General features: G+C 33.9%; 9 protein-coding genes and 1 pseudogene across 13 annotated transcripts; 4 read left to right on the top strand and 6 right to left on the bottom strand.

Moving 5' to 3' along the window:
- Nucleotides 1-28,318: 28,318 nt before the first annotated feature.
- On the top strand, nucleotides 28,319-29,739 carry LOC147408247 (AT-hook motif nuclear-localized protein 23-like). Its single transcript, XM_086432894.1, has one exon. It carries the CDS (start codon nucleotides 28,654-28,656, stop codon nucleotides 29,473-29,475), a length of 822 nt encoding a protein of 273 aa, XP_086289020.1. The 5' UTR covers nucleotides 28,319-28,653; the 3' UTR covers nucleotides 29,476-29,739.
- An 11,678-nt stretch (nucleotides 29,740-41,417) lies between these two features.
- LOC147408246 (uncharacterized) lies at nucleotides 41,418-42,613 on the top strand. Its single transcript, XM_086432893.1, has 2 exons — nucleotides 41,418-41,687; nucleotides 42,388-42,613. The coding sequence occupies exons 1-2, from the start codon at nucleotides 41,458-41,460 to the stop codon at nucleotides 42,569-42,571; spliced, it is 414 nt and encodes a 137-aa protein (XP_086289019.1). The 5' UTR covers nucleotides 41,418-41,457; the 3' UTR covers nucleotides 42,572-42,613.
- Nucleotides 42,614-47,957: 5,344 nt separating this feature from the next.
- LOC147408245 (uncharacterized) lies at nucleotides 47,958-49,240 on the top strand. Its single transcript, XM_086432892.1, has 2 exons — nucleotides 47,958-48,647; nucleotides 48,779-49,240. The coding sequence occupies exons 1-2, from the start codon at nucleotides 48,001-48,003 to the stop codon at nucleotides 48,963-48,965; spliced, it is 834 nt and encodes a 277-aa protein (XP_086289018.1). The 5' UTR covers nucleotides 47,958-48,000; the 3' UTR covers nucleotides 48,966-49,240.
- A 456-nt stretch (nucleotides 49,241-49,696) lies between these two features.
- Nucleotides 49,697-55,668, bottom strand: LOC147408244 (mannose-1-phosphate guanylyltransferase 1-like). The gene is made up of 6 exons (XM_086437156.1): nucleotides 55,466-55,668; nucleotides 53,207-53,326; nucleotides 53,029-53,091; nucleotides 52,705-52,941; nucleotides 50,436-52,231; nucleotides 49,697-50,121 (listed from the first exon to the last, which is right to left on the bottom strand). Exons 2-5 carry the CDS (start codon nucleotides 53,315-53,317, stop codon nucleotides 51,560-51,562), a joined length of 1,083 nt encoding a protein of 360 aa, XP_086293282.1. The 5' UTR covers nucleotides 53,318-53,326; nucleotides 55,466-55,668; the 3' UTR covers nucleotides 49,697-50,121; nucleotides 50,436-51,559.
- Nucleotides 55,669-59,481: 3,813 nt separating this feature from the next.
- On the bottom strand, nucleotides 59,482-65,215 carry LOC147408243 (protein neprosin-like). Of its 3 annotated transcripts, none has more exons than XM_086437152.1 (8): nucleotides 65,039-65,215; nucleotides 62,192-62,275; nucleotides 61,757-61,963; nucleotides 61,516-61,683; nucleotides 61,373-61,426; nucleotides 61,119-61,265; nucleotides 60,429-60,789; nucleotides 59,482-60,020 (listed from the first exon to the last, which is right to left on the bottom strand). In XM_086437152.1, the coding sequence occupies exons 1-8, from the start codon at nucleotides 65,195-65,197 to the stop codon at nucleotides 59,974-59,976; spliced, it is 1,227 nt and encodes a 408-aa protein (XP_086293278.1). In that variant the 5' UTR covers nucleotides 65,198-65,215; the 3' UTR covers nucleotides 59,482-59,973. The 3 variants fall into 3 exon arrangements, with proteins under 3 accessions (XP_086293278.1, XP_086293279.1, XP_086293281.1); XM_086437153.1 differs by having other exon boundaries at nucleotides 60,591-60,789; XM_086437155.1 differs by lacking the exon at nucleotides 65,039-65,215 and adding an exon at nucleotides 63,513-63,899 and having other exon boundaries at nucleotides 59,485-60,020.
- A 7,482-nt stretch (nucleotides 65,216-72,697) lies between these two features.
- Nucleotides 72,698-74,045, top strand: LOC147408242 (E3 ubiquitin-protein ligase PUB23-like). Its single transcript, XM_086432891.1, has one exon. The coding sequence runs from the start codon at nucleotides 72,737-72,739 to the stop codon at nucleotides 73,991-73,993; it is 1,257 nt and encodes a 418-aa protein (XP_086289017.1). The 5' UTR covers nucleotides 72,698-72,736; the 3' UTR covers nucleotides 73,994-74,045.
- A 6,028-nt stretch (nucleotides 74,046-80,073) lies between these two features.
- On the bottom strand, nucleotides 80,074-82,919 carry LOC147408241 (uncharacterized). Its single transcript, XM_086437151.1, has 5 exons — nucleotides 82,625-82,919; nucleotides 81,022-82,020; nucleotides 80,806-80,921; nucleotides 80,592-80,722; nucleotides 80,074-80,505 (listed from the first exon to the last, which is right to left on the bottom strand). The coding sequence occupies exons 2-3, from the start codon at nucleotides 82,015-82,017 to the stop codon at nucleotides 80,808-80,810; spliced, it is 1,110 nt and encodes a 369-aa protein (XP_086293277.1). The 5' UTR covers nucleotides 82,018-82,020; nucleotides 82,625-82,919; the 3' UTR covers nucleotides 80,074-80,505; nucleotides 80,592-80,722; nucleotides 80,806-80,807.
- Nucleotides 82,920-85,566: 2,647 nt separating this feature from the next.
- On the bottom strand, nucleotides 85,567-107,577 carry LOC147408240 (3-hydroxyisobutyryl-CoA hydrolase 1-like; annotated as a pseudogene). Its single transcript, XR_015177009.1, has 14 exons — nucleotides 107,418-107,577; nucleotides 106,093-106,173; nucleotides 104,988-105,056; nucleotides 94,089-94,152; nucleotides 93,840-93,919; nucleotides 93,626-93,709; nucleotides 92,275-92,358; nucleotides 89,566-89,651; nucleotides 88,829-88,950; nucleotides 87,305-87,365; nucleotides 87,070-87,168; nucleotides 86,178-86,279; nucleotides 86,033-86,074; nucleotides 85,567-85,910 (listed from the first exon to the last, which is right to left on the bottom strand). The product of XR_015177009.1 is annotated as a 3-hydroxyisobutyryl-CoA hydrolase 1-like (transcript).
- A 1,519-nt stretch (nucleotides 107,578-109,096) lies between these two features.
- On the bottom strand, nucleotides 109,097-125,257 carry LOC147408239 (3-hydroxyisobutyryl-CoA hydrolase 1-like). Of its 2 annotated transcripts, XM_086437149.1 has the most exons (15): nucleotides 125,141-125,257; nucleotides 124,859-124,918; nucleotides 123,922-124,002; nucleotides 120,053-120,121; nucleotides 118,233-118,296; nucleotides 117,978-118,057; nucleotides 117,750-117,833; nucleotides 116,345-116,429; nucleotides 113,227-113,312; nucleotides 112,576-112,697; nucleotides 112,110-112,170; nucleotides 111,766-111,864; nucleotides 109,765-109,866; nucleotides 109,638-109,679; nucleotides 109,097-109,517 (listed from the first exon to the last, which is right to left on the bottom strand). In XM_086437149.1, exons 2-15 carry the CDS (start codon nucleotides 124,895-124,897, stop codon nucleotides 109,380-109,382), a joined length of 1,152 nt encoding a protein of 383 aa, XP_086293275.1. In that variant the 5' UTR covers nucleotides 124,898-124,918; nucleotides 125,141-125,257; the 3' UTR covers nucleotides 109,097-109,379. The 2 variants fall into 2 exon arrangements, with proteins under 2 accessions (XP_086293275.1, XP_086293274.1); XM_086437148.1 differs by lacking the exon at nucleotides 125,141-125,257 and having other exon boundaries at nucleotides 124,859-125,122.
- Nucleotides 125,258-129,223: 3,966 nt separating this feature from the next.
- LOC147408238 (uncharacterized) lies at nucleotides 129,224-129,904 on the bottom strand. The gene has a single exon (XM_086432676.1). The coding sequence runs from the start codon at nucleotides 129,902-129,904 to the stop codon at nucleotides 129,224-129,226; it is 681 nt and encodes a 226-aa protein (XP_086288802.1).
- Between the last annotated feature and the right edge of the window lie 14,275 nt (nucleotides 129,905-144,179).

Below are 144,179 nucleotides of genomic sequence, written 5' to 3'. Positions count from 1 at the left end.
AGGGCTAGCTAAATGTTCGTTGTGTATGTTTCCTAAACTTTTTATTTTTTTTTATTGTTTTTGCATATTAATAGGTTAGGGAAATATTTTTGGGTTTAATATTGCTTGTTTTTATTTGTTAGTCTTTATTTTATTTTATTTTTATTTTCGCATGTTGCTAGGATTGTATGATTTTTTTTATAGCATAGTTATTAGGGTCGAGTTGGATTTACATGATTTATGATGATGTGTGAGTTCTTCGTATTATTTTAGGATTTTTTCACGTGATTAACGTAGTCCTTGAATTGATAGTTATGCGTATTATTGAATGATAACTATTTTGGAAAGATCGAAAATCGTGAATGCATGTCCGTTTGATTATTTTGAGAATTGGTTGAGTATGGGGTTCTCTATTGTTATTTTGATTAATTTCCAATTTGAGGATTCATCATAAATTCATAATTCCTTGATTTGAAAACTCCTATTTGTAATCCCATTAGAAAATTCGTATTTGGAACTTTCTGATATGAAAATTGCATAATGGTCTATTTGAGGAAGGAATATATTTATAAATTCCTATTTTAGGAATTTTACTTCTCATCAATTTCTAATTTAGATGATTTTGCAATTTTGTATTTAGAAAGTTCATGGATTTAGAAGTTTCTAAGTCAAAATTGTGATCTTTGAAAAATTTCTATTTCAGGAATATTCTTTTTTTTTTTAAAAGAAATTTCCAATTTGGGAATTCTGCACATATATCTTGAATTCTGATTTAGGAAATTTTATGTTCCTAATTTGGAAATATTTTAAGTCCCAATTTGACAGGTTTCTATTTGAAATCCTCTTATTTAGGATATTCTCATGATTTTCTATTTTGGACAGTTTGAGGAATATTTGCAGGTGGAGTTTCTTAATTGATTTCAGGTCATGGAGCCAATTAGGGCTTTTTCAAACCTTTTCATATTTTGTGGAATTCAAAGAAAGGCCATGTGACAGTTGGGACAATTTTTAGCCATGGGATTTGATTAGAAAATCCAACATAAATTGATGATGATGAGTGGACTGTGACCTTGACTGTAATTTTTGTATGTTGACTATAGGATGATCTTGGATGGTAGTAGAGACCGATCATCTTGATCGGGCGGGTTCGGTGTCTAACACCTTCCGAAACCCGTAATCTGACCCCTTACCCAATTCTCTAATCCGTGGACCGACCCATATCCATTTGGAGTCATTTATGGTTCCTAGACCTAAACTAGGTGGCGACTCCCTTTTTTCAAAAGTCCCCCATTTAATAAATCGGACCCCTATCCACTATTGAGTGAAAACGGGTCGAGGCGATTTCAGTAGCCGTCCATTTTCAATACTTTGGATAAGCTCAAATTTTTTTTTCCTGAATTTTTCTCTTTTTAAATATAAGTTTTTCAGAAGGATGCATTGGATAGTCAATGTGGTAATCAATGTGGCCCAACTACCGAAGTTAGCAAGGAAAGTGATTTTGTTTAAATTCACGTCTCATCTCATTATAAATTAGAAGAAGATTAGATTTTATAAGAATAAGGTAGGTTAGAAGATGATTAAACACAAGATTATATTTATTTTGATAATAAATATTTAAGTTAGAAAAAAAATAATTATTTTAATAAAAATACAAAATACCATTTGATGCAGTCGAGTTTTACTGATTTCGTTGAGATTGCAAAATATCATCCGAGCCATCTCATTTGTCTAATGAGCCCCACTTGCAACATGATTCATATAGAATATCTGAATTGTTCAAGAATGATATCTAAATGACTCCCTGAGTCATTCAAACTCGGCCAACATTTGAAACCATTCCCTTTGATTGATTCAAAACATGAATCAGATCATAGTCAAAATACAATTCATTGTGGATTTGAGAGAGAAATATATTTTTAAGTAATTACAAAAAAGTTTAATCAAGCATAAATCTTATTTTCTATAATCAATCAGTTACCATCCAACTTTGGAGTGTATTATTAGTAACGTTATATGTGAGATTGATATCCATGTGTTGAAATGTAGGCCATGCTTGGTACACTACAAATGATTTGCACTACATGCAATTAGTTTGCGCTAAAATATTTACTATTACTTGGTAATCATTGGGAAAGCTCTTGCAATTTTATTTTGTGTATGTGTGTGTGTGTGTGAGTGGTTGATATTTGCAATAAAAATTTTGTTAAAATAAAATGTGAAATTTTTGTTGTTGTGATTTCTTGTTAACATGCATATGATGTTACAAAAATATCCCTATCAAGAGGTACAATAACCTACATATTGGAATTATAAAAATACTTGTCACAAAAAAAAAAAATCTAATCAAATTAAAGAAATACCTTTAGTAATTGTTACAATAACATGCATATGAATTAACAAAAATACTTACTTGATGAGGGATATTTTTGTAATTTTTGTGTTATGATGAGATTTGTGAATAGGGCTAGCAATGTATCAGGTGTGAGACGGATGAAGCTATATCTGCTTAACTGACTCATCCTACTCAAGTTATTTGGGTATGGGTGCAAGTTATTTGTTATTCGATTAAAAATTTGGGTAAATTTATCCGTAATCTAATTTGAATATCCGTTCATAATAAAATATAAGTATAACCCAAAATTAAGGTTTTTCCCTCATCTTCACGATGAGGTATATATACCCAACTTGAATATCCGCTTGAAATTTGGGTAAAAGTCAGATATGGATATCCTTCAAGAAATTGGATAATAGTCATATATACAATTTATAATTTCAACTTACAATTTAATGTATCTTGATAGAGGAGTATTTTCATAAATTTATGTGCATATTGATGTACCAAGTACTGACAGTGCTTTTATAATTTTATTAAATTTCATGACAAGGGTTATTTTAATAATTTTGATATGCATAAGTTGGAGTCAAATAATTTGAGGTATTTTTGGTGCGGCAAATTATTTACTGAAATTTCTTAAGACTTTAGTTGCATCATGCCAATTTTTTGCAATGCAAATCATTTGTATTGTGTTACCAAGCATTGATAGAATTGATTTTAGAAAATTATTTACATTTGCAAATGATTTGTAGCAAATAAAGCAGGGCCACAATATCCATGTCAATTTCCTATAAATTCCATTGGTCATTTTGTTTGGGAATAATTTACAATCATGAATAAAATCATGGATCATTTTAAAGGAAATCATGGATTGAATTGGACATATTACCATCATCGATCGGTCCATTTCAAGTAAAATGGAGCATTTTCTCTTCCTTGTTTAGATTCTGCTACTTAATTTGTGATTATCTGAAAGTTGAACATGGACATTTTACTCAGTTTATTATGTTGAATGTTCTGATTGACGCAAGACTTTTAGGAGCAATGGGGATTGTTCAAGCACAGATGGTTCACCTAATTCTTCTATTTCAAGACATTTGGTATCTCGATCTTCTCAACTTGAATCCAGGTGTCCTCTCCCACGAAATAAGTGGGTCCCAATATGGTGTACGTGTCGAAGTATAACCACGAATTTGCTAAACAATCCCATATTGTCGACATCAAAGTCTTATCTCAAAGATTTAGTGCGAGTTAAATCAATAATGTTCCATAATATCATGCAACATTCGTGTAAGTCTACTCTAAGCAGGGGTGGAGCTAGGATTTTGTTTACGTGATCATGGGGGCAACTAAGAACCTTAAAATTTTCAAAAATAATTGTGGAGGCAATAGTGGTGGATTTTATTTCTTGCCACTCTTATTTGTCCTAGTAGCCTATAAATTCTTAACGCTTAAAAATTCTTATAGAGACAACTGTCCTGCCATTGCCCCCACTGTCAATCTGCCCATGATTCTAGGGCATCTATGTTGGGTAATTTAAATAGATGGTAGGATTGTATTGCCTACAGTGTTTTGTTCTTATAATAACATACGGTGTCTATGTGGTAGGTTTTAGTTGGAGATTAAACACATTGTGCTGTGTGCCATATAGAAAAAGACTTGGTTAGGAGCTTGATGTGTTCTAAACTCTTACAAAAATGTGCCGCGTAGACATTATTTCTATTCTATTGGAATGGGGGACACCTTACTTGATATGATTCGTAAATTTTATGAATTTTTCTACATATTGGGTTTGTGACTGTCCGTGTTGTATCACTTTTTGACACTGAAGCATCCTTGCCAAGGAAGTATTGATGCCTTTTTCAAGTGTAAGAAAAATTCTACACCCAATTTTTTTTTTTTTTTTTTTTTTTTTTTTTTTCTTGTGTGGTGATTTAGACCTAACTGTCCATCTTGTGGTAAAAATTTGAGATATTCCTATGTTTTCAATTTGATGATGATATACACCCCCTTGTCCTCAGCCTTTTCTTAGCCAAAACCCATGATTTTTTTCTTTCCAAAACCTATCATCTCCATTGGCTTTAAGCTTTGGCCTTAGAATGGATTCCACAATTGCTGTAGAACCTGTTCAAATAGGAACAAAAGACATTTCAAACAAAAGTGACAATAAGAAGCATGTTTTCCGGGGTATCCGACGGCAAGCAGCATTGGGAACTGACTTGAAGATGCTTAGCCATCTTTATGGTAATTTCACAAAACTTAGTATGCTATTTATTGGGTTTTAAGTTATTAAGTTAATACAAAATTCAAACTTCTCAACTTAAGTCCAACTCAAGCTTCTCATCTCCATGTCCAAACCCAAGCCTACTCTGTTTAGCTTGGTCTGGGTGAGAAAATTGGCACAAAATAATTGGTGAAAACATATGAAATTATCTCAAGTATTAATTTCCTTCTACAAAATAAAGAACAGAAAAAAATATCATTTTATAAGTTAAGATATATATTTATCATTTTGAAGAATAAAACTAAACTTCAAAATATCCATGTTCAAAGTATCGAACAACTTCCCATGTGTGGGAGGTCCCTTCTTCATGGGCTTGGTTTTTTTGGGGCCCAAATACTGGGCTTCCATAAGTTGGCAATCAGGAAATACATGTGCCTAGATTAGCATAAAAGACATAAAATAGATAACGAAAACTGAGATGGATGAGAAAAAGGAAAAAAAATAGGAAAAATAAAATTTGAAATGAATTCATTTGGAAAAGTGTAGGAGTATACCCATCGATGGTCAACTAACATTATGTGAAAAAGCAGAAAATAAAAATCATGGATTCATGTAATAAGAGCGGATAGAAACACAGAATTAATTAATACGGGACATATCTGTTGGACAAACACTAAACTTTTGGGACAAGGCTTTGATAATAATGAGCATCAAAGATGTTTATTCAAAAAAAAAAAAAAAAATGAGTAATAAAGATAAGGAACAACAGATAAAGATCACGTACAGGGCAGATTGCCAAATGACTCAAACTGAGCCCAGCCTTACTTTTTTTTAGTAGACCAAGAAATTTCAACGTCAACCCAACCTAAGAAAAGCCCATTGGACTCAGTTCCAGGCCCATCCAAGCTGCAACCCTATTCAACATCACCATTTTTAGGTGATTTGTTGACATTTATAAACAAACAAAACAAGAGTTAGATCAAACAATGTAAAACTGGTTCAAAAGTTACAGATTAGGTGCACAAGAATGTTCTACATGTGAATCACTGGTTTTAGAGTATCAATCAGCACCATCCGAGTGTTTCACTGACACAACTGACACATGGCAATGTCTCACTCTCTCTTTAATGATTCCATATGGTCAACGCTGGTAATTAATGACCTCATGGTAGATACTAGGAAGATTTGATTTGATTTGGTTGTGAGTGGTGCCCATGAGCTTAGGGTCTTGCACACTCTTTGGTATTCTCCCCCAGACTCGTCAACTCCTTAGCTAAAAGACCTATTGTTATTGACGAACTCAATAATCGACTCGGAACCTAACGGTTTAAATTGGGTGAGTCAAATAAATAAACTTTTTTTAATATGTTTTGCTTTTAAAATTAGAGACCTACCATTGTCACACCAACTTTTACTAATGCCTCATATATATATATATATAGAGTAGCGTTCAATGGCCAACAGTTTGGCAAACATTTTGGCAAACACATTTTTCAAAACATGGGTTAGAGGTCTTGGAATGGGCTGATTTTTGGTGAGGATGATCTCTATGGTGAGGAGATCATCATCACCAAAAATCAGCCCATTCCAAAACTTCTAACCTCATCAAAAATGGTTTACAAAAAATGGACGGTTCACGATTTTTCAACTTGTAAAATGAGGCTAGAAGTTTTGGAATGAGCTGATTTTTGGTGAGGATGATCTCCTCACCGTAGAGATCATCCTCACCAAAAATCAGCCCATTCCAAGACCTCTAACCCATGTTTTGAAAAAGTGTTTGCCAAAATGTTTGCCAAACTGTTGGCCACGGATAGGGACCCATATATATATATATATATATATATATATATATATTTATATGATCAAAAAATTAGTGTGGCAATAGCAACTCTCTAAAATTATATCTAACATTTTATTTCTCAAAAATAAAATTAAATATAACCCTAACTCTTACAAGTCAGTCTGATCAAATTATCAATTATTGATAATTTTTATTTCATTTTAAAAAGACTGATCATATTAATTCAAAAGAGTATATAACTATTTACGTGCCTATCAATTAAAATTCAATCGAGTCAACTCAATGAGTTCTAAAATAATAGCTATTGAGACCTTTTGGCTCCCATTAGTATGCTTTCTTTTGCTTTTAATCTTTTAATTAATTAATGCTCTTGTTTGACCATCCTCTTAGTTGCTTAATACATAAAATAATGGCTAGGTTCCCGCCAAGAAAGTAGACTTAATCCCTTTATTACAACATGGTTGAAGTTAGTGGGGGCTGGGGTCATAAAGTATGTACTTTTATATTTGGTTTATAATAATGGAGTATGACACATGCAAAACCCGATTGTTTAAGGAAAATCATTAGGAAATCAGTCATGTTTACGTGCTTTTATTTCAAAAATATCCCACAGATATCACATTCGAATTTTCTTACAACTTGTATTATTGAGTTTAGCAAAAAAAAAATTGATGATCAAGATTTGATTTTCTGGGTCAAACATAAAGTCCCATCCTTTTTTGCATGCACAATAAAATGAAAATTATGATTTGCAGTCTTTTTATACAAAGTGTTTTTTATTTTTTTAGATTGAAAATCAAGATTTGATTTTCTGTGCTAATTCGTTAGGGAAGCAAGCAACGTTAGAGCCAGGATTTTCTTGTTGTGGGGGCAAACTATGAGAAGGCCTAGTCAAGAGGCAATGTCATCAATAAAAAATTGAAGGGGAGATAGGCAAAAATTGGAGGGAGGTGAAGGTGTGGGGGCAAATGGGGAGAGAGGTGAGGGAGTGGGGACAAATAGGACATATAATTAGTTGAAAATATAAAGGTATCTCAAAGTTCTATGAGGGCAATTGCCCCCATCAGCTCTTTACTAGCTTCGCCCTTAGAAGCAAGGTTGTTGATAGTCAATGCGAAGGTGAATTCAACAAGATTCCTGCCTAGGTAGGATTAACAGCTCAAGTGTATCTAAGTCGACACTTTATGTTGTCACTATCATTGATCTCCATCATACATACATGAGCCATCCCAATTAGTTTCGCATAATCTTTTATTGAAGTTGTTCATAGATTCTGGAGTTCATTAACATACAATGTTGTACGCTAGTTAAAAAAAAATTACTAAAAAATGCCCAAATTCTAATTAGGACTAAAGAATAATATTACATTACCTAACACTAATATTACTATTCTTATTTTTTTATTTTTAAAATACCTCATTTTAAACATTAAATCAAATATTAAGATTAGTTACATTAATCCTTTTTCATATGTCAAAGCATGTACCTTCAAATCACTTTATACTATTTTTGTTAATACTATGCAATCTCATATCGATGAAGGATATTTATATATTAAAAAGTATTAGAATCTTGTAAATTGATTATCATGATATTTGATTTTGTTAAATTGTTAAATTGTTTGATAGAAGCAGGTTAATTCGTAGTTTGATGTATTTATAAGGGTAACCCCGGAATGAAAGCTGGTGTGCCCCATGGCCTTAATCATGGGAAATATAAAATCATGTAGGGCTCACACAATCCCTACAGAGGAAGAAACCTCGTCACGTGGGTGCGTGGAGAAGATGATAAAACCAAAGAGCAAAAGCCAGTCACTGTGAGGCTCGTGACTTGCACGTGCCTATAATTCTGCTTAAGAACTTGTTCATTTCTCACATCTTTTGTAGCACAGATGCTCTGATCCCTTTGTTATGATCCTCCAAACAATGTGACATTAAATAGGGTTAGCCAGCAATATATATATCATCCAATGAACAATATGTCATAGGTCTCAATGTTTTTTTTTTTTCTTTTAAATCTGCTATCCTGTAGACAATGGACAGGTGCCATTTTTGGGTTTTGCCCAGTCCATAGACCATGCCTACACATCACATGCACTAGGTAAGTGAGGTTACATCCTCACGAGTGGTCCCGATGGAATTAATGCTCATTTTGGATATCGAATTCACGACTTATGGGCATTAACTACTTATCGGTTTGGAATTGCCATTGAGCCAACTCCTCAAGGCTTATAGGCCTCAATAGTTGTATGGTCATTAGATTTGTGTTTATTATTAATTTGCAATTATTCAAAGAATTCATGAATAGTCTCTCTACTTTGTAATAACAAATCATTTGTATTTACAAATAGTATATACTATAATTTATTGCGGTGCTCATTAAATTTATGCAAAGAATTATGACGATTTTATACTTCTATTATCATCATCATCATCATCAAGTTGTTGTAATCATTTAATTAAACCTAATTCTTTGGAACGTTTACACACAGAGGAAATGTTGAGAGTTAAGAGTCAAATAACATTTTGTAACACTTTTTTTTGTTATTGCAAACAAGTCAATGAAATAATCAATTAAAAGGATCATGAAATTCAACCCCTCAAAAAAATTTCCCTGATCATTCATAATTTATTCATTTCCCAAATTAACGATATTTTTCCCCCTAAAATATATAGTAGAAAAATGAGTCCTAATTTAAAAAAAAAAAATAAAATAAAAATTGTATTAGAATTTTGCATGGCAATACGTTATCTATTCCCCACTCACTCACCACTAAAAAAATTCCAATCATAATATATAACCAAGGTTATTTATAGGTATCAATTTATTTATTACTTTTGCTATTTATGTCTGAAACTTTGTGCTAATAATGTATTTGGTTCTTTTTTTTTTTTTTGTTACTCATAATTTTATGAAAACCTTGAAGTTTTTCCACAAAAGCCTTCATTATCAAACCTGGGTTTATGGAAACAAGATGGTCACGTGTTCTCTGAATGCTTTGGTTAGTTAATTGATTTTTCATTTAATTTTTAACTTTTTACTAATGGATTAACTAATACGTACGAGATAAATCAAAGTTCTATCCAAGAGTTTATCAGATTGAAGGTGAAGGAATTTTGTTGAAGAAATTAAAGATTTTTGACTAGAGGTTGAAGATAAGGGTATATTGGTCATAAAGATAGATCATCAAAACACCAAATCATGAGATGTAAAAACAATATTCAATACTGGTTATCTATTTAATTGCAAAAGCAGCCCCTTAGGCTTTTGCTTTCCCGGGTCTCGATTTTTTTGTTTTTTGGGGGATTGATAAGCTGGTGTTGAAGGGCCCCTCCCTTAGTGACAATTATCAAGAGTAATTACAACATAGATCTTCAATCATAAAAGGCACCAACCAAAATTATATATGCAAAACACCTAGTATCTATCATTTAGAACAATGGCTGCAAGGCTATCTAACCTAATTCGCTTCCCTAGTTTTTGTCTGTCGATGTTAGTGTCGGCCCAATAAAGTGCGTTTGTCTTGGCATTTTTTAATTATCTCTATATGTATTTCATTGCTTCATGGAAGTTTCGTCTGCGCAAACAATGCTCCGGTTTGGTGGTATCTACTGCATGTCTAGGTTGAGCCCTGATGTTAGGCCCCACCATTATCATCAATTTGAAAATTTAGGAGTGTATGTAGGATAAGTGGCAGAAGAATTCATTATCACTTGGATTTGGATAGCAAAAGTCCAAGAATAAACATTGAGCGCACTATTGGAAATCATGGGCTCACGATTCTAAATGAGCCCTAAAGTCAGAATAATGGACAAGATGATTCTTAAATGAAAATGTCGAGATCTTCAGGATCTATGATTATGTCATAATCATTTTTAGGTCAAATTCTTACATTTAAACCCATTTTTCAATAAATTTGTCAGTTTAAAATAATTTTTATTTTGGTAATAATATTAATTATAAGTTAGAATCATGTACTATCAATTCTACCTTGATTTTAGGATAAAGTAGTATCTATTTTCATGTTTAGTTTGTTGTTTTGTTATTTTGGACTATTTTTGTGTTTTACTAGCTAAGATTGAAATCTTTTCTATTAGAAGGCGATGACAGCAGAGACCATTTTTGATTTAATAAAATATTTCTTTTAAGAGCCCTCTTTTTTTTATGAATACCAGATTTTCTTATTCCTTCATTGCTCCACGTTGTGTCAATATAATGTTCACTAGAGGTGTTTATCTAAATTGCCGACAAATAAAATTTAAATAGGTCATAGAGTGTATATTAACAGTACAAATACATGACAAATTGATGTTAATGTAACAAAAATTAAAGTAATACCCTACTGACCCACTTGATGATAATACGACAGTGCAAGCATTATAAACCAAGTGGGCCTCACATGATCTTTCTGAGTATCTAATATCTATAACTTTCATTATCTTCTCTTTAGGTTAATTAAGATTTTGTAATCCACTCATCGAATCTATGTTGTAATGGGTATGGTATTTAATTATATGCGTGGGTCCCCCTCTGGTGAAATTATGTTTAATAAACATTATATGATGCGTCCATCAAGCATTGGAATATTAAATGGACTTCCGAGTTGGCCAAAGTATATGCAATTTAAAAGCTGATTTAATTAGACATACTTGCCAACTTGATGAAGAAAAAATTAGAAATTCTAAAAGAAAACATGATTGGGCAAAGTTGCAATAGTCTTTTTTGTCTCCCTTTTTCTAAGTTCCAATTTGGTTGATTAATTGTCATAGTAATCATGGTTCAAAATTCACAACGTGAAAAACGCTCATATTTGAAGCCGCAAGGTCATCAAATTTCGTAAAATTTGACGGACCATGGTGTTGAAATTTTTATTATTGATTTTTTTCTTTCGACAGGTTGAACGGTCAAATTAATGGAGGATGGGAGAAATTTGACGGGTTTAAGCCATCGAATCTAGGAAACATTACGATGGACCTAGGCCGTTGAATTTCTTTGTAGAAATTTTTAGTTTTACATAAAGGTTGAAGGTGCTAACCTAATTACTTAAGTAGGTGCTAACCTAACTAATTAAATAGGTAAGGTGTATAAGAAGTGTTGATCCTATGACCTAGGTTCACAACCCGTTGAACCTACTTACACCCTAACCTTTAACCTTTGCTTGCTTAGTGAAAAAAAAATGGTCATAAATTCCATTCCGTTTTGTAATCTTTTAGCAAGATATTTTGGTTTCGACAGATAGTACCATTTCCAAAAGATTCAGGGTTGTCTAAAAAATTTCGACGTATTTCAGAATGTTTAGAACGTGACTGTTTTAATTTTTCTCGTAATGGAAACATTACCGAGAGATGAGTTTTTTAAACCAACTGGTTCATTCAAAATAAAATAACAACCAGCCAAAAAGGAATAAAGATCAATCAAGACAATTATGGATTATTCAAAAATGTTTTTAGAAACAAATAAGAAATAAAATTGTTTCCTCCTTGTACAAATAATTTTCAAGTTTCTTATTTATTTATAATTTAATTATATTTTCATGTACTGAATACACATTATAGTGAGATCTTAAGTTTATAATTGGATAGCGATTAAACTCCTAAATTTAAAATTTAAATCCAATGATGAAAAAAATCTCTTTTTTCAATTTTTTTATAGGGGGAGATGGCACCTAGTGGCGTATTTGGGCGCCACGTTGACATGTGGTCCATAAATATAGATGGTCATTTGGTCGACCTGATGGCGTATTTCATGCTATATACATATATATGGGATTATATGGATTGAAGGACCATCTATCTTTATGGATCACATGTCAACATGCGGCTCAAATACGCCATCAGGTATCACATGTATATAGAGCATGAAATTTTATGAACCTCTCCCAAAAAAATATATTTTTTTTTCACAGTTGAATTAAAATTTTAAAATCCAGGAGTTCAATGGAAATCCATTTATAAACTTAAGATCTAACTCCAAAATTTACTTTTTTGGAGATTTTTTTTTTCTAACCTAATTTAAACCACAAACAAAAGGGCTGAGTTGTCATTTGGACCAACGGGGTAGTTTGTCTCATGTATGGATTATGATCTGAAAAACATTGCATGATCACCTAATTGATTCCAATTCAATTTAAACTCTTTATCATTGAAATTTATTTGGCAGTTACCACATTGGTGCTTAGATATGAGGACAAAGAAGGTACCTTACCTTATGCCAGATTTACTCACTCTTGCATCCCCTCGCCCCTAAAAATAAAAATAAAAAAATAAAATTCTCATAAAAGTAATTCATAATTGGTAATGGATATATTTTGTCCTCCACGAGAATGGGACTTGTAATTCTCTTTAGAACATTAGAGAAGTCATTCATTTTCTATACAATCCCAATAATATAATCCATCAATTTCATGACATGTTACAAAGATTAGTGAGATAGTAAAATAATTATTAAAGAGTAAGTGATACTCATATTTGATTATTAAAATTGATCGAATTCAACAACGTTCATTTTATTTACCCCAATAATAGTTTGACAAAACTACTTTTTGAACTCCATATCCTAATATTTGACCTTAAGCTTGTTACTGCAATGTGTAATCCATATAAAATACAATAGCATGAGACATACAGAAATAGTTATTAAGTAATTCTTTTATATATATACATCCGCTAACAAGGAGAGGTCTAGTTACTTTTTAATCTTTTTTCTTAAATAAATTTTATTGGTGGATATATTAAATTAAAATTAAGGAAAGAAAGAAAGAAAGAAATAAATAAAAAAACAAAAAAGTGTTTTGGACATGAAAGATCAAAGTCAAATTTTCAATTTTTGTTTATTATTGTATAAAGGCCATAGAGGAGCTTATCATTGATTGATTAATTTAAAAATATTCCAAATGTTTAACCAATTTTTTTATCATCATCATTCATAATCAAGAGAAAGAAAAGACATGAAATATAAAAAAAAGGTAGTTCCTTTTAAATTCATGATCACCACTACCAACAAGTACCCTTTTAAATGAATTACTGGTTACTTAGATTTCCTTTAAAATTAGTTTAAAATATGGTTGGCAGCAATGTTCAAAGGAGCCATACTTTTCTCCTATTTCTTTTATAAGGGGAAATGTTGATAATTTATAATGTCTTGTTATTTGTATAGCCACAGACTTAACTCACAGATCTGTAAATGGTGGTAGTTAAATTTTAGAATGATTTAGACAATCCCTCAATGTTTTGATAAATATTTGAGATACTCCCATTCTTTCAAGCTGATGTTTAATTACCGCTTGATTGTAGTCTTCTATGAGAGATATGGATAGTGACGAAAATACCCTCTCTTCAAAACCTTGTTATTTTTCACCTAAAAGTCCATCATCTTCAATGTCTTTAATCTTTAATATGAAAACTTAAATTAATTTACAATCTATGACACCCCATCCCCGCTCCTCATACCCCTCCAAGAAACAAAATTGCCCCATCCTCACCCTTACTACGTGAAAAGGGATAAATTCAACCAACCTTGGTGTCAAATTTACCCCTTTTTTCATGTAGTTCTCCACCCTCCCCTTCCATATAGACCAAAAATGGAAAAAAAAAAAAACGGAACAATATTCCATGAAACCTTGATTTATTTTGGCAAAGTCATTTAGGGTAAAAAATCAAATTTATTTTCTTCTTATTGATTTTACCAACCAAAAATAAAAACCAAGTAACTAAGCAAATCATAAATGAAAAAGTGACTTACCACCAAAATGAAATGGTGAATATGAAGGTTGGGGTGGGGGGTGGGGATCAAGGATTTTTGAACAAGTTGTTGAAGAGAGGTATTTTTGTCATTTTTTTTGTTAGTCTCTGTAGAAGACCACGGTAAAGGGGTATTCTCTAGCTTAAAAACACTGGGCACCTCAAATATTCACTAAATCACCAGGGGGATTGTCTAAATTTTAAATTGAGAGGATAAAATATTCAACTCTTGTTGTGCTACCAAGGAAGTTCTGTCTTATTGTGCCAAGCCTAGGTGTTAATGATCTCACGATTGAGTATCATTATATAAAAAACCTATGCATGGAGGGCCAATGCCTTGTGAGAAATGTGGAAAATTAAAAAAAATTAAAAATAGTATATTAAGATGACCGAATTAGTGGGGACCTCGGATTTAAGAACAGATTACGGTAAATTAATTACATTTCTTGTGTCCGAAGACGCAGTTTCATTGGTTGAAGGTGATGTTATCAATGACACTATTAAAAAATATATATATATTTTAATTATATAAAGCAAATGACAACAAATTAGCGCAAGTCCTTATGCTTAATCATTCAAGCTAGTCAAATTGTTAGATGAGGATAACTATGGTTTTAACATTTTGATTCACGTTTAACACCCTTGGATTCAACATTATAACATGATTTTAAAAATAATTACGTCTACCTATATGTACCGATCGATGTGTACAATATCGACTAGTCATTTTATATTGTAGGACCTATGTTGTATTATCCTAATAATTATTTTTACTTTTTTTTTTATATATAAAATTTATCATAAGGCCCCCAAAGACAAAGTATTTTAGCTTTACATCTTATAATAAGAAAATAAAAAAATAGAAATTGAACCATAACTTTAGGGAGAACCAAAAAAAAACAAGAGGAGAAAAGAATATAATATAAGATAGCAAGTTAAATTTAATAAAATGTGCTTTTACATAACTTATTGAAGCACAAGTGATCATAGACTTAAAAAATCAAATACCATGTAATCATGTTCTCTGCTGAATTATAAAGTGTAAAAAAACAAATAGAGTAACAGGTAACTAAGAAGTTAAAACTTAAACCTTGAAGACTCAACCTCCAATGTCAATTGAGTCAACTCAACAATCCACAAAGTGATTCGATTAGATCAATAAGTATTAAATTTTCTAAACTCAAACAATATCTAATTTAGAGTGAATATAAGAAAAAAAAATATACAAACTTCTTAGGGATTAGAATAATTTTTTTTCGAATACATGTTGGATAAAATTTTAAAAAATATCCTCTCGTATCTATAGTACATTTAGTGTTATATGCCTATTGGACATTTCATTTCTCATTTTTTATATAAAGATAAAGATTTATATTTACTTTTTCTTTTACTTTTAATAAAAATTTGAGAGATTCTATTAGCAAATCAACTTTTACCTGCGACACACCAATCTTTTGAAATTAGATAATTCATAATTGTCATGAGAGATTGGTGTGTTATAAGTAAAAGTTGGTATATTAATAGAAGCTCTCTAAATTTTTTCAATATCATTGTTTTATTGGCACACCAACTTTTATGTATAATACACCAAATCTATACGTAAAGTGTAAACAGCTCTTTAAATTCAATAAAATTGGTGTGTTAGTAGAAGCTCTCTTCACATAAATTAGATTTTCGAGTCGGCTCATCCGAGTTTATGACTTAATAATGTACGAATCGGTTAAACAAATTTAATCGACGAGTCAACACGAATTGGCTGAGGTTTATGATTATGGAGTTGAAGTGTGTGACGTTTGAAAGGAGTGGTTGAAGGTGACGTGTTTGATGTAGATATGTGATGTTGATCCGTTGATTTTCAAAAGGACGGATGGGATCGCCGACTCACACACAGACTCCATACCTCTTTGTTTGTTCAAAGGGTAAGCTTATGCCACGTGGCAGTAAAGGACTTGATAGTTGATAGAGCTGAAAGAAGGGCAGTGGGTCCTAAAACTCGTCGGGGCAGTCCTAGGGTTTTAGGACGAGGTAACGCTTTATCTCTGCCCAAAGCTAAGGACTCCTGATAAACCTGCTGCCCGGACGTGGGGTTTCAATTTTCAGAAACCTGAGTGGGGTGGGACCCATCTGCCCTGATTTTACGGGCAAGCAAGTTTAACCTCTTTCCAATGAAAGCCGACACCTATACGGGGACCATTCTTTCTTTGACTTGGAGACCGCACGTGATCTTTCTCGATTTCTTCCAAGTTAGAGAGAGTATAAAACTAACCCTGATTCATGGTTGAGTTAAGCTAAGCTAAACTTAGCCGGCTAACTGCTGTTTAGGTGGATTGTCCAAATCCAAGTCTCTTTCACTGTTTCTTTCTTGGTCATTTCTTATTGAGTGCCCACCATATATTCTCTCGAGTGATTGTTTGCTCACGACGGTGTCAGCAAATTTGCTTACAGTCCAACATCTATTTGACATGTGGCTCTGACGATAAGAAATTTCTCTCTCCAACCAACACATCTATCATAAGAGATCTTAATTTTTAGTTTTGAATTTCAAATCTTAAAAAGAATTGTAGAATCCATCTGGGTGATCATATTGACAAGCCAACCCACAATCTTCTAGATTTCTTGAAAAAACTCATGATAAAAAAAAAATATTTTTCGAGCTTGATCAATGATATTGAAAATGGACGACTATACAACACCTAAATTTAAAATTAAAATATAATGGGAAAAATTATTTTCTTTTGAAATTCATAGAATTTCATCTTCTACAATATTGTTATATTGGATCATGTTTTTAAATACCACAAGGTGATCTTATCAAGAAATTTCATTTTCTTTTACTATGGCAAAAGAGAAAAATTCTTCTATTATTTCTTATGTTATCAGTGCTACATGTCAAAACGATGTTGGGCTATGAGCGTATTTGCTCAAAGTGGTATAAGCAAACAATCACTCTATTCTCTCGACCCACTTAAATTATTTTTAAAATTAAATTACTTTTTTACCCTTCTTTATGCACCCACCATCTTCTCCATCCATCTATTGAATGAAAATCTGAATCATTTTTTTCTATTCATTATCTTCTTCTTCTCCATCATCTACCTCTATTTCTTTCTCAATCTTATTTTTTTTCATATTCATCTTGTTCTGAGTTTTGCTAGAGGTTAAATTAATAGAAATTAGGTTTTAATTATTTTTTTCAAGTTATATTAATTTTGAAATTTCTTTTAATTTTTTTCATTTAATTATCAAGGAAGATGAAAAAATACTATTAAAACCTTCAAAATGATGATTTTGAATTGAAGAACTCAATTTTTATTATTATTATTATTATTATTTTTTATAGATTTTGTTTGATAAATTTAAACTGAACTATTGTTTTAACAGATCCGATAAGCATTATACTGAACATAACTTTGTATCGAACATTGTAAAATCGATTTGATAAGAGCCTATTGAATAAAACTTTTCTCGTGTAGCCCTAACACCTTCAATCACATCTATCAAATCTATTTTGTAATGTTGAGTAGGTACTTATTGAATTAATTTTGTAATATTCTATACAAAATTATGTTCGATAGATATTTATCGAATCTACTAAAACAAATTGGTCTAAACCTATCGAAGTAAAGCTATAAAAAAAATCTTTGAGTACTTTGGTAGGTATTTACTGAATCGATTTTATAATGATTGGTATAAGTTATGTTCGATAGGATACTTACTGAATCGACTAAAAGAAGTTCCTTCTGAACCTACCAAACAAAATATTAAAAAAAAAAACTCCAAGTTCTTCGATTCGAAATGTCATTTTGAAGATTTTAATAATATTATTTTCATCTTCCTTGATGATTAAATGCAAAAAATAAAAATAAAAAGTAAAAAAATAAAAATAAAAATAAAATTACTTGAAAAAAATCTAAAACCTAATCTTCATTAATTCAAGTTCTCAAAAAATTTCAGAAGGAAATGAATATGAAGAAGAAGAAGATTGAGAGAGAGGTAGATGGTGAAAAAGAATGAAAGAATAGATAGAGAAGACGGTGAGATGGCTGGGATTTTCATTCGGTAGATAGACGAAGAAGATAGTAGGTGTATAGAGTTATTTGGTGAGGGTATTAATGTAATTATTATTATTATTATTTTTTTTGTTTTAAAGAAAAAACTTAAGTTGATGCCATAAGAGTATATGGTGGGTGCCAACATCACAACTATAATATTATTGAAGGAGACTATTTTGAAGCACTAGACATGTGATTAAATAATCTAAATTTGTAGGCCAAGAAAGAGGTATGTATTTTTTCAGCGTACCAATTTTAAATTATCGAAGAAAATATACTTTCGATCCATCCTCAAGCTTGATTTAACATGGAATTTTCATCACCAAACATACAATAATGGACTTGGGACTCCTAAGCATTTCACGAGGATGTTCGCTAAGTAAAAATGGTGGTTCTTGAACAACTTGACATTATATAAGTTGATGTATGTTTGAGAAGTTTGTAAAAGAGAAGATATAATTGATAACACATGTCAAGGCATGTGTTGGGATAGCTCTGATAAGGATAAATCAAGCATAGAATGTTAGATATTATAATTAAACGGATAGGAAAGATTCCATCAGGACTAAATCTGATGGAACTAGAAATCAGTCACAACCATATAAGTAACCTATGGGTTGCATTTTCCTTGGGAAAGTATTAAGGCTGAATTAATTTCAAGTGTGCATCTTCAATCAATTGTGAAGGATATATATATATATATGAGTCACATTCAATGGCAAACTTTTTAGCAAACTTTTTGGCAAAACATTTTTCAAAACATGAGTTAGAAGTTTTGGAATGGGCTGATTTTTGGTGAGGATGATCTCTATGGTGAGGAGATCATCATCACCAAAAATCAGCCCATTCCAAAGCTTCTAACCCCATCAAAAACAGTTTACAAAAAATGGACGGTCCACGATTTTTCAACTTGTAAACATGGGTTAGAAGTTTTGGAATGGGATGATTTTTGGTGAGGATGATCTCCATTTGGAATGGGCTGATTTTTGGTGAGGATGATCTCCTCACCATAGAGATCATCCTCACCAAAAATCATTCCATTCCAAAACTTCTAACTCATGTTTTGAAAAATGTTTTGCCAAAAAGTTAGTCATTGAACGCTACCCTATATATATATGTGTTGCATTTTTCTTGAGTGTTTACAATTTATGGAGAGAGAGGAGAGCGAAACTAAAGAATTTTTTAAGATAAAAAATGCACAAAATCCACCACCTTGAATTTATTGGGGCAAACATTCAAGCCGTATTTGGTGAAGTCGAAGCTCACGAACCAATCCACCCTATAATAATTTCGATTTTGGACAAATGGGTGCAAGTTATTTCTATGAGATGTGGTTTAAAGTATGTTTTGTGGCTCAATACATCCACGGATGCTCTAAAACTAAACATGGATGGATCCTTATCTGACATTAGATTTGTTGGCAAGATTTCGTGTGGTGTCTTCAATTTGTTGGCAAGTTTGAAGACATTTCATCCAGTGAGTTAGAGGTAATATATGAGGGGTTGAAATTTGCTCACAATTCAATGTATGTGGTCCAAATCCAATCCATTAAAAAAAATGGATTAGTCCTTCAAGGAAGCATAATTTTTTTTGTAATGGTGTACTTTCGACCTTCAATTTTTTTTTTTTCCTTTTTGAGCAATATCCAGTTGAGGTTTCTGGAAAGAGGCTAATATAGCAATTGACCTCATGGCCAAGTCTGATGTTGACTACGGGAGTTTGACTATTATTTTGGACCTTGTTAATAATCCTTCAGATTTGCTTTGTTTTTATGAATTTCATGGTCAGGCTAAATAGGTTTTCTTATAGCATTTGTATCATCAGTCGCAAGAGAGTATTTAACAAACACGCAATCATATTTTCCTGGTTTAGTTGTACCTATATCTAGCTATCTTACCTTACCATTGAGTTGACTCACTTAACTTCATGTTTTTCTCTCAAATATTCCTACCATTTTCCTTAGGCTATGGTATGGGTAGCCAACGAAACTTCTTGAAAAAGTAGATCTATATCTAATTAAGTAAGGAGTTCATTTTTTTGAAATCCAAATAATATTCATTTTTTGAAGTGTTTCTTTTGGACGCATTCATGGAAAGGATGCAACTACTGTGAATTTGACCAATTTAGATATTTAAAAGTAATATTTTATTATTTCATTATTATATTTCTAGATTCAAATCCAAGAATCAAACATGAAGGGCGCCACCTCTCCTATTCCCATTAATATCCCCATCGAGATTGTACAGTTTTATAAATTATATTTTAAGAAAATTCCACCAAAACTTTTTTGCTCCTCCAATAAAGTGCCATAATTTTTTTTTTTTGAGGGATGTTAACATCTACAATTGAGATGGGACTTGATGGAGAAGTATATTTCAAGCATAGTAATCAAATTTAGATTAACTAATTATTCAGTAAGGGTTCTGTAGAGGTCTTTTTAGTGAATACCTCGAGATTTTCCACCTTTTGATCACTCGATCTTTGAGCCTTCAAAGTCTTTCCCCTGTATCCTAAGATCTCTTTTTAGCTAGAAAATCTTGTTTCCTTGTTTCATGATATTGAACCCTTATTTATAGATTTTCGGGGGACTCCTTATTTATCTCGATCTCCTAATCCAAACTTTCCTTGATTTCCTCCTAATTGTTTTTCATTCAAAACATAATTGATTGATTAAGCATATAATCCCATATTTTTAGGAATCTTAAATTTAGATGCTTTTTTCGATAAATTCAAGAAAATTTCATTAAAGAATTAGAATTTTTTTGTAAAATATATAAATGATGTTTATTTTTCTTTTGATTTCTTAACAAATCAATCATCTTGAACCTCGCAAAAAGTTTTGTTAAATTATCAATCGATTCTCTGATTCAATATATTAATCTTTATTTGAAATTTTTTTATGAATTTTTGAAAATAAAAATGCAGAATTTTCTGATTATGATTTTAAAGAAATCTGTATTAATCTCTAGGAAACATGTATTTAATTGTCCATCTAGAATGGTATGCATCAAACCAAGTTTTAGGTTAGAAACGTGGGATGGCCAATAATATTAGAGGGGGAAATTATTTAAAGGGAAATGTTCAGCAACAAACATTTTGACAAACATTTTGGCAAAACATTTTTCAAAATATGGGTTACAGGTTTTGGAATGGGCTGATTTTTGGTGAGGATGATCTCTACAGGGAATAGATCATCATCACCAAAAATCAGCCCATTCCAAAACTTCTAACCCATCAAAAATGGTTTACAAAAAATGGACGGTCCACGATTTTTCAACCTGTAAACATGGGGCTAGAAGTTTTGGAATGGGCTGATTTTTGATGAGGATGATCTCCTCACCGTAGAGATCATCCTCACCAAAAATCAGCCCATTACAAAACCTCTAACCCATGTTTTGAAAAATGTTTTGCCAAAATGTTTGTCAAAATGTTTGTTGCTGAAAGGGACCCTTATTTAAAATAGTACCTACCGGATCCAATTTTGAAGCGTAGTGTATATCAAACTTTGCTATCCCTACAGCAGAGCAAATTTCCCTTAAAAATAAAGGAGAGAGCAAGTACAGAGTGCGTAAGATACGCGAGATCCTACTGTGGCTTCGAAAGTAAATGCAAGTTCAACTTTGTAATGGGCTAGGGTAGGGGACAGGTTTTGGTCAGGAGAGGACATTTTCGTCATTTTAAGAAAATGAGTACGACCAATGAACAACATACTTTTGAGTACCAGAGGGGGGTGTTTAGACGTATTTTCTGTCTTTGAGGTTTCGTGGATAGAGGATTAGATTTGACGTTTAAGATACGTTGCTGAAATCATGTGCCCACGTGAAAACAATAAACGACAAACGAAACTAACCAATAACAAGGTAAATAAGTGGATACGTGGGATGTTGGGTTTTGACTATTGGAAACTCTTGACATTTTACTTAAGGGAGTACTTTGGCCTTTCAAAAGAGCAAGGGTGCCATTGTTGCTGAGGGTGTTAAGGTCAATCGTTTAAAACATATCCATGTGCCTGTTTTTCCAGTGGTTATTGTGAAAGAAATAAGATATTGTTTATATTATATTATACATTACTAGTCATAAAGTTTGAAGAGTTATATTCAAAAAAGAAGGATTACAGAAGAGAAATATAATACACTTAAAAAGGTATTATCTAAAAAGGAAGAAAAAAAAAAGATAATATATAATATTAAAGAATTTTTTTAAAAAGAAAAATGCTAAATTGACCTCTTATAACACCATATTCAACATTGTACTAATGCCATAATGTGTAAAAAATCATACACTTTTTCCTGAGATTTGAGTAAAAAGCATGTATGATTATGTGCACACCACCACTGCAACGTTGAAAGTAGTGTTGTAAAATGACTCTTTTTAGAAAGGGATAACAATGAGAAGATAATCAAATTAAAAAAGTATTAGTGAAAAAATGAGAAAAGAAAAGACAAGAAAGTTGAATGCCGTCATTGAGATTAAATCCTAATTCTTCTTTGTGTAAGTGGGGTGGGTAGAGACAAAGAAATAAAGGAAGTGAGGGATCACAATTGTGTTTTATTATATAGATATTTCATATATTGATTATGTTAATTCATATAAAAATGACTTAAGAGCGTTGCATATGCTCGGGGGAGGGTCCCATATGCCTTGGTTCTGGCCTTGGCTCATCCGCTTCTCTTGTCAGACATAAGTCTGAACACCTCCACTATCAAAAAAAAAAGAAAAAAAAATATTTAAGAAAAATGACAAAATCTTACAAATTTGTCCTTTAGGATTTTTTGTTTTATTTTAAAGATAGGAGTGTCCATATAAGTAGGCCTAACTAGTCAGGACAAGACAACTGGTCTCTTAGAGCATCATATCTCCGCCTAAATCCCTTGATTACATGCCTACAAACAAATGTGGGTAAAGAAAAATATACTAATGTGGACCTTGCCCTACATTAATGATCCAAAAAGGGCTAAACACATGTTTAATCATATATTCAATCATCAAACGAAAGTAAAGAAAATTGCACCAATAAATGCTCATGGAATGAACAATGTTTTGGCTGAAAATAGTTGCCCTAACACCCCATAAAATAGATGTTAAGCCTTTCTTTTGTAGGGGAATTGAAGATAGCAAAAAAGTTAAGCTCAATCACTATTCATCTTTTCTCCATCCATACAACTCCGATTAAAAAAATTATATGTTTGCTATTGGCTCATCTTCAAATGAATATTGGTCAAAAAAGACTAATGGCGAATTTGGCCTCTTTGATTATGTAGATCCTTGCATGCATATCAATTGGGTTCACTAGTCAACCAAACTAATAACACTTATCTTGGCCCGTCGAGGCCAAGCCAAAGTCATGGTCATGACTACGACCACGACCAGATCATCAAAATGGTTATGACTCTGATGCCATGATGTATCATTCTACAACATGAAATGCAACTTGTTTTCCTTGGATTGACAACTTGTACTCTTTAAATATTTAAATATTACAAGTTGAACTTTGAAGGTGACAATGGGTGCACTTAGTCCTTCTACTATTTTTATAGGTGTTTTGTGTTAGGTAAGTGGTGGTCAAAAGAAAGTTAACATCTAAGAAGAACAAAGCTTTTTTTCTTCGGATTTGAAATTGTCAGTTCTTTCTTTTTAAAGACTATTTTGAGCTTTTAGAATTTTTTTCTTATGCAGGAAAAATATGGCACAATGTGAGAAAAACCCAAATTTGACGGTCTTGGGCTGTCAAATTTCATAAATTTCGACGGACCAAGAGGTCAAATTGGCGTCGAATTTTTCATTGTCAATTTTTTTTTTTTCAATGGGCCAAATCTGTCAAATTAATGAACAATGAGAGAAATTCGACAGCCCTAAGTTGTCAAATCTGAGAACATCAAGAATTTCAGTGGTCTTAGACCGTCAAAATTCGATTTCTAAAATTTGTGGGCCTTGATCCGTCAATTTGTTCTGTAGAATTTTTCAGTTTTCATGTAGTGTGGGCTTTATAATTTTATGATGCATTTGTTATGTAGATAAAGTTGACAAACCATCTCTAGTCCACAAGATTCTCTGCCTTGTGATCTAAAATACCTCGCTTGTAGGTATAATTGATTATGATCAATAATATATTGCTTAAGCTATGTAAAATTAATAAGAATGTTATTTTATGTAAAACTGTTAAAAGAATTCTACGAATGGTGGTATAGAATAATAATAATCAACTTTGTCCATAATATTCTTCTTCTTTTAGTAGCCTGTTCCCATCCAGCACTCTATCTTTAAAATTCAACAAAGCCTTTACCAAAAAAAACCAAATACGGTTTGAATGGTTGCCTTAAAAAAAAAAAAAAAAGGCTTGGCTAATTTCTCTTTAATGGAAATCCTAGAGTAACATTTAATTTCCAATATTCTACGATTTCTAACTTGTCAAATAGGAGCACGAATCATGCTAAGATGAAAAACGAGCAACGGTCTTTGTTAAATTATTAGTGATTTGATGGCGCACGGGTTTTATTTTATTTTATTTTATTTTTATGTAGAGGGATTTAAAAATATTCAAATCTAGGTTTTATAAATATAGAAAGATAATCTGAGTTAACCATGTGTTGACTAAATATGAAGCATGGAGAATGCATCTCTACACACAGCACACACGCACAAAAAAAATAAAAATAAATAAAAGATTCAAGAAACTTCTTTGTTGTCTGGTTTGTAATGATAAGAATAATAATTAATTTTAAATTGACAAGGAGTAAGTTACATGTGCAAGCTATTATTCTATTTTTTTTTCTTTTGCTTGGAGGAGTTAACATAATTGTTACATAAACATCCTTTTCGCAAAAAAATCTGATTATTTCGTAGGACCTACTAAATGATAATTTTTTTGCTCATAGACTTTTTCCTCATAGTGTTCATAGGCTTTGCGTGACACATGTAGCCTAATGAGGGTAATTTTGTAAATTTGAAAATATCCTCAATACACATAGGTTAATATGATGAGTCGATCAAGGAAAAATTCAATGAGCAAATTCTTTTTCCTAGATATGCTAGAAAAAAGTTGTAATTTTTATTGGTGTTTGAATGTCCTCAACAAATCGTCACACAAAAAATGTGGGAATAATGTTTGATTAACGTTCGTCGATCACAAAGTGTAGTAAATTTTCACTCCCCACATTTTCCCTTAAGAAATCCTACTTAACTTTCGATTGCTTTTTTGCTCATAAAATTTCTCGTCACAATGCTCACACACTCTCTAACGTATGCAATGTCAAGTCTAACGAGGGTAATTTTGTAAATTAGGGATGCCATTCAATACAAGTGAGCTAATATGATTGGTGGATCTCGGATTTTGTGAGCAAAAATTCCGTCAGCAATTTTTTTTCTAGATTTTTCCTGTTTAAAATCACTACAGGTATGTATGATTTCAGGGTCATTTTTTTAAGTAAATATGAATCCTTCGAGAAAATGATCATTAAAAAATGAATTCTTTTATAATTTGATTGTATCTAGGAAATTGTCAAAGAGATTTGGTTTTTTTATTTTTGACGGGGTAATGGGAAGAGAATAATATTTGGTGGAAAATATTTTCTCACTATTGAGTAAGATAGATTTTCCCATTCAGGGTGATCAGAATATCCTTGGGAGACAAATGAACTCTAAGAGAAGATGCGCAATCATACACCTGAGCAAGTTATTTTCTAAGAAAATCATCTTACCAATTATTTTTCATGGATAATATCATTGATATCCTACAAAACTTTATGAAATTTTGTGATACAGAAATTTCATTACAACTAATAATTATACAAATAAAGGGGTACCAAACAAGCCCTGTATGAGAATTTAAAATAAGTTAGCTGAGTTGGTCAAGTAAAGGTCGCAGCGGCGGCGGCGGCGGCGGCTGATGGGAGCCAATAGTAGAATGAAGGAGGGCCGTCCTAGCTGATGACAGTCGACAAGAGGGACCCATCGCCGCCAGCACTACCCCCCCAACTTGCCCACCATTAAGTCTTGTAACTTGCATTTGCACCTGCTACATCCTTCATTGCTTAACCTAATTTGGTCAACTTTCTTTAACCAGAGTTATATAAAACCTCAAAAAACACAAATCTAGGGTTTCCTTTTAATTAATTAAATTGTGAGGACTTACTTGTATTATTGGTCACTTTTCTTGGGCTATTAGATGTATTATTTGCCTATTTGGACCCACGCGCACCCTAGGGTGGACCAACAAACCCAAAAGTTATCATGAAAGTTCTTGGATTTAATGGCTATAAATCTGAGCCGAATTACAATATGTGGGTAATCCAATAATGAGCAAGGATGGGAAGGAAGTGGGGTGAGGGGGGAGTGCCACGTGGCATATCACAAAGAAAAGGTGACATGAGTTGGGTTTCTACTTACCGTCATTCCCTCGTGCACAGCATCTCAGACTCGATTTGTATGTCTTATAACTCATCAATTAAGAGCAATTTTATCATCATAACATCAACTTTTCATTATAGCATACCAATTACTCATATTAAAAAAATATATAGTAAATACATACCAAAGAGCAACTCTAAGGGGATATCCATCTCCATACCCATAAATGGATAATCATGGATTCATGGACAATCACTTTGGATATTCATGGGATATGCAAATCAATTATACTACTTCAAAATTACTATCAATAAATCTTGTAATAACTTTTTTTATTTAATCCATATTTTAAATGATCCGAGATTGTAAAATTTTTGCTAATCATCTGAATTTTTTACCTTAAAAAACATAGAGAAATTGTATGAAATGACTTATTTTTATCATTAAAATTCCACGGCCCAAAAAAGATTATTGTGGAATAGTTTGTGCGTTGGAGACCCCTAGTTTGAATTTCACACCCAGTTGAAAGAGGATGGGTAGTGGGATAGGTCGTGTGTTGGAATTGCTCACGTGTCTCCCACATCCCATACAATCTCTTTCCCCCCATTTTGCTCTATGATTCTTTAATCCACAAAATGAAGGAATTGAGTGAAAAAAGTGATTAATTAGTAATGAAACCCATTTTACATGTTTAGTTTTAATATGTGTGACATAATAAACAATTGGTGTGATAATAGATGTTCTCTCTTTCTTGAGCAATTGTGTGCAGGGGCGGAGTCAAAGAAGGGGGTGAGAGGGGGCAATTATCCCCGCTCAACTTTTTCAAGTAACATGAATACCCCTCTACATGTTATTATATTTTAGATGCTTTCATGTTTTCAAATTGATACCATGCCTTTTGCCCCCTCTTTCCACAAAAAAATATGTTTGCTCCCACCCTTTTTTCAATTGTTTTGCCTTCTAAATTTTTTGGGGGTGATTTAGGCACCCCTTCTTAAGTTTTGATGAATATTTGAGATACCCCTATCTTATAAAATTGATGACATACTCTTTTTGTCTTTCTTTCTTTCCCTTTCCCTTAATTTTTGAGTGACCCTTTTGCATTTTGACTAATATTTGAGATACCCTTATTTTCAAACTGATGACACCTTTTGACCTTTTTCTTCTCTTCCAAACTAACAATATGTAACTTAAATACGATCATTTTCAACAGTGAATCAATATTTATTTAAAAAAAAGTACTTCATAAAATCAATTATCTTGAAGTTCTTCAACCCTTATGTAAATTTAATTTAATCTATTTAACTTTCATCTTTAATAAATTGTTACTTTGCCTTAATCTCTTGTCCTATAATTTTCAATCAAAACATCATATCATCTTTTACCCCAAAAATCTTTTCTTCTTTTAGTTTGGAGGTTAAAGTATATCAATCACAAGATTGAAGGTTGGGGTAAAATTTTTACCTATTGAATATAACCAATTTCGAAAAGAGAAAAATCAAATAAATTTTGATTTCAAGTTGAAAATGAGTGTAATGAGATTATTTTGCATTAATCTATTAGAAAAGAATGAGATCAAAGGGTTAATGCAAGCCTTTTGATGAATATTTGAGGTAACCTATATTTTTAAATCGATGACACTTGAATTAGTTTAATAAGTGTTGACTAAGTGTCTATTTTCCTCAACTTCTAACCAAAAAAATCCTTGAATTATCTCTCTCGAATTCTTTCCAGCTCCTCAATCTTGCAAGTTAACTATATCCCCGCCCGCCGCTCCACCGTTGTGCCTTATAGGCTCCCTAATCATTGTTTGAAACCAAATACTTAAGGGTGTATTTTACCTCTCTCTCTCTCTCTCTTCCTTGTTGGAAACAAAATACTTTAAGGGCGTATTAAAGTTTTAAGTGTGTGACATTGGTGCACATCGCTGCTTTTATTCTTTCTTCACCTCATCTCTTTTTTTCTTTCTCTGCACTCTATCCTATCTTGTAGTTTTCTATTAAATCCCTTGTAGTTTTCTATTAAACCTAGGGTTCGAGTTCCGGAGCTCGCTCTCTCTCTCTCTCTCTCTCCTTTCTTTTCTCTTCTTTAATCAACATAAAAAATTCAAGTTTTTAATTTACTTCTTTAATTTATCTTCCTTGTTTTCTGTTTTCTTTTTATTTATTTATGTGGGTATGGCTGGCTTAGATTTAGGCACTGCATCTCGTTTTGTTCATCATCAACTCTACCGAAAAGAATTGCACCTCCAAACCCAACCGGAATCTGACGAAGAGAATAACAGAGACCACTTCTCCGGTGACCATGATGAAAATAATCACCATGGCCTTGAACTAGTCGCCGCTAACTCCGGACACGGAGACTTTGGCGGTCGTCGGCCAAGAGGTCGACCACCAGGTTCTAAAAACAAGCCGAAGCCACCGGTAATTATAACAAGGGAAAGTGCTAACACGCTTCGAGCTCACATACTCGAAGTCGGAAATTGTTGCGATGTCTTCGACTCGGTGGCGACATATGCACGTCGGCGTCAACGAGGGATCTGTATCTTGAGTGGGAGTGGCACGGTGACTAATGTAAGTCTGCGTCAACCGACGGCAGCTGGGACGATCTTGACGTTGCATGGAAGGTTTGAGATATTATCGTTATCGGGTTCGTTTTTGCCACCTCCAGCGCCACCGGGTGCGACAAGTTTGACAATATTTTTGGCGGGAGGTCAAGGTCAGGTTGTTGGTGGGAGTGTTGTGGGTTCATTGATTGCGTCCGGTCCAGTAATTGTCGTCGCCGCGTCGTTTACTAATGTAGCGTATGAGCGGTTGCCGTTAGATGAAGAGGAGGGGCTTCAGATGCAGACACCCGAGGGGGGTGGAGGTGGTGGTGGTGGTGGTATCAACAATCCATTTCCTGATCCATCTTCGGGTCTTCCATTCTTCAATTTTCCGCTCAATCAATTACCTATCGATGGTTGGGCGGGGAATTCGGGTGGCCGGCCTGCATTCTAGGGGAAGAATTATGGACGATTTGAGTATTTGATGAGTGTGGTGTTGTTGGAATCTTCGAAGGATGACCGAAATTCAAGCTTGTTTTAAGGATGATTGTGGAAGTGAGGGAAATAGGCATCTTTGGATAAAAGAGGTCAGCAAATCTATGGATCATCATGTACAATTGGTTTTCTCTTTCGTTTCTATCTTCTTCTGTTGTTCTGGTTTTTTTTTTTTCGCTTCTTTTTGAAATAGTCTTGTTGTTCTTGAAAGTCTCTTCATTATAACCAACTTGTTTGAGCATAGTTCTGTCATCTCCTTCAGCAACTATTTTTGAGACACACACACACCACACACACACACACACACACACACACACACACACGTATATAGTTTTCCAAATTATAGAAGTGTGTTAAGTAAATCTTGCAGGATTTGAGGGGATGGATTTCTATTTTTAAACATTTTTAGAAGGGAAGAAATAAAGTGCAAGAGAAAATAAATATTTTAAGGGCTCCTTCCTTCCAATATATATATATATATATATATATATATATATATATTTTAAGGATTTCTACTGCAAACTTCACTGAAAGAGGACTTGTTCATTTTAGAACTATATCGTAGTGCAAGCCTTTTAGGAGTTTAAATCATTGGCTTCTACTGCTACTTCTATCCATTGACTAGAAAGTGAAGAAAAAAGATGAAGATGGAAGAAGAGAAGAGGGAGTAAGTTTTGATAGAGAGGAGGGGATGTTCAACAGATTAATTATTGGGGTTAACAAATTGGAAACTACACAAGGAATAATCTTTTTATTATATAGTTGAGCTTTAAATAAAAGGAAAGTAAGATACAATAAAAGAAGAAATTTAAAATTCTTACACAATAAGAAAATATTTTATGTATCTTGTTTATATGGGGTAGTCTTTGGTACTTTTATTTATATAGCTTTGTAGCTTGTCTTTCTTATGCGATGAAGATTACTTATCTTCATATATGTGTGGTAAATGTGAAGGGATTACCTTATCTTTTTAACCATTTCGTGGAGGGAAATATTTTGAAATGGTCTCAACTTGGATCATGTGCACAATCTAGGAGAAATTTCTTCTTACTGAGTGATAATTGAATTGATTGAAGACTTGATGAAGGAAGAGCTGTTGATTGATCATTGACTGGTTTGATAGAAGACTCAACAAGGGAAGAATCTTCTGAGAATCCATTCGATGTAGTAGCCTATATAGAGAATTCATTCGCTGGTGTGGTCCAACTGTGGAATGTTGCACCATGTAGCAGACATGGACGCCCTAAGTGCAACAGTGGCATGGCTTGAAACTATGGTAACATAATGTGTCTTACATTCCCTCAAGCTGAGTAGAGTGGAAGATATGTTCTTGGCTAAATTATTAACTCTCACAAGCATTGTGTGGAAGGTTTTCTATATCTATATATAATGTTGGTAATCTAGCTTTATGTGCTTAGATCGATTATGGAATTCATGTGGATGGCACTTTAGTTATCATAATTGATATACGAAGAGTTTAGATTGCCAAATGCCAATATTACATAAAATATAGGATACACACATGGGTTCGCGGCGTATTTGAATTCTTTTGGCTTGAAGTGACTAAGGTGATTGATTTTTTTATCAAAATGGGAGCTTAATCTTCTAATGTTCCATGTATCCTTGATGAGAAGTTTCTTCCCCAGATCTTGGATCAATCCTATTAGATGATGTTTCTTGTAATTACACTTAATTGTAAGTGTATTTATCGTTAATGAATGGGTGGGTTCCCTTTATAGCCCCAGCTTATCGATTAAAAAAAGAGGTTTTCACCCTCAATGTTAGAGCATGGAATATACATTAAGCTGTTTCTATACATTCTGCAATACTAGAATGCAACTAATGACAAAAGCAAAGCCAACTATATTAGAGCAGATCTGAATGACTTGATGTGAAGTGCTTCTTTGATAACATAGGATCTTATTGGTTTCTTTGAAATGAGCTACAATGGGAGATTCATGTACGAACAAACTGAATTGATGGCATAATTGATATCTAGACAAGGGTCTATAGCAGTTTACCAACAACACCTTAGAATGGTGTAAGATCACTAAAGTGTTAGAGTATTATAGAATGCATTACAATAAAGTGTGTTGTGATACACTAAATCATCTTCTCTGAGTAACATAATAAAATATGGGTAGATTATATTTAGACTAGGTTTCCTTATATTAGAGTTTGTTTCCATTTAAGATTGCCCACTATTTTCTATATAAATCTTATTTGAGTTCATTGTAATTCAATTCAGAGAATCATTCCAATTAGCTTCTTCTTCATGGAATTAAGAGTCCAAGCTCTACAAAGGGCACGATTTTGGTATTGCGCTTTCCAGTGATGGTGCCCCGCCATCGTCATATCTCTTTTTTTATTCATGGTATCTTACTTTCTTCAATAAAAATCCTACCTTACTCTACCTCTTCAAATTCCTATATTCCACAGACTTTCAATCCTACTTCTCACCATCATTAATCAGTAACAAATTGGTACTAGAGGTTATTGGAGTAGAAATAGGTTTATAGTCTACCATATCAAATCTGTCTAGAAAATCAAAAGCATACTTCATTTGACTAAAAATAAGCATTGGGTCTCAATGCATATCTTTTCCAAAGTAATGTAGTGGGACCAAGACTTTCATATAGAATTTTTGTTAGAGAATGAGATGCATTGTATTAAGTTGCATGAAATACATTGTATCATTGCTAGTGTATCCCAGTAACAATGGAAGGTATGTGATGGAAGATGATATATTTAGAATATATCAATGAGGATATTTTAAAATATTATATTAGGCCAGTTAGTTTCCATATATCTTGGTTGATATAATATTTATAAATACCCTATTGAGGTTTATGTAATATTCATCAAAAAATTCTCAATAAATCATTTTCTTTATGGTATCAGAGCCTAGTCTCTATTGAGAGAATGATCTTTTAGTCGACCCTCACCATCGGCGGTGTGCTGGCGAACAGTCACTCATTACACCGTCGATGGATAGCCAGTCATTACCTATCCACTCTTTTGTGTATTTCATCAAACATGCCATCTATAGGCTCACTCGGATCAACCTTCAATAATCATTGTAATACATGGTTTTGATCATCAAACCAATCTTTGTAACATGCTTCCATCTTCCCTTACACAACTCATGCTCCATCACAACCTTCCATTTGTGATAAGACACACTGGCAATGATACATTGTATCTCATGTACCTTAATACAACGGAACTAATATTTTAATTTTCCAACAATGAAAATGATTTATTGAGAATTGTTGGATGAATATTGCATACACCCAATAGCGTATTTATAAATATAACATCAACCAAGATACATCCTATTTGATATATTCTAAATATATCATCCTCCATCACAACCTTCCATTTGTGATGAGATGCACCAGCAATGATACAATGTATCTTATACACCTTAATAAAGTGCATCTGATTCTCTCACAATTCTTGCCTACACTGAATAAATTGCAGAAGTAGAGAAGCATTTCTTGTCAAAATGATGTCTATGTAGAAAATTAAGGAAGACAGAGACAGGAACAAGAGGTAATTTTGAACAGGGGGATGTATATACTCGACCACACCAAAGTCAATATCAACATTGGGCTTTGCCCCATGTTCACAGAGGGTTTAAAGCATCCTCATCGTTGATCGTTCAAATGCCAATGAAAAAAAAAAGTGTTTCATGATAGAGGCCACCTGATGTTCCAGTTAAACATTGTAGCAAGGGAACCATAAGGTGGATGCAAGGGCAACACAGGATTATGATGGTGATTTACAAGTGTGATCCTTAAGCCACTACTCCAATGACCAGTCTGGTAGAACTCTCCGTAACTCACTTGCTACCCAACATATTCATGCCATGGAATCTTGCTAGGAAAGTCCCAAGTTTGATTTGATTGAGGGGGCATGTGATTAATTAGGTAATTAATATCTTTCTACTAAAGTATGCTTTCTATATATATTTTTGGTTGATTTAATTCTATATGAAAACTCTATTAGGGCTTATGTAGTGATCAACCAATTAATTTAATATGTTATTTCTTTTTACAATAAAAAGAGTCCAGATCTGATCGTATACAAACAAGGAGGAGGATTTAGATCCCGCTCCCATAGTAAATTTATGCATTAGAATAAAGAGATTTTTTTCTTCTAATGAGAGATATGTGACATGACTTAGCTTTAATAACTATGGCATGTGCGTTCATGTCTTTGGGGTCGATCCAACTAAACCATAATAGTGATACTATGGTTTCATAGATGATGGAAGCAAGATTTGTGGTGATGTTCATTCAGCCAAAGTAGAAATCCAATCTCAAGGAGTGGAAGGCGGTCACCTTGATATATGATATACAGTATGGCTGGGGCTTTTTCACTTTTGGATAAAAGCTTGTGAGCAGCTTAGACTTCAAGATAAGGACACACAAGCATCTGATCGGATGAAATACATAAAATATTTATGAATCATAGACCAAAGAGTGAGAAGAAGGTAGATGATTGATAATATACATTGGTTGTTGAGAAAACTTCCACCAATACATTAGCCGGAGCAAACCCCAAGGGGTAGGCCTAATGGCAAGCCGAACCTTGATGAGCTCCTCAGGGTGGGTCAAGTGTTTGAAATCCCATGAAGAAATGAATTCCTTGAGGCCACCCTCCAGGGTCTGATCCTCGACTCAATCAGTTGCATGTAGGACTTTTCAAGGGGGTGGTGCATTGACCTTGGGATTAGTCTCACCTGAAGGGTATGATAAGAAAAAAAAAAAAGATTAGCCAGACTAAAGCTATTTAACAAAACCAAAACTTGGAATATGTTACCTTATCTCAATAAGGTCCATGTACAGGATGAACATATTCCATAAATGGGATACTCCATATTATGCTTAATGAAACCTAAAAATGGAAAGATCTTAAATGAGAGTGGTTAACTTATTTGAATTAGAAGTCACAATTTTAGAAAGATCAGGATTAATTGTGTTCCTTTTTTGTTTTTGTTTTTGGAAGATTTGATTTGTCTATTTAAAGGGAAGGATTATAGATTTCATTGGGGAAGAAAAGGCATGTAGTTGGTGGTTTGATTCATGACGAACTCAGTAAACAAATCTTTCACGTTATTTCCCTTTTTCTTAATTGTGTTTGTTTACATATGACTGATTGAACTGATATCAATCAGAGAACTAATCAGGGATATTGATGGCATCTCAATTGTTTGAGATATAGTGTAACAGAAATTGAAGAAAAACTTAATGAGAAACAAAAGAAGGCATACTTTGAGATATTCTTTGGATAGACTCAAAACTTACAGGCATACTTTGAGATTAGAGATTTCCTGGTTGGAATAGAGTTGCAGTTCTCTTCTTATGGTTATGGTGGCATATCAAGTTTGGCTTTGCAAAATAGCTTTAGTCCGGCTATTGCTTATTTATTGTCGTGGGATCGACTCTCCTCAAGTGCTTACCACTTATCTAAGTGGCACTTCTCCAATTATAACTAATTGTCTATAATGCATTCATTTCTCACTTTATCTTTCTTAATCTTTCTACGCATCCATCTCAATATCCTCATCTCTACCATATACAATCTAATCAACATTACTCAGTTTAAAACTATTTATTATATTTATATTCAATAATTATAATTTTTTTATTTTATAAAATAAGGTAGATTAGAAAAAGCTCAGTCACATGATCTTATTTCTAGTTAGGTAACATAAATATTTACATCAATAAATAATAGGTTGTGAGCCAAGCCGATCCCTCGACGTTTTGGATTTATTCCTAGGTGCAGGCCTGTCCTTCTTCTTATTGTAGTTGATTGAATAAGGCTTCCCCGCTTCTTCTTTGTTCTTGTTCTTTCGTAAATCGCGTCTTTTTAAGCCAAAAAGACGGTTCAAAACGATTCGATTTTATCTGAGTCTACGGAGATAAATCGGTCTTTAAGCGAAAATCCCGGGTTTTCTAAAACCTTCTCGTGATGATCTCACTCCACGGAGGGAAAAGATTTGTTAATTCATTCAAAAGACGGGGTTTCCTAGCTCATATAGTGGGAAGGGAAGATTAATTATTTTACACCAAAACACAAGCCCAGTTGGCTTGACCCAATTTTCATTAATGCCAGAGTAATTGTATCTCATCTTAGTTTTCTGGTTCTTCCATAAGGTTGGCAATGGGTCGTGTGTGTGTGTGGCAAGACCTCTACCGACTCCATACCCAAATTGAAACATACACCCACTCATATCTGAATTTTAGGATAATAGTCAAATCCGAATTTTTACTCAAGTTTTAGGTGGATAACCGTACCCAATTCTTGGGTCACCCAATATATATATATATTTTACTTTAGTAACATAAATTATATAATAAAAATCTTAGTCATTTACATATATTTATATATAGAATATGAAATTATAAATAGTCTACTTTAAACTATTTTGGTTTTCAAAATGGTATTGCTTGTTTATTGTTCTTTGTGTAGGAGAAAAAATAAAATAAAATAGAAGTATTAAGTGAATCTACAGGATGCAAAGGTTTCTTTTAGCCCTTATACCTTTCAAGAAGATTGTCTAAGTCATATCTACTTCGATTACTCTAAGGTTTTCATATATATATATATATGTTTAAATCCTTCTAAATGAAAAGAGATAAGGAACTAGGAATCGAAACATAAGATCTGATCCAACTTACAACCCAAGAAGCATCTAAAGCCTTTTATATATACCTCTTTTTCTTTTTTGTTGAACTAGGAAGTTGGATGACAAGCATCTACACCTAACTTGGATAAAAGAATCAGCACAATAATTAGTTTTACACCGATGATATTCGCTATCAGAGGAAATAGCTTATAAGTTCTTTTCCTTTGTGCTTATTATATTTTATAGAATGAAGCTGCAGATTTGTGGATGTGTTAATGCTGATTTGGAATACAGGAAAAATAAAAAGAATAATGATGAATGCAGGCAGTTGGGTATGCGGCTGACATGGCAAGAGTACAAAACTGCATATCTTTTTCTGTGAATCTCGATGAAAAAGATCAACGATTTTGTACCCTTGCCATGTCAGCCAAGTACCAAAACTGGGAGAGGGTTTGACCCCCATTATTGGATGGTTAGAAGGGAACATTTGAATATGGTGTGCTCAACAATGTTAAAATAAATAAAAGTATTTAAAAGCCAACTTTACAAGAAATAAAAAAACTATACAAGAATGATAAAGCATCTAAGCTTACTCAAGATAAAATAAATTAAGTGATGAAGCATCTAAGCTAACATGTATTATTGCATTCAATGATGGTTCAAAACCCCTTTAACCGTGGTAAACACAAACCATTAATCTGTATATAAAAAAATGTTTTAATAGAACTATAATCACCAAAGCATCTTCAAAGTAATCAATCCCATCAATCAATCAAAACAAAAGAAAGAAAGAAAGAATAAGATTAGCCTGACTACATTGGCAACCGAACGCCACGTACTGCCCTCTAGTTTTCATAGAACAACATGGATTTAAAAAAAAAAAATCTTTTTTTTGAGGTTAATCCAATGTATTGAAAGTGGACCTCCACGTACAGCCCTCTAGATTTCATAGATTGGTTGTGGTAAGTTGTTAATTTGAATTAATACAAATGGGAATAAAAAGGAGACAGAATAAAAAAAAGGCTTCCAAGAGCTGTGTGGTTGTTGAGTAGGGTTTGGAAGAAACCTGATCCTATAAGAGTCTGATCCCAAATCAACCCCAATCATGATACAATAAGTAAATTAGTCCACTACAAGCATCCTTTAAAAAAAAAATTAAAGACTGAGAGATGCCCTTTTGTTTATCATACCTTAGTTCTAGTCAACTTGAATTTCATCTGAAATGTGGTGAAACAACGTGAGCAGTAGCCAGGACAGGATTTCTCAACCGCATATAAAAAAAACAAATAATATAGATAAATGCTGGAGTGCCTCATTGGGGGGATACACAGGAACATTTTGACGTGATAACCTATGAAAGCCCGTAGATGTATTTACTCCAAGATATGAGTAAAATCCATTTACGAGCATGCGCACATCACCACGTCAAGATGCCCCCCTGTCCCCCACTGAATTCACTCCAGTACGACTCAATAATATATACTAATATGCTATATGACAATTGTGGCCGTCAACTGCACTTCCTATCAAATTATAAGGCTAGAATTTTCATGAAACTTCATACGACTGTCAAATCTCACCATAATAAGAAAGGGGGAACTTCACTCCCCAGGATTTTGGGATTTACAATGATGTACCATTCCTAAATTCTTTTTTGCAAAAGAAGAATACCAACCAAAAGATAATAAATTAAATTTGATTTTGAATCTTTTTTCTTAATGTGATTCCTAAAAATTGAAAACTTTCCAAATCAAATACAGAATTTCAATCAATTAGCCATAAAAGAAAAGGAAGCAATTTTTGTCCAACGAACTGGGCTTCGATTTTGGGTTTGATGATTCATTAATCTTCAATATTTTGAGATGAAAAATTGCCCATGGTTTCGGTGCGGTGAGTCCATCAAATCTTAACTTGTCATGTTAAGCTTGACTTAAAAAAAAAAAAAAAAACCTAGACTGATTTTAATTGAATGGGGCCTCTGGAGTCCGACTTTGAAGCGGGCAGTCCGCTTCAAAATGTGAAAGAACCTGCTTGTTACATGACACATGGTGTTTTGAATTTATTTCACACCCCTACATTTCAATCAAATTTTGAAAGACCTCATTGAAAATGTCACATGTAATTCAATGGAGATGGTTCCTTCAAAATTTTGAAGTGGGATGCCCGCTTCGAAGTTTTTTTCCCTTAGGGGCTAATGAAGCATATAGTTTTAACGCATTGTTAGGACTCTACGTTATTAGATTAATTTTTTATTTCAATTAGGATTTTAGAAGTAAGTTAATTATTGATTTCATTGGTATTTTAGTAAAAGTAGAACTATTAATTGATTAGTATTTTAGTAAGAGTGAAATTAGTAAGTTGTTAGGAATATGACTCGTTATTTCTATATATATATACACATGTAATTCCATCATTAAAATAATAAGTGAATATTTCTTTTAATTGTGTTTTTATCACAATGTGAAAAAATCCCAAATTTGATGGATCAGGAGGTCGAATTGGTGTCGAATTTTTCATTGTCAATTTTTTTTTATGGGTCGAAACTATCAAAATAATGAAGGATGAGAGAAATTCAACAGCTCTAAGCCGTCAAATCTAGGAACATCAAAATTTCGACAGTCCTAAATCGTCAAAATCCAGTTTTTAAAATTCGTGAGTCTTGGCCCGTCAAATTTTTTTTGTCAAAATTTTCAATTTTCACGTAGTGTACACAATCCTTGATGTGTTGAATACTCGATATCACCCTTTCTCTCGTTTGAGTGGGCATGTTAGGAACTAGGTTCCTAATAATTGGTATTAAAGCACTGTTCTAAGCATGCCAACAAGAATGAAGAAGCTAACAAAGATGAGTCTTATGGAGGAACGCATTGTCCGTTTATAAGAATCAATTGCCACTATGCAAGTTATCTTGGTATTAATCCTCAAGTACAAGCCACTGAGGTCGTTAGTGGAAACCCAAAGGTAGGAGATCAGGTTGGTGAGCATGATAATCGAATGGTTCCAAGACCTCAAGAAGATCAAATTGAAGGAAAATTGCTGCCACACTTTGCTCAAATCGATTTCCCTTGTTTTGATGGGAATAATCCATTGGAATTTATATATAAAGTAGAGCAATTTTTCTATTACCATCAAAATGTCGAAAACGAAAAGACTTTCCTTTCCTCCTTACATATGAAGGGAGTTGCGTCAAATTGATTTCAATGGTACAGTCGTACAAATCCAGATCTTACGTGGAAAAGAATAATAAAAGCTATGTTGGTTCATTTTGGATCAACTGATTATGAAAATCTTGATAAAATGTTGGTAAAACTACAACAAGGTTTTGAATCTGTACAAAATTACCAAGAAGAGTTTGAACAACTTTCCAACTGAGTTAATGGTTGGATAGATAGAGTTTTGACAAGATCCTTCATTCAAGGCTTTCAAGATGAGATTGGCAAGAAGCGTTGATGTTTCAACCTTTAACATTACAAGAGGCAATGATGTTGACTCGACGACAAGAAGATAAATTGCTTCAACTTCGACATGCAAATCAACCAATGTTATAATTGGTTAACAACGGTCAAACACACATAAAAAATTTACATGAGATGATCACGGCACCCATACGACGAATTTCAAGTGATGACATGAAAATTTGACGGGACAAAGGATTGTGTTATAATTGAAATAAACGTTACACTCCAAGTCATCGATGCAAAAAGATGTAAATATATTTACTAGAAGGACGAGATGAAGAGGATGATGAAAATGTCCCAATTGAAGTTATTTTCCCACCACGAGGAAATGATCGATTTTTAAAGGGGGGCATTGTTAGGATTCCACATTATTAGATTAGTTTTTTTATTTCAATTAGGATTTTAGGCATAAGTTAATTATTGATTTCGTTGCTATTTTAGTAAAAGTAGAATTATTAATTGATTAGTATTTTAGTAAGGGTCAGGTTCAAGGGACATATGAGAAAACATATGTAAAAACAATGTAACATTAATAAATTTTAAAATATGGGTTAGAAATTTTGGATTGAGCTGATTTTTTGTGAGGATGATCTCTATGATGGGAAGATCATCCGAAAAAAAAAATCATTCCAATCTGAAACTTCTAACCCCATTAAAAGTGATTTAGAATGTGGATCGTCGAATTTTTATCAATTTTTGTCAATAATTTGTAAATCACTTTTGATGGATTTAGAAGTTTTTGATTGAGCTGATTTTTTGTGAGGATGATCTTCTCATCATAGTGGCCATCCTTGCAAAAAAATCAGCTCAATCCAAAACCTCTAACTCATATTTTGAAAAAGCATTGTTTTTTCATATGTTTTTACATATGGCCCTTGAACCGCCCCCTTTTAGTAAAAGTAGAATTAGTAAGTTGTTAGGAATATGACTCTTTATTTATATATAGATGTAATTTCATCATTAAAATAATAAGTAAATATTTCTTTAAATCGTTTTTTAATATAATCCATAGTGTGTTGAGCATTTGAGATTGTCCTTTCTCTTATACTAAAATATATAAAGGTAACATAATAAAAATAATGATAAATTATACTTTGACCCCTATAGCTTAGCATAATTCCATTTGATCCTTAATATTTTGATAATTGCACTTACCTCCCTTTTCATTGACGGATTGAAATTTAGATGTTATTTTATCCTCTTATTTTATGTTATTTTTATTAGAAAAAATAAATTTTAAAACAATAATTAGAATGCCCCTCCTAGGCATTCATTGAACTAAATTTTTACGTGCATATTTTTGTTTATAAAAAAGAATACATTTTAAAAGGGGTACAATGGTCTTTATAACAGGAATTTAACTGTTCAGTTGACGGCAATTGGACAGAAGGGGTAAGTGAACCCTTAGATAACTATATGGGAGGTAATTGTAATTATCAAAACATTAGGGTGTCAAAAGGGATTTATGCTAAACTACAGAGGTCAAAGTGAAAATAATAATTTTTCCGGAGTTTTACAGGAAAACATCATTTTTACTGTCTCAAAAACAATTCATTAAAAAAAAAAAAAAAACACTTGTTTATTGGGAACTACAAGGATAGCTTGATTGGGTATAAGTACGTGGTCATGGGTGGAATCCAAGCCCATGTCAGACCGGGTCCACCAAAGGTTGATGGTCAGTAGTAAATATGCCACGTGTCTAAAATGTACAAGATCCGGTTTCAACGTCACATAACCTTCATTTCAAACCACGAAAGGGACACGTGTCTATTTCCCCCCTCCATTCTCAAAACCTTGCCATGGTGATTCTCTGCAACCACTACGCTATTTGAATACCGAAACCATGGATAAACTTAGAGGCATTACAGCAAAAGTAGTAATTTTTTTGTTCATCTTGTCTCCTCTAATTACATACACAATTGGAGAGGGAGGAGAGAAAGAGCAAAACTTGAATAAACAAAGGCTAAATGCTGCTGAAAGAGCCATTGTGATAACAAACTCTATAAGACCTCGGGACAAAGTTAGATCTTGGATAAAAATAGCTTGGATGAATTCAATTCCACCCATTTCAGGGTAAGTTTCAGGATTCTTGATCAATAACCCTATTCATTTGTTTCTGTAGATTCATGAATTCCCATATATTTGTTTCTCAGTTCTTATGATCTTTGAATTATTATCCATCTCTTATTCTTTTCTTCAATTCTTGTGAATATTTTTGGGTTACCCATCACTTTGTTTCTTAAGTTCCATTATGATTCATGAATTACCATCTCATAGTTTCTTAACTCTAATAATTTTTCAATATGCATGTATTTGTTTCTTGACAATTTTTGTTCACCCACCTCTTTGTTTCAGAAGTTTCACAACTTGTTTCACATGAATCTCTTTGTGTTTCAAGTTTTAGGAAGATTTATGATGAATACACATCACTTGTTCTAAAGTTTCATGAATATTGCTGAATACCCATCCCTCTATTTATCTACATTTCAATATTCTTGAGAATTTATACGCATCATTTTCTCTCTTGAGTTTCATAAAGACCCATCACTCTGTTTCTTAAGTTTCATGAGTGCCCATCTCTCTACTTCTTAAGCATAATGAGGATTTATTAATACCCATCTCTTTGTTTAAATAAGTTTAAAGAACACCCATCACGAGTACCCCATTTTTGTATCTTCAGATTCATAATTTATGAAGATTTTTTTTTTCCTTTCCATTTAATACCAAATCTTGATTTTCTTTATTTCTTTATTTGACATTCTTAATTTTGTAGAACTGAAAAGGTCTCAAGTGCTGGTGAAGTGGTGAAAGAAGCAGTTGCTAAGACCATCGGATTGAGTAAAGAAACTGCCGAGCACACCGCTAAACTTGCTGGCGAAGTGGTGCACAAGACTGCTGAGAAGGCGAAGGAAAGTGTTTCAAGTTCTGGCGGGAGACACATGGTGCAAGATCTGTGAATATAATGAGGGTCTGTTCATAATGGATTAAGACTTCTTGAACATGTATATGTTATTCGTTTGTTAGTATCATTTGAATACTGATATTTTTTTTCCATTGGAATACATAAAGGTTTAAACAATGTGTCGTATAGGGTTACACAGAATTAAGTCATGCTGAACTTGGAAGAAATGACTAATAAGAAGACTTGCACAGGTTTGTGGCATGCCATAGTGCCATTCTTCTTTAAAAGGCCTAAACACAAAGTCCAACAACTATGTTCATCATCATCATCATCATTGAAGCCTTAGTCACAACGATTTGGATTAAAAAACTTGTTAATTCCTCCATTTAATTATGGCCAGAGCTACGCATTTTGCTATTAAAAGCATTTTCATATCCACATTTTTTATCTTAATTCGTCATGTTAGCACTTGCAACTCGCATATTCCTTTTCACTGGGCCTTGTAATTGACTTTTGTTGAATGTGTCTAATTTATCGCTCATTAAAGCTAATCCCACTTCTTTTTTTAAAGTAAATATACATTCTAATTTTATCTTGCCTAACCTTTTCACTCAATCTTCTCACCGTCCTAGCTTTGTCTTTGCTACAATCTTCTTGACCACCGAACATTCAACTTCGTTGCTAGTTTTCTTGTCATTTTGTAAAAATGTTCATTTCAATTTGTTTGACACTTCACAAATTATCTTAGAAGTACACATCCACTTTAACCATATAATTATAATTTTATGGGTAAATCTTCCTCAATCTCCACTTTAAATAATAATTTCTTCATTATTGTATCACAACTACAGCTAACTATAACCCTATGATCAGGAAAAAAGTGGGCTGTTCTCAACTGGCTGAATCTTCATCATGGAAGATAAGCTTTTGGTAGGAAAACCTTTTCAAGGGTGGATTGGATTTTTGGTCTCTATAAGGAATTCAAATCTTTCCCTTCATACAGAGGAAACCCAGTGATTAAATTATACTACAACAAATAATACCATTAATGATGTTGAAAAAACGTCATTAATAACTTGTCATAGGGTTTTTTTGCAAATTATAGGGTTTAAAAACGCTACTAACGCACTTCAAAAGTTATTGTGAAAGTTTATGAAGATCCGACAGAACGTGAAGCTTCTTTTTGGGAAGATATATAAGCTTCCCGATTTGAAATCTTATCAATTGGGCCTAATATTCCCAATTTGGAAGAGGCCAAACTTCCATGGTCTTAAGGCTACTATTGGTATGCTTTGGAAAATAACCAGTCAGTCATGTGGAAGTCATTTCCTTAGAGGAGGTGTATTTCCTGTTTAAGTTTAACAATGTAGAGGACTGCTGCATTCATGGTCCTGAATTCAGCTATTTGGATGATAGTGGGGAGGCCATTGCTAACAGTAAGCCCGTTCAAGAACTGATGTCATCCATTCCATTGTGTACACAAGAGCCCAATATTCCTGACCTTCTCATGTTCGAGTTTGATACTAGAACTAGGTATCGAACAATAAGTACTGAAGCCTGCAGGATGCTCTTAACACGCCAATGTGGTTCTAGTTTTTCCCAATAGGCAGAGGAACCAAGAACACTCTATTAAAGTTTGTTTGATTGCGTAGAAATATATATATATATATTTTTTTTGCAGTTGGAAAAAAAAAAATAGAAGAGGGGGAAGGAAGGAGGATTGAGAAAAGATAGAGATGAGGTGGAGCAAGGTTGGAGGTAGAGGAGAGAGGGGGGAGGGGTGGAGGTGAGCAATGGTGGAAGAGGAGGAGAAAGAAGAAGAAAAAAAGAAAGAAAGAAATTGGAAAAAGAAAAGGGAGGCGGAAGAGAGGAAGGGGTGGAGGAGGAGGGAGAAAAAGAAGAAGAAAGAAACAGATAAGAGGCGGGGAGGGGGGATGATGACAATGTACTGGGTGTGACAATGACAATGTAGCGTGACAAAGTCGGTACTATTAGCAATGGAGGGCAACGGAGGCAACGACAGAGACAAGAAGAGGTGGAGGAAGAAGAAGAAGAAGAAGAAGTGATGTATTTTAGGATTGGATTTCATTTTTCTATGGAAGATGTGGTTTGGTGGAATTGTGGATGAGGGCCAAAAATCATTTTCCATGAAAAAACCACTTAAATACATAGAAAATCACATTTATCCTGCCCATTTTCCACGGATAACCAAACACACTCTTAATGGAAATTCACTGTTCCACTTCACTACAAAAGCTTTTTAGAGCATAAGATACATTGTATTAAGGTGCACGAGATACATTAGATCATTGTTGGTATATCTCATCACAAATGGAATGTTGTGGTGAAGATTGATATATTTAGAATATATCAATTTGTATTTTCTAAATTAGGAAATTAGAAAGGATTGATAAACAATATATTTAAATTTAAATATGGGACAATAACCTCAAAGATCTTTTATTTAAAATATATACCAAAAAGTCCCTTCTAAAAAAATATGGACTCTTTAGCACTCATTTTACATAATATTAGTCTAAAAATGATTTTTGAAGCAAAAATACCGTAGTTACTCTTTCAACGATTTTTTAGGTTTAAGGAAACGTGTTTATTTGAGAATATTTGAGATACTCCTACGTTTTGTATAAAATTAATGGCATGCCCCTTTAATTATGATCATTTCTTATAGATTAATGGAAAAAAGATATTTAAAAAAAAAAATTTCTTATTTTCTTTTCCCAAAACTAATAATCTTTAACTCACATGGATGATGATGATGATGATATTGTGACAGTGATAGAGATGAGTATAGTCATTATCCTCATCATCAAATTGATTTGGTCTATGTATATTAAAATATATAAATAATTAAAATATAATTTTAAAACTCTGCTTGAATGTTCATCGAATTCATGATTCAATTAAAAAATTAGCAAGTCAAGTGAAACAAAATTATATTGAATTTATGATAGAGTTTATTAAATAAAAATATTTATTTTTATTTTTCACATAAATATTAATAACTAAATAAATTGATCAAGTTTTTTATTTGACTCAGCATATTTTAATATCAAACCACTTTGTAAAGTTATTAAAAGGGTATTTAGGTATTTTTCTTCAAAAAATTCTTCATAATATCCTTAATAGATTAATATCTTATTAAGTGGACTTAAATGGTTCATATTAATTACTAGGGGACTATTAGGTATATATTCTCAATAAAGAGTCTTTCAGAGTCATTGTCTCTTTAAATATTAGGAATGATTTATCTTAATTAGGATTTTTATATTAGACTTACCATCTTGGTTGATGTAATCTCGATAAATATCCAATTAAGGTTCATGTAATGATCACCATAAAATTCCAATAATTTTAGTTTTTCTTCATGGAATCAGAGCTCGAGCTCTACTAAACACATTGATCTTGGTACATCGTTCTTTGGTGACGGCACCACCACTATCATCAAACCTAAATCTCTTTTTTTTTTTCTTTACTATTGTTCTATTTTCCTTCAATAAAAACCACACATCCTTCCATATCTTTACAAATCTTCCAAGTTCACACATTTATGTCTCATGATCTCATTTTTTTTTATATTTAAAATCTCTGCAACAAGAGTTATTTTATTTAATTCACAAGATTCCACTTTGAATGTTCATGGGAGAGATCGTGACAAACCTAGTCTAATAAGTCACCAGTTTTGACAAACTCAAAAAAGAGCGGGACGCGATAGTGATGAACTTCATTGATCAACGGTGACTACATACAAAAAAAATGACGATCTCGCAGATATAATTAAAATAGCAAGATCACTGATATATTTTTTTTTACAAAGTCACAATTTTGTTGGTTTATATAATTACGATCTCACTAAAATGTAGTGAACCTGTGAAATCGTCACCTTTATAACCAACGAGATTGTCACTTTTCAAATAAATATCAACGATCTCAGAAGTCACTACATTATATTAACGAGATCATGACTTCGAAAAACTTGCGGTATCCCTCTTCATGTTTTGGGAAATAAAATGAACAGTGAGATAGAATGGGAATTTCATCAAAAGTTGATCACGTTTGAGGAAATTCTCTTTTTATATTTAAAATAAATAACGTGCCCCGAGACTAGTCCTTGGACAAGATCATAATCTATAGATTGGACAAAGCCCAGATACAAGCCCGACTGCTGTCTATATGGATACCTAATTATCAAAAAAAAAATTTAAATAAATAATTTTTAATGGTGTTATTAGATGTTTTACGTCAAATATCATAGGATAATTTGGAGTTTGGATTCGTCATCTCAACCGATGCTTCAAAGGGTAATTTGGTCATTAAAAGTAAGAATTGTTAACTAAAGTTGGAAATATAAGATATGGACTAAGTTATTTTAACCTCCAAGGAGAATATGTAAATAATACTTCTGTTTGAGGTCTGCATGTTAATAAACTTTATATTTTTTAGAAAAACACTTCCCTTACTAATTTAGTAAGATTTTAAATCTTACTAAGAGTCGTTGGGTCCACATGGATTACCACATTGGCAATCAAACACAACAACCTTCTAGATTTAATGAAAAACTAACATTCAAGAAAAACAAAACAAATAAAAATATAAAGAAAAAAATTGCACTTGATGCAAGGTGTTGATAACATGGTTTTAAAACTTGGTTTCACATCTCGTCTCGTCCATGCTAGATATTGAATTGTCTCGGACGAGTTTTTCCATATGTTTGATATGTCTCGTTAAATTTTTTGAAAAATACACGTCGGGTATTAAATCTCGTTCAAAAAAATTGACTTGTTAGTCCGTCTCGTTCGTACCTAATACCAAGATGACTCGGACAATACGCCTCGATCTCAGACGAGGTTTGAAATCATGGTTGATAATGGACGGCTATTGAACTTTCAAACCTCCCTAAGCTTAAAATTAAAATTCCACGGTGAAAAGTAATATTTTTTTAGAAATTTTTTTCAAAGTTCTTAGAGTTTCGTCCTCTACAGGCTTGGGGCATCAGATTGTGTTTTTGGATTCCAAGATTTGAGTTCACAACCCTAAGTAAGATGTAAATCTTACTAGGTTATTCTGGGTAGATTGACTCTATTTTTAAGGACACGTGGCTTTATGTTCTTCGCATTGCTCCTCTTGTTTAACAATAAAAATCTCCACTCCAACAAAGAAGTTAGTTAATTGCATGAAGGGCTTTCATGTAATTACACTCGCTCGAAATCTACATAGAAAATACCGTTTCCTTACCAAATACCAACCGCTGCCTTATAGATCTCTTCCCGCCATTTTCTTCTTCCCTTCCAAAAGGTTACAACTCTTCCCTTTCACAACGTTTCCACCCAAAAGCCATGTTCCAAGAGGCACCAAAAGCTCTCATCATTCACTATAAAATGCCATCAAACAGCCCAAACATTCACACCATCTTCATAATATTTTTTAATTTTATCATATTATATTGTCATCCTTCCCGATTCAACCATGTCGTCGATTGGCAGCTCCGTAGACCTTATTCGGTTCCACACCACAGAACGCCACCTATTTAACCGACTGGTCCGAGATATGGGCAAAGACCCCATAATGGCAAAAGTGGTCATAGCCCTTTGGTTATGGCTTGAAGAGATTGGTAATTATGACCTAAATAGGACTATTTTTGCTCATGAGGATCCAATAGTTGATGCTGTATTCAACGAAGCTATAATGTGTCTGGATTTTATCGGACCCGATGCAGTTCCACCTATGGATCGCGATGATATGCCTATTCTTTCTGAACTAATTAATGAACCAATCAATAGTAGATTTTTCTACTGCCAACGAATCTTGGCATCTCAAGGGATCGCACGGGTAATGGAAAATATTTGTAGCGTAATTTTCGGAGCAAATGCTGCGCACGAAGTTAATGACCCTGCAATACAACCCATTCTCCACCCATATGGTGAAGGATCAAGTGTTCAAGGTGCAATTACTCCGACATCTACTCAATCCACACTTAATCCAGCAGCAATGCCATTCTTTCCATCTCATCGATCGTCTCAACAGCAAACACAACAAGACCAGAGAACATTATTTATGACCTTGTCGAGAGGATACCCATTGACAAGGGAGGAAATAATTGACTTCTTTACGTCGTAAGTACACCCCTCTTTTACATCTACAACTCTTGTAGGAAATTAAAGGTCGAAGTACATAACTATTTTTCCAATATATCTATTTTCTTCATATTGTGTTTTTGTTCACGTGTTTGTTTTTTGATGAGCAGAAGATGGGGTCAAGTGGTGGAGAGCTTGACGATGGAAGTCACACCAGAAGGAATTGATCCTCTATATGGGCGGATGGTCTTGAACAATGCATCGGTCATTCCATCGATTCTAAATGGACAAGTAAAGGCCAAGTTCAATGTGAGGCGCCGCAATTTGTGGGTGCGTAGATATGTGCGTAATAACTGAACTAAAGTCACAATCGTGGTCGTTGGTCATTATCACTGTCTGGAAGTCACAATCGAGTCGTTATCTACTAGTTAGTTGCAATCAAGGTCGTGGTCATTATAAATTGTTTGGAAATAATAATTTCTATGATAAATATGTAATAGGAGTCGTCGTTCTCTAGGATTATTAGTTCTGTCAAGTCCTTACCGTGGTCATTTGCTTAGCAATAATTTCTATTTCTATGAATAAAATTGAGTGTAATCGCAATATATAGTTTGCAATTGAATTCGTTATTAAGAAGTATTATTCCTTCACCACAAATGAATTTTATTTATTTTTTTGATCGATATATAATAAGCAAGGGGCCATGACGGCCCCATCGAATTCATTAAGAAAATTGACAATCCTTTGGGTTCCTTCAAAATTTCAATTACTCTTTGGCCTTCTCATAAAGGATCTCCAATCCAGCCTCCTTAGGACTATTGAACTGAGTAAATAATATGGTTTCCGAACTCTCAACTAAAGAATGACAATTGAAACACACTCATTAGGTCAACAAAATATAATAAACAACCATATGGATTGTAAACATTGAGAGTCTGACAACGAAAAACAAAAACAATAGTACTTTACATGGAAATAAAGAGTAATATGTTTTTCAAAGAAACTATTAAGTTTTGAATTCATGTGTTATCAGCAATCAACAACACAAACAACCCTTTAAGTTTCTTCGAACCACATGATTCCCAAACTTAAGATCCGAAACAACCCTTTTCTTATTAAGATCCAAAACATCATAAAACAAACCAAATTAAACAAGTACACAACATAGACCTAAACCCAAAAATAAACAAATAGTACGACACAAGACCAACTCAAATTGGGTGTAATTGATCTACAGGAACTTGTTATGGATAGGAGCCACATTTGGGTTAATTGGGTCCGTTGATTCCATCATGGTGGAGGGACACCCCATGTTACCATCAAAGTGACCATGGTGGTCCGTATTGCCACCAACCACAGGATCATGGGTGAGGTTAGGTGAGTGCTTAGCGATCTCGGACTTGACCTTTTGCTCGGCTTTGGCCACATGAAGATCCATAGCCGCTTCTGCTTCTTTTGCCTTCCTAATCTCTTTAGCAACACCTACTCTGGTCTTTGCAATATCCTTCTCAGCCTGCAATTTTTGGCACCCATAAAATAGTATAACTAGCAACAATGATTAACTAATTATATATTCTAAATTTTTCTTAATTATAAAATCAGATCATTTTGACTATCATAGAAGATAAGGCCAAGAGAGTTTGCCAAGTGGCAAAACAAGTAGAGTGGAGTTGGGTAATAACTTGTACTCTGAAATATATGGATTATTTTCTTCATGCACTTCATTAATAGGCCCATAATAAAAAATAATTCTAGAGTACAATGCTATAAGTGATCAATCAGGTAGACATTTGATGGATCAGTGGGCCCAAAGGTGTGGCATGATACCTTCTCTTCAGCCTTGGCTTCAGCTTTGGCCTTGCGCATGGCGGACATGTCGCTCAGCTTCTCCTTCACAGCCTGCATTTTTCCTTCTTTTCTCTTTTTTTGATTCTTTCTCTAAGCAAAATCAATTGGCAGAAAGAAGATACAAACGCATAACTCATGGGTCTTGGTAAGAGGAAAAAAGGTCTAAATATAGGACCCCTTTGAGGCATTAACTGACACGTGTCAATCCTTACCTGAACATAACGAGAAGGAAGTGTTGTCCGAGTCTGACGTTGCATGTGTGGCTCCTCTTTGTATTGTTGGACTGATGGCTATAAGCAGTTATGTCGTCAAAACCTGGGTTAGACAATTATGGATTAAGTATTTAAAGCCCAAGCCCAAGACCAAGCCCGACTCAATAGATGGCTCAAAGGATTTGGGTTCAGCTAAAGTAAACCAATCCAGTTGTTCACGACCACGTCTTCTGTTCCAACTTACATACCATTCTCCTATCTCCATTCACATCAACATTTTTTTTTTGTGGGCTTCCTCAGTCTTTTAAAACCTAAAACTTGAGTATTTCTCTCAACTAGGGTTGTAATCAACCTTCTTGAATGTGTCCATACCATTTCAATCAATTTTCTCTTAATTTATTATCCATTTGGAGCTATTCCTAAAAAAAAATTCTTCGAATGTGCTCATTTTGTGAAATTTTTTTTAACATTCTGATCTCTGGTAGACTCAATTTATTAACAAAATGCTTCTTGACCACCTAACATTCAGCACCTAATGATCATTGCTACCAACTAAAAATTTAAGTAATCAAGTTTTCTGATAGCTACAACAATATTGACCTGGGAACCTCTTCATTTTTTTGTGGAACACATGAACCAACTGAATTATAGATTCAAACCCTTGAACACGATGGGTTGAAAGCTGAAAAGAAATCTTACAATCAACGCTAAAATCATTATGTAGTGAGCTAAAATCAGAAAATGAGAAACTGGAAGAGGGCATCTTGATAGAGAGATTCATGACGCTTAGTGACCCTCACAGTTTCAAAGAAGGGAAATTAAAATTAGAAAACAGATAAATTATGGAAGCTATTACACTTCACATCGACTGATCTTGGTTGTGTATTACATCTACATTATGATTTCTGGTTTCATGAAATGTGATTTGATCTCCTTGTGAGGGAGAACTACTACTCCATTGAGGAACATCGTGTCACAGACATGAACGTCCTCTCCTAGAACTGCCATATTACTAACCTGAGCTGATTCTCCAATGGTAGAATGCCATCCTATTATACTGCCAGACACATGAGCAGAACTCTTCACTCTTACCCCCTTCATCAGTACGCACGATGACAACCTCACCCCAGAATCTATCACGCAATTGGGTCCCACCACAACGTCAGGTCCGATGAGGCAACCTTCACCAATCTTTGCACTGTCATCGATCAAAACATTTCCTATAATGTTGTGTCCAACTAAGAGTTCAGGCGGAGATTTCCCGTTAAGATAGTCCAAGTAGAATCTCAAGCCCCTTAAATAATCTTTTGGCTGTCCAATATCCATCCAGAACCCAGTTGACACCATAGCAAAGAGCCGCCCTTCGTTGGCAATAGATGGAAATACTTCTCGCTCTATTGAAGTTGGCCTTGTCTCAATTCTCCTGAGAACAGAGGTGTTTAGGAGATAAATTCCGGCATTGATCTTGTTACTGACAAACGTAATTGGTTTTTCGATGAAGTTCTTCACCCTTCCTGTCTCCTCATCGAGGACTACAACACCATATTTTGAAGGCTCATCCACCTACACACAAGTACTTACTTTTACTTCGATGTTTAATAGTGGTCAAGTAATCTAAAGATGAAGTTAACCACAATGTGAAAAAAAACCCATATTCAAGGACCAATGCGTTGAATTTTTCATTGTGGATTTTTTTTTTTTTTTATGAGCCGAAACCGTCAAATTAATGGAAGATGGGAGAAATTTGTCAGCTCTAAGCCATCGAATCTGGGGAACATAAAAAATTTCAATGGCCCTGGGCTGTTGCAATTCGATTTCTAAAATTCGTTGGCCTTGGTCCATCGAATTTTCCAGTTTTCACGTAGTACAATTATATATATATATATTTTATTTTTTTTCTTTTTGAATTCCTCGGATTTTTTTTTTTGTTTTTTGTTTTTTTCTGGTGAAGTCTTAATTAGATTGAACTGAAATTGCTTAATAGGATGAAACGAATGTAGGAGAAGATGAAGCATAAAGAGAATTGTGAAACTCACTTTTGTTACCATAATTGTTGCTTCTCCGCCATGAGTTTTGTGGTATTCAATCATCTCTTTCAAAGGATACTCACAGGTGATATCGCTATTAAGGACAAAGAATGGCTCACTTGACTCCAGCAATTTTTCTCTAGCAAGGGCCAATGGACCTGCTGTACCCAAGGGCTCTGTCTCTTGTGAGCATGAAATCATGATCCCATATTTCACCTCAAATTCTTCAACAAAGCTCTGCATCACCTATCAAATAAAATAGCAACATTACATCGATGGATGCACTATAATCTCGTAGATATCAGTGACATTATTCGTGCATCGTCTTCTTACCTGTGGTTGATAACTGATGGCCAAAATAACTTCAGTAACTCCAACATCTTTGAGGGCTTCAATCTGATAGGATACATAGTGAATCACAGTTTGATACGAAATAGGAAAGGCAGGCTTAATTGATTCGGAAGTCAATTTCATATATTAAACAGCAATCCAATTAGGTTTTCATGCCTACCTGATGGAGAATCATCAGCTTGTTTCCAAACTCAACGAGTGGCTTCGGCTTACTGAATGTCAAAGGCCTCAAGTGGGTTCCATATCCACCTACAAGTATGACTGCCTTCATGATGATAGCCTGCATTGCACACCCACACCACCACATGCATGCACACACACACCCCAACACGCATTAGCTTACTTACTAAGAATTCAATTATTATTATTATTTTGGTGCATTAATTATTCTAATGTTTTGATGATTGCATTTTATATATTTTCTTTTTTGTGGGTGATGTTAGTAATATAGTTGTATTCAGGAAATGGATATTTTTTGTCTGGTATTAGATAATTCGGGTTGAGTTCTTAAGAAGTCAATTATTAAAGTTCCTCTCTTGAGATTCTATCATTTGATTTTTACTTTCCAGTTCTTTAAGTTCCAATTCTCTTCACTTAAAGAAAGTTCAAATTTCTGAAACTTAGTCAGGTTTATATATATCAACTCATTTGCAATAATAGAAGGCATGCTTCAGGAAAAAATAAATGGAGAATAGGATTCATTCAGCCAACAATGGGTTTTGGAGTAAGGTTTTGATGATGGTGGTGATATTGAGAGAGACAAAAAAGAAAAAGAAAAAAAGATAGTCCGAATAATAAGATTTGTAATTGCCGGAAAAACATGGGGGGCATGTAAAGTTGGTACAAGATTATTGCAAGTGAAATTTGTTTATAAAAAGAAAAGTAAGCATGTTGGATTAATAGAATTAATCCAACATGCTTACTTTGCTTTGATTAATAAAGCTACTCCAAGCATTTCACATAAATTCAAATATCGAAGAGAGTGCTACTTTCACTATGACTAATAACATAAGAATTGAAACTATGTAACAAAAACAGAGATACATTTATCGATCCTTATGCCTTGAGTTTGGGTATAAGCTGGTATAAGTTAAAAATCGAACAACAAACAAACACACATAATAGCTGAAAAATATTTGAACAATTTGAGACTTGACCAAAGAAGTATAACAGATTTTGTCTGGCATGAAAATTCTTAATGCCCTTGTCATGTAGATTGAAACTAATGCAAAAATGTGTAATTGTTGTATGAGTAAAGCTATCATGATTACATTAGTAAGATTTCAAAATCCTACAAAGGGTTGTGCGGCTTACGTGGACTGACAATGTGGGCCAAATGACACATCAGCTCTCTAGAGTTCATGGCATAGATCATATTCAAAACATTCAAAAACCTTTTTTGTCTTTATCCAGCTTTGAAAATAGATGGCTACTGATCTCTCAAATTTAAAATTAAAGTTCATTTAATGAGTGAAGGCCAAATAGGTGTTTGTTTACACAAAATTTGGAAGGCCAAAAATGCCCCAACTTTTACATTTAACCTCACTATTATCAAGGTCATTTTTGTCAAAAAGGAAAAGAACTTCAATCCCATAGTTAGTTTTTAGCTTTCTAAAATTATAAAAATATCTTTTTTATTATTTTATCTACAAAATTGAAAATCCCCTTAGTTAATATTTAAAATTACAAAAAATCCTTTTAATAAATATTAAATGGTAAAAATATGATATAAAATTAGATTTTCCATTTAAAATAATTATAAAAAATTTAAATCATGTATAAATCTTAATTTTTGTATACATGTAAAAATATCCTTTTATTATTAGTAAGGAAAGTGTTTTTCTTGTTGTACCATAGAGTTCTATCATTTCCATTAAAAAAAATTATGTGCAGAAAATATAACATTAATGTATTCACTTGATACATATTATGACATATTTATTCACAAAATCCATTATTATAAAATAAAAATAAAAGACTATTTTATTCTAAATATTAAATATTAAATATTTTATAGATCCTAATTGATCTAAACATTTTCCTAATTAGAAAATACTAAAAACTCTAGATATCTGTTTGATCACCCTGTATATGACTTTCAGGGGCTTCAACCATGTTGATGCACAATGGGTTTTCTTCTCATTCAACCAAGATGAAAGTGATATAGTTAGGGACATTACTAATGGTCAAAATTACACCGGTAGTTCATTTTGTGTACCTGGTTCGCATGTCTATATCACGTCCCTTTAACCAAAACAAATCAATTTTTTTTTTTTTTTTTTTGCTGGAGATTAACAGAGTTCATCATTCTGTTTGTTTCTTTAGAAGATTTCAGATTCTAGAATTTCCTTAAAAAGGTAAGAAAAAAGAAGATGGAAAACTTAAACCCTAAAACAGAGTATCAAGGACTTCTTCGTACCTCTGATACGATCGATGTCGTTCTGTTCTTGAACCTTGAAAACCTAATCTTCAAACAGTCAGAGAGAGAGAGAGAGAGAAAGAGAGTGAAACGCTCAGTAGGGAACAAAGAACATTTGACGGAATAAAAGAAAATGTTGTTCCCGCCGAATCTTCCTATTTATAATTACGAGATTGCCCTTCATTGTAGCTTTTATGTTGTGCTCTCCACATTAACGAGGGACTTTTGACTGTATTTATAAAGTTAGGGCAGCAACTTGGACGGGTTGGCCTACATTAGGAATCAACCCCAGCCCAATCTAAACTTAACAAACACCAATCTGCGCCCACTCCCAACGAGTTCATAAAATGATCGTATACCCAAGCCCAACCCAAGTTGGGTTGGCTCATTCCACATTAGTACTATTATACATCTTCTACGTTTATCTATTTCATACAAATATTTATGAATAAATAATTATAAATCAAGTTAAATGCTTTGACCCGTCTGAGACAATTCGGTCTCGTCCATGAACAAGACATGACATCAAACCAAGAATTGAAACCATGAGAATACATCTTTATCAAATTAAAAGGAGAAGTTGTGAACTCCTCCATCGATGAATGATATTGGATACTCATTATCCAAGAAGCAGCTGAAATGGAAAGAGAATGAAAAGAAACTTTCAAAATTTCAGTAAAACCCTTTCATTTAGATTAAACGTGTTGTCTATAAGGATGTATCTTAAATATTAAAAAAAAAAAAAAAAAAAAAAGGGCCTGAAATAAATATTACAAAGAGGGTTCGTTCAAAGTCGGATTCAGAAGAGAAATACAAATTTCCTAGGGGTCAGTTTTCTTGGTGGAGTTCATAGAGAGTATCTTCCATCTCAATCATTAAATTCTGTGCGTTCATAATATGTTTTAGTAGTGGGTGGCATGTGCATTTACATGAGTTACAAAAATTATTATTTATGTAAAATTAAATTTATCCATAGAGTCGTGTTAAAGTGACATTGAAGTTTTATTCAAGTTATTACCTCAACATTACAAAGCATGATAACACATTCAAACAACTTCACCATTGTTTACAATTAGGATTAGACTCACGTAAAATCCTTAATCTAAGAAATAGAAATCTAGAGAGAGTTTCCATTAGCACCCCAATTTCCTTGTTGCTCCAATCACCTGATCTCACCTGAAATCCATATAGCAAACCCTAGTTAGTAATGCAATGAAGTTGATAAAACATAGCTAATGACTAATGCCTAAGATCCACATTTCACACCCTAATGTTAATACCAACTCCTACTGTTATTGTCTAATGCCAATCCGTCTGCCTAATATCATTGCATAAATCCTAAGGAAAGAGGCAAGAAACAGAAATAAGGAAAGACGGAAATCAATTGACAACTATATCAACACCTATGCATTTTTATCAAAATAACTGCAATAAAAAGTTGAACATGAAACGACTAATACAAAAACTTGAGCATACCATTCATAGTTGTTTTATCAATAATAAACAAATGAGTTTCTTTCTTCTCTTTCTTGTCTGAAGTGAAAAGCTTGTAACCTCCAACAGATAAGCAATTTCCAACCAAATAAAGCGACAATCACAAACTCCAAAAATATTAGATGCCGTGAGAATGTCAAAAAATAGGGAAAGACCAGTACAGGGAATAATTGAAATTTCAGAAACTGTCTCACCATATAAAAATTGAGATAGGGATGGATCTTCATCGATGCAAGATGCAATCAGCCCTAAATTTTGGTACAAAAATTGAATTAATGAAAAAAAAAAAGTGTTGGTTTGTATCAAATAAAAAAGAAAACATGAACAAAAAAATAATAATAATAATAATAATAAAAAGATAACATTATGGGAAATAAATGTTAGTTTATTATCTTATATTTTGGAGCACCATTTGTACGCAAGGCCTCATGATTAGGGTGTAGAAAGTGGTTTTCAGAGCCCTTATTGCATGACCTTTGCGGATAAATTGCATAATAAATCTCTGTATTAGACATAATGCATGGCTAGTCCATATTTATGCAAAGTTTACGCAAAGTTTCAAAGCGAATTAGAAAAATTTGAAGTTACCACCGTAATCCAAGATTCGAAACAAGATCAAAGACCAAAATTCAAGTCAAATGGGCCAAATTTTACTGTGCCACCTTGGTCAACGTGAGCGTCGTGGTAATGTCAATGAGTCAAACCTCGAAACCCGTGCAAAAGATTTGCAGCTTTAAAAAGTTTTCAAAATCCTAAAAATTCTAGAAACCTTAATCTGGTCTCTATAAATAAGAGACCAAACTAGAGTCATCTTATCTCATCTCCTTAAGATCAACTTCTTTTCTTCTATTCTTTTAATTTTAGGTTTTTATATTTTTCTTTCTTTCTTAGTTTGAAGATTGTAAGGAAAGTCTGCCGGTTTCAGAATCAAGAGCAATAAAGAAGAATTCTTTTCTCTCATATCTATTCCTTTTTCTTTTATGTTTATTTTATTTATTGTTCTTGCGATGTTTATTGGCTAAAACTCCCTGTTAGATCGGTCGAGGAAACCGGAGTAAGTTTCTATTACTTTATTTTTACTGTTCTTGTAGTTATGTTTTCATGTTTATTGTGAAATTTATTAAGTAAATATTATCAGTTGGAATGTTGATTGTTTTAACTGTTCTGATAGTTTATATTTAAATAAGTTCAAGATAAACCATGCTTTGCAAATAACCTTCAATATTTCTCTTATAATCTTGACCTAATCATTGATCACATAATTTTGAATTCATTCATAATATAATTGATTGATTTTTCGATCCACAAACATTAACTTTATTTAATGGATCAAGATAAATATAACACATCTAAAGATTATTGATATCACTTAAAATGGTGGATCCGACTGATTTACACTTCTCCATCGTATTCTAAACTTTTCTCTTTTAGTATTTTATTTTAAATAATCTCTCGAAAACTGTTTTTAAATCGTTTGTTAAAATTAGATTGGATTTAAAGTAAAAAGATTTTTGGATTAATGTTGTCTTTATGATTCGACCCTTACTTGCCAAGATTTTTATTTTGTTCTTATTTTAATCATAATTTACAATTCGAACACCTCATTGGTGTCGCAGGTACAAAAACACGAAAGTCATTCAAGTCTAATTCATGATAACAAGCCTTTTACTTATTTCAAAATAAGCAAGGCCTCACCTTCTCTAAACAAGAACTGCTGATAATATAAACAGTTGCTCATAGACCTTTAGTTCAGATAAGCAATGCTGCTCACAAGAGGCTTTGGACAGTTGGCTAAGTTCAGTTTATTTAACACAGCTTAACATAAACATTTGTTAACAAGGCAAATCCAAACACTGAATTGAACTATTTTCAGTTATTTCACCCGTGGACCCATTTCCCAAATAGAATTGAACTCTTTTCTTTTTATTGGTGAAGCTTTCTCTTAAATGGATGGAAATGCATAAGTGCGTGATCCAATACCAGTTGGGACACTCATCCAATCATTATCTTCTTACCCTCTGTTTTACTATCGAAGTGAACTGTTTGGAAAATTACAGTTATATCACAGACTAACTGTGGCCTTTATTTTCTAGTAGAAACATAAACTTACAGTTGTTTGTTTCTAGAGACCATGTTCAGGATGGTAAACTAAAAGAAGCCCTCTAACTAGACTCTAGAGACAAAACTATAATAGATACTATTCTAAACTATCTAACCACATGTCTTCCTACTAAAGCTAGAATATACCTAACAAACATTTGAGTGCAGTCAATAGGCCTCAACATCCCATACTTCTCCCTTTTTCTTAATAGGCAAGCAGTGAAGACAAAATATCAAAACCAAGCCAATAGCATTACCATTCACTGACTTTAGCAATCAACCGAGCTGGCACTTTCCAGCTCCTATTCTTTTCTTCCCAACGATTAGCTCCTTCGTAGTAAACTATTCATTAATCATTACATGCCCTTTCCAATTTCAAAGGAAAGTGAAGGAAAAAAGAATTAAAAATAAATAAATATATTGAGAGTTCATTTCCCAACCATTACCCCAGAGCTAAAACCTTCGCATAGCCACAGAATACATAGAAGCAACCACACCATATTCAAGGGATCACAGAAGCCACAAGTGAAAAAAAAAAAATTGGGCAATGCTAAGATACATATTACGGTTAAGTTTTCACAGAAAAATATCTACTGATAAAAAATATGAGATCAAGATGGATACCATTCTTGGGGCAATGTTGTGCCATCCAATATCCCTCCATTTTCTGCATTTGTCACACAGCACCCAGTCATGATCGAGCTTGTAACGTGCTTTACTCCTTTTTTAGAGCAACTCTCATGGATATTATTGGCCAATCGCCATTTGTTGTGACAAGCCCAACATTTAGATATAAAGTAACCTTTATCAATTGACTATCGTTATTAATTAGCCCCCATTGACCAACATTTCTAGCTTCGCCCCTAGATGCTTTAATGAGATCTGGTTAATGCTTCACAAGAATTAAACACTGGTCATGCTCGCATATTTCCAGTGTAGCAGATTCTCCAGTGAAAAAGGCCTATAGTAAAAAATAAATAAATAAGATTCAATGTTATTTAGTTCTGAAATGGAAATGATCAATTGAGGCTAGAAAAGAATTTTTGGTGAACAAAATAGGTCTACTGGGTTATATATATTGCAAACTTCGGCCGTGTCCCTGTTATCCATCACACTATAATTTTTCATTTATAATGTACTTTGCTTGATTAGTAAGGAAAGAAAGTTTAATTGAGTACAATCACACTGAGATATTCAAATCGATATCTAAGATATTTGAAAAAGATACTAATTAGATTCTACCATGATTCGAAAGTCGAAACAGAGAAAGGATTTGTAATTAATTTATTAAGTACTGAAATACAAATATCTTCTTCACTTATTTTAAATTATTGGAGATCAACAGTATCTTAAAGTCCACAATAATTACCAGGTCCACCAAACAAGAAGAGATGCCCATCAAGGACTTTCCGATATCCATAATAACGTATACCATAAGCTTTAGGACACAATACTAATGTCTCGACGTTATCCTGTTTGGGATTTACCATATAATTAGAAGCATTAACAATTTGGATTTGGCGAAAATAACCTGCCCTAGATAGGCTAGCACCTGGGAAATGCCCATTCCCCATCGGTGCACTCTTTTTGTCAATGTCAGGGGAGCCTTTTGTTGACCCTCCCCAAGCAACAAGGGATGCACCGTCGACCAAATTTGGGAGTAAGGGCTTTGGCCAGTAGCCCACATAACTATCATTTGCTCTTAACCACCAATGTCCAGTGACAGCATCCTGCCATGATTATATAAAAATTATTTAAATCAACAAGCTAAGGAAAATGGTGGGGTGACATTAAAACTCATACATTTGTTACATGGACATGTGTACCAAGCCATAGATGTTTTTCATCGAGATACAAGTGAGAAGTATATATGGTTCTGTGTACACCTCCACATCATCAATCTGTGAAACGATGTCAAGTCTATTACCAAACCAACTTTTACCAATAGAACCCACATTTATGTGTCACTTATATGGTGATTTTTACATATGAATTGGGTTGCTGTTAGCAATATTTGGTGTGGCAATAGAATCTCTCTGTTTTTAAATAAGAGGCTAACCTGGAACACCTGAACAAAAATTGTATATTGTTTTCCCAAGTATTGAGATGTTGGGGATAAAGTACTGCCGATAGGATCATTGTTGTCAACTTGTATGAAACCTAAACAAAAAGTATTGACGCAGCCTTTCCGATTACCATGAAGTATCTGTTGATATGCAAAGGGAACAGTTAACTTTCAATAGATTTGATTAAAAGGTAAATAAAAAAATAAATAAAAGTGAATAATTAATTTGTATTTTTGGTAAAACTTACACCCCAATAACCAAATAATCGAGTGTTATTATCGCTGAATAACTTTGGAGAGACCTATTCAATCCAACATGGTAGAGAATGAAATCAGTAATATATGTTTGTGAAATAAGTTTAAAACAACAAAATATACTAGAAGTACTCACTATCCATCCAGCTTGTAAAGTGTCAACTTGTTCGAATGGACCATTATCGATCCACATTTGAGATGAAGAAGTCTGTTCTGCTTCAAGTTTCAAACTTTGTAAGCTGATGTATCCTTGTACTCCTTTATATTTTATATTTTCTTGATTTTTCGATCTAAGAATCGCTAACTGCATAAACAAATAAGTTGAAGACTTGAACATATAACATAATATTAAAGAACTAATATAGGATACAACTTACATGTTGACCAGGAAAATCAGCTGACTGTGGATGAATATTGGTAGCTCTGAATGATTTGGCTCTTAATAGATCTTCTTTTCGAGTCCTTCGAATTGGGACTGTCCCTCGTGGACAATCTATACTATTTAGTGCAGCCATTGATGGGTTTTCTATTGAAGAAGCTCCAACTTCAGTTATCAATCCTTTTGGAATGGAAGTAGGTCTCATCTACATAGAAAACTCAAACAAAAAGATTTCACTCTAATTAAAAATAAGTTGATTGATGAGTATGGAGATTTTTGGTAATCGTTGTCATAATCGATGATACAAAACTTGGATAAAACTATTGAATCATTTATGATACAATGATTTTTAATAGAAGCAAGTCTGGATATATTATCAGTTTAAACAAGAATGGCGACTTTGCAATGAAAGAAATGCTATAAAATAACAAACCTGGATTTTGTGATTCATTAACAAAGGATGATCTAATGACGGTTGCTTATCGATTTCAACACAGTCAAATGTGCCTCCTTCAGTCTACAACACAATAAAAAAACACTATCAAATTTACATAAGGCATTAAGTAATTATGCGTATATCACAATAAAAAACAGCACTAAATAATATGTATCATCGAATCCATGATAATGTTAAGAGCATTATTGCTACACTACAAAAAATAATCAACCTCTCTTAAAATAAGGATAGATGATCTTATTTTTCTATGTAAACCCTTTAATGGTTAATTTCGATTCAATTAAGGTACCAATCCAGTTCAATTGTTGCTCTATTGCGTCAGAGCTGAAACTAAAAATATATATATTGAATGGAATGCTACAATGAGGGACGTTATAGATGATGAATATTGTCTATAAATAAAAAAATCAACCCTATTGAGGTAAATTAAAAAAATTAAAGGGAGAGGTCTTGAATGTTGCGGTTTGTGGAACGTGATGGTATTGATCAATAAGGAGGTATTGTTAATCAAGCAATGCATCCTGCTGATCGAGCTACAGTGGTTTTCATAAACCAATATATATATATATTGTTATTTTGCTGAAGAAACATTGTAACTTTTGACAAATTTGGGGGTCCAACTCAAAACTAATTGGCAATGAGGAGAGAGTCTCAATAGCTTATAAGGAGAGCGACAAGGCAATTTGTGTCGATGTGGGACTAAATTGAACAGTTTTCTTTTTTTTACTTTTGAGCATAATGGAACAGTGGCTCTGTGGTTTTTTTTTTTCCTATTATAGGGTTTGCCATGTAAATCACGTGTTGTGGCTGATTTTCTTTGTTTATACAACGAATACAAGAGGGTCACAGGGCTTAATTGGGGTACGACTTATCCGAGAGTGGAGGAAAATATACACTCAGCCTTTTTTTTCTTCTTCTTTATTAGAGAACACTTCTGTATTAGGAGCATATTCAAAATCAGTGCATGACTGCATGTACTAAATTCTAACACAACAAGGAATACAAATGACAAGAATACCAATGCCGAGTTCATTTTTTCGAACCAGGACAGACATGTCCATTAGTGTAAGACTTTAAAATAAAGTCAGGGTCGCCACTAGAACACTCGCGCACAAAAAAACACACACAACAACAAACAAAAACACTCCGAATTACCGGAAAAAAAATGCAAGCACTGTGGAGCCTGCTTCTAAAGCACTGGTGTATCTAAGTAAGGAACTTGTCTACATCAAAACCAACCCTATACTAGACTACACAAACGGAAGGGAATAAAAAATGTTCTGATACACGCACGTACCAAGGATGCACGGGTCTGGATAGAACTACGTCAGGAATATTCAATTAGTACTTCCTACACTCTTGAAGAGGATAAGAGTGTATCTTAAACTCATAGACCCGCTCAATTACATGCCTGACCAAGGTATAAAAATCCATGCTACCCAGTCTTTCCTTCAAGAAAAACCTCTCAAACGTATAAACGACCTCAAGGGACCAACCCTAGAGGACTAATACAATACCCACCCCGCAACAATAATCCAAGAAAAATTCCTCTCAAAATATAACACCAAGACAACACAGGTACGCCATATCTTTCTTTTGAGCTCACGGGTAAGGAAAAAAAAACAGATTTTGGGAATCATTTGTAGTAAGCAAAAACCAACACCAGCAAAATTAGGACACGTTTGACTGGCATTATTACCCACCTCAAGAACAGGGACCGACTCAACGCAATAAAGGGATGACCGGGAACGAAGCAAAAAGGGGGAAAAAAACGAAAGGCGAAATTTGGGAAATTGGTAGCATAGACCGAGCAAAACTGGCCAGTTTTATCCCCTCCACCAGTGGAAGTACAAAAAGGGATATTTGTGAAGCCCCTTTCAGTCACATTCTAGGAGGACGACATGTGCCCCTATACCACAGTAGGTTTGGCTCGAATGTTAGTGTTACATGCGCAAAACCGGACAAATATAACACGCCAAGAACTAACACAGATACTGGAAAATCCCAACCAAACTTTCGTACTTTAAGACATAATTTAAGTACATAGTAAAATTTTAATTTTTACATCAATATCAGTATATATCAAAATAGCCTTCACAATGACGTTCTCTGACTCACTAATTTTTAATAATAAAATAAAATCAATTTAACAATTAATATATTAAAATCCTTAAAATCAAAATTGAATGCACAAATTAATGAGACATGGATACGAAACCAAAGGGCGTAGTAAACCACCACAACCAACTCTTGTTGTATTCAACGATACATATAGATGAATGATTTGATGACACCTATCCCAAACTTGAAATTATAAAATCCTTTTTCAAATTTAGAGAAGGGGTTCAAAAAAATATATTTTCTATAAAAAAAAATTAAGAATTTACTATTCATCATCTTCTTCATTTAAATCATCATCACGTATTTTCTATTATGTTTTTATTATTAACTTGATCTTCAGAGGACCCTTGGCAGATACTAAACTAGAACTTCATCATTTTTTCTTCAATTGTCGAAAAATTAGAAATTAATCTTGTTGACGACAATCAAAGGAAAAAAAAATTCGAGAGATTGAAGGGCTTAGGAATGAAGCTAGGAGATCACAGAACAATGTTTGACTTAAAACTTTACATATCTCGAAGAGTAGAAAATTTTTTGTGTGGGGTATTGCATGCACTTAGGGGACTTGGGCGAGATACATTGCTCTAAGAGGCTAGTTGCCTCACCCCTGTTAATTGGGCTTACGGGGGAATAGCCCATCATAAAAAAATAATATAAAATAGAAAATTTAAGAAACACACACATAGATAGGGGTTAAGTTACCTCTACAGTCTTGATGAGGGGCTTATTAAGACGATTGACAAGTAGTTCCTCCGACTCTAACTCTTCTTCTTTTGAGGTACTCTTCTCCCTTATTGCATAGCAGCTGAAACACAAGGACATTGCCACCACTAGTAGCGTTATGGGGACTGTCAAAGCCATGGAATGAACTTACAATGATACAACGATACATCTATGGCCCTTTTATTTGTATAAAGTATGACAATTAAATGAAACCCAATCCACTAATAAATATGGTTTTAAGTGATGTTTTGTTTTTTTAAGGAAAGAGTAAGCATGCATTAATGATATATTGACAAATACTTCAGAACTTTTCAAAAGTCCAATAGCATTTGTGTTGAACAAATGGCTGAGATTGGAAAAGAAATGCATACTTCCTAGGGGTGGAGTTTTCCACCACTAGAATTCAAAAAGTTGACAAAATATAAAAGAGTTGGGATCCGTAGGCTCAAGAAAGTGAATTCACATGTTCACACACAATCTCCACCATGTATTTGTAAGATCCAAATGCACGGATCTTACAAGATCCAAAAGAGTTTTCCACCACTAGAATTCAAAAAGTTGACAAAATATAAAAGAGTTGGGATCCGTAGGCTCAAGAAAGTGAATTCACATGTTCACACACAATCTCCACCTTGTATTTGTAAGATCCAACGGTTGAGATGTATTTTAGAGATCCATAATATACTCTCAGGATACATCTTTTATCTCACCTGTTGGATCTTACAAATACATTGTTGGGATTACGGGTGTCAATGGGTCGGGTTTGGGTTGGTTCTATGTATACCCAGAATCGGGTCTGAATTTAACATCGATTTCAGTTTCGATCGATTTCGATTCCGAGTATGAGACCCTTAAAACTAGAATCGACTCAACAAATACCTCATATCCATTGAGTACCCAATAAGATAAAAATAATAATAATTTGACTTAATTACTAAGGGTCATTTTGCTTAAATAGATTACCACATTAGCAATTCAACACTACAATCTTCTGAATTTCATTCAAAAACTCACATAAACATCATCTTAATTAATTAAAAAAAACTATATATTATAATGGGTATCCAATTCTTAATGGGTCCTTAAAATGACTACTCATAATTGACTCGAAAAATAATCGGGTCTCTCACAGTGAACTCAAAACTACTTAATTAATTTTAGGTACATCAAAAGTGTAATGATTCTCCAACCCAACTCTGATAGACTAACTCAAAAACTTACTAACGTAGCATGTGAAAGAATTGTAGATTTTTTTTTCCCTTGGGATACATAACTGTACATCCCCAGGTCAATGAATTCTTGAGTTATTATGTCAGGTTGAATTAGAGAATCAGCACTCTTTTCAAAATAATCAAATAAGGAAAGGAAAGGGAAGGGGATAATCTAATTCTCTTACCAAATGGACCAACCCCACGCTACGTTCTTCCAAATTTGCAAAACATGCTCACGCAATTTTGAGTGGGATTTCCCCTTCGTTCCAAGTGTGGTTGGTTCTTACATTTGGCACAATTGCCCTTCCCATAAATGCAGGGCCTGCTCGTAAGGAGACAATTCTAAATGAGACTTATATATATAAATAACATTAATTGACTATCTATGAAATCAAATGTATTTGAAATTTATTTTTGTCGTATTTTTAAATGAAAAAATTGCTAATTAAGTCTTCTAGTTAGCCCGCCAAGTCAGAACACAAGATTTATGGGATCTCATCCCAATCCTTAAATCTTACAACTCTGACATAAGATTTATGGGAACTACTCGTGATCCTTTCCATCTGTAATGTTTTCATATAATTAGGATTCTCTAATTAGGGAATATATTCTTTTATGTATTTATCTCTTCCTTGATTAATGTAAACTACATTATAAATACAATGCAATACCAATAGATCCTCAAAAGAGGAAGACATTAATCAAACCTTGTGCTCTTACAAATTTTTATAAGAAATGTTTGAGAGACCTCGCCCAACTTTCAATTCTCAATTACCTTTTTGTTTGTTATTAAAAATCCACAATAATCAATGACAAGTTACTAAATTGAGACAAAAACATAATGGGATGTCTACATATGCATCTCTTTAATAGATAATGTACGTAATTATTGATTTAGGGATTAGGATTTAGGATTTGGAGAAGCAGACTATAATTAATGGCAAGGATGAGCAATATGGTTTCTTTAGTAAATAACAATTTTAATATCATAAAATTTTAGGGTGAATTACACTTTGACTTGTATTTTGGTTTAATTTCATTTTGACTTCCTTAATGTTTTGATAAGTGCACTTACCTCCCTTATTGTTATCTAAGGTTTCACTTAGCCCCTTCCTTCAAATTGACGTCAACCAATCTATTAGGTTCTTTATAAAAATCATTTTGACCTTTTTTAAAATGTTATTCCTTTTTATAAACAAAAATATGCCTGTGAAAAATGGGTTCAATGAATGCCCATTTTCAATTTTGTTTTAAAACTTATTTCATTTTAATAAAAATAATATAAAATAAAAGAGTAAAATAATAAAATAACATCTGAATTTTAACCCCTTAGTGAAAGGCGAGGTAAATGTAATTATCAAAACATTAATAAAAAGGATATTCAAACTTAGGTAGTGGGCAACTAGTTATGGTTTATTAATTAATTATCACTATTTAAGTTCATTTCTGTGACATAAGAAGTCCTTCAACCAATTTGATAACATTAATCAATAGTTGATATGTAAGGGTATTTTTGAGTGTGCATATTTTGAATATTAGACAATTTTTTCTCTTAATTTCTTATGAAAAAATATCCCCACCATAACTAGTTGGATAGGATTTTGATCAAATCTTTTTTATTGTAATACATCATGCCTACAATTGTATATTATTATTCGTTTTAAGTCAAAGCCTGCATTGCTTTAAAACACGTTGTACCATATAAGATCTGGTTTATCATTATAGTTCAGATTCTTAACAATCTTCTATCCAATATGAGAATAATTAGACTCCACCCTGCCATTTCACCGTAAAATGTGACAACTCCATTTTAATTCCTTGATCTCTACTGTTCTCTCTACGTTTAGTCAGTGATGCACTGACGAGGTCATGACAACTTCCCCATCAAACATGAAAAGTTACCTTGGTCTCTCATACTTGCGAGTCAATCCATAGGTGTCAAGTTGAAAAATCTTAGGAATTTTGCGGCATGACATTTATTATGAGATAAAAAAAATTAATAACAACAAAAGAAAAAATTTCAAAGAAAAATATTAATATAATACAAACCAGAAATGGGCCATGTTATACATTGACTCAATGAACTGATCCAAATAAATTTTAGTGCCGAATCACCTTGAAATTCAATTGATGGATTGTTGACTCATTGAGATTTTAGTAAGATCAAAGAGTTTAGGCATAGCTCCACATGGAAGGCTCTCTTCAGGTGCTCGCACAATATACATCATCCCAACCATGGCCGACCACTTACTATGGATGATGTTACAGAGGTTGACTAGCGAATAATAGAAGGTGGTGATGCTTAACTATCACATAAGTAATTGGATGAACCTCTACTTGAAAGAAACATTATATAATAATATTAAATAAAAATCAATGTTCTTTGGTCCCTTTCACCACAATCTCCTCGAACTCACCAACATGATCTAATCTCCAATAGTCAAATCTTAATTAATTAATAACTTTCGCCTTCTTTATATTATTTACCAAATATAATATCACTTATTTTCAAGTTTATAACATTATTTGAAGTAACCATATAAAAGGATAAATAATGGCCAATATAATGGTAACATCTATGAATCATCATGCCTTGCCTTCTTTTAGGTTTGTAAATTGATTTAAGAGGTTACCCTTTAATTCATGTTTTCTCATTAATATATTCTTTGCTTTCTTAGAAAAAAAAAAAAATCCATGACACATGAGTTGATTTAGATAAGTCAATTAAAATATTTTAATGTTTTAAATTAGGTTATTGTAATTTAGAAGAGATCACTAATACATAACCGGCCTAATTTGAACTCATATCATGTACTTTTAGGGATTGTCCCCTTCCTACTGGTATTCTTTCTCCTTTCAATATAAAATTTGATTATTCTGATTTCAATGTCACCTAGAAATTGAATCGAGAGTTATAGGTATCATTTGGACATTGTCTCGAAGATCATCCAATCGTATGGACCCAATTAAGGAAGACCATTAACCATGGATAAGATGATACTTTCATTCTAAAATCGAGTTGACTAGCAATGAATACGAGGTGATGACATCTTATTAACCATGGCATAAGTAATCAGATGTGTCCTACTTGAAATAATAATATCTAGTTTGCATTTAGATGATCTTTAGTCTCCCTATCACACCAATATGTGATCTTAATCCCCATTGACTAATAACTGTCACATTCGTGATATTGTTTAACCATTAAAACTCTACATGCTTACAGATCATTATCTAAAATAAAGTTGGCAAACTGTAAATGATGGCTGTTATAATGTGATGTCTACGAAATCGTAAGATTTTTTTAATTGGTTATTTTTTTGTTATGTTATTTGAATCATAAAAACTTTTATTTTTTAAACTTCATTGGGTGAAAAGTTTAAACATAATTTCAAGGTTGCATTTTTTTTTTTTTGGGGGGTGGGGGGCGATATTGTTCTAAGCACTAGACAAATAATAGCTCTAATGATATTGCACGACATTATCTAAGTGCTTCAATTTTTATGCACTATATAATTTTAATCTTAGACAAATGGTCAACTATTTTGAAAATAATTAGTAGTATTTAAAGCTAAAAATGATATTTTTGCAGTAAAGTTGGTTTAAAATTTTTGCTACTTTATTCCTTAAGAATTCCTTCAAATATTGGGGAAAAAATGGTTGGGCAGAGAGGCGGAGCTAGTAAGGAGCTGGTGGGGGCAATTGCCCCCACAGAAATTTGAGACACCACTATATTTTCAGATAATTACATGCCCCATTTGTCCCCACTCCCTCACCTCTCTCCTCATTTGCCCCCACACCCTCATCTCCCTCCAATTTTTGCCCCCACAGCACCTCCCTCCACTCATGTTCTTCAACTATTCAACTAATCATAGTTTGCCCCCATCACAAGAAAATCCTGGCTCCACCCCTGATTGGGCATAATTTAATTATTCTAATTTTGTCTAATTAAAGCCTTACCATTAACAGTTAGAGTAAGGAGACACTCCAGGGTAAATATTCTTTAAAACCAAGGATTCTTCCCATTACATAATTTGTTCATCATTATAGTTTTTAAAAAATTATTGTTTCATTTTATCTCAATGTAAATTAGTTATTGTGAATAGAATCTATCCGAGGAGTCATTTGCATTTTAATTGTCCTCTCTCCTTATGGTAATTAGAAGGTGGAATGTGTAGACACACACGTATGTATCGTAAGGGTTTATTTATAATTTAAAATATTGATTGAAGGGTGACTTTGAAGATTACATACTAAAAGGAATATATTTGTAATTGCAATTCCAATTTGAATCGTGCTGGAGTGACCTCAAACTTGGACCACACAACGCACACCCAGACGTGAAAGTGGATGGGAACCCAGATTGGATATCAACACTCCACAATTTTACCAATTTAGCTAAGTTGGCAACTTTGATTAAGACATAGTTGATGTACAACCAATCTATTAACATATCAGTCTGGTCTTTATGGACCCCAAACAATATTATATTTTGGATCTTATAAGACCTGATCTACCTTTGCATTATTATCCTTATTAGGGGAGTCAATGTGTCCATTTGCGGTTTCTAAGGGAACCACAACCATAAATTCTCTGTTTGGTACCTCTCAATTTCGATTCTGGTTCTCATAGTGATAGAACAAAAGTTCAATTATACAAAAGTTTCTCTTTAAATTGTTCTGATTCTTGATTTCAATTAGTTCTGATTCTCAATTAATTTGATTTCAAGAGATCTGACTTTAAACAATTTCAATAAAAGGGATCCATATCCATTTCGATTCCAGTTAAATTCGTTTACCATTGAAACCCCTTTCATGATATGCGTTGACGTGAGTATCCTAATCAGTATATTAGAGAGGGTGAGAGAGAACCGCTCAACTGTCCACAACTCTCTAATAAAACTCGCACAAAACCTCGCATTCTTCGCGGGTGTCATGTATCGTTGAATCCATTTATTAAATAAAGAGCAGTGCTGGGGTGAACCAAAAGGGAGACGCAAAAGTGTCAAATTGATGTGGTGTTGTACACATTATCACAGATGTTTTTCCATGAGATACGAGCAAAACATCTTCGGTACTGTGCACGACACCACATCATTTTTATCACCTTTGTCTCTTCGTTTGTGGCATTCCAGCAATTTCCTTAAATAAGTTATGAAAAGTAATCTGATTTGAAAAACAAGAATTATATTAATCGATGTTGTTGTTGGAACAAACGGCTGAGATGGTGGGATATTTGGCTCAACCGTTGGTTGGATCTTAGAAATAGTCCTTTTTGAAAATGTAACCTACACACCTATTAAAACAAGATCTCATCTATAAAATAAAAGTCAAACTCAACTATATGTCAATTTCAAAATGAAGAATATTTTAAAAGAGAGAAGATCTTGTGCTTCTCGGTGTTGCATTGCAACAAATACTCATGTTCTTCTTTACATCAAACACCTAAAATATAGGGTATTTTAGAAATACTCCCTAGTTAAATGGGTGATATTATTAGGTTTAATCCTTATCGTAAGTTAACGTTGTGTTTCCTAGATGATTTAACTGGGAAATTTTTTATTATTTTTTTAAATACTCTTCAAATACTTAAGTTACTAAATCAAAATTTCACAGTTTAATCACAAAAAAAAACAACAATATTGATTTAAAGTCAAAGAGGGGTAAACCTAATCTTGTATTTTGCAAGTGGGTAAATTGAATATCACCCATTTAGTAAGGGTTGTTTCTAAAATACCTTAAAATATAAGCGATCCAACCTTTGGATTTGAGTGATTATTTCTCATGGGCTTGAAATTTCGATAATTATATTTAAGGGGAAATTGTTGTAAAAATAGAGAAAGCTTGTGAAATTTCCTTTTTAGTGCATTATTCATTTTAATTCCAAAAATGATGAATTATTATTTTTCAAATTAAATGTTTTTACCAAGTAAGAAAAAGGTTTAAATTACTATAATATTCTATAGTATACTTATTATTAGATGAGAGTGGATATTTATTAATCCCTTTCGGAATTTTCAGAATTAAAATAAATAGTGTGCTGAAACAGGAATTTAACAATTTTCAGCCCACATTTTGGTAAGTAGTCCTAAATTTAGCCATATGATAAGTGACAAGAAATGAACAATTAGGTTGAATCTCACTGTGTGGGTTTAGATGGCCAATACATTATTGGACAATAAACCCTAGAAAGAATGTGTCATGTGGTACACAAAGGATATAGGGAGCTGATTCCTTCACAACCTCCGGAAGTATTGGATCATACCTTAAGTATATATAAAAAATGATAAATTAAAAAATTCAAATCTTCCACTGCTTTTGCTTGTGGGCTTCCATGTTACACACAGCTTGCAATCCCATCTTCACTTTTGACTTTGATTTTTCTTTTCTTTTCTCTCTCCTTTCATCTCTCTATATATGATGTTCCATATATCAGCTTTCCTCTCTTACTCTCTTCTTCAAATAACATGGAGATTGAGAAGAAAATTGATCCAACCATGGAAATTCCTTTATATTTCAGGTGCCCCATTTCAATGGAGGTTATGAAAGATCCTGTAACCATCTCTACCGGTGTCACTTACGAGCGAGAAAACATCGAAAAATGGCTCTCAAGATACAAAAAGAAAACATGTCCTGCGACAATGCAACCCCTCGATAACTTCCATCTCACCCCAAATCACACACTCAAGCGTCTCATACTCTCTTGGCAACAACAAGAATCTCAATCTAGTACTCCATCTTCATCCTTGCAGCCCATATCGACCAAGCACGATGAATTGGTGTCGTTAATGACCACAATCGAATCAACACCATTCAAGGTAACATCATTAAAGAAACTAAGGTCAATTATCCAAATGGGCAATGAAATCAAAGCCGATTTCATGGAATCTGGAGGAATCGAGGTATTGTGTCACATTATTATCCAAATCCTAGTTGAAAGTTCTGATTTCACGACTTTTAGAGCTTGTGAGGAGGCTCTATGTGTCTTGCATCAGCTACCATTATCTGATGAGGCATCGATTGAGTTGTTATCGAAGCCGGAGTGCATGAAGTGCATGGCAATCATGCTTCAACGTGGAAGCGCTGAAACCCGATTTCATACTGTTTCTATTTTTCGAAATATAGCGGAATTCGAGCATAATTGGAATCGGGTTGTGCAGGATCAAGGGATGGATCTCTTTAGATCATTGTTAGAGTTGGTATCAGATGAGATATGCACCAAGGCAAGTTCATGTGCCTTAGATGTTTTGATACAAATTTTGGGTGCATCAAAGAAGATTAGACTTAAGGCGATCGAAGCTGGTGCAGTCTGCATCCTGATTGAACTTCTCCCTGACTCAAGCCGATCCAAATGTGAGAAATTGCTGTTACTAATCAAACTTCTCTGTGAATGTGCAGAGGGGAGATTAGGCTTAGTGGATCATAGTTTAGGGATTGCGGCAATTTCGAAGAAAATATTTTATGTTTCAGATCTTTCTACCAAAATTGCGATTAAAATCTTGTGGTTGATAAGTAGTTTTCATCCTACGGTGAAAGTTATAGACGAGATGTTGATGTTTGGATCAGTAGAGCAGCTTTTAGGGGTGTTGCGTATCAATGGACAATCCTCTACGAAGGATAGAGCATTGAAGATTATCAAGTTGCATGGGAAGTCATGGAAGAAATACCCTTGTTTCCCTAGTGAGTTGAGGAGTTATTTGGAATTCATGCATGATTCTAAATAGCAATTATGTTAAATTGTGTAATTTTGTTTCAAAGAAATTTTGTATTAGGGCATGGTTTGTGTGTGTTTATGTGTTTATTGTGTTGTTTGGTTTGCTTTAGGATTTTAATCATAGTCAGCAATTAATTTTTCTTGTGTTGTGTGGTAAGTTGGTTGGTCGGGTGTAGGGTTTGAACTATATTCTAAAATTGAACTTTTCTTTTCTATTTAAGAAATGGAGGTGAAGGATACATCTAGATTTGTTTGACTTTCTGTCTCATTTAATAAAATGCTGTATCCAAGTTAAATTTGTTACTTTAATGTCAAAAATAAAATAAAAATCAGATACTCAGGGGCTACTGTACTATGATGCTCCTGCATGAGAACTAAACACAACATCAGTCCCTCCAAAGTCAAATGATCAGTTGGTTATACATTTCTTTTGGGTGGCCTAGCGATAATTTTAAGTCTGGGTTGAGGTTTTGGGATCCAATATTGGTGTGATTTGTAAGATATGAGGACAATTTTTGACATAATTAGCAATTCGTATTCAGTAAAAATTTGAATTTGATCGTATGGAATTTTGGCATAAACTATCAACAGGATGTTTAAAACTTCGACAAAAAGACAAAAGAATGACAAAATTGCAATTCTAGAGTGGTTCGGGTTTAATTCGACTTCAGCACTCCAAAAAACCTTCAAAAATTCAGTTATATTAATAATTTTTACTTTTACGGAGTCGGATAGATAAAGAATAATAATCTGAACATGAGCTTAAGAGTATGATTGAAGCACCACAAAGTTCTCATGTTTGTCAAATATTTTAAGAGTGCTGAGTTTTTAACTCAACTGATAGAGGACTTAAAACTCACCGACATGGCATGGGCAAAGAGCTGTAGATTATGTCCCTCGGGATACACAATCGACCTGACTGACCTGCCATCTGCAGTTGTGTATCCCGGGTGGAAGAATCTACGATTCTTTGCATAAGACACATCAGTGAGTTTTTTAATCTAGCTGTCAAGTTACATAGAAAACAGTCTCTTTACTACTTAACTGATCAATAAAAAATTTCATCAAGATTCTTTTCTAAAGAATCTTGAGGAGAGAAACGAGATGTATACAAGAGTGTGATCTTAGAGACTCACATTTTGAAAATCCCAATGAGACTATAGATTATCATTGCCCTTTAATACATGTGGACTAATGAGAATGTGAGTTGTCTTAATAGGTCTCCAAAATGTTGGTCTCTAAAATTGCACTATATAGAAAGGGTGAAGATAGATTGATAATAATCTGACGCTCTTTTTTCAGACACCCCCCATAATACTCCTTGACCTGGTAGTTACAAAACCAAAAATCTTTCTCTTGTGTATCCCGAAGCAAAGGATCTACGATTCCGTGATGGGGGTATACAAGGGGCGTTTGAAGGAAGAGTGTCAAATTATCACGACTCACGAAGATAATCAGTTGGTCAGTAACTTTAGATATAAATGATGATAATAATGGACAAGTATGAAGTATCTAATGGTGAAGCTGTTAAAATGAGGGGAGCATAAATAATTCATTACCATGGAAGATAATCAGCTGGTCATATAACACTTCAGAAGTGTATCTCCAATTTAACCAATGATTTTGTGGGCAACATCCTTCATAATCTCTCCATATTTATATGGAATAGACTTGAGATAATGAAAAAGAGAAATTTAAAGAATTTCTAGACCAAGAATTTTTACTAGATATTTATCTTCATGATGCCAATATTAAATTTACATTCCACCTACTCATTCTTAGTTCTATTTATTCTAAAGCATTCTAAACTCCAACATGGTCTCTTTATGATTTTAGAGAATTGTTATTGGCACCCTTAACTTTTACTTATCACACCCCAATTTCTTAAATTATTTATGACACATCAATTTTATATTAAAACACACTCTTAAAAAATTATTAAATTTTGGTTTAAATTATAATCACGACATTACAAAACATTATAGCACTCGTTCAAAAAAAATTCAATAGTTATTTACAATTATGATTAGGTCATATAAAATCCTAAACTCAAAAAATACAAATCTATCAAAGAAAAAATGAAAAATTACTTAAAGGACCTTGACGTAGGGCCTTCTTTCTTAATAGTCTATTTAGTAAAATTTTCTCTTTCTAAACAATCCTTAGATCTCATCTTCCACATTTCTCACGATTGAATGTCCTAATTGTTCAAACTCATCATTTTCATTCACAATATTGGATTTTTGGTATCTCAATTTAGTATTGGAGATTTAATTCCACTAGAAAGGATTTAAGAAGGAAGAAGAAACTATTTTCAAACATTATGAAGATTTTGTAAAAATTTAAGATTTTTTAATACTTTTTTTTTTCTTAATTTTTGAATGAAAATTGATCAAGAATGGTTCTTTTAGATTGAAATCATTTAAGCAAGCGTTATCTTAAGTTTTTAGTCAATCTTTCCATGTATTTTAGTCAAAGAAACTCAAAAATTGAAAATAAGTGGATTTTACAAATGTCGAGTTCTCCACTTTTTAATTAAAAAGTGGTGAACTTGACAGCAAATAAAAAATATTAAGTTCAACAGTAAATAAAAAGTGGTGAACTCGATTGTAAATAGTAGTGAGTTTGACAATAAAAATTGTGGACTCGACAATATTCACCATATTCAGAGACCATTAAAAGAGAAAAGTTTTACTAAATGTCTTATCAAACTACCATGCAAACTTAGGGACTATTTAAAAAGAAATCCTTTCATGAGGATTTTTTAAGTAATTTTTTCAAGAAAAAAAAAAACCAAGAAGCTTTATTGGCACCCCAACCAATATTACACACTCTGTAAAATAATATATAGCAAGTACATCTGTCGTGCTCTTGATATGATAGTAAGTCATTTAAATAGAATATAATATGGTCTTTGATTTATATAGCATAAAATCCTTTAAGATTTATACTAAAAACTGTTATAATGGCTAATGTAAATGGAGGTAACGGCTAAAAAATGTTATTATATTTAGTTGTTGTTATTTGACCACACACAGTCCAATGTTTTAGGATTACGCGTAGATGATGACGACCATCTGTACTTGGTCTAAGTTTTTGGCTAACGAACTTTGTCGACGGGCCTACAAAGGTCCAGCAGCAACCAATCTAAAATCTCATTTAAAAAACATATTGATATCTTAATTAATTAACTTAAATTAATTATCCTTTCTAACCTCCATTATTTCATCTCTTTTCATGATGAGCCCCTTTTTCTGATGGATCATCAAGAAGTGTTGGGTCACTCAAAAATTTAGCATTTTATTTTGGAAAGTGTTTTGAGGCCTTAAAGAGAGCCAAACATTTTTCCAAAAAGGGGTTACAAGTTTCAGAATAAGCTGATTTATTGTAACAATGATTTCTATGGTGAAGAGATCATCTTCATCAAAAATTAGCTTATTTCAAAACTTCTAACCCTAACTTACAAGTTAAAGAATCATAGACCGTTCAATTTTTTAAATCACTTTTGATGGGGTTAGAAATTTTGGATTTTTTATTTTATTTTTTTATTTTTGTGAGGATGGTCTCCCCATCATAGAGATCATTTTCATAAAAAATCATCCCGTTCCAAATCTTCTAACCCATACATTGAAACTTCTAAATATACTTTGTTATACTGAAAAATGTTGGGTCACTCATAAAGATTTAGAATGACTTTTCTTTTCTTTTAATTTTCTTTTTTTCATGTAGCTAAGGTGTCAATGAGTACCCATTTAATCAGAACCAAAACTAAAAATTCATGCTCTAGATCCCATTTTATTGGAGCTGATAAAAATCAATTGGAGTCGATTTAAGGAGATTTTTTTTTTTTTTAAAATTTAATTGCATAATATATTTCGTTAAAAATATAAAATTATATATAGTAGGTGAACTTGCTAACTATATTCCTGAACATTAGGTGAGAACTATGAACGTGGAAAAAAAAAAAGAAGGCAGAAAAAGTACGAAGGTAGGGGAGAATAATCACTTACTCGAATGTTTATATATCTTTCAAAACCTACGTGGGGGTATTTTTGGAAAGAAAATCTGAAATCCCTTTTTCTTATTACAATAACGTTTATTATTATTTTCCATTTTTGTGGGCTTCATATGAAGTATAAACATTTCTGGTTGAAACTTTAAACATGCTAAACTATATACAATTTGACTTCTGCCTCAAATGTACGGCTGAGATGAAATGATATTCCCTGAGGATCACCTATTAATTGAAAAACATTAATAGGAAACATGATCGAATCCCTAAGAAACCTTTGTTTTTCTTCAAACAACGTTTGACGCAAAATAGTGGAAAAATACGAGTTTTTTAAGGTTCAAAACAAATTTCTTAGGAATTTGTTTTCACAATAACCCTTAAAAGATAATCTGCCGCTGGCAATTACAGAACCAAAAATCTTTTTATTGTGCATCCCGAAGAACAGGATCTACGGTTCTGTGATGGGGGTGGAAGATTATCACAATGATGCTGAAGTAACATTAAAATTGACATGAGTCTCACACTGCTGACGTGGATGTATGAATTGAATTTACGGAAAATCGACCTCCAAATTCTCAGATATGCTCCCTCCCATTTGAAAATGATACTACAATATATGATTAAATTTATAAGAAAATAGGCCTCCAAATTCTTGCATAAAGTTTTTAATTACATTAATCATTCAGATCATCTATTTTTTATGTTCCATTCATAAATATCCATACTGCTAGTTTAATTTGAATTGACTTGTGACTGAAAAACTAAACAATCTTATTTGTAATTGAACCCAATTACGATCATCAATCATCGGATCATACATCCTAATTACATGATTTAATATATCAGTGTACAATCATAATACAATACAACATAATCTAATACTCTAATAAGACTTATCAATTACAAATGACAAGATCCAATATGTCAATGTAGGTATTGTACTTTAAATAGTTGGATTTCAACCCAACTCCCAAATTTTTTTTGTTAGACACGACACTATCTTTTAGGTACACTGACATTGGAAAGTTCAGGTTCAGTCCACAATATGGTGGACCGAACAAAAATATAAATCATAGAGTTAGTCCTTGTACAGATCATTGCATCAACAAAGGTTTCACCATAAGAAGGATTTGTAGGATTGCAGGTCAAGTCGTTAAACCCTTTTATGTGAATGAATAGAGGCCTCTTTTGTTGCAAATTTTGTGTGAACATTTCCCAACAGAGAGGGTGGTGGTACACATTAACCACCCTTACCAAGTGGGGTTGCTGATGGTTCATGCCAGACCCATTATTACTCTTCTTTTTGTATTCTGTTTGACAATGACCTCGACACATTGAGGGGCATATTACCCCTTTATTCAAAGTAAACTACTATCTAAAAGATTGGCGCCACTGCTTTGCTTGTATAATCATCTCAAAGATTTGTTACAGCAACCATCATTAGTCTAAAATTTTCAGTTTTATTCTTCATTTTTATTTTTTGGAACTAAGCTGATCAAAAGGTAAGCATAAGAACAGAGCTAAGATGACACAACACATTCATCTGTTCTTGAAGTTGTGAACTTCGTGTCACCAACTCTTAAAGCTATGAGCTTATTAGATCAAAATGAATCTAACTCTAAGCAACATAAAAATTCAACAATGAATGATCTTTATTACTCTCTCAAATCGCAAATCATCTACTGATCATATATAAGTTTATCTACCAAACATCAATTAAATATACCACAGGACCACTAACCATGAAAATAATGGGCAGTACACAGTATAGCAAATTTACACACAATCTACATGAAAGAAATAATGTAACAGCTTCAACATTACACATCAACATGCATCATTTAGTATTAAAAATAAAAAATCAGTTTGTTAAATAATGTACCTGAATCCAGGCTGCCATTTTCATTATCAAATTGGATTCAATTCGATCAACACATTGTTCACAACACACCACCGTTCATTGTTAGGTCAAGGAATCTCAATATTAGAATACAAGAGTTTAAAATGGAGGAATCCCTTTCAGCAATGGATAACAGAAATAAGTCAGAATTCAGGGTATAGAACATCAGACAAGAATGTAAGTGGCAAATTATTCATTTGCAGAAACAATCTCCTGTACTCATGTACAACACAAGTGGTCATGATCATGCTGAATCTTGGGGCATGATTAAGCTACCAAAACAAGGAACAAGTATAAAACTACGCCAAAAAAAAAAAAAGACTAGATATCAACATGTACAGTATCCAAAGTGTCACTGTACACAAGAAATAGAGGGATGAATGGAGGTAGTTAAACAGTTTCTAAAATTAGGAACAGAGCTTGTCATGAGATTACATACTGTTCCCTGTGGTAGATTTACAGGGCATGACATTACCTTTCAATAAAAACAGAATGTCTTGAGGGTCCCCTCCCAAACATAGATTCAGTTTCAAATGATCTTCTTGTTGCTTTTTTGAAGAGCTCCACCTACCCTCCCCTCCCATTCATTCGTTTCAAAACTAGCAATACCCTGATCAAGCTAAATTTGTTAGACCAAAAGATACTAATAGGATTCAACAAAATGTTTGCTCAAAATGCTCAATTCTTGGATATTACCGAATTTGTGCAACTACTCCTGGAACATGAGTTGCTAGAAACTATTATTGCCTTGGTGGCCCATTGGTACAAATGAATATGGAGGATTATTGATAGATGATTGAACCCCGACCTGACTACTTGGATTGTTCCTACAATTTTTTTAATATTAACATAAATTAAATCCAACAATAAGTATCGAATACATTTACGTACTTGCTACCATTTAACTCACTGTTATATTTCCGCTTTCTTGCGTTTCGGTGAATGGTTAACTTGTTGCCCACTTTGGATCCTTGGTTGCTTTAAAGATATATCACATTGATTGATGTTCATTACTCCCACAGGTAGCTGTCCATACCACATTTACATAAATCTAAGGTTAGTAAATAACTTATATTAAGATAAAACCCACATCCAGGAAACTCAACAAAAACAAAGAAATACTAACCTTTTTCTTTTTGGCATTCACCACTTTCTCAACTGTTGACTGCAACCTTAGTTCACTTGGCTGATCCTTAAGCTTAACTTGATTGGGATCAATAATCCTGGTAGAATCTGTTTCTTCATGCCCAACACTTCCAATTGGGTGGTTGTCAGGATCTTCCTCGTGGAAAGCAAGCAATTCATCCTTCAATTTTTCAATTCCACTCAATGCTAACTTGTATTTCATATCTGACTTTGATCCAATCTCTGCAATTTCACGACAGTGCATATAAATGTGATCATAACGATCCATTGGGACACATGCAAACATACCAACTTCTTCATCAGGACGATTCGTGGCATCATTATGAATTGGGATGGAAGCCTCGATACAATTTCTAGCATCATCTTTTTTCCCAATTGATAAATTTTCGATGCTCCCCACCCGTGTAGGAAATGAAAGAGGTGATTTGCGTACTGGTATCCCGGCCATATTGAGCACTGGTGTCCCATCCGTATTGCATACTGGTATCCCGACTGTATCTTTTACTTCAAGTTGTTTTTTCACCCAATCATCTAATCTTCTATTGCTCCTCAAATATCTTGTCTTTGATGGACTAACCATATGGTTATGTTCAAGAGTTGCCTTTGTTATATACCATAGACCATCTGCATCTCGTCTTACATTAACTCTAGCTTTGCATCCAACTCTCGATAACATTTTTTTTGAATTTGCATTCAACTCTCGGTGACCACTTGCATCACGTCTTGCACTAACTTTACCCTCATTAACGCAAGCTATAACACATTTTCTCACTTCTCCTTCGTCACGCCATGTGCTTCTAACTTTAGTACCAAATCCTACTTGTCGAGCATAGTTATTATAAAAAATACGAACATCATTCAATGAATTGAACGTCATTCCTTCCTTTGGAGTTGCATCATCTCCATCTTCTACCTTACTCCTTTCTTTTCCTTTCTCTTTCGACGATAATCCTTCAATGGGTATACAATCTTCCATATCCTATATTCCAAATAGACATTAAAGAAAACAAATTTAATTCAAAGCAATGGGTATCTCTGATTGGCAACAAAAAAAAAACATGGAAATTCATGAAATGTACGAGAGAGAAAGTGAGCAAATTTTAGTAAACCATTACAAACCCAGATCAGTAAAATCACAACGTACAGAAACCCCAACAATAACAGTAACGGTATCAATAATATTAAATAAAATAATCAGAATATTTTCTTTCTATCTCTAACTAACTTTCATATACATGTTTGCAAGATTAACTAATTGAATGTAAAACATTCCCTGTCAACAATCCAGCAAGGCTTCAAGATCGAACCTAAAAACTAAAATGTCATCGATAGAAGAAGAAAACATGCCGATTTCTACTTGGAAGGGCTCAACTGACCACAGATAACGGGATTAATTAAGATTTGAGAGAAAATAAAGAGTAAAGAATGGGCTTTAGATTCAAGAATATTAGTATTCAAGTTCAACAATAGATAATCTTCGAAGAAAAATATAATCGAAGGAAAAAAAAAAAAAAAAAAACCAGAAAATCAATTTACAGAGAGAGAATACACATAGCTTCAAATAAGATTCTAAAAGAACTCACTTTATAAATATATAAAGATTATCTGAGAAAAAGAGTGAGGGATTGAGATTTTGTCGTGTGGAGAAGAAGAATGAAACCCTTCTTTGAAGTTAGGGTTCGTTCAATCCAATAGAATCGCAATTTTGTGAGGGAGAGTGCTTCGATCTCTTTGATTTCTTTAATAAACCTCTTTTCGATATCTTGGCAACGAACAACAATGGAGGAACTATCGATCTCTAGGGTTTCTGCGTTCAAACTTTAAAGAGGAGGTATGAATATGAGATCGACCTTTCCCACGTGACGGTGTGCGATGTGAGGTCCGCGTCTGAGTCACTGGCAGCATTATTCTTTTTTTAAATGAGAGCTGCTATTGGCACCCCAACTTTTTACATACCAATTTCTTAAATTATTTATCGCACCCTAATTTCAATAATGTGTTTTAATTGAGGTGCAATAGCATTGGTGTGCATAAAGTAAAAGTTGGGGTGCGTGACGAGAATACGAGATAAGCAAGGGACGTGTTAGTGCAATCCACTCGTTGTCAGTGTCCTGGGAAGTCACTGTAGCATTAATTGTTAATTAAAATTCCTCAATTGGCACATTTGTTTTTTCAAGATTTTTCTTCATGCAGGGGTCTTTTGATTTCGATTAGAGTACTGATCTCATATGTACCTCCTAATTTTCTCCTGAGACTGGACATAGCTATAACGTTCAGGTTCGGGAATGATTCGGCAAGAAAGATTCGGAAAAAGTCGATTAAGATAAATTAAAATTTTAAAAATGATTTTGTTAAGTATAAAATTATTTATTTCATATTAAATGATTAAATAATAGTTAGAGATAAAAACAAGGGTCTTTTAAAAATACCCCTACAAAATGGGTCTTATTAACCCTTAAAGTGCAATAAATATACTTCGGAAATTGGATTTTATATTGAAAATGAATTTGAAAAAATTAATTTTTTCCAAAATACCATCAGATTTCAATTTCAAAAGTGTATTTATCCAAAATGCAAGATTAGATTTACCCGCTTGAGGCCTTGACCCTAAGTCAACATTTTTTTTCTTGATGATTTAAGCGTGAAATCTTGATTTTTTTTCTTCCAAAATTTGATTTAGTAAGTACTCAAAGAGCATTTTGACAAAAATCAAAATGTCACCATTAAATCATCAAGAAAATACAACATTGTTGATTTATGGTCAAGGTGGGTAAACCTAATCTTCTTGCATTTGCAAGAGGATAAACCTAATATCACCAATTTTACAGGAGAGTATTTCTGAAATACCATAAAAATAAGGGAAAATTATAAAAAAAAACCAAATATAATAATTATTTAAAAAAAAGTACAAATTTTTTGAAAATTATGAAAAAGGTAACAAACCGGCCATGTAAGGGCCGGTTTTTTTCTCTCTCCATTTTTTTCTCCTTTTTTATTTTTTTAATTTAAAAAAATCGAATTTTTTATACTCTAACCGGTCATTCAATGTCCTCTACATTTCTCTCTCCTTTTTGTTTTTTTAATTAAAAAAATAAAAAAAATTCATTCTAACCGGTCATTCAATGTCCTCTAAATTTCTCTCTCCTCTTTCTCTCTCTCTTTTTGTTTTTTTAATTAAAAAATTCAAATGTTTTCATTGCCATTCCATGTCCTCTCTCTCTTTCTCTCTTAAAAACGAATTTTTATATTTTAAACGGCATTCAATGCTAGCTAAATTTCTCTCTTTATTTTTTAAATTAAAAAAACAAATTTTTACATTTTAAACGACCAATCAATGTCCGTTGAATTTCTCTCTCCTCTTTCTCTTTCTCTCTCTATTTTTTAAATTAAAAAAAAGGAATTTTTACATTCTAAACAGTTATTCAATGTCCATTGAATTTTTCTCGGAATTTTTTTAAAATGAAACGACCATTATTCAATGTCCGATGAATTTTTCTCTTCACTTTTTTAAATAAAAAAATCGGTTAGAATGTAAAATTATGGTTTTTTAATTTTTTAAAAAAAAAATAGGAGAGAGAAATTTAGAGGACATTAAATGGCAATGTAAACATTTGATTTTTTTAATTAAAAAACAAAAAGAGTGTGAGAAAGAGGAGAGAGAAATTTAGAGGACATTGAATGGCCGGTTGGAATGAAATTTTTTTGATTTTTTTAAATTAAAAAAACAAAAAGAGAGAGAGAAAGAGGAGAGAGAAATGTAGAGGACATTGAATGACAATGTAAATATTTGATTTTTTGAATTAAAAAAATAAAAAGAGAGTGAGAAAGAGGGGAGAGAAATTCAGAGGACATTGAATGGCCGGTTGGAATGAAATTTTTTTGATTTGTTTAATTAAAAAAACAAAAGAGAGAGAGAAAGAGGAGAGAGAAATGTAGAGGACATCAAATGGCCGGTTAGAGTGTAAAAAATTTGATTTTTTTAAATTAAAAAAATAAAAAAAGAGAAAAAAATGGAGAGAGAAAAAAACCGGCCCTTACATGGCCGGTTTGTTACCTTTTTCATAATTTTCATAAAATTTGTATTTTTTTGTTAAATAATTATTATATTTGATTTTTTTTTATAATTTTCCCTAAAAATAATCTGTAATTTTTTTCAAAAAATCTTTGATTCTATCCCTATTAATCTAATTTTTTTTTTAAAAACTTCCCAATATTTTGAAAAATATCTTGATTTAATTGACAAATATTAAAACCGTGATTTAAATGCAATTTTTTCAACAAAAAATAATAATAATAATAAAATAGCAGACTATTGTCTTTATGAGAATAGGAGACAGTTGTGTTTTCCTGTGCTTGAAGTTGCAAGTTTTGAAAAGTTTGAAGGAGGAAGGAGACCTTGGGTAGTATTTTCCATTCGATATCCCTCTCTACTTTTAGGAGAATACTTCGGATTATAAGCGCAAAAAGGTATTGGAAGTGTTTAAGTAGGTGGTTCTCGAAGATGATCAGGAGTAAATGAGAACACGACCTCAACAGAGCCCCAACTTAATTGGATGATTTCTTGGAGGAACACAATTCCATCAATCAGCACCAAATCTTAGTTTATCATGAAACATCCCGTGTAATGGGCTATCATCTATTGATGATTGATATTTTATCGTGATCCTAATTTCCTGCTTAATGGGCTATAGATGTAATTCCAGATAGCTTCAACACCATTTATAATGATCCTCATAGCTTTGCCATAGCAAAGGAAGGCAAGTTGGGTCTAACAGGGAGCTTTAAATCTTCCCATTCCTTGTCATCCACCTTGGAGAAGTACTTATCCGCCACTTTGTCACTTATTAGCTCCAAACAAGAAGGGTTCCACTGTAATAATCAGGAAAGAAAATTGAAATTAGAAAACCAAATTAAAAGGCTTCAACCAGGAATTTAGATTTAATAATCGAATAAGAGAAGATAGTGAAAAAAAGAGTAGAATGTCATTCAACCTTAGGGTTTTTGTCTTTATCAAATAGTATAGCCCTGTAACCCTGCATTTGAGGGTTAGATTTTCAGAATTATTTAAAAAAGAAAAAAGGAAAAAAGAAAATAGAGCACGAGACCAGAATTTAGTTGTGTTTAAGTTCCAGAAACCTTGAAGAAATCCTTGCTGACTTGTCCTCTTAACACGTGACAGCACATTCTATATTCTCGGATAAGGCACTGACCAACACCTTGCAGCCTCCCTTCTCTGATCAGTAATTGCACCACCACTAAGAGTTTAAGCCCATACAAGTACAAAAGCTTAGCTCCTTGAAAAATGAATGAATTAAGCTATCAATGTAATGATTTGTACGAGTTTTCATATGGACACTCGTGTTGGACAAAAGTTCCATATCAGTCCACAGGGTTCCTAGCATCTCTCAAGAGCTTAAGATTGAGTAATTCTCAAGCTCCCCAGCTTCATCAATTGTTTATATCGCAATTTACATGAAGAATAATGACTTTCTGATGCCCCCCTCTGACATATGCCCCCTGACGTGGCATGTGCTAGAACCATATATATATTTTCCCTTGGGATACACAACTGATCTATTTATGGGGATGTGCATTTGTGTATCCCGAGGAAAAAGATCTGTGGTTCTAGCCCATGCCACACGTCAAGGAGCATATGTCAGAGGGGGCATCAGAAAATCACGACTCTTACTTGAAACCTAAAACCTCTATTCTGCAACACATATAATGATGATTAGGTAGTCAGTTGTTGGCAAATAGCAGTCACTTTAATGTATTTCTTGTATTTTTTTTTTCTCCTATTCATGGTTATTATATTAATTATCAAAAGCATGCTTCCTTTTTCCTTGGGAGGACAAGAGGCATCATAATCAACTCTTCAGGAGGATATTAATGTTTAAAATTTTCAACTGATCATTTTCAGAAAATCTATCCTGTCTAATATTTGATCCTTACTACTGATAGATTCGCGTGTAATTTTGAACATGTTAAGAGGATGGTATAGAGACAAATGAATGATATAAAATCTTACAGATCTGAGAGAAATTTTAAGACTCGTAGGAGATGCCTTCTTCAATGACTGAATTGTTGCAGAGATCCAACAATCATCCCTGCCCACATTTTCCCTCTCCTGCAACAACCAAAATTAGATTCATTGAAGAACTAAGAATCTAGCCCATGTCCAGTTATTAAATTCAAAAGGAGATGCAGCAAAAAGGAAAAAAAAAAGTTTCTTCACACAGAATCAATCTGTTGCATAAACGTACAAGAGCAGATAAAATTTCTTCAATTGTTCTTCTGGAGAAACATCTGTCAATAACATCTAGTCTGCAGTCAGGAAACAATTGGAGATGAGTATCCGGAAGAGAAGCCATATTGATAAATCGATATACAAGAACATCGTACAAACACGGTCAAATCTTTACTATTATAGTGAGAGAAGGTGAAGTAGAAGTGGTTAAACACTAAATTTTGGATCCCACAAATGCCCCCATCTTTCCATTTAAAGTTAATATAATCAGGGTCATTTTTGTCAAAAACATAGAAAATTGCAGCCCACTACCCTAGAATCACCTTGATTAGTTTCAAAATTACAAAAATATCATTTTCACCATGTAATATTCAAAAACCCTTTAATCAATCTTTTAATACAGAAAAGCACCTTTGATACATTTGTGTTTGCACATGCCACCTTTTAGTGTTAATTAATGGAAAGAGATCATAGGTTTTGCGATATTGGCAGTAATGAGAAGAGAGCAGACTATTCTGAATCCATAAAATTGGTGAGAGAGCACGAGAACCATTTTCCTAAACATTTTTTTTTTTTACGAAGAATCTATTACATCACATTTAAAGCATAGAATTGTGTGTGTTTTTTTTTCCAATGTGTAAATGTCTCATCTATGCAAGAATCTGACCATTCAGTCAATGAGCTACCATCAAGTTATAATTCAAAATCTTGTGCAGATCTGCTGAAGGAATGATCAGTGCAACACCACAATCTGAGTATCAACCATGTCCAAACTAGTAACTAAACATGTATTAGTTCTAATTTTTGGCAGTTATCATCATCATGATTTAAAATCATGCTTTGAGGCAATGTTTCGAACTGGAGAAAAACCAAAACAAAGTTGACCGAAAGGATCTGAAATGTTCAGAGGCATTCCAAAACATTCACTGTTTCGAGGTCAATGTTTCATTCTGGTTTTGACCGAAACCAGAATGTTCCGCCGAAACATTCTGCAATGGCATGAAATGTGATCATCATCATCATCAATGCATCCAAGACTTGGAGTCAGCTACACATTCCTCCATTCGATTCTTTCCAAAGCTACATCTTCGGTTATTGAATTCAGCAGTTACAAGATAAATAATGCATTACAGAAAGAGATCAAACATACTGCACCATTAATTCTGCCACAGATAACCTTACTACTTTTTTAAAATGCAATTAACCAATAAGTGGCTTTAATGAATAGAGATTACAGGATATAGACAAACTAAGAGAAAGTCAACTGAGATGGTTTGGACATATTCAATGATTACAACCTCAATTGAAGAAATATCCAAGTTGAAGGTCCTAAAAGAGAAAGCTAAAGACCCAAAAATACGTAGATGGCGATCATGAAAGCAGATTTGAAAACTCTTTCAAAAACAGAAGAGTGGCTCTGGACAAAGTAGAATGTGGGAACAAGATTTAGTTAGCCAACCTCAAATCTTTGGGTAGCTTTGAAGATGTGATGGTGAAGAGACTCTTCATACTAACCACCTGATTAAAAGAGAAGACACACCTGTGATACGAGCTCTTCACTTTCAAAGGGGGTCGTTGAGAAAATTCATCAATAAGTGCAGAAACAATAGCTGGATCGGTTGCATTCACCTTACATAGTGCTTCCTCTAGAAAAGCCAAACTCTGTTCACTGATGGAAAACAAGTTACGAATGGATCCATGTAACACGTCCTTCCAAAAGGAATATAAAAGCGACAGTAGCTCATGGAAAATGTGGAATGGTCCATATGTAGAGGTAGTCAAAAGACTCCTTGAGTTTAACAATTGCTAATAAAGTATAATTATTTTGAATGGTGAGCATTGCAAAAAGATGAAAGACAATGCTAAAGAGAGAATACCAAGTTGATTCTCCATCCCCACACAACTCAGCTAAGTTGTGGCAGAAAGGAAATTAACAAAAATGCATAAAAACTATATAATTATATAAAATCAAACCATACAAATAGGATATAATCACGAGTTCCAATTCTTTTATGATTTTCCTTGCAATGGTAAAAGTTTGAACACATTATGATGCCGATCTTTAGAGTTACTGGATTACTCGATGTCCACCAAGACAAATAAATTGTGATGCAGATATCAAGTAAATTCAGTGACTCAAATTCATCCCCGACAAAACCAAGCTTACAGCTTGTGTTAACAGTCATCTGAGTACTTAAAGGGGTGATAGTTTACTTGGAAAGATTTGTATTTTAATCCCTTTTTAATACAAAATCCATACGTAGACAAGAAGTATACCATAGTAGGGGCAAAGTGAGTTGCAAGGACACAGGCAAGCATGTCTGCACCATCCAACCTTGCACCTGTAAGACACACATATTCACCTGCCAAGAAATAAAGAAGGAAAATAATGATTAAGAGTAAATGAAATCATACAACCTGCTAAAACAATTGTTTAGAAGATCCAAGATTCCATTCCAAAGAAAACATACACCATGCAAAATGCAACACCATTTAGAGGGGCAATAAATTCCTCATTCCAAAGAAACACATACACCATGAAAAATGCAACACCATTAGAGGGACGATAAATTCCTCATAAAAAACAACCAAAGAGGATATAACCATGGTAAACACAAATATGTGTTACTGTGTGTATAGGTGACTGGGTATCAATTTTTACTTCCAAATATATAAAATATATATAATTACGGAAAATATGTAATATTAAATATAGTGGTAAATAATACATATAATGGCCCATTCCATGTAATTTTTGAAACAAAACAAAAAGGGAAAAAAAAATGTGAAATGGATTTAATTAGAAGAGCAAGATGAAGCAGGGGTTGAACAAAAGTCAAAGATAGGTTTTTCTAAGACAATGTTCATATTGTGTCTCGGTTTCTTGGATAATATTTTTAATCTTGCAGAAGTAGACTTTGGCATTGTAGAATGACCATATTTTTTTGAAGTACTTAGCTTCAGTTCTCTCACAATCATAGCATTTAAATTTCAATATATTTCCAAGAAATATACCAAAATATTTCTATTTGCACAAGGTTCACAATTAAATTAAACCACCAATTTCTTTTTGTAAATATTTCAAGGGAAATAATTATTCAATTTGCAAAATATTCTAGTGAACAGTGAATTTTGACTAAAATATTGTTTGTTGAAGAAATTATTCTAAAAAAATATACATAAATTCATTAAATGGAAAAAATTATAAATTGTTTGTAAGAAAGAATTGTAACTAACACATGATAATGATATATACTCATCAGTATTGTAGCTTTGGTGCAGTTAAACAGTAACATATACAAATAACAAAATAGACAGAATATTCATTCATTAGTAAAAATGAATTATGATTCATTCTTTATATGATCTTGTTTGATGTATTTTAAGTATATGAGACACAAAGTCATTCATATCATAATTAGTGTGGCTCTCACCCGTCGTACCACATAGCCCACTCCCAAGGCTCAAAGTGCTATGACCTTTGGGCATCAAGAACACAGGTCACCATGGCTAGTGGGCACTACTCTATAGATTCACAAAAATAATCTTGAAAATGTGCTTTTGTGCCCCCAAAATATTGACAAACATACAAATAAACTTATGTATCTTTGCCAATATAAGCATGCAAGCATACTCAACAAATCTTCAACAATTATGTATTACCAAAAGAACTTCTAATCGCAAGGTAATGCTCTTAATGACTTGTTCTTTTTTTGTGAGATTTTGGTATGATCCTAAGTAACAAACCTTCAAAATCGGTATTTTTGGGGTTTCAAACAAGAAAAGTTAATCAACCATAATTTTTTGCTAAATGTCTAAACAAGGAGCCATCCCATACAGTCAAAGATCTTTCCAAGATTTCTCATTGCTATCTCTTGGATTTTTCAAGGCTATATTGTTGTAGGACTCAAAAAGATAAAAAAAAAAAAAATCTGATTATAGTGTTAATGACAGGGTACAGAGGCAACCAATGTAAGCAACCACCTCGACCACATTATTTAGTGTTTTATTCTTCACATATAGTTGTAAAGAGTGCATTTTAAAAGGGAATATTTGCACTGTAGAATGATTTAAAATTTAGGCTTTTTAGTTCCATTGACAACTTGTGGGCTTGTAAAATTAGAGACCCTCACAAGAGTTTCTACCTAGGTTTCCCCCTAAGAATAGAAACCTCCACTTTGATTGTGAATTTGAATCTTATTTCTGATTTTTTTCAATTATTAAAGATAAGTATTATTTTGTCATATTCATGTCATGCTAAATATAATAAATATGGCTTTAGATAGAATTAAATGGAGAAACAAGACTTACTCAGCTGACCCCAAAGTTTTGGTATAAGTTTTAAGGATGATCATCATATGTAATGAAACCTCAAATGATGTGAAGATTTTCATATAAATATTTGCAACAAATCCTAGTTTTATTTGTATATTTGGGAAGTGCAATAGCCAAGGACATCTTTGATCCGGCCAAGGGCATGAAATGTATTGAAGTGATTTTATTGGTTAAAACAGCTTGTAGTGCATTTTAACATCCTTGGCCCTAGCAAAATGTTCTTACCCATAGCACTTCTCTAGTCTGTTGAACAAAAACATAAGATGCTATCATTAGTTAAGAAAATAACCAGAGTAAGATGAGAAATAAGAAAACTTTAAGAACAAGTATCCATGCAGTCTCCTTTACCAATGTCCGTATGGTTGTTGAAGTACTTGGCGTTGAGCATGGCTAAAATTGAAAACCTGCTTGTTCCCCAATGAGAAAGGCTGCATTAAGTATGATTTTATTCATTATTGGAATGTAATTTAACTTGAGCCAGTGTTTCAATTCCACATACAATACAGTGCACAGGTAATTCTATACAAAATTAAAGGCTAATCAAATAACTGTGTCCTTGAAAAGAGAAATTGATATCAGCGTCACCATAAATAGTTATAAGGTAATAACTATTAAACAAACGTATGTAATAAAGGATAAAATGGGTATTACCAAAGAAACCAGGAGTCTAGAGAGAAAATAAGAAGCGCCCACAACTGGGCAGAGTCCTACTGCTGTTTCTTGCATGGCAAACACCTGTAAGAAGTCCTCCATAAGACAACAAGTCATAAAAAGAATAACAGTAAGTATGTCTTAAAGATGCTAGTCTTCAATAAGACAACTAGCAAAAGGAAAGGACTTGATAGCATATGATTGGGTTCTTAGAAGAAAGCAAGCTGCACTGTGTGTAATATTCCCACTAGGTACACAGAAACCTCTGAAAATCCGAATTAGGATACCAAACTTTGGTACATCAATCTTGGGATAAATATCAGACTTCATATAGTTGTACAGATTGCATACAACTCTCTAGATGGTTAAACCCCATGGTTTCCATTCGGGTAGGGGAACATGGATAGAACTCACAACAATTAGTGATTGGAAGACTTCCTTCTCTTCCCTACGATAACTTGGACAAGAAGAACTCATGGTCCTTTTGAAACAGATAACCACAGTGCCAAAAGAATTAGGAAATACCATATGCAGGTATCATAAGTATTAACTATGCCATCCAAAAAGACTGGTCTTAACTTTTAACAACTAAAACCTTTCTAAACACTCACTAATATTTCTTTAATCCGAATATTTGGAAACCCTAAATCTCTGAGTCAGGGCCAAATCAAAACCGACGTAAAGCTGAACTTGAGTCGCATTTGTACAATGAAGGGCCTAAGTAGTCTGTACTGGACAAGTTTTAAAACCATGTTCCACACCTCATAAAAGTAGCCTTCAGAACCATTATTTTTAAACTCAATGAGTTAACTCAAAATTCAACTGTGTTGACTTGGCTTGATAAGATTATGAGTAGATTCAAGCCACAACTTGTCCCATGGATACTAGGTGAGTAGACTCAAAACATAATCAAGTTACCTCAAATTGACTGGGCTTGTAATATCAAAGAATGGTATTCTAAGTTTTATTTTTTAAGATACTTTTTTCAACAAATGAAATATAAATCATTGTTTACTTCCCTTGAATTATTACTTTAATGGGTCACCAAGACAATTAGTGAGTCATTGAATCAACTTTGACCGATGAACTTTCGAGTAAATTCAAGCCCTTGGTGTATTGAAGTATTGTTCATTGAAAACACTAAAGTTTACTTGTGTAAAATCATTGGGATATTGAAGGATGGCTGGAAGACAGCTAAAGAAGCTCTCCTTATTGTACCCAAACTTTGTCAGCATTGTTGCTAAGATCTACTCTCTGTCAGTCTAACACTAGACATGAAATACATAGAACCTAAACTGTCCTAAAACAGAAAATATCAACACTAAGTTTCGATAATGGGAGAAGTAAGTACCGAATTCTCTGTGGCAACACAGAATCTACCATGCATAGAAGCTCCAGCTCCACCTCCCATCACAATTCCATTAAGAATTGAAACCTTCAGTAACGTTTGTTCATTAAGAATAAGATTGAAATTACTTCACGATAAAAATTACAGAAGTAACTCGATGAATAACCAATTAGTAGATAAATTCATATGGAAATAATAAAATTGAAAAATGATTCACCTGGGATTTACTATATGTAGCCAATATATAATTTAAGCTGACTTCATCATAGAAAAATTTTGCAGCTAATCTCCAATGACCTGAAAAATATGAATGTGCTACAAGGTAATACCAGCGTTGGTTTGATGTCTAATTAAATCAAAGAACAAATGTATACAACATATCAGAGTATCATTTTCCTGGTTATTTCAGATATTGAGGATTAGTAGAAAATAAAATTTTGATCAACCAAAAAGAAAGAACCTTTACCTTCAGTTATATCATGAATCACTTCTACAACATCACCACCAGCACAAAATGCTCTTCCTTTTCCCTGAAACCACATAAACAGATAAATCACAGTATATCAGTAATATACTACAGAAGAAACCAAGTATATATATATATATATATATATATATATATATATATATAATATATATATATATATATATATATATATATATATACGATAGCGTTCCGTAGACAACGTTTTGTCTTATATGGCAAAAAAGTTTCGGAATGGGCTGATTTTTTGTGAGGATGGTCTCTACAGTGAGGAGATCATCCTCACAAAAAATCAGCCGATTCTAAAACTTCTAACCCTATGAAAAATGGTTACAAACTACCGTAAAAATGAATGGCCCACGATTCTTCAACTTGTAAACTAGGGCTAGCAATTTCAGAATGGGCCGATTTTTTTGTGACAATGATCCCTCACCATAGAGATCATCCTCACAAAAAATCAGCCCATTCCGAAACTTTTTGCCCATATAGGATAAAACCTGTTGTCTAGAACATATATATATATAGAAAACATTGAAGTCAAAAATGGTTCAGGTTCAAGTCGAACGTAAGATGTTTGAAATCAAGGAAGTTTGGAACCATCGGAGGAGAGGGATTGAAGTTAGGGAAAAGGGCAGACGATTCGAATCGAGGGTTCATTTAATGGAAGATGAGGCAATATGGGTTTATCAACAACTGGATGCAGCAAGAACCGCAGTGAAACCGTTCAGAGCTAAGTTCTCGAGGGATGGCCGTATCTTTCTGATTCAGGAGGAGCAGAACTTTAATGGTAGCTTTCTAAGATTGCAACAGTTCTCGGAGAGAACATGATCGCGTGGGATAGTGGTCCCAGAAGGGGTAGGAGGTAATGGGTGGGGGGCAATCAGCATTGCGTTTAAAACCATACTCAGTCCAGACGAGAAAATGAAGGAGCCTGTGGTAGAGGGAGGTAAGGCCTTGTCGTGGGTCGAGGTACTCAAGAAACCCTCTACTTCTATTTCTTACTCAGAGTTAAAAAGCCTAGAAGCAAACGATGTAGGGGGGTGTGATATTTCTACGACTAAGCGAGTTCACAATACAGCGATTAATCAAGAACAAAATTATGGTCTGTTGTTTGGAAGATGGCGGTGGTCGTTTATTTGCAACTCAAGCTCTTTGGAGACAGATTGGGAGGGGTTCTTGGAGGACATGAAACTAGGTTATGCCCAGTATTCGACGTTTAAGTTGCTAGATTGGGAACCAAACAAGAAAATGTTGATGTTGGATAGCAGAATGGCGTTCACGAAGGTGAAGATGAGGACAACAGTTGTAGTAGGGAACAATATCATCAGCTTAAGCCCTTGGTTTGCCGATTGTAATTCTATTAAATCAGACAGGAAGGAAGGTGTTACTTGGGTTAGTGTCAGAGGGCTACCTTTTCATCTATGGACGACTCAGGTGTTCAAAGAGATAGGAACTCAATTAGGTGGTCTCTTAGAGGTGGATTCATATACTCAGCGACGCGCGAGATTGGATGAAGTGAGACTCAGGGTGGGATGTGATCCATGGAAGATGCCTCGAGGACTATACGTTTGGATGGGCGGCTTTCGTTATATGCTAGGAATTGATGTAGTAGGAGAAGCAAGTGCTGGTGAGGAATTGGCAAAGGAGCTGAGAAGAGGAATTGTAGATGTTAGTAGTCATGTAGCAGAGAGATGTCCTCAGGTGGAGGAGGTAGAAGTCCAGACGAAGGAAAGGGAGTGTCAATTGGAGAAGAAGGTGCCTGGGGATATCGAGCTAGATATGGTAGTATCAAACCCAAAGGGTGGAATCGTGTGTAACAAGTTTCCGAGCAGACGCAAATTCAAATTTCGTGTCAGTACGAAAACACGTGTCAAGAGGCAGTCGAAGATTCAGTCGCGGAGACGGGCTTTTAAAAAAGATAAGACGAGGAAGCTGTTAGCTAAGGCAGCTACTAACCTAGAGTTTACTAGGTGGCTGCGTAAGCATGGGATGGTAGAGCGTAGTGGGCTGGATGAGAATGCATTGGGTACGAGTAATCAAGAGGCCCATAGTGATGGCAGTGGGCCCGTAAGATTGAAGGCAGGCGAAGCCCAGTTTAAGTCGTCTGAGAAGGTGGGCTGCGACGATCCAGAAGAAGGTGAGTTTAAATTGAGGACAACTCCAGGCCCAGAAAGGAAGCCCAATATGCAGAGGAGGTATGTTAAGTTAGGCGCTGGCCCAATGGCGATTCGTAAAAGGACCTGGCTGAAGATCTACCAAGCCCGTGGGAGACTTAAGCGCAGTTTATATCTGGAAAAACTATCCAGAGGGTATAAACTATCAGAAGTTATTAAGTCGATTGTCGTCCAGCTTCTAAAGACGACTTTCGACCAGATTCTGAAGTGTGGGAAAAGGGATTTCAAGGGCGTAACGGAAGGTAAGGTTAGGAGGAGAGATCAGAAGATGCCGAGGACTTTGAATGAAGAAGATCGCATGAGGTATCCGGAGACAGAACCAGGGAGGGGTCCTGACAATCGAAAGAATGATAAACCAGGTTATGGAGTGATCGATGACTCTTCTTTCACCAGTGTTCTTTGGGACGATAGATCAGAGGGGGAAAAAGATCAGTATCGGAGGGATAATAAAGGGGATAGCTGGAGGATTTGGAATTTCTTGTCAAAGATGGAAGACGAACCAGAGGAGATGACGTCAGAAGGAAAGGTTGCCGTGGAATCGTATAGGGGGAAGGGTGGAGTCACAGATGGTTCTCTCAAACTAGCCTACAAGAACAGGGACAAACGACAAAATATAGTGTGGGAACAGCGTGTGTTGTCGCTAATTCCAAGGAGCTCGAGCATGCGGCGTTGGTGGCAGGATAGCCGCGGAGAAAATTCTAGGGAAGGTATTTTTAACCCCTCAGTAAACCTATTTGGTTTCAATATTCTCCCGCTTTCGAACAATTCTTCTTTGGTTTCTTGTTTGGGTCCTGGTGGGGTGTCCTGCCGTGCTTTTGTTTTTCCCTGGTTTTCTGTTAACAGATTTCAGCTTCCTGTAGCCTTGATCGAATCTCCTCATATCAGCGAGATCTCTCAGGATGAGGAGAACTTTAGGGAGATTGGTAGAGAGGTCTTTTGTCACTCTTCGTCAAAGGTTCTCTTGACTCAGATGCCGGAAGAGGTATCGGGCTTGAATCAGACAGATGCGTATTTCGATGGGTATTGGGATGACAGAGATTTAGAAGATCCAATCTTGATCCAGGAGGAGGAATTATTAGTTCAAACTGAGTTGGAAACGGTCGAATGGCTAGTGAGCCAAGCATTGAGTATGGCAGAGGAATTTGGAATAATACCGGAGACAGATGATAGAGATTGTTCGCTCATATTACGAGTAGTCATAGGAGATTCGAAGGATAGAGCTCTTCTTGAGGAAGAGATGAAGGAGTTAAGCAAGGATAATGGAGTAGATGATGATAAGTTGGGGCTAGAGGCGACAAATGACCAAGAGATTCAAACGTTTAGGGATGGTCACTCAATTGAGGTGGTTGTGGTGGCCCCTATGGCATCAGTGAAGAGGATGTATAGGCCGAGAGTGGCCAAGTTGGTGGAACATTAGAGTTGGTTTGTGGTTTAGGTCTGGGTTTTTGCTTAGGTTGCTATGTCGATTAAGATTTTGTCATGGAATGTGAGAGGGTTGGGAGATAGAATGAAGAGGGCGGCCGTGAAAGCGTTTATCATAGTCAAAAGGCCAATCTTAGTTGTTCTTCAAGAGTCGAAGCTGTCGGTTTGTGAGGATAAGGTGATTAAGGATCTCTGGAGGGGGAATATTGGTTGGGTTGCTCTCCCAGCTCTTGGGAGTGCAGGTGGCATTCTGTTGATGTGGAATAAGGATTTCATTCACGTGAGTGATAACTTAGTTGGGGCTTTTTCCATTTCCATCCTTTGTAAGTGTGTGAATGAAGATTTTCAATGGGTTTTCTCAGGGATTTATGGCCCCACAGTGAGTAGGGAGAGACAACAATTTTGGGAAGAGTTGGAGGATATTGCGGGGTACTGGCACAAGCCTTGGGTTCTAGGGGGAGATTTTAACGTTATTAGATTCTCCAATGAGAGGAATGGGGGGCAGAGGATCACTAAGGGGATGAGGGATTTTAGTGCTTTTGTGAATAGATTTGCCTTAATGGATTTACCCCTGTTAGGTAGAAGGTTCACCTGGTCCAATAATCAAGCGGAGCCTAGGATGTCTAGATTGGATAGATTTTTGGTGAGTGGGGATTGGGAAGAGAAATTTTGTAATGTGGTGCACACGGCAGATTCGAGTATAGTTTCAGATCACTCTCCTATTGTTATTGAGGCAGGGAAAGGTCGATCCGGTCCGATTCCTTTCCGTTTCGAGAATATGTGGCTCATCCACCCAAATTTTGCAAATTTAGTCAAAGATTGGTGGAGAGAATGCCCAATGGTTGGGTATCCAGGAGTTGTGTTCAAGAACAAACTGAAGTACCTGAAGGAGAAATTGAAAAAGTGGAACAAGGAAGAAGTGGGGAGAGTCGAGTTGAAGAAGGGGGAGCTCCTCAAGGAAATTGAGATTCTAGATTTTAAGGAGGAACGGGGGGAGCTAGAAATAGATGAGAGAGGGAAAAGAGCGGAGCTCAAGTTAGAATTTCAAAGAGTTGCGTTGATGGAGGAGATAAGTTGGCGACAAAAATCTAGGATTCAGTGGCTCAAAGAGGGTGATAATAATACCAAGTTTTTCCATAAAGTGGCCAACTTTCATAGAAAAAATAACCAAATGGACAATTTGATGATCAATGGGACTATGGTAGAAGGAGAGGAGGGTATTAGGGAAGGGATTGTAAGTTACTACAAAGAGCTTTATAGAGAAAGATAGGGTAGGAGGCCTCGTCCGGACAATATCGATTTCAATATGTTATCTAATGAAGAGAGTGCGGGGTTGGAGAGACAGATTGGGGAAGAAGAAGTGAGATCAGTAGTTGCCTCCATGGGAGGGAACAAAGCGCCGGGGCCAGATGGATTCACAATGGAATTCTTCAAGCATTGTTGGGAAATTATATCTGAAGATTTTATGAAGGTGGTTTGGGAGTTACAGGAAAAAGATTGCCTACACTATGCTCTTAACAGTACGTTTGTGGCATTGATTCCGAAAAGAGTGGGAGCGGTTGATTTGAGCGATTTCAGGCCCATTAGTCTAGTAGGATCGGTGTACAAGATTATATCTAAGGTGTTGGCCAACAGATTGAAAGAAGTTATGAAAAAATTAATTGGTCCTGAGCAAGGTGCCTTCATTAAGGGAAGACAAATCCTGGATGGTGTGTTAATGGCTAATGAATGTTTAGATTCTAGAATCAAGGACAAGAAGGCAGGGGTAGTGGGAAAAATTGATATGCAAAAGGCTTATGACCATGTGAGCTGGGATTTTTTGAAGTATATGATGGGTAGAATGGGGTTTGGATCTAGATGGATTGGGTGGATTATGAAGTGTATTACGTCAGTGTCCTTTTCTATCTTAGTCAATGGGAGTCCGGCAGGATATTTTCGGAGTTCGAGGGGGCTGAGGCAGGGTGATCCGTTATCCCCATTTTTATTTCTTATAGTGACAGAAGCTTTAGGTAAGTTGTTTAGTAGGGGGGTCGAAATAGGGAGGTTATCCGGGTTTAGGGTGTCCGTTGAGGGTCCTTGGATTTCGCATTTGCAATTTGCAGACGACACCCTAGTTCTTCTTGATCCGTCTAGAGATCAAGTGAGGACTCTTCGGGTTCTTTTATGTTGTTTCGAAGCAATTTCAGGATTACACGTGAATTTGCAGAAGAGTAAGTTGTTTGGTGTTGGAGAGGTGCCAAATCTTTCAGTCTTAGCAACCACTTTGGGCTGTAGGAGTGATACGCTTCCATCTTCCTATTTGGGTTTACCTTTAGGGGCTCCATATTGCAGCAAGAACATTTGGCAGGGGGTGATCGAGAAGATGGAAAAGAGGTTGAGTACTTGGAAGGCTAAATATCTCTCAAAAGGGGGTAAGGTGACGCTGATTAAAAGTACCTTAACTAGTATTCCGATTTACTTTTTATCCATGTTTACATTGCCGCAGTCGGTGGAAGCTAAGATTGAAAGACTTATGAAGAATTTTCTGTGGAATGATAAGAATGGTGGTAAAAAGTATCATTTGGTGAATTGGAAGATGATTTGTACTCCAAAGAAGAATGGAGGTTTGGGGATTCGAGGGATTAGACTCACTAATAGAGCTCTCCTTGGTAAGTGGCTTTGGAGATTCGGGGAAGAGAGAGATAATCTATGGAGGAGAGTGGTAATGGCTAAATATGGTGAGAAGAGGTTTGGTTGGTATAGTGGCAAGGCTTTAGGGACTTATGGGTGTAGTGTTTGGAGAGGCATTCTGAAGGGTGTCGAAAAGTTTGAGAGGGAGATCAGATTCAAAGTAGGGAGGGGGGACAAGGTGAGGTTTTGGGAGGATATTTGGTGCGGGACTTCATCTCTGGCTACTCAATTCCCATCTTTGTATGCTTGTTCCTTGAAAAAAAATAACTCGGTAAGGCAGTGTCTGATTCGAGATGGGATCACGGATTCTTGGGATCTGGGTTTTAGAAGAAATTTCAATGATTGGGAGTTGACGGAGGTTACTTCTCTCCTACATCTCCTTAACTCGACTCAAATTAGAGAGACCGAGCATGACAGATGGGAATGGTTCAAGGCGAAGGACAAGAAGTTTTCTGTTAAGTCTTTCTATTGTTGTTTATTGCCGATAGGGGAGGTATCTTTCTCGCCTTCTGTCCTTTGGTCAGCTCTTGTTCCCTCAAAGGTTTCTTTCTTTCTTTGGCTTGCCTCTTTGGGAAGAATTCTTACATTGGATAACTTGATCTATAGGGGGTGGGTTACTCCGAATTTTTGTTTTCTTTGTTGTAGGGATGGGGAGTCTGTCAATCACATTCTTATTCACTGCCCTTTTTCCCGAGATATTTGGATGTTTTTTTTATCTCGTTTCAAGGTGAATTGGGTTCTTCCACTCTCCTTTTTTGCGCTTCTAGAGGGTTGGAGTTTCAATATATTCTCTTCGAGAAAGAAGCTTATCTGGGCTATCCTTCCGTTTGCCATTGCTTGGGGTCTTTGGAGAGAGCGCAACAACAGGGTGTTCCATAGCAAGGAGAGCTCTTCGCATACAGTGATCTTGGAGATCTTAGGTTTTTTATTCCTTTGGTCTAGCTTGAGGAAAGACTTTGAAGAAGTGGGCTTCCAGGATTTTGTTTTTAATTGGGATAACATTTGTGACAATTAGCTCCTTATTGGCTGTATTTTTGACTGCCTTTCCTTTTTTCATTGCTGTATTTCTTTTTGGTTGTTAGGGGGCTATCTCAGCCTCCTTTTCTTCTCTTCTTTAATATATATATGGTTTACAAAAAATGGATGGTCCACAATTCTTCAACTTGTAAACATGGGGCTAGAAGTTTCAGAATGGGCTGATTTTTGGCGAGGATGATTTTCTCACCATAAAGATCATCCTCACCAAAAATCAGCCCATTCCAAAACTTCTAACCCATGTAGGACAAAACACGTAGGGCAAATAGTAGGGTGCCGAACATTTTCCACATATATATATATGGCACCTGAGCATGTATTCACAGCCTAAACAAATATGCATCCGATACATTCAATTGGTAATGAAAGAAATTACACTTATTTTTCAGCAAAATTAAATATACATTAAAAAAAAATTGTTACACAAATTAGAAGAAATAGAAGTGGATAATTTCCAGGTCCATATTGCGAGTCATGATGCAAACGTTTTGGTTAAACAACTTGAACTTTAAAACTATACAAGTAAGAAATATGGAATATAGAAACTCATAAATACACTGCTTGTTTATAACATAGACCTGACATATGTAGACCTACAATTATTTGTTTTTTAGAATTCTAGAGATTAAATTTAAAAGACCTGAGAAGATAAAAAAAAGAAAGACTTCGATTGGTTAAAATGACCTACAAAAAAGGCTGAAGGAAAATACACACCAAAAAAAAGGCCAAAGTGAAAACAACAAACACTCCCCATGAGCTAACATCACTCATCCAAATATGAATCCTCAAAAAACTACCGTTAAATAAATGTGAATTGTGACCCATTGAAACAGAAGGCCTTCAATAGAAAGAATAATGACATGAAGCTAGCCTTCATTTCCCTTATATAACAACCTTCTATTTCTCCTTCAAGATAGCCCAAAGCACTACAAAAAGAACAACTTGATGAAGAAAACACCCTTGGGAGGCAAGGGCTGAAGTAAACCAGTATGACGTAGGTCTAATACCACCCTTGACATAGTCCAATGAATCAAAATTTCCATGGACATTGACCCCCCCCCCCCCCCCCTCCTCTTCTCCCTCTCATTGTATTCCTTGTTTATATTTATACACACTACTCACTTAGAAATAAAATAAAATAAAAAATTTAATCCAAAATTTCCACAATAAGACATTCCAAGTGTTGTAGTGTTGTGAGCCATGCAATAATGAAGAAGAAGGTTGTGTATGAGTACATCACAAGTTTTAAACATTGAGTAAAAGTTAACAATGATTCATTTCACGCTACTAAGATAATCCATAGTGAGAATTCTACCCAGAAATAGCAGTCCAAACAAAATGAAAACAATCTTGAAGGGAATCTAAAAAACCAAATAAAAGATGAAGGGAAATCAGAGTTTGGGGAGGAAAACAAAGCAATATAAAAAGGATTAACTGAGAATCAGCCCTTCCAACTCCAAGCCATAATCCATTGTCTTCCATCAAGGGGAATATGAGTCTTCAGTACCAAATAATAGATAGAGAGTCAAATCAAACTCCTTGTCATTGAGGTTTCTCCTAAAACCAAAATTTCATGATAGAACGTACTCATTCCAAATCAGGAAATCTTTAACATGATAGTCTTCCCGCAAGAGAGAGAGAGAGAGTTGGGAAATCCTCTTTAAGATCAGAGTACACCACGTTTCCTTCCAAAATCCAAACCTATCCCCTAAGGGGTCCACGTACCACTACTATCTCAACTCATATTTCTGGCAACCACACTAAAAAAATATTACTTCCTTCCAAAGGCTAGAGGGCTCCTCCTAAACCCTCCAAAGCCACTTCCCTAAGACGCTACATTCGTATTCTTAGGGATCTAATCCCAAATCCTCCTTCCATCTTAGGAGCCACAAATGGACTTTTGGTTGGTCAACTACTATTAGTGAGTCATACTTTCCATTCTATAATTAGTCCTTCATGAATTTCTCCAATTTATTTACAACACTGCTTGACATGGTGAACAAGGACATACAGTGGATTGGAAAATAAAAAAGGGTGATCCTGTAAGAATGATCTTCCCACCCCAGAAACAAACCCCTTTAGCCCCCACTTGGTACACCCAAAAATTTAAAAAGAAGCAAATAGTTGACTAACTATTTGACTATTTAGCAATCTCAATCTCCTCCAAAGTGGAACTACCTACTCTTCCGGATTGTAACTTTACATTTACTACCTTAGAAGACTATATTTAGATACTCCAACTAACTATGACCTTGTGTCTCACTATCATGATACCTCTACGATGTTCCCTATCCATCAATTTCTTCTCGAAATTAATTTGAACTCTAGAGTTTAAAATAGAGTATTTTCCTTCATCTCACATACAAGCATGCATCCGCAGTTCTTTTTGTCATTATTGTTTTTTGGTAAGTTAGACTTGAAACCACAATCTCAAAGTTGCAGGCAGTCATACATATTTAAGTACATCTGCTTAGATACTCCGGCATATACGCATGAGAGTCTTGAGTGTTTCCAAAGTTTCATGCCTTTTAGTCCATACCACATTATACAGTTACAGGTGCAACCGAAGAATCAAAGACTATTTTTAGCTACTCCAACTAACTATGACCTTGTGTCTCAGTATCATGATACCTCTACAATGCTCCCTACCGATCAATTTCTTTTCAACAATAAGTTTAATGAACTCTAGAGTTTAAAGCTCACGCCCTTTTCAAGATAATCCCAAAGAAATACCAAACGAGAAGCATCAAGAAGAAAACATGAAATTGAACTTGCCCAAACCAAATGCTAGATCACAACTCATGTCCTTTCTCTTTCCCATATAGCCATACACCAAAAGGGGTGAATGATGGATCCCTTATTGGAAGTCCCACAACTTCTACTTCTATCAACAAACAAGTCAGATGAGCACATGTGGGTTGTGGCTAAGCACTGCAGGCTGTCACCAAAGTGACAACCTCCAAGCATTCCTCATGAATAACTTTGCTATCAAACTTGATATTTTATAAATAGTTTTTCATTAAGACAAAACTCAATAATTCTCCCAATGTATGGCAAATATATAATGTTTTCACCAAATCTTCTAATGGTATTTTACTTCATCTCACATATATGCATGCATCTGCAGTTCTTTTTATCATTATTGTTTTTTGGTAAGTTAGACTTTAAACCACACTCTCAAAATTGCATGCGGTCATACGTAATTAAGTGCATATGCTTAGATACTCCAACATAAATGCATGAGAGTCTTGAGTGTTTCCAAAGTTCTGTGCGTTTTAGTCCATACCACATTTATACAGTTACAGGTGCAACCAAAGAAGCAAAGATGACTAGATTTCCATGTATAATAACAAAATCATGACATAGTTTTGACATAATTTCATCTATGTAGATACCAAAGACGATTTTAGTAGATTTTTTTTCATTTTCTCTTTTTCATGATAACAAAAAAATGACATAGTTTTGACATAATTTCATCTATGTAGATGCCAAAGATAATTTGAGTATATTTCTTTTCATTTTCTCTTTTTCTCAACCCCAACATGGATCAGTTAAACTCATTATGTAATTAGAAGATTACCTTCAGAATCACCAGCTTGACATTGGGATTCTCTTCGTAAGCAACAAAAAGCTCCAATAATCGAGATATCTAAAATCCAACACTAAATAGATCTGTCAGTCTCTCACAGTCCACAAAAGCCAGGTGGGTACTTCAATTAGGATCCATTTTTCAGTCCAAGCAGCCCTTGTTTAGTAGTGCCTAAGCCAAACACATATAATGGGAACTAATAACATATTAGGAACTTTAAAATGGGGATATGCAAAATATCATTACCACATTAAAAACTTCAAAACATTGTATGAGGTGTTATGGATCATAATTGCTCAAAGATAACATACTATAAATGATAAACTGTATTTACGAGCACAAACACTTGGAGGGAGATCATTGAATATAATACCAAGCATATTCAAAAAAATTGGAGTAACTAGACAAGTTCCAATTGCACAGTGGACTATTATAATAGGAGAGTATGCATCAGAAAGAATGATGTTCACAACAAATTCCACAAAAGCCACAAACATCACCATCTAGAAGTCTTTTAAGCCTTCTCTCCCACTGACTGCCTTGATAGCAGGCTGAAAGCATCTATATTTCATGATATCTAAAGCGTTAAAAATCTAAGATGCCACATAATCTATACCTTGTCCCAACTATTGGGAACGACAATATGAACCCTATTTCAACATTTTACTCCATCTTGAGCTCTATCATATATCAATGCATGTGACTTCTGAAACAACATCACTGTTTCAGAAATAGCATGATACTTAAATATTTACCAAACCCATGTCCAATCCAAATGCCCCCAGCCTAGACAGTACTAAAATGGTCTCATAACCACGAGATCCATCCATGTCAGACCTAGACCATCAAGGATCTAATCTAGGTAAGCGCTAACTGAATTAATTTAGAGATACATAGCAAATTCTGGTAATATCATACTAGTAACTTGAAAATTTGATACATGTTCTACAACATGTATCGAACGACGGACACAGTATGACACTTTATTACCAAGCCAGTAGCACTGGTGTATAGAGTTGAAGAAGCACAATCTTATGTCTAGGCTTAGTATGTGGTAAAAAAGAGAGTAATTTATCTACACAACCATCTAGTGTACCATTTGAAATGAGAGAGCATTCAATTGGCGTGGTCTATTTAGTATTAGTGTCCTTACATACGAATTCTCTTCAACCAAAACCTGCCAAACAAATTAGGACCAATGAATCAATAAACCTGCATTTGAACTCTACATAAATAGATACAAAAAATTCATACTACTAGCTAAAGAACATATCCAGGGAAGTTTGGTTATTCAACCAAGTACATGTATTGTGACATTAACTAGTAAGGCAATGGAAAAAATATCTAAAAGTTTAACTTCTAAACAATTAAAATGGTAAGAAAAAAACATGGTTTTAAAAATAGTCTGCGACCGAGATTGTTGTGTAAATATCTTGTTTTCTGTTGGCGGTACGCAGAGTTGCGGGGGTGCAGGAATATTTTAGGGTTACTGAAAAAGGGAATTATGGAATATTTTCTTAAGGGGTTTTTTCTATTTTGGGGTTTTCTATTTTTGGGGAGATAGACGCGTTTAGCAACTCCCAATTTTATAAATAGAGATCTCTAGGGTGTAAAACCAAGGAAAGAAAAGAAAATAGAAATTGTACTTGATCTGATCCATGAACATAGGCACATTGCTGAACCACGTAAATTCTTGTGTTTTTCGTGTGTGATTTTTGCTCCCTTTGCTGCTTCGTTGTTTCAGAAATGACTCGGGTAATTCATTTTGGTACCATTCATGAAAGAGGAAGATTCACAATGTGAATTATCCTTCACATTGACTCCTTTGACATCCAATAAGACTTGTTTGATATTTTGAAAATATCTGCCAAGTTAATAAAACTCTTCCGAGTCAATTGGTTTTCCAATCTCACCATATTTATTAAAAGAAATTATAACTTTTCAAATATAATTTAAATCAAGTTAAATTGTTTATCTCGTCTGAGACGACAACACCCAGGGGTGTCAACTCGGTATCAGTGACGAGACGGATTAACGATTTTTCAAACCGGAAATGAGTTTATCACTAAAGTGATCAAAAGCATTATTTTGCAAGTCAATCTTTCGCTCCCCAATATAATATCTTTAAGCACTTTTAGGTGGGAAAATTGCTTTTCCCCCACAAATGGCGACCCAAACACATCCCTAGCTCTAATATACTAATTTAATTCAGCGTTTCTGATTCTAAGCTGTAAAGGGTCTGATTTGCAGAGTAAGTTAAATTGTGAAACTTAGAAACAAAGTTTTTAAATTTTTTGAGCTTTAAATGATTTAAAAGGACAGAAGCAAGGGAAGGTTAAAAATCACAAAGATTCAAAATTCCAAACTAGGAATTTTAATCAGGCCGAAAAAAAAATATTGTTGAATAACTGATCAAAATACCTGATCGGGGTCGCTGTTTGTTAGATTCGGAGACGCCATGATTCTTTGTTTGGAGAAGCTCTGAAAATCCCAATTCTGAAAGTTAGCCAAGATATGGTGAAGTGTTCTACTGTAGAACTATGTTTGGTAATCAACACTTCGATTTCCTAGAAATTACTTTTCTAGAAAATAGGTTAGCTAAAAAATTATTACCTTCTCCAATTTGGGTTCAAACAAAAGATAAAAGGTGGCAATTGCAAACGCACATGTTTCACATGTGGGCTTATTTATAATTTAAAATAGGGTAAATTACAGTTTGACCCCTGTAGTTTGACATAATTCCATATTGACTCCTAACATTTTGATAATGGTACTTACCTCCCCTTTCATTGACTGCGTTAAGATTCCGACGTTTTTTTACCCACTCAATTTATTCTTTTTTTTCTAAGAAAAATAAAATGGTTAAAACTACACCACCTAAGCATTCACATTCTTGCGCATGAACCCATTTTCTTCACTGGAAATATTCTTAATGAAAATAAAAACAACTTTTAACTATAAAAGAGGTAAGTTCAATTGTCATAATGTTAGGGGGTCAACATAGACATATACCAACCCATGGGAGTGAAAATGTAATTTACCTTTTAAAATATTAGTTAAAAGGTTTTTTAAGTTTACGTGGTAAAAAGGATTTGATTGTTTTAAAAACTAACCGACATAACCATAGGGTCATGTAATTGCAATTTTTTTTTGTTTTTTGTTTTTAATTAAAATGACTCTTAATTATATTAAATTTTTATTAAAAGGTGGCATTTGCAAACGCACATCTCTAAAGGGTGTATTTGTAATTTACAATATTAGTTAAATGGTAGTTTTGAAATTTTCATAGTAAAATGAATATTTTTATAATTTTTAAAATTAATAGTGTGTGCGATTGCAAATATCTTTTTCTTTGACTGAAATGACCCTAATTTATTAATTTATTAAGTTTAAATGTTAAGACGAGCATTTGAACTCAAATTTTGGTGTCTAACTAATTCTATTCCGCCTTCTATCATTATAATAATAATTAGAAGGTGACATGTGCAAGTGAAAGTTTTATTTGACATTTAAAATATTAATTAAAGAGTGATTTTGAAGATTACATGGTAAGAGATATGTTAGAATTTTAAAAATTAACCGACATGTGTGATTTTCTTAATTTTTGATCAAAATGCCCCTGTTTATATTAAATTTAAATGTTAAACATGTGTGATTTGTGTGGGATTCAAAATTTCTTGTCAACCCACTTCCAACTCCGCCTTCGCTCATTATAATAGTAAAAATAAGTTTACTTTCATATCCAACTACTTTCAATGATTGGAATCCTATTTTGATAAAAACTTCATCAAATCAATTTCAAATGATTTAAAAAGTAAATGACATTTAAATATTGTAGAATCTGAAAATCAATCTGAACTCGGTCTAGGTCTAGGTCCATTAGGGCTGGGTTAGGACATCACCAATTTAGGCACGATAGATGATCCAAGTATAACTCACCTCTTTACGGCCGGGTTAGGATTCAATGAAGCCCGGCCTGAACGATTAACAATCCTACTTGGATCATGGCTTTCAATCCTCAACCTTCTGTGCATAGGATCCGGATTCCATTATTAATTATATTAAAAGTTGCTTTAAATTAAAATTTTAGTCCAGACTCATTAAATTCAAGTCAAGTTTTATTGAAAATAAGTATGTAAGGAAATATCTTGTGTAATGGGCTACCATTTTTTATTTTTATTTTTATCGGTAAGCCTGTCTTTAATTTGTTCAGTAACTAAGTGCTCGTGGGATTTGAACCCGGGTCTCAGGTATCATCACCCAAAGACTTTACCAACATTTTATTGACCGACCCAACAATTGATATTTCATCACGATCCTAAGTCTTGCTTGATGAGCTATAGATGTAATTCTGCATGGCTGCAACACCATATACGATGATCCTCACAGCTTTGCCATGGCAAAGGAAGGCAAATTGGGTCTACCAGGGAGCTTTAAATCTTCCCAGTCCTTGTCATCCACCTTTGAGAAATACTTATCCACCATTTTGTCACTAATTAGCTCCAAACTAGAAGGGTTCCACTGTAATAATCAGGAAAGAAAATTGAAATTAGAAAACCAAATTAAAAGGCTTCAACCAGGAATTTAGATTTAACAATCGAAGAAATAGGATTGTGGACAAACAATAGAATGTCATTCAACCTTAGGGTTTCTGTCTTTGTCCAACAGTATAGCCCTGCAACCCTGCATTTAAAGGTTAATGTTCAGAATGATTTTCAAGAAGGGAAGGAATGAGACCATAATTTACACGTGTTTAAGTTCCAGAAACCTCAAAGAAATCTTTGCTGACTTCTCCTCTTAAGACATGACAGCACATTCTATATTCTCGGATAAGGCACTGACCAACACCTTGCAGCCTCCCTTCTCTGATCTGGAATTGCACCACCACTAAGAATTTAAGCCCATACAATTACAAAAACTTCAAATCTAGCTACTTTAAAAATTAATGAATTAAGCTTTTTCAATTATCAATCTGATGATTTGTACGAATTTTCATAATTTTTCTGATGAAATCAAGTAAACAGATACAGATTTTTGGGGGGGGGGGGGGGGTGTGGTTTACATAAGATTTCATGAAGTACCAAAAGTGAGCACAACCACACAATATTTGATGGATCGGTAAGAGAAATGTGAAAACACAAATGACGTATCTGTTGTTTTACCCCTAAAAAGTAACATATTTATGAGAAGAGCATATACCCCTTTGAACATTAAGATCAAGAACATCATATGAAACTTTAAGGCATCAATCACTTATCTCATCTCAGATTCTTTCACATGGAAAATTGTGTTCGACAAATGTTCCCATATCAGTCCACAGGTTTCCTTGCATCACTCAAGAGCTTAAGGTTATGAGTATTTTTAGAGTTCCCCAGGTTCATGAATTGTTCATATGAGATTTACTTGAAACCTAAAACCTCTATTCTGCAACACACCTAATGATGACTAGGTAGTCAGTTGTGGGTAAATAACAGTCCTTTGATGCAAGTATTTTTTTTCCCTCCTATTCATGGTATTCATCGGACTTGCCAATACCCTATAGGAGTATCTATTGGTTTTGCCCCAAACTTCCTTGTCTCATGAAGAAGGTCCAACACATACTTTCTCTAATAAATAAATATTTTCTCACAAGATCTCACCACTTTAATTCCTAGAGAGTATTTTAAATGTCTGAGGTTCTTGATTTCAAATTCACAAGCCAAATACTTCTTCAACCGTGCAATTTCTTCCTCACTATTCCCTATCACACAATATCATCTACATAGACATAAGAACTTGGTGCTATCCCCAATGTGTCTAATAAACAGTGTTGATTATGCTCGACTTAGTGTGTACTCCAGTTTTATCATTACTCCATTAAATCTTTGAAACCAAGTATTCCAGTTAACATACGTGCCTTCTTTTCTTCCCCTGCTAGCTATATTAATTATCAAAAGTATCTTAAAAAGTCCAAATTCTCAAAAGCAACTTCTGAGTACAGTTAAAATCTATTGCATCCACTTGAAGTTTTCTTTTCTGACTCTTTCTGTAATAGGTATTGTACTAAATGCAAACCATAAATTTCATTTCTCAGGCCAACACTTGTTTCCTAAGATTGATGAGTTTTGGCTACTCCCTATCAGGAGGCAACTTAACCCCACATTCCTTGCCTTATAAAATGCCTCCTAGTCATTTTTTGGGGGAAAAAAGGTATGCTGGCTCATGAGATTTGGATGTACTTCTGGGTCCTTTTTGGTGTGTTTAGCTGCTTTCCCCCTACGGTTAAAGGCCCTTTTGAATCTTGGATGGATCTGGGCATATCATTCTCACTGACCAAGCATCTTATGCAGTCTCTCACTTCCTTTGCCACTTGTTGGGGCATTTGGAAGTAGAGGAACTGGCGTCTCTTTGAAGGAAGGAAGCCACAACCAATAATATCAGTGTCAATTAAAGGTTTTTTATTCACTTGGTGTAAAGCCTTTGAAGAGTTCAAAGGTGTTTTCTTCGAGGAATTCATGGGTAGATGGATTGGGTCTGTATACTGTCTTGACGTCGCCAGGTGTTTGTTTGTTGTTCTTGTGCTTTGTTCTTTATTGTTTGTACACTTTGTTCGTCATCTCGACCACTTTTAATACAAGTTGCATTTACCCATCCAAATATATATATGTTTAAAATTTTCAAATGATTAGTCATTTTCAGAAAATCTATCCTTATTACTGATAGTTTTGAGTGTACTTTTGGACATGTTAACAGGATGGTATAGAGAAAAAAGAATGGTACACAATCTTACCGATCTGAGAGAAATTTTAAGACTCATAGGAGACGCCTTCTTCAATGACTGAATTGTTGCAGTGATCCAACCATCATCCCTGCCCATATTTTCCCTCTCCTACAACAACCAAAATAAGATTCACTGAAGAACTGAGGATCTAACCCATGGCCAACCAAAATAAGATTCACTGGAGAACTAAGAATCAAACCCATGGCCAGGTATTAAGTGATAGAAGTAACAGAGAACAAAGCAAAACACAGAGCAATAAAAATCAAAAGGTTCAAATACAAAGGTCAAGAAGGGGATACAGCTTCATGAGCAATCGATCCATTAAATTAATTTTGTCAAATTCATCAACTTACAAGAGCAGCTAAAATTTCTTCAATTGTTCTTCTGGAGAAGCATCTGTCAATAACATCTAGTCTGCAACCAGGAAACTATTGGTGATGAGTATTGTGAAGCATTCCATGTTTCAAACTATTGCAACTAAACATGTATTAGTTCTAAACATTCAATTTTAGAATCTTGCCATGAGGCAATGTTTCAGAAACGAAGTTGACCAAAACAATCTGAAACATTCAGAGACATTCCAAAACATTCAACGTTTTGAGGTCAATGTTTCCTTCTGGTTTCAGCAGAAACCAGAATGTTCCACTGAAACATTTTGGAACTGCACGAAATTTTGAACCATGATGACCATCATCATCAAAGCATCCAAAGACTTGGGTCAGCTAAACAAAATACCCCTCAATTCAATTCTGTCCAAAGCTACATCTTTCGTTGTGAGAGAGAGACATACAAACCACCTGATTAAAAGAGAAGACTTACTTGTGATAAGAGCTCTTTGCTTTCAAAGGGGGTCGTTGAGAAAATTCATCAATAAGTGCCGAAATAATAGGTGGATCCGTTGTATTCACCTTACATAGTGCTTCCTCTAGCGAAGCCAAACTCTGTTCACTGATGGAAAACATGTTATGACACATTCACATCGCAAATCCTTCCAAGAGGAAGATAAAAGCGACACTTCATCATGGAAAGATGTCACACAGTCTGTATAGAGAGGTAGTTAAAAGAATCCTTAAGTTCTAACAACTGCAAATCAAAGATAATTATTTTGAATGATGAACACTGAGCAAAGATCAAAGACTATGCTACAGAGTTAACATCAAGATGATCCTCCATCTCCACTACAACTCACCTAAGTTCTGTGGTAGAAGGGAAATTAAAAACCATACAAATAGGATAGAATCACATGAGTTACACTTCTCTTATGATTTGCCTAGCATTAGAAAAGTTTGAACACATTATGAGGCAGATCTCAAGTCAACTCAGTGACTCAAATTCATCCACAACAAAAGCAAGTTAAGAGTTTATGTTAAAATGCTCATCTGAGTACTTGAAGTTGTGATAGTTTTCTTGGAAAGATTTGTATTCTAATATCATTTTTATCCAAGATATCTAATTAGACGAGAAGTATACCGTAGCAGGGACAAAGTGAGTTGCAAGGCCACATGCGAACATGTCTGCACCGTCCAACCTTGCACCTGTAAGACCAACATATTCACCTGCGAAGAAATTTAAGGAAAATGATGATTAAGAATAAGTGAAATAATAAAATTTGCTAAAAAATTGTTCAATACGATCCAATATTCAATTCAGAAGACAAACATACACCATGCTACGCACCCACACTGCAACACACATTAGAGGGACAATAAATTCCTCATAAAGCACAACTAAAGAGGATATAACCATGGTACACACAAAGGCGTGTTTTGCATGTGCATGGGTGGCTGGTATCAATTTTTTTACTTTCAAATATATAAAAATAAATAAATGATTACGAATAACATGTAATATTAAATAAATCAGTAGTAAATGATAGCAGTAAATAATTCATATCATAGCCCATTACATATAGGGTCAGGATACCTTGTCTTCTAAGAATGACTCATGAAAAAAACTCATAATCCCAACCCTTTAAATGCAAGATCTAATGGTTGAGATTTATCCTTGAGATAAGTATCTTCAAGATTTGTGATATCAAGATACTCATAAATCTCAACCATTGGAATTTGTGTTTCTAATGGGTTGGGATCATGTGTTTTTTTCATAAGTCATTCTTAGGAGTCAACGGATCTCAACCCTTACATAAAATTTTCAAATGAATAATAATAAGAGCAAGATGGATCACAGGTTGAACAAAAGGTAAATGTAGATTTTTGTATGACGATGTTCATTGATGTGTTGGATCCTTGGATAATATTTTCAATTTTGCAAAAGTAGACTAAGGCATTATAGAATGACCAGATTTTGTTAAACTACTTAGCTTCAGCTAGAGATAGCATGATCATAGTATTAAATTTCAATATATTTCCAAGAAATATATGAAAATATTTCCATATGCACAAGGTTCAACATTAAATTCATCAACCAATTCCTTTTGGTAAATATTTCAATGAAACCACTATTCATTTCGCACAATATCTTAATGAATAGTATTTTTTACTGAAAATATATTTTTCTTAAGAAATTATCCTAAAATTATAGATAAAATTCATAAAATATAAAAAAAATTATAAAATTCTTGTAGAAAAGACTTGTTACACATGACAGTGATAGACACTCAACATCATTGAAGCCTTGTTCCAAAGATTTGGGTTCATCTAAACCATAATATAAACAATTAAAAATATAGACAAAATATCCATTTATTAGAACAAATTGATCAATTATCTATATCATCTGAAATATTCATTCATTATTTGATTTATTCTAATTTCTAAGTATATTAGCACATACATAAAATCACTCATTATAATTAGTTGAATATATTAGTAATTACTCACATGTATAAAAATATAAATATAATGATGCATGAATGTAAGACTTAATAGTTTGCTCATCAAGTGTTCTACATATTAGAGTGTATGTAGTTAGTGTGACATTATTATTTTATTCACATGTATAATATAATTGTTTTCAGTTGTTGAGATCTCAAAGACTTGTGCTAACGTGTTTTAGAAAGTTGTTGATCTTTATTTCCACAACCATATGGTTGTTTATTGTATTTAGATGAGTTACGATTGTGTTTTAATGTCTATTTTATCATTCTCTACTATTTCAGTGAAAATTTCCTTACCATTTCTGTCATTTCCATGAAAAGCCTTAATTTCCAAAAACATCGTCTACGGCTTATCAAAAGAACAAAATGGCTAATTAGTAAAGTGAAACCCACTTAGTTGAATAGTGGAACCTCTTAGCAAGAAATGAGTGGGGTCAATCCCAATTAATAGATCATACAAGTGGGACTGACCTAGTTGTATATTTTGGGAAGTGCAATAGCCAAGGACATCTTTATAGAGCCAAGGGCATGAAACATATTAAATTGACTTTATTGGCTGAAACAGCTTGCAGTACATTTGATGCCCTTGGTCCTAGCAAAAATGCTCTTAACCATAGCACTTCTCAATACTCTGTTGAAAAAAAATAGGATGCTGCCATGAGTTAAGAATATTACAATGGTAATATGAGAAAAAAAAAATCTAAGAAAAAGTATCCATGCAGTATCCTTTACTAATGTTGGTATGGTACCATGTGGATACAAGTACATTGGGCATGTTGAAGTACTTGACATTGAGCATGGCTAAAATTGAAAACCTGCTTGTTTCTCATTGAGAAAGGATTCGTTAAGTCTGATCTTATTTATTATTTAAACAAAATTTAACTTGTGCCAGTTGTTTGGTTCCACATACAATAGAGTGCAAAGGTGACAATATAATGAAGTTTTCAGAGGCGTGAGCCACAAGGTCGCAAAAAAGATACTGAGGTGGTAGATTGGGGTGTCCAGAGACTCGAGGCATCGATATGGCATTAAAAAGGCATACATTTTTTCACTGAAGCATTCACCATTGTTGTAAATAGAAATTCCTTTTCTTAATATCATTATTTTCATTATGTGTTCTTTCTACACTTACGTCAAGTAAGAAATCTCTGATTTTAAACATTATTTTTATTTCTATTTTGATTTATTTTCTACTACCGTTATTTGATCTTCTACTGTCATGCTGTCGTTTTCATGTACATACATATTCCAAAGTCCTTCAGACTGATTTACAAACCCAACAAGCAAGTCTCTTGATATAGTGGAAGATTGAGATTGACTAGGCCTTAAAAAAATCGTTTAGTGGTGGATATGATTTTCTACTTTTATATAATATAGTGGTGGATAGTGTACATGATTAGTATTCAATATTGACTATTGACTCAATAATTAATTATAGGGGATTGAAACTTGACGTTGATTAGGTGGATTGAAACTTGGAATCCTAAAGTTAGAAATATGTGTTGGGTAACCTATTTTTCCTATTTTTTAATATAAACAATTTATATAATTATATTATTTATTTAAAAATTGCATGTGCTTACACCTCGAGGCACTGGAGATTGCAACGCCTTGTCTCATGCCTCAGTTTATGAAAACAATGCAAATAACCCTAGTCCTTGAAAAGAGAAATTGATATTGCATCACTATAAACAATTAGCATGTAATAACCACTAAACAAACATATGTAATAAAGGATAGGATTGGCATTACCAAAGAAGCCAGGGAGCCTAGACAGAAAATAAGAAGCACCCACATCTGGGAATAGTCCTAGTGCTGTTTCTGGCATGGCAAACACCTGTAAGAAATCTGTTGTAAGATAAGGTCACAAAAGAAACAATAAATGTCTTAAGATGCTAGTCTTCAATAGGACAGTGTAGCAAAAGGAAAGGACTTGATAGAATATGATTGGCTTCTTAGAAGCAACCAAGCTGCACTGTGTGCAATATTCCAACTTGGTACACAAAGACCTCCGAAATAACCGGGATAGGTTAAGAAAACATGAAGTACATCAATCTTGGGATAAATGTCAAATTTCATATAGTTGTACAAATTGCATACAACTCTCTCAATGGTTCAACCCCATGGTTTCCGTTTCAGGTAGAGTAACATGGATGGAATATCACAACAATCAGTGTTTGGAAGACTTCCTCTCTTCCCTACACTACAATGATTTAGACATATGAATTCATGTTCCTTTTGAACTGAATAACCATGATAGTGCCAAAGGAATTCGGAACTATCGGATGTGCATATCTTAATTATTGACTAGACCATTCAACAAGACTTGTTTTAATCACTTACCCTTTTCGTTTAAGCTCTTTAATATTTCTTTTACCCTAATATTTGGAAACCCAAACCTTAGAAAAATCTTATTTCCTCTGAAGGTGCTACAACACCAAGTCGGGGCCAGATCAAAATCCAGGCAAGGCTGAACTTGTGTCACATTCATATACTGAAGGGCCCTTAAAAATATCAAGTTAACTAGGGCTAGCTGATTTGGTAGTCAGTAGTGAACGAGTTTTAAAACCATGTTCTAAACTTCATAAAAGTACCCTTCATAACCATGATAAACACAATGAGCTAACTCAAAATTGAACTATGTTTACTTGTCTTGATAAGATTTGGGCCACTAACTCAATCCATGGCTACTCTGTGAGTTGACTCAAAACATGGCCGAGTTACCTCAAATTGACTCGCCTAATATGTTCAAAGAATGGTATTCTTAATTTCTTTTTTTTTTTAAGATACTTTTTACCACAATTGAAATATAAATCATTTTTTACTTTCATTCAATTATTATTTTAACGGCTCAGCGAGATAATTGGTGAGTCATTGAGTTTTGAGTAAACTTGACCAATGAAGTTTCGAGTTAATCAAGCCTTTGAAGTATTATAAAGTATTCTTCATTGAAGACAATTAGTTCACTTGTATAGAATGAAGGAACACATTAGGTATTTAAGCTGAACAACAGCCAAAAAAGTTATCCTTATTGTACCTAAACTTTGTCAGCATTGTGGCTAAGATGTAGTATCTCTTTATCAGTGTAATGCTAGACATGAAATACATAAAACAAAAAATATTATCTATAAGTTTTGATAATGGGAGAGGCAAATACCGAATTCTCTGTGGCTACACGGAATCTACCATGCATAGAAGCTCCAGCACCACCTCCCATCACAATTCCATTAAGAAGTGAAACCTTCAGTCAAGTTTGTTCATTAAGAATAAGATTGAAATTACTTCATGATAAAAATTATACAATTAACTCAACAAAGAACCCATTAGTAGATAAATTCATATGAAAATAACTAAAAAATAATAATAAAATTGAAAAATGATTCACCTGGGGTTTACTATATGTAGCCAATATATAATTTAAGCTGAATTCATCGTAAAAAAATTTAGCACCTAATCTCCAATGACCTGAAAAATACGAATGGGCTACAAGGTAATACCAGCGTCTGTTTGATGTCTTATTAAATCAAAGAAAAAATGTATACATCACACCAGAGGATCAATTTCCTAGACATTTAGACACCAAGGATCAATAGAAAAATAAAAATTTAATCAACAGAAAAAAAAAAAAAAGAACATTTACCTTCAGTTATATCATGAACCACTGCTGCAACATCACCACCAGCACAAAATGCTCTTCCTTTTCCCTAAAACCACATAACCAGAAAAATTACAGTATATCAATCATGAAATACAGAAGAAAACAAGTAATATATATCACCAGAGCATGCACTCGCACCCTAAAACCAAATCAAAAGGCCAAATCAAAGACGAAGGAAAATTGAAGTTTGGGGAGAAAAACAAAGCAAGATAAAATTAATTCACTGTGAACCCACCCTTTCGACTCCAAGCCACAATTCACTGTCTTCACCCAAGGGGAATATGAGAGGAGTCTTCAATATTGGATGATAGAATGGGAATCAAATCAAACTCCTAGTAACTGAGGTTTCTCCTAAAACCAAAATTCTAGGACAAAACATCTACATTCCAAATCTTGAACTCTGTGACATGACCGTCTGCCCTGGAGAGAGAGAGAGATGGAAAATCCTCTTTAAGATCAGAGTACACCATATTTCCTTACAAAATCCAAACCTATCCCCTTTACCAACAATAAGGGGTCCACATACCCCCATTATCTCAATTCAAATTTCGGCTATCATCTTAAAAAAATACAAGATGACTTCTCCTCAAACCTCAAACCCACTTCCCTAGGAGGCTATATTCATACTATTAAGGATTTTAATCCCCAAGCCTCCTTCCATCTTAGGAGCACAAATGGACATTTGGCCGATCAAATAATATTAGTGAGTCATATTGTCCATTCCATAAGAAGTCCATGAATTTCTCCTACTTATTAACTACATTGCTTCAACTAGTGAACAAGGATATATAGTAGATTGGAAAAGTAGAGGGATATCCTAATAAGAATGACCCCCCTCCCACCCCACCCCAGACACACACCCCTTTAGGCCCCACTTGGTATACCCAAAAAAAGAAAAAGAAATAGCCAACTAACTAAGGCCTTAACCTCCTTCGAAAGTCTTTGAACTGAATTAGTTCATCCAGCAATCTCAAGCTCCTCCAAAGTGGAACTACCTTTTCATCTACTACTGTAGAAGACTCCATATTTAGCTACAGCTACACCAACAAACTATGACCTTGTGTCTCCACTAGCACGTTCCCTCTACAATGTTCCCTACCTATTGATTTCTTCTCAGCAATAAGTTTGATGAACTCTAGAGTTTCAAGTTCATGCCCTCATAAGATAATCTCAAAGAAATACCAAATGAGAAATGTCAAGAAGAAAACATAAAATTGAACTTGCCCAACCCCAATGCTAGAATTTCAACTCATGTCCTTTCTCCTTCCCTTGTCATGGTTGTACACCAAAAGGTGTGAAAGAATGATGGGTCCTTTGCAGACGTCCAGCAACTTCTAATTCTATCAGATTCCAAGTCAAATGAGCCCATGTGGGTTGTGGCTAAGCACTGCATACCTAATCACCAAAGGGAAAAGCTCCATGTATTCCTCATTCACACATACATGCATGCATCTGCAGTTTTTTTTTTCTGGTAAGTTGGACTTGAAACCAGTCTCAAAGTTGCATGCGGTTGCACATAATTAAGTACATATGCTTAGGTACTGTTGCATAGATGAGAGTCTCAAGTGTTTCCAAAGTTTCATGGTTTTTTAGTCCATCTCACATTTATAACAGTTACAGGTGCAACCAACAAAGCAAAGATGATTAGCTTCCCATGCAAAATTACAAAAGCATGACACAATTTAGACATAATTTCATCTATGTAGATACCAAAGATGATTTTAGTAGATTTGTTTTCATTTTCTCTTTGTTTGTACATCCAACATGGATCAGTTAAACTGAGTATGTGAGTAGAAGTTTACCTTCAAAATCACCAACTTGACATTAGGATCCTCTTCGTAAGCACTAAAAAGCTCCAATAATCGAGTAACCTAAAATCCAACATTAAATAGATCTATCAGTCTCTCACGGTCCACAAAAGCAGGTTGGGTAATTCAATTAGGATCAGTTTTTCAGCCCAGCCAGCCCTTGTATAAAAGTATTGCCAAAGCCAAACACATATAATGGAAAGCAATGACAATTATTAGAAACTTTAAAATGGAGATATGCATCATTACCACATTAAAAACTTCAGAACCATTCTATTAGGTTTTTTGGATCATAATTGCCCAAAGATAACATACTATAAATGATAAACTGTATTTACGAGCACAAACACAAGGAAGGAGAATCATTGAACATCATACCAAGCATATTCAAAAATTTTGGAGTAACTAAACAAGTTCCAATTGCACAGAGTATTATTATAATAGGAGAGTACTGTTGCGTAAAAAATCCCACAAACATCTTCCAAACCTTCTCTCCCACTAACAGCCTTGATTACAGGCTGAAGGAATCTATATTTCGTGATATCTAAAGAGCTAAAAATCTAATATGCAATATAAGCTACACCTTATCCCAAATATTGGGGGCGGCAATATAAACCCTAGTTCAACGTTTTACTCCATCTTGAGCTCTATCATCTATCAAAGCATGTTACTTCTAAATCAACATCATTGTTTCAAAAGCAGCATGATACTTAAATATCAACCAAATCTAGGTTCAATCCAAAAGCCCCAGGCTAGACACAAACAAAATGATCTCATAACCATGAGACCTTTAAACACCCCAATTTGAATGGACCCCCCTCAAAAAAGGCTAAAAAAGATGTATTTTTATCAAAATGGGTCTAAAGGCCCAAAACCCTCAAAATAATTGTTTAACTCCAAATAAAAGCCTAAGGCCCTTTGTTTGGCCCACGGGCTAATAAAAAATGATGGATCAACCCCCACCACCTCACTTCTCAACCCAACCCAATCCTATACATACCCTAACCAAATCAAGTTCAACCCAATCCCTAAGCCCATTAGACCTAAAACCCAACCAAAAACCATTGACCTAAGCCCAAGTATCAACCCAAGCCCAATGATCACAATCAATCACCATAAGAGATCAAAGATCATCAAAGTGAGACACATCTCACCACCACAACTTACCTCCCTAAACCATCTACCAACCCCATCATTTTTCTCTAAAAAGTTAACCTACCCACATCTCAACCCACACCCATGTCATAACATATCCCCATCATTTTCTCTGAATCTCTCATCACAAGCCACCCCCACACCCCTTTTCTCCCTAATCGACTCACCTAACACACAGCCCCCACACCTTTGGAACGCATGTCACCATCCTCTCCACCCCCCCTCCCCCCGAAAAAATCAACAACTACCCCCTTACAACACCATTCTTCTACCCAAAACCCACTCCCCTTAACCCCACCTAACACTCAACCCAAATGGGTTGAGAGATCCAACCCATTCGGATAAAAAACAACCCACTTACATCCCCTTCCACAAATACCCTTCTCCCAACCCTAAATTTCACACACCCTACTCATAAGCCTCATACCATTCTACACCTTTCCACCATTTCACCCCATTTTACCCCTAAAAGTCACCTCCAAAATCCTATAATCCCCTCCCCCCATTCTCAACACAAAGCCCCCAAGACTTGAATTCTCTATCAAGTCTCACTCTCTCTCAACCCTTTCTCAACTCTCTCTCAATTCACTCTCAACTCTCAACTCCCTTCCTCATAACCTCTGCACCTTCATCCTTCAACCACCAAGAGTCCACATCCACATACCAAGACTAAGTCGAAGAAGCTCACAACGTGAAAGTCAAAGAGGAAGAAGAACAAGGTAGGACATGGACTAAAAAAGAAAAAAAAAAAAAAAAGGAATAATCCCCCCCCCCCTCACTCCCCTCCAATTTTCCCTCTTCTACTTCTCCCCTCTCCCTTTTTTCATTTTTTTTTTCTTTTAGATCAACCTTAAGATGTGATGCAAACCCTCCTCTACTTCCGGTATATTGGGCTTTGGCTTAATCGAAAGGGTAGAGGTTGAAAAACCTTTTCAAAATATTTTCGTAAAAATCCCTACACTAGTGCACACACAACAAAATACTTTGAGACTAAGACTTTGGGCCCTTTCCTTATGGAAATAGGTCGTTGATCGAAAAGTACATTTTTCAAGATTTTCCAAGGTATGGTCCATAGAAGGGTCCCTTCCTCAATCAGGAAGCCCTCAATGGTTTAAACTGAAATCAAAATCCCTCGCACTCAATGGTACAAAACTGGTTTTTTCGATTTTTATTTCATTTTACAAAAAATTGACCGAATCCGAAGTTACCACGGTACCACCAATGGTGAAGGGAGTAGAGTGCCTAACAACTTCCTATTCCCTAATATAGATTCCCTTACCTAAACCTTAGGCGAACCAACACGCTTATTCGTACGAGAGTCACTACTAAAATGATTTTACAAAACTACTTTCCAGGTGCCCATTTACACCCTTTTCTAAAAAAGGAATGGTGGCAACTCCAAACCCAAGAAGTAGAGATCTTTGGATTCAAAAATCTCATGTCTACAAGACCTATCTATCATTTTTGCGTTAGGCACCTATCCATGCCAGATCTAGGCCATCAAAGATCTAATCTAGGCAAGCAATAGCTAAAGGAGAAATATGCTAGGCTGCAACATAATGCCCAAAAGAAGTACAATTTTGTTGTTTCAGATTTTTGTAGCTTTAGTTGATGAACCCATGGTTTAAAATCTCATTCCGGATTGATGTTTCGATTTTTTGAAAAACCGAAACAATCCCGAAACAATGTGAAACATTTCCAATACATTCAATACTTTAAATTAGGATTTTTTAAAAGTCTTCCTCGGAAAACAATGGTCAAGGGCCATGTGGTTAGTTTGAAGACATGGGTATCTCAAATATTTATGAAAACAGAGGGGTGGTTAAATAAATAACTGAGTCTTGTAAGGAAGACCAAAGTCTAGGGCAACTTCATTATCTCTTCTTGAACAAGAAGAAGTCGTAAAAGCCGCCAACAACAACAAAAAAAGAAGAAGAAGAACATGACGATCTTACCTCGAACATCAACCAGGTTTCTCTCTCTCTCTCTCTCTCTCTCTCTCTCTCTCTCCTTCTTCTCTGATTTCTCAGAGAAATTAGTGAAAGTTTCGTACGTTTCAAGTTCTATGTAGTTTCGTCTCGGTTCGTTCCAGGTTGAAACGTTTCGTACGAAACAACATTTTGAACCATGGTTGAACCAATTATGACTGAAAAGATTAAAAAATTAGAAGAAGAAAAAAAGAAGGTAAAGAATACAGTCAGTAACTAAAAACTTTAAAAAAAAATGCCACCATATATCTATTTGTGCTTGGTTTGACAACTAAATAACACAAAATTAAAACAACAAATACGATTCACCCAAAAGGTATGCCCACGATAAGATATCATTGCGATAAGGGTTGATTGGTGACCAAATGATTTGTAGAGACAACAGAAACTGCAGAGCCACATTTTTTTCTTTGATTGGCGATCACACGAATTACAAAGATGATATGATGTTCATTTTCTTTCATTGCTTCCCAATGAAAGAAAGATGTATGGCTTGGCAAAGTTTGAAGAAAATGGTCAAAAATTTGACGGGTGAAATACCATACTGGTAATTTGAAAATTCGATACACATTCTAAAGCACTTATCAAACTATGGAGACAGTATGACACTATTACCATGCCCGTAGCACCGGTGTCTAGAGTTGAAGAAGTGCAATCTTGTGTCTAGGCCTAGTATGTGGTAACAAAGGAGTAAATTATATAAACAACCATTTAGCGTACCATTTGAAATGAGAGAGCATTCAATTGGCGTGTCCTGTTTAGTATTAGTGTCTTCGCATATGAATTCTCTTCAACCAAAACCTGCCAAACAAATTAAAAATAATGAATCAATAAACCCGCATTCGAACTCAACCTACATAGATTCGGCAAATTCATACTACTTACTATAGAACATATCGAGGGCAGTTTAGTTATTCAACCAAGTACATGTATTATGATAATAAGTAGTGATGCAATGGAAACGGGATTTAAAATCTAAACTTCTAAACAACTAAAAATAGTCTGAGACCGAGATGGCTCGGGCAATTCACCTCGGTACCATTCGTGAAAGGGTGAGATTCACAATGCAAATTGTCCATATAGATCCAACATGACTAGTTTGATATTTTGAAAATACCAGCCAAGTTAATAAAATTTGTGCGAGTCAATTAGTTTTCCAAACCAACCATATTTTATAAAACTAATAACTTTTTAAATATAAAAATATTTCAATAAACAATTAAACCGAGTTAAATTGGAGGGGAAAGAGTTAATCACTCAAGGGATCAAAAGCATTATTTTGCACGTCAGTTTCATGGAATTGACATAGCAACTAAGACCTAGGATCAGTTTAAATCAAAATCTTTTGCTCCCCAATATGATATCTTTAAGCACTTAGGGCAAAAAAAAAAAAAAATGTTTTTTCCCCAAACAATGGCGACCCAAACACAACCTTAGCTCTAGTGTACTATTTAAACTCAGCGTTTCTGATTCTGTACTGTAAACGATCTGATTTGCAGAGTCCGTTAAATCATGAAGCTTTGAAACGAAGTTTTTTTTTTTTTTATATACTTTAAATGATTTACAGGGAAAGAAACCAGGGGATGAGTGAAAATCACAAAGATTCAAAATTCCAAACTTGGAACTTAAAAAATTGTTGAATTAATTATCAAAATACCTGATCGGCGTCGCTGTCTGTTGAATTGGGAGACGCCATGATTCTTCGTTTGGCGAAGCTCTGATAATCCCAAATTTCCAACACAAAAAAAAACCTCTGAAATAAGCCAAGATGGTTATTGAGGTGTTCTATCGTAGAACAACAGAACAATGTTAAGTTTATCACAAACTGCGATTCCTCACAAAATAATTTTCTAAATATAGGTTTTCCTGTAAACAATTTTTCGAGATTGTTTTCCCTTTCTTTTTGTGAATTACACGAAATATAGGGCAGAAAGCATACTTTCAAGTAAAGTTCCTCAATATTTGTGGCACTCGATGCGCATGGATGAGATTGGAGAAAATAAAAAAGAGAGATTTACGGGCAGACCTATGTGTTGTAATATTATTAGAAAAACTCCCTTATTTTGCCATTCTTGTTAATTGAACAAACCTTATTTTATAAATCACTTTAGCATAGTCTTCTTGTCATTTAATACCATAGTCTTCCAGATTTCATGAAAAAATTCATTTAAATAAAAAAAATAGTTTTGAATTTGGTCGTGTTGAAAATGAATTACTTTGAATTTTCAAATTTAAAATTAAAATGATTAAAACTATCTTTTTATTTATTTTTATTTTTTCAAAATTCATAAAATATTATCATTTATAATTATTATCTGATCATATTTTTGGATGCGACATCAATACAGTATTGAGTGCAATGTCCAACAAAATCAATTTAGAACGACTATTTTTTTTTTTTTTTATTATAGGATATCATGAATTAGAGCAGGGGTGCCAACGAGTCAGTTCCACATATATCCAAATTGGGACCTATATAAACCCTTGGGTTCGGTTCTTACCAATTTTGGTTCTAGGTATGATATCAAACTGAGCCTATAAATACCCTAACACCTGATACCCATCAGGACCCATTAAGAATAACAATTTCCCGAGCCATTCTACTTGCTCCTACTTACTTGTTTCGTCCACATATTTTCTCATGGTACTCTTTATGCCCACTTTACTAAAATTATTAAAAGTTACAAAACGATCTTCACTAGATTCAAAATCGAATTTGTTTTAGCTGATTCGATAGATGCCTATCAAACTTTATAAAATTAATTTGGTATGTACTTGCATACTAAGCATAAAGATTTACATGAGAGAGTTTTGTTCGGTAGGTATTTACTGTACATTGCAACATAGATTCATTAACTACCTATCGATTAGAATTTTTGTGTAAATTTCCAGTTCAGTATGTCACTATTGAATCTTTGTGTATAAAATCAATAGGTACCTACCGAACCTTGCAATAATTATTTGGTATTGGCATACCGAACTGAAAATTTCACAAAAAATTTCTTAAATGAATGGCTTCAACTCGGTTGATCTTTGTGGTTTAAGATTTAAAAAAAAAATAAAAAAACAAAAACAAAAAATTAAAGAAGGAGAAGACCCTCCTTGAAACTTAAAACTCTCGTTAAAAGTTTTCAAGATGCGAAGAAGAGGAAGAATGAGAGAGAGAGAGAGAGAGAGGTGGATGGTGGAAAAGGAGGGAACGGATAGAGAAGATGGTAATGATTTTCATTCGATAGACTCGATGAAGAAGATGATGGGTGTATAGAGTAATACGACAAGGGCATTTGAGTCTTACCTTTTTTTTAATGTCACTTAAAAAAAAACATTCGATAAAATAAATAATTATTTTTATTATGTAAAATATTTAACTTATAATTCCTTAATTGAGAGTTACGATCAACAAGGAATTCTTCATGTAAATCAAATTTTTGACAATAAAATTATGATATGGAGCATTTATTTATTGTTAAAATTGAATAAGAATGTAAAAAAATGAATGAACGTTCATGTAGAGAGAAGGTTAAAAATAACGACTTCATCTTAATTTGTATTTATTTAACAATTAATTTCACTGTATTTAATTTAACAATTAATCTTATTTCAAATGTTTTAAATAAAATAAAGTTACTAGTTGGATATCCATCAGGTACCTTAAAGAGACCTATTCTTATCAGGTCCCTAAAATAGCTTCCAAGAATTGGACCCTAAAATGATTAGGTCCATGATGGTAGACCCAAAATCGACTAATCAATTTTTGGTACATCGGATAATTGGGTACCCATTGACACCCTTAGATTAGAGTCACAAGACCATATTTTATATAACAAAATAATTATTTAAATAAAGAAAATTAATTACTTTTCCAAAAAATTTAAAAGCAAGGTACATTAAAAGTAGTTTTATTAACCTGGCCAACATTTTAAGATGAAGTAGAATTGGTTCGACACAAAAAAAAATTATTTAGTGGACATAAATGCCCCCACTTTTGTATTTAAATTCAACATAATCAGGGTCATTTTGGTAAAAAGAATTAAGAAATTTGTAACCTACACTCATACAATACCATTGCTTTGTTTTCAAAATTATAGAAGTATCATTTTTACGGTTACTTCATTTTCAATGTATTTCAAATTACAAACAATCCCTCTTGATATATGTGCATTTTTGCACATGCCACCTTCTTGTATACATAATGACACATTGACACTACTCCCCTAGGCATGTTTACCTAAAAAAAGTAATTAATGTTGGTTGTTGGATGGATTTATGGTAATTCTATTATAACTCAAATCCTTATCCAACATCCCAAACCAGAGTCTCCCATCCTAATATTTCATCTTCTTCCCTCGTCATCTTGCATCACATAGTGTAGTACTATTCATTTTTGTCATGAATAACAAATATTTATTAATATTAGTTGAACTTCAGGTACATGCCATCCCAAAATGAACAAAAATTCAAATTAATTTCAACATCGAAAGAAAATTAAACGTACGAAAAATTTCACATTATTGAACCATTGATGGTCATTTAAAAAAAAAAAATAAAAAAACAAAAACAAAAAATTAAAGAAGGAGAAGACCCTCCTTGAAACTTAAAACTCTCGTTAAAAGTTTTCAAGATGCGAAGAAGAGGAAGAATGAGAGAGAGAGAGAGAGAGAGGTGGATGGTGGAAAAGGAGGGAACGGATAGAGAAGATGGTAATGATTTTCATTCGATAGACTCGATGAAGAAGATGATGGGTGTATAGAGTAATACGACAAGGGCATTTGAGTCTTACCTTTTTTTTAATGTCACTTAAAAAAAACATTCGATAAAATAAATAATTACTTTTATTATGTAAAATATTTAACTTATAATTCCTTAATTGAGAGTTACGATCAACAAGGAATTCTTCATGTAAATCAAATTTTTGACAATAAAATTATGATATGGAGCATTTATTTATTGTTAAAATTGAATAAGAATGTAAAAAAATGAATGAACGTTCATGTAGAGAGAAGGTTAAAAATAACGACTTCATCTTAATTTGTATTTATTTAACAATTAATTTCACTGTATTTAATTTAACAATTAATCTTATTTCAAATGTTTTAAATAAAATAAAGTTACTAGTTGGATATCCATCAGGTACCTTAAAGAGACCTATTCTTATCAGGTCCCTAAAATAGCTTCTAAGAATTGGACCCTAAAATGATTAGGTCCATGATGGTAGACCCAAAATCGACTAATCAATTTTTGGTACATCGGATAATTGGGTACCCATTGACACCCTTAGATTAGAGTCACAAGACCATATTTTATATAACAAAATAATTATTTAAATAAAGAAAATTAATTACTTTTCCAAAAAATTTAAAAGCAAGGTACATTAAAAGTAGTTTTATTAACCTGGCCAACATTTTAAGATGAAGTAGAATTGGTTCGACACAAAAAAAAATTAGAGGACATAAATGCCCTCATTTTTGTATTTAAATTCTACATAATTAGGGTCATTTTGGTAAAAAGAACTAAGAAATTTGCAACTTACACTCATACAATTCCGTTGCTTTGTTTCCAAAATTATAGAAGTATCATTTTTACCGTTGCTTTGTTTTCAATATATTTCAAATTACAAACGATCCTCTTGATATATGTGCATTTGCACATGCCACCTTCTCGTATAGATAATGACACATTGACACTACTCCTCTAGGCATGTTTACCTAAAAAAGCAATTAATGTTGGTTGTTGGATGGATTTATGGTAATTCTATTATAGCTCAATTAATCCTTATCCAACATCCCAAACCAGAGTCTCCCATCCTAATATTTCATCTTCTTCCCTCGTCATCTTGCATCACATAGTGTAGCACTATTCATTTTTGTCATGAATAACAAATATTTATTAATATTAGTTGAACTTCAGGTACATGCCATCCCAAAATGAACAAAAATTCAAATTAATTTCAACATCGAAAGAAAATTAAACGTACGAAAAATTTCACATTATTGAACCATTGATGGTCATTTAAAAAAAAAAATTAAGCTGGCATCTCAAAACGACACAAAGGGCACGTATTCCTTTGCTCCAACCATTGTAGGATGCATGTTGTGTGAAAGATATGAGAGCAAGGCATCTTAGTAACCTCTACGCCAATGGAGAAGTCATCCAAACAAACCATGCACTCCATCATCATGTTTCCTTCCTGGAATTTCTTCTTTTCCAACTCTTGGATTGAATCTCTTGATGCGCCTCTCCCTACAAAATCAGCATAAGCGACATCGAAGACATCATCAACCAACATTGGTTGTGTAGTCAAAAGCTCTATATCTATGTCGCTCTCAATCATCTTAGCCATATATTGCGACATATCTTGATAGACGTTGCAAATAAAAGAAGTGACATCTTGCTCAAAATAATTTCTATCTTCAATAGTAAGATCGGTGAATAAAAGTAGTCTATGAACCTCCGTCTTCAATGTATCATAGTATTCCAACCCTCCCGACTTCATCAAAAACTCAATATGTATACTCGGTCTCTCTATCTCGTCTACTGTCTGTCCTGAGATCCAATCTTCATCTTCTGAAGGTAGTATTAGTCGATGTTTTTGTCGGATACAAATCTTTAACAAAATTTCGGATTCATGAGTTGTGGTAGCGTTTTCCTCCATTGTTAAAATTGGAGCAGAATATTTATAACGACATAAAACCTCGTACGTCATGACTATTTCCTCTTACAAATTAGTTGGTAAGTAATCAAAGAAGAACTATCACAGAAAAAGAAAGAAAGAAAGAAAGCAAGAAGGTGGAGGCGTACGTGAAGGTAAGTAGTGTGGACTGTGGAGTATGAGATTTATTATGGCCGTGTTTGTAAAATATATATAGATATAAATAACAGCTAGTTTGAGTAGGACACTAATTGTCAAACTAGCTGAAATTCCTAATTTGAGTAGGACACCAATTGTCAAGGACCACAGATTTTTTTCCTTGTGCATCTCGAGGAAAAAAATCTAGGATTCTTTGCACACGCCACGTCAGTTGAGTTTTTTTTTTTTTTTTTGAGTCCGTTTATCACGACTGGAAAAACACGGTCTTATTACGTCTGGTGTACGGGCTATACAGAGTTGACTCCATGAATACTCTTTTATATGAGTTAAGTTGTTTAACTCAGTTTAAATTGTTTAGGGTAAACTTCACTTTGACTCTCTGTGGTCATGATGACAAATGTACTTACCAACCATTTCATAGAATGATCTTTGTCAAAAGTAAAAAAAATCATTTTAAATTGTTTTATTAACGGAAAATAGAGAAAAGAGGGTAAATGAGTCTGTTAAATAATGATAGGGTGGTAAGTGCAATTGTCAAAATGTCAGGGATTTGACATAAAATTATGCCAAATCACAGTGTTGAAAGTGTAATTTACCTAATTATTTATTAATACATTTGTATTATAACTAGAATATGGCATGTGCAAAAGCAAGTGTATCTAAAGGATTTAATTGTAATTTAAAAAATTAATTAAAATGTGATTTTGAAGATTACACAATTTTTGAAATCCAAATTTTGATATCAAATCATTTCTATTCCACTTTCTCTCATTATAATAGTAACGATAACATTTTTATATATAATATCGTGTATTAGAATATAGGTGTCGATTGGTCAATTCTGGGTAAGTTCCACATGTTACCTAAATGTAGAAGTTAGTAAAACCTCAATCTTGATTATGAGTATAAGATCCTTGGAATTAGAATTGGCCCACATACACTTGATACCAATCGAGAGCACTGAGTAAGATAGACATTTTTTTTTTTTTTTTTTTTTTGGGAATGAGACAAAAACAGAGCATTCAATAAAATTAATCATTATTGTTATTATGTAAAATATATAACTTATAATTCCTCATCTGAGAGTTACAACCAATAAGGAATTCTTCATGTAAGTCAAATTTTTGAGGAAAAAAATCCAAGTGTGAAGCATTCACTTCTTGTTAAAATTGAATAAGAATCTAGAAAATGAATAGATGGTCACATAGTCAATGTGTAGTTTACGCTAAATAATTTAAATTGGGCTAAACAACTTAACTCATATAAAGGAGAACTTAGGAGTCAACTCTGTATAATCCGTTTACCAGACGAAAATATCGTGTTTTGCGAGAGTCGAGACAATCTAACTTAAAAAAAAAAAAAACAAGTCAAACAAACTCAACTGACATAACCATAGTTTCCTCAAGATGCACAAAGAAAAAATCTATGGTTTTGTCCCTATTCCATGTCAATTGAGTATATTTGAATTTATTTTAAAGTCATTTTATCATTATTCATTTATTTATTGGTATCGGTCCAATAAGGATCAGATTGAATTCGAGATTGATCCGATAAGTATCGCATTGATATCAGATTGGGGTTTTGTCATAAATCAATATAAAAATCTAAATCTAGTCTATTAACAATCAAATTGGACCAAACCTAATTTATATACAAAATCTAAATAAATCTTTGTACATCTCAACAAAATATATCATATAATTTATATATTTTCTATCATATAATCAGATTGGGACCTTATTGAATTGCGACATGGTTGATCTAGATGTAGTCCAATAAGATATAACATCGAAATCTTATCGGAATCCAAACCATCAATACATATCCGCAGTTATCAAATCAAAATGGATTGGATTTTGGGTCTGATCCAATCCATTGACAGCCCTAGTACAGATGATACCATAGATTTCCTCGAGATGCATTCTATGCACATTACATCTAGTTGAGTATATTTGAGTAGTTTTTTTGAATCAAGTTATCATTATTCTTTTACTTATTAGAAATTTTCATTGTTTATATCTAAAATTTGAATTTTATATTTATTTAATTTGGAATTTTTTAACATTAAAATTGAACTTGCAACATGTATACTTAAATAATATATAGGAAAATTTACTTAATAGTCCTTGACATTAATTTTTTTTCCTGATTAGTCCTTAACTTATAGGGTGAGCTAAATAGTCCATTTAATAAATCCCTCTTTTCTAAGTAGTCCCTGAACCTCGTCTCAAGTTATAATATTTTTGAAATACCAAAACTACCTATTTTCTTATTCTTCATATACTTAGGTTTTCCAACGGCGATTCCAATCATTTCCGATGATGTTTTATTGTGAATAACAAATGAAAATGATGTACTTTATCATTTTGAACTTTTAAATATATTTTTTAATATTTATTTCAACAATTTATAACAAAAAATGAAACTAGGATTTTTCAATTCTTTTACTTATTTTTTGGATCAAAATGGATCAAAGATGGTTCGTTTAGTTTGAAATCATTTACGCATGTCGTGGTGTCAAGTTTTAAGTCAATCTTTCCATGTACTTTAATTGAGAAAACTTGAAAAAACGAATTTGGGTAAATTATACAACGCTGAGGTCGGCAATTTTTTTTTTATTTTTTTATTCAATATTTTTATTATCGAGGTTGACAATTTTTTTCTAATTATTGTCGACCTCGACAATAAAAATATTAAACTTAAAAATAAAAATTACCAACCTCAAGAGTATAGCCACCATCCCTTTCTAATATTTTGAGCCCCTCCCCCACATTTTCACCCCTATTGTAAAGAACTCTTACAACAATGATATAAGAAGTGTTCCAAGAACAATAACAAACAACATAAGTATGAGAGAAATTAATGGAAACAAAAGAAATTAGGAAAAAACAACCACAATGCAAAGAGTTATGTGGTTTACTTAACAAGGACTACATCCATGGACAATCCGACAAGAAATTATCACTATCAATCATGAAGAAAAGTAGAAGGTTAAGTTTATAAATAATGCATTACGATCGAGAACAAAATCAACAAGAACCTCCCATACAATGACCATGTATCTTGAGTATAAAGAAAACCCCAACCCCTTGTTCTCTAGAAAACCCTCTCTAGAGATCAAACATAAAAAGTTCCATATAGAGAAAATATTAAGAGACCAAAATACCCTCCGAAATGACTAGGACAAAAAAACCCTTAAGAAGAATGATTTTGGATCACTATCCCAACACCCCCTCTCTTTGGTACAATTTAACTAAGGTTCTTTAGAAGATACTAAAATGTAATTGTGGGTTAATTCTGATGTTAGCTTGAAATTTGCCTAATTAGATTTTTACGCAGTTTTTTTATTTTGTTTTAGGTACTCATTTCTTCAGGATACGTCAAAACTATCCATCTCCCTCTTGGTGTATAGCAGTTTGACTCAAGAGGGACCTTGTGGACATGGGTACCTTTATTAATTGTTTTTTTCTTAAATACTGCATTTACTATCATTTTTAGATTTTAAATACATGGTTTTGAAGGGTGTGCCGAATACTTAATGTTATCTTCTTTCACTATTTCACTATTTCAATTTACGAATTTTGGTTTTCCACTTTCTTTTTATATAACCTTCAACATGTGCATTTCTTCTAACTAGGACTGTAATTACAGAAAAATATTACCATTTTCATTCATTGATAAGAGGAACTCAACTAAGACGGGTATGTTTGAGGGGACACGATGATAACATTGCTTAACACTTAGCAACTCAGAACAGGTCCAGTTATTCAGGGGCAGAGCCAGAATTTTCTTGTAGTGGGGGCAAACTATGGTTAGTTGTATAGTCCAAGAACTTGAATGGTGGGGAAATTATTTATGCTGGAAAATGCGATTGGAGGGAGATGATGGGGGCAAATAGGGAGAGAGGTGAGGGAGTGGAGACAAATGGGGCATGTATTAGTTGAAAATATAGGGGTGTCTCAAAGTTCTGTGGGGGCAATTGCCCCCACCAGCTCCTTACTAGCTCCGTCCCTGCAGTTATTGATTTTCGAGTCTCTTTAGATTTATCAGGGAGGTCTAATTACAGAAAAATATTACCATTTTCCTTCATTGATAAGTTGAACTCAATTGTTCCCACTTATCCAAAACATCATCTCCTTAATTCATGTTTTTTTTTTTTTGAAGGAAACTGTAACCATTCCATAGCCATGGAAGGCTGTTTAAAACAACTTCAAATTGGTCAAATATCATGGGAAGCCAGGTAGGTTTGTATCTTTATGTGGTTCGCTGTTCGTGTTGTCTCTCAATCCACTACTATTTCTACATTGGGTTTATACTCTCTAAAATTTGACATCATCCCCAATTCTTCAACTTGTTCAATACTGAGATCAAGCCTTACCAATATCTCTACAAGCAAAGAAGCAAAGGCTGCAAATAGAAGTGTTTTAGAGAACTCAAGACTATTAATTGCATCCTTACTCAATGTTGGCCTTAAGATTTTCCTCTCAGACTCTTTGGACTTGTCGACTATCCATTTGGTTCGGCATTTGAGCAATGCCAATGTATCAGTATTGACTAAGGATAAGGATAACTTGGAGTCCTCCTTATCATGTTGGTGGTGGCTTGGTCATGGTTAGAACCAATAAGGAGTCGAGGTTGGGATTTGATGGAATTATTAAGGGCCTCCTGAAGATTACCAGTGAGAAAGCCTGAAGAGAAATGATCATGACGGTTTCTTATGGGACTGGCAAGGACCATGAGTACCTTGGAGACTTCTTCTGTAACTTGGATGCATGGGCCTCGGAAAAGAGCTTGAACCGTTCTTGGAGTCTAAAACAAAATAACCTGTTATCATCAATACCTGAGCATAATTTCATGTATAAGACTATTCATAGGTTACTTTCATTTTCTTGATAAGCTCCTCAGGAAGGGTAGGTAAAGTGTTTGAAGCCCCACGAAGCTATGAATTCCTTGGGGCCACCCTCCTGGGTCCGGTTGACCTTCAACTCAACAAGTTGCACGTAGGGGCGGTGCCTGTAACCGAGGGATTAGTCTCACCCGAAGGGTGGGGATACCCACGATAAGAAAAAAGAAAAAGAATATTCCTAGATTTACTAAGATAACAAAAGCAACAAAATTTCTAAACCCTTTTATCTAAACTGGGAAATGAACTTTCATGAATTAATTAGATAATTTTATTATGAAGACATGGCTGTTGGCAGAATTGAACTTTCAGTAAGTTGCATAACTACAACGTGGCTGTTGAACCCTGAAATCCTAGTTTCCTGGTTTTATTTTACTCTCCCATAATCCTAACCGAATTACTTCACATATCAATCACCAACTAAATTCAAGACATCTACAACAACAAAAACTAAACCATAAACCGAACGGAGTGGAATATTTGTCAAATTAGACCACAGTCGGTTGGACCAAGAGACATTTATTTAAAAGCCTTATATGTATCTATTCAAAAAACCAATGGTTCGTTAGTTAAACTGATTTTGTCATAAAATCAATCAGTTGGATCATTGGTTCGGTCTAAGATAGCATTGGTCGACGAAGATTAATCACCTTTAGGACAGCGATCCCTGATCCTCCTTCTCTAAATCGATAAGTTCTCCTTCTCTTGTTTTTCACATTGCTCGACCCAATACTGCTCAGCTGCTTGCTTGAAGATATTTTTTTTAATTGAGATTTGAATCAGCTATGGGTTCATTAGATGTGTTGATTGGTGTTCTGTTTAATTACTAAATCTGAAATTTTCGACACATTGTTATGGCACTTAGACCGAGATTGTGGATTGTAAACATGTCTAAATTTTCTGTTAATAAAGATGGTTCTAAGTTGATAGAATCAAAATAAAGATGCTACAGGTACACTAAAAAGGTAAAATCCGACCAGTTCATTTGCTATTGATTCATCAGTGTAACTGTATAGCACCATTTTTTATCGAATCTTTATTAATATATTGGTTGAATTCCAAATATTTACTCTATCCAAAAAAAAGAAAAAAAAATGAAAATTAAATGTATTAAAATTACTAAAACATTGACAATCACTGTAATATGATATAAAGTCAATTAAGTTGGCATCTCAAAGCGACACAAAGGGCACGTATGCCTTTCCTCCAACCATTGTAGGATGCATGCCGTGTGGAAGGTATGAGAGCAAGGTATCGTAGTAACCTCCACTCCGATTGAGAAGTCATCTAAGCAAACCATGCAATTCATCGCAGTGTTTCCTCCCTTAAATTTCTCCTTTTCCAACGATTTGATGAAATCCGTAGACACTCCTCTTTCTAGAGAATCAGCATAAGCAACATCATCTTCTACATCTTCACTGTCTAACCATTGTGCTGTAGAAATCTCTATATCTATGACGCTCTCAATCTTCTTAGCCATCAATTGCGACATCATTAGGTAGACGTTGCAAATATAAGTAGTGATCTCTTCCTCATAATAATCTCTATTTTCAAGATGGATTAATAAAAGTATGTTACGAACATCCAACTTCAATCTATCAGGGTATTCCAACTCTCCATATTTAATTGAAAACTCATGATGTAAAATGGGTTCCTCCATCTCATTTACGATATCTCCTAAGATCCAATACTCATTTTGGTGATCCTGTGGAGGCTGTATTAGCTGGTATTTTCGATGGATACGAATCTTTAAGAAAACTTCAGTTTCATCAGTTGTGGTGGCATTTTCCTCGATTGTTAAAATTGGATCAGAATATTTATAATTGCATATGGTGTAGCTCATTATGTATGTTTCTATCTATTTATCAAAACTAGTAAGAGAAGAAGAAGAAGAAGGAAGCTGGTGGTGGTGCTTTTAGGCAATTAACGTAGACAATGAGATTTAATTGTGCTACTTTGTAAAATATATATAATAACAGCCGAGCCTTATTCGTTAATGAAATGTACTCCTACTTTGACTCTGATTCTGATTCTGAAATGTACTCCTAGTTTTAATCTGATTCCTACATCTAATTTAGGATAAGGACACCAATTGTCAAACCAACGGAAATTTGTGCTAATCACTAGTGTTAATCCAAACGAAATTTGCGTGTTTTATCTTTATATCTCAACCGTTCGTTTGGTATAGGAAACGTTGAGACTAAAAAGTTTCAAAGAATATAATAATAAATAAATGAATAATGATAACCTGACTCAAATATACTCCACTGACAGTAGTGTGCATAGAACTGTAGATTTTCTTTGTGCATCTCGAGGAAACAATCTATGGTATGTCATCTATACTAGGGCTATTAATGGATCGGATCAGACCCAAAATCCGATCCATTTTAATAACTTCAGATCTGGATCAATGGTCTGGATTCCAATAATTTCATTGTATTTTATTTAACAATTAATCTTATTGTAAATATTATAAATAAAATAAATTTACTAATCAGATACCTGATAGGTATCTTAAGGAGACTAATTCTTATCAGATCCCTAAAATGATTTCCAAGAATCGGACCCTAAAATGATTAGGTCCATGATGGTAAACCCAAAATCAACTAATCAATTTTTGGTTCATCAAGTAAATTGGGTACCCATTGACACCCTTAGATTATAGTCACAAAATCATATTTTATATAACAAAATAATTATTTAAATAAATAAAATTAATTACTTTTCTAAAATATTTAAAAGTATGGTAGATTGAAACTAGTTTTATTAACTTGGCCAACATTTTAAGACAAAGTAGAATTGGTTCGACACCAAATTTTAGTTGTCATAAATGCCCCCCACTTTTGTATTTAAATTCAACATAGTCAAGGTCATTTTTTGTAAAAAGAATCAAGAAAATTGAAACCTATACTCATACAATACCGTAGTTTTGTTTTCAAAATTACAAAAGTATCATTTTTACTAAATAATCTTCAAAAACTCTTTTATCAATATATTTCAAATTACAAGCAATCCCTCTTGATATATGTGCATTTGCACATGCCACCTTCTAGTATACATAATGTATCTTGCTTATTCACAAACATTATATGAGATGAGGGTTTAAAATAAGTCGGATTTTATTCGAAATCCGAATTTAGTAAACTTGGTCCTTCAAGTATGTCTAAATTAAAAAATGGGTCATATATGAATTAATGTCCCTTGACTGAAGTTAGATGAGGATCGGATATAGATCCATCCTTATATCCGTCTAGATCCGAATGATAGAGTCGTGATTATTTGACTAAAGACAAACAAATCAAACAAACTAAACTGACGTGGCATGTGCACAAAATCATAGATATTACTTCGTGTAATATATTTGAGGTTTTTTAAGTAACAATTGGATCGAATCCGGATCGGATCAAACCTGATTTTATTTACAAAATCTAAATAAACTTTGTACATCTCAACAAAAATATAATATAATTTATATATACTTTCTAACATATAATTGGATAGATTTCTTATTGAATCGGGACATGGTTGATCCAAATCAAATTCAATAATAAAATATTGGATCGAAACCTTATCGGAATCCAAACCATCTATCCAGATCTGAAGTTATTGGAACAGATCGGATTTCGGGACTGATCCGATCCATTGATAGCCCTAGTACAGATGACAGAATCATTAATTGTTACCTCGAGATGCAGAAAGAAAAATCTACAGTTCTATGCACATTACAGTCAGTTGAGTATTGTTTTAGTCAGGTTATCATTATTCATTTATTTATTATAATTATATTATATTCTTTGAAACTTTTTAGTCTCAATCAACAGTTGAGGTCTCTTGTACCAAACGAACGGTTGAGATATAAAGATAAAACAAGCAAATTTCGTCTAGATTAACACTAGTGATTAAGAATCAGACTCAAAGTAGGAGTACATTTCAGAATCAGAATCAGAATCAGACTCAAAGTAGGAGTACATTTCATTAACGAATAAGGCTCGGCTGTTATTATATAATATAAAACAAGAAAGAAAGAAAGAAAGAAAGGAGAAGAGAAGAGAAGGTTTTGTGAATCTGAATTAAGGCATGGATTTTATGGTTGAAGTTGAGAGGAATGAAGAAGATGATTTTGTTTACTCACAGACACCTGAAGAGTTTCTTGGGGAAGAACTCCTGAAACTCATTAATGGAGATGATGGAGACCTCTGCGGCGATAATGACGACAAAACCATTAATGATGAAGAAGAACTAGAAGATCAAGATGATGATGATGATGTTGAGGAGGAGGACAAGCTGGATCCAAGGTTTCAACTGTGGATGATTCTACGTCAATATCTATTAAGGATTCAATCAAAACCTTCTTCCTGAGTCGTTCTTTGAATTTCTCATTCGCTGATCATCAACAATATTGGGCGATTTTCTTAGGAAGTGCGATTGGTTTTTATTCCTTTAATAGATTAGATCACTAGAGATTGTACTTAGATGAACTCGAGACTTTTTTTTTTTGTTTAGTTTCTTGGCTAGCTCCATGAGCTTATATGAGTTTACAAGATTTAATAAAACCGAAATCCATTCGTCTTGAACCCTGCATCAACTAAAGAATCTTTTCTTTCTTTTAAATTTTTATGAGAACTTCTATTTGCAACCCAACTTTTACATATTACACCCAACTAAACTAAAATAGAATAAAGGTGAATCTCCATTTCGTGCGTTGAATACAACGAAATTCCGAGTTTTTCATTTTAATTCCCAAATCATAACTTATGAATCTTAGTTATACCATCGAATTCATTGATTATAAATTGATGAATTCACTCAAAATACATGTTTTTGGGAATGAAAATGAATGGAGTATTGAAATAAGAATTTAGACATAAATTGCGGACATTTTGAGAAAAATCCCATAAAATAACTCAAAAGAAATTTCTTAAAATGTGTGTGCAACTTATGAAAAATTCTGATTCAAATACGTTGTCTATGTTAATTCTTAAAATATGTTTTTCTATTATATTCATCACTTTTATCAAGAAAAAATAAAAGTTGAGGTGCTAATAAAAATTCTCACTTTTTTCTTTTAGATTTCTATTCATTAAATTTAGTATTTTATGAGCCTGATTATAATTGTAAACATCTATTGAAGTTGTTTGAATGCGTTATGGTTTCTTGCAATATTGAGATAATAATTAAATCAAACATTTATAATGTTTGAATGACATGTTTTAATCTTTGAGAGTGAATCTCCATTTCGTGCATTGAATATGATAAAATTTAGAATTTGATACACCGTTCATTTTAATTCTCAAAATATGCATTTGTCATTTTTAAAACCTACGAACGTGAGTGAAACTAGGATTTTGCCAAGGTGAGGGCAGCTAAGAGTAAAAACAAAAAAAATTGTGAGACAATTAAGAGAGTGGAATTCTTTTTTGTTTGTGAGGGGATAATAGCAATGAATTTTTTTATCCACCGCTAATATTTCTTACAATAACTCATTAATTCATATACTTAGAAAATTCTTGGAGAGGCAAGTGCCTCCATTGCAAATCCCCCCCTGCCTAAGAACTCTTGACTTCGTCATCTTTAATATTTACAAATTCGTAGATATACCAACGAATTCATTGATTATAAAAGTGAAAAATTCACTGAAATGCATGTTTTGTGAATTAAAATGAATAGCGTACCGAATTTGGACATAAGTTGCGCACATATAAACCCTTTAAAAAATTGGGGGGTGATAAGTTAAAGGTTGGGATACCCTAAGAGCAAACAAAGCATTTGCTTGGTTCAAACCTTATACAGCAGGGGAATTTCTTTTATAAGTGGTCGATTTTACCCTCAGAAGTCCGAGACTCAAGAATACATCCATAATCCCTTTCTCCTATTTCTCGACGTTTGGATTTAGTGGGCATTTTGGTAAAAAAAAAATTACCCAGAGTTTACTCTTGAAGTCATTTTGGAAGCTTTAGGTATTCCAATTGTTTGATGAAATTCCTGACTAAAACTATTTTAACAATTTTACAGAAAAAAATGTGATTTTGAAACCAAGACTTCTTTGCAATTTGCAACACCCCCTCCCCTCTATGGTTCAATTTAACAAAGGTTCTCCAGAGGATGCTAAATTGCACTAGTGATTGAATTCTGATGTTAGCTGCGAATTTGCCTTATTGCGTTTTGACCCAATTATTATAATGATTTTTTCATAATTTAGATACTGATTTCTTCAGGATACGAAAATGCTCAAGATGAGACCTTGCGGACGGACATGGGTACTTTAGCCATTTTATTTATTTTTAAGGCCTAATTACAGAAAAATATTACCATTTTTGTTAATTGATAAATTGAACACAAGCGTTCTCACTTATCCAAAACAGGATCTCCTGAATACATGTTCTTTTGGAAGGAAATATGTGATCATGCCATAGCCATAGCCATGAAAAAGTTTGTAACTCTATGTGGTAAGGTTCCCTGTTCGTGTTGTTTCTCAATCCACTACAATTTCTACATCGGGTTTGAACTCTGTAAAATTTCCCATCCTCCCTAACTCTTCAACTTGTTCAATAATGTGGTCGAAGAGAGTCTTTTTGGTGCCAGCGATGCACAGGCAGTATTGATGCTATATGTATTTCCTGAAGCTGTGAAAAGGGTTTAGTGTCGATAAGCATCATTGTTCTATGGCATTGTTGGGTTTCTTAAGCATCACTTTATTTTGAAAGCTTTTGTGCTGTATTCATATACAGCAACGTTTAGTAATGCCACACCAATTCATATGCAGATGAAGTGTACACAATTGGTGTGGCCTTAGGAAAAGTTGGTGTGGCAACAGTAACTCTCTAAATTTAACCATATAAAGTTGACCCAAAAAAGTTATAGCTGCAAGTCACACCTTTAAATTCTTCCGCGAGTTTTGAAAATCAAGTTCAAGTTCAACTCCGTATGTGATTCCTATTGTTCCTATCAATTCAATTAGAAATTAGAAAATCGTATAGTCTCGCTCTTTCTCCTTCTCTGATATGGTTTGCGAACGAAGATATATATCCAATGCTAGAACCTAATAAATAAAACTAACAATAAATAATAAAGAAGTGAAGGTTTTGTGAATCTGAACTAAGCCATGGATTTTATGGTTGAAGAAGATGATTTTGTCTACTCACAAACACCTGAAGAGTTTCTTGCGGAAGAACTTCTCAAACTCATTAATGGAGACATCTGCGATGATGACAACAAAACTGTTGAAGATGAAGATGAAGATGAAAAAGATGATGATGTTGATGATGATGATGATGACAATGTTGATAATGATGATGAGCATGAGGATGAGGAGGAGAAGGACAAGCTGGATCCAAAGTTTTTATTGTGGGTGATTCTACTTCCTTAGTGGTTCTTTAGATTTTAATATTAATTGATGATCATTCACCAACATTCAACATTCAACATTGTGTGATTTTCTAAATAGCTGTGGGAAGTATGAGAGGGTTCTATTTTAATAGATTGTTAGATGTTGTTCACACTTTTTCTTAGTTTCTTTGCTAACTCAATAATATTTTATTTTCGTTTTTTTTCCTCCTTTTAATATTATTTTATAAAGGGATTTACCCGGCAGACTTAACTATTGCATTTTTATTACAAAAAGTCCAAGGATTATAACTCCAATAACCTTATTTTATGAAGTTTGTTGCCTAGCCTATCGAGTGGGATCTATGTCATAAAATTCAAATAATTTGTTACTTAACTTACTTTGAGGTGGATCCTAACCTTATCAATTTGTGGCATTAAAATCATGATCTGATAACACATAATTATAAAGGACAAAATTCTAAGAATTTTGGGAAAAAAAATTAAAAAAATTCACAGCTAAATTTAATTTTAAATTTGGGAGTTCGATAACTATCCATTTTCAACAGCTTCGATTAAATTCAATTTTTATTATTATTATTTTGAATATGAGTACTTCCATGAAATCTAGAAGACTGTGGTTTTGGATTTCCAATTTGATAACCCATGTAGGTCAAAAGACCATTAGTAAGATTTTAAATCTTACCAAGTTTGCCATCAAAGTCTTATCTCACGATGTCGATGTACACATTATCCAAAACCCTAATCAATCCAACAAAACGGACCAAAACCGAACCTGAACCTGAATCCACTTAAGTTGAACCAGAACCGATTTATCATCATCTTTGACTTTTCATAAAATCAAAGAAAATCATAAAGACGTGACAACAATTTTTTTTTCATAAACCATTTTTCAAAGTCATATAGTAAAAGCGCATGGTGTTTAAAAAAAAAAAAAATAGAAACACCATTGTGAGAAGAGTCGTGCTAGAGTGACACAGTATTTACTGTGATTCTCACAATTCTAATGTGGATATGCATACATAACTGTAGATGGTTTTTACTTGTATCGTGAGGAAACACATCTATGATTATGTGCACATCCCACGTCAGACCTATGAGAATCGCAGTAAATGTTTTTTGTCATTTCAGCATTTTCCTTGTGAGAACCATTAAAACCATTCCTAATTGCAAATTTTCTTCCTCCATTTAATTTTATCAATGCCCTTCTCTTCATCATTAAAACTAGCTAGGGCTGGGCAGTGCATCGGATAATATCTACTTATCATTGTACTTAAGTTATTTGGGTATGGGTAAAAATTTTTTATCTGATTAGAAATTCGAGTAACTTTATCTGTAATTATTTTATTTGAATTTTTGAAGGTTGGATATGGATATCAGTCATGTCCAATCCGAATATCCGGTTATCAAAGTTTAATACAATAAATTCACAATAAAATGTATGTATAACCCAAAATTAAGATTTTTTTTTCTATCAATTACATAGATCGTTGGTAAGTATGATTTGGTAGGAAAAAGCATTCGACAGGCCTAAAGCACAGACAGTGTCATGGCAGTCACGCCCAGAATCAATCTTTGGAGACTCTCTTAATGTTTTATAAATAATAATAAATAAATGATCTTTAAGTCAATGTCCTAAAAGCCAAAACCATAACCTACCAGGCAGATTTTTCGAAATTGGCAGGACCTTATTTCAATTTGGTTTGGACCTGTTTATGTTTGTTAAAAAACTTCCAAATATGTAATGATTTATTCTAAATTACTTTTATTTATAAGCCATTCCTTTAATAAATAGTAAGTAGAGGTGTAAATTCGGCTGGGCCACGTCAAGCCTAAGCAATATCAGGCCAGGCAGATTTTAAAATCATCAGGCTTGAGAAGATCCCATTGCCCTAAAGTATAGTGGGCTTTGGGTTAGCCCGT

The sequence above is a fragment of the Akebia trifoliata genome, chromosome 3 (assembly GCF_017979445.1).
Source record: "Akebia trifoliata isolate Shusen 1 chromosome 3, ASM1797944v1, whole genome shotgun sequence".
In the NCBI taxonomy this organism is placed as follows: domain Eukaryota; kingdom Viridiplantae; phylum Streptophyta; class Magnoliopsida; order Ranunculales; family Lardizabalaceae; genus Akebia; species Akebia trifoliata.
Note: the sequence above shows the minus strand (reverse complement) of the source record. Positions and strands in the feature narration are given on the sequence as shown.

Coding starts and splice junctions, on each gene's coding strand:
- LOC147408247 (XM_086432894.1), top strand. CDS start 28,654: ATGGCTGGCTTAGATTTAGGCACTGCATCTCGTTTTGTTCATCATCAA.
- LOC147408246 (XM_086432893.1), top strand. CDS start 41,458: ATGGATAAACTTAGAGGCATTACAGCAAAAGTAGTAATTTTTTTGTTC. Junction 41,688..42,387: donor TCAATTCCACCCATTTCAGG/GTAAGTTTCAGG, acceptor TTAATTTTGTAG/AACTGAAAAGGTCTCAAGTG.
- LOC147408245 (XM_086432892.1), top strand. CDS start 48,001: ATGTCGTCGATTGGCAGCTCCGTAGACCTTATTCGGTTCCACACCACA. Junction 48,648..48,778: donor ATAATTGACTTCTTTACGTC/GTAAGTACACCC, acceptor TTTGATGAGCAG/AAGATGGGGTCAAGTGGTGG.
- LOC147408244 (XM_086437156.1), bottom strand. CDS start 53,317: ATGAAGGCAGTCATACTTGTAGGTGGATATGGAACCCACTTGAGGCCT. Junction 53,092..53,206: donor AGCTGATGATTCTCCATCAG/GTAGGCATGAAA, acceptor GTATCCTATCAG/ATTGAAGCCCTCAAAGATGT. Junction 52,942..53,028: donor CCATCAGTTATCAACCACAG/GTAAGAAGACGA, acceptor TTTATTTGATAG/GTGATGCAGAGCTTTGTTGA.
- LOC147408243 (XM_086437152.1), bottom strand. CDS start 65,197: ATGGCTTTGACAGTCCCCATAACGCTACTAGTGGTGGCAATGTCCTTG. Junction 61,266..61,372: donor GATTATTTGGTTATTGGGGT/GTAAGTTTTACC, acceptor GCATATCAACAG/ATACTTCATGGTAATCGGAA. Junction 60,021..60,428: donor CTTCTTGTTTGGTGGACCTG/GTAATTATTGTG, acceptor TTTTTACTATAG/GCCTTTTTCACTGGAGAATC.
- LOC147408242 (XM_086432891.1), top strand. CDS start 72,737: ATGGAGATTGAGAAGAAAATTGATCCAACCATGGAAATTCCTTTATAT.
- LOC147408241 (XM_086437151.1), bottom strand. CDS start 82,017: ATGGAAGATTGTATACCCATTGAAGGATTATCGTCGAAAGAGAAAGGA. Junction 80,922..81,021: donor TGAATGCCAAAAAGAAAAAG/GTTAGTATTTCT, acceptor TGGTATGGACAG/CTACCTGTGGGAGTAATGAA.
- LOC147408239 (XM_086437149.1), bottom strand. CDS start 124,897: ATGGCGTCTCCCAATTCAACAGACAGCGACGCCGATCAG. Junction 118,058..118,232: donor GGTTCATGATATAACTGAAG/GTAAATGTTCTT, acceptor CGTATTTTTCAG/GTCATTGGAGATTAGGTGCT. Junction 112,698..113,226: donor CTCACTTTGTCCCTGCTACG/GTATACTTCTCG, acceptor ATCAGTGAACAG/AGTTTGGCTTCGCTAGAGGA.
- LOC147408238 (XM_086432676.1), bottom strand. CDS start 129,904: ATGACGTACGAGGTTTTATGTCGTTATAAATATTCTGCTCCAATTTTA.